We start from the raw sequence: 144,179 nt of genomic DNA, 5'->3' as shown, positions 1-144,179 counted from the left end.
GTCATGCCTCTTGTCCCAGCTATTGGGGAGGCTCAGGTAAAAGGATTGCTTGAGCCCAGGAAGTTGAGGCTGCACTGACCTATGATTATGCCACGCCACTGCATTCCAGCCTGAGTGACAGAGTGAGACCACATCCCTCACACACACAAAAATTAAGGTATAGTTTATTCTCCTTTAATTTAATTGTGAACTAGTAAATATTTCTTCCTGCCTGTTAAAATCTTCTGTGATATCTTAATAAAATTATCACTTAATTATTTAATTACCTGTAAGGCAATTTCTTCTATCAAAAATAAAAATCTGATATTTAGGATTTCTAGAAGTGGCTTCTCTGGTAGATCAGTACTTTAATGGCACCAGTCAATGGCCTCCATAGAGTCATACCTTTGCTCTTTTACTTTGTTGTCTTCTGTGTCTCTTATCCTAAGCTCTGCCCTGTTACGTACTTTATCCAACAAGGTGGAACAAGCATAAAATAAGCATTATTTCTGTCACTGCAAAGATTTCAAGGCCTGGCTTATCTGAAACCACACAGAACAGAGACAAGTGAGTCTCAGTTACTAAATTAAATAAGCAGCAGGCTGCTGGCCTAAGGTCATCTCCATACTTTGAATTCTTAGGTAACAAACAACCACCTAGTTTAGTACCTAAATAAACTAAAACTTATCTTATGTAAGTATAATTGTATAACAGCTGGGTTTCAGCCAATCACGAACAGCCAAACTTCAGCCAATCACGGAATCTAACTGATCAGATCATGCCCACATAAGGTAAATGACTCATCACAAAATGCCCAAATAAAGCTGTAGCCAATCAGATGATTTCGCTACTTCAGTGGTCAACCTTTCAAAGCTCACTGCTCAGGCTGCCCAGCACAGCTCTCTGAACTTCTTCCAGTTCAGAGTGATGCCCGCTTCATGAATTCTTCTTTGATCAAATAGATTCTGTTCAATTTAATTTATCTGAAGCTTTTACTTTACCACAGCTGATCGAAGTCTATTCTACCTCAGCCAGTTCTCAACAAACTCTTGGCTGACCAAAACCATATGAGAAAACACAGCTGAGATCTGCAAAGCCTGGAGCAGGTTAGTAGAAACCACACAAGAATGCTTCCTCACAAACAACATTAACACCTCAGTGGCTTACAACAATCGGTATTTACCTTTGTTCATGAATCTATGCATGGCCTGTGTGGTTTCTACTAAGCATCCTGAGCAAAAGTAAATACTTATTGTTGTAACCCACTGAGGTGTTGGTTTTGTTTGTTATGAAGTATTACTGTTTCAGAAAATAAGTGTAGCTTCTGTTGAAAATAAGTACTGTGTTTGTTTTTTACTAGAGCCAAATCACAGATTAAGACCTTAGAAAATTTCTAAGAGATGGGATAAATGCAACTATTTTTAGATGAATTATATATTTCAAGCCCAAAGGGAATATAATATCTGAGTGCCTCTCAGAAATTAATGGTTTCTTTAGGGCAACAGAAAGCCTAAATTACTCACACATTTTAAAAAAGGAGAGAAAAGAACAATAATTAATTAATTTACCCTCAAACAGAAGAAAGTAGTAAATAACTACCATAATTCCTTTTAAAAGAGATATTACAAAAAATACAAAAGGAAATGTAAAATAAAATATTACATCATCTACCTAAGTAACAGACACTGAGACTCTCAAAAAAAAAAAAGATACTTATTTCAGAATGAGCATTGCAATGAGAGCACACGTAAGTGTAGTTAGAAAAGTAAAAGAAGACAAAGATTTTAAAAGGAAAAATAAGGACTATTACAAAAATTGTTTTGAAACAGTTATCCTTGACTGTAAGGGTCGATAAGAGTGGCATCAGCCTAAGGTTGAAAAGGCAGTTGCTGAGCAGATGTTCTTGCAGAAGGATTTTTTGCATAAGGTTGATATGGTACTTTTGTGTAAGGTTGATACAGGTACAAGATTGTGGTTTTCGTAGGATATTTGGTGATGGTTCTTGTCAGGCATTGGTGCATGAGAACTTACCCTTCATGACCTGCTGACTTTGTTTTGGCCAGGGTCTGCCATAAATGACTCTTTGGCTTTTGACAAGTTTCACACTTTTCTCTTTTGATCAGAATCTTTCTCTAAAATCAATTCTGATCAACCATCTGTTATTAGGTTTTCATTATTTCTTGCTGCCAGAATGAACCTATCCTGGGTTACTGGCCTGGTCCCACATCAGAGGAAAGTGATGGTTGACTAGATACAGTATCAAAACCCTTTTAACAATATTTGTGCAACAAGAGAAATTTGGAGAGTGATGTGGTTTGGCTGTGTCCCCACCCAAATCTCATCTTGAATTGTATCTCCCATAATTCTCACATGTCCTGGGAGGCACCTGGTGAGATGTAATTGAATTACAGGGGTGGGTCTTTCTCGCGCTATTCTCATGGTAGTAAATAAGTCTCATGAGATCTGCTCGTTTTATAATGGAGAGTTCCCCTACAAAAGCTCTTTTTTCTGCCTCAATGTAAGACATGACTTTGCCCCTCATTCACCTTCTCCCATGATTGTGAGGCCTCCCCAGCCATGTAGAACTGTGAGTCAATTAAAGGTCTTTTTTAAAAAATAAATTACCCAGTCTTGGGTATGTCTTTATTAGCAGCATGAGAAGAGACTAATACAGTAAATTGGTACCGGTAGAGTGGGGTGCTGCTGTAAAGATACCTGATAATGTGAAAGTGACTTTGGAACAGGGTAAAAGGCAGAGGTTGGAACAGTTGAAGAGCTCAAAAGAAGGCAGGAAGATATGGTAAAGTTTGGAATTTCCTACAGACTTGTTGAATGGTTTTGGCCAAAATGCTGATAGTAATATGGGCAATAAAATCCAAGCATAGATGGTCTCAGATGGGGGTGAGGAACTTTTTGTGAACTGAGGCAAAGGTGATTCTTGTTATGTTTTAGCAAAGAGACTGGTGACATTTTGCTCCTGCCATAGGTATCTGTGGAACTTTGAACTTGAGAGAAATGATTTAGGACATCTGAAGAAAAAACTTTCTAAGCAGCAAAGCATTCAAGATATGATTTAGGTACTGTTCAAAGAATTCAGTTTTATGTATTCACAGAGATGTGGCTTGGAATTGGAACTTATGTTTAAAAGGGAAGCAGAGCTTAAAAGTTTGGAAAATTTGCAGCCTGACCATGAGATAGAAAGGAAAAACCTATTTTCTTCAGAGAAACTCAAGCTGGCTGCAGAAATTTGCATAAGTAACAAGGATCCAAATGTTAATCTCTGAGACAATGGGAAAAATTTCTCCAGGGCATGTCAGAAGTCTTCATGGCAGCCTCTCCTATCACAAGCCAGGAGGCCAAGGAGGAAGAAACGGTCTCATGGGCTGGGCTCAGGGCCTTGCTGCTTTGTGCAGTTTCGGGACGTGGTCCCCTGCATTCCAGCCATGGCTAAGAGAGGACAACATACAGCTCAGGCTGCTGCTTCAGAATGTGCAAGCCCAAGCCTTGGTGGCTTCCACATTGTGTCGGGTCTGTGGCTGCAGAGAAGTCAGAATTGAGGTTTGGGAACCTCTGCCTAGATTTGAGAAGGTGTCTGGAAATGCTTGCATGTCCAAGCAGAAGTCTGCTACAGTGGCTGTGCCCTCATGGAGAACCTCTGCTAGGGCAGTGCAGAAGAGAATGTAGGGTTGGAGCCCCCACACAGAGTCCTCACTGGGGCACTGTCTAGTGGAACAGTAAGAAGAGGACCACTGTCCTTCAGACCCTAAAATGGTTGATCCACCAACAGCTTGCCCTGTGCACTTGGAAAAGCTGTAGATACTCAACACTAGCCCATGAAAGCAGCCAGGAAAGAGGCTGTACCCTGTAAAGCCACAGGGGCAGAGCTGCCCAAGACCATGGGAACCCACCTCTTGCATCAGCATGACCCAGGTGTGAGACATGGAGTCAGAGGAGATCATTTTGGAACTTTAAGATTTGACTGCCCTGCTAGATTTTGGACTTGCATGGGACTTGTAGCCTCTTCATTTTGGCCAATTTCTCCCATTTGGAATGGCTGTTTTATCCAGTGCCTGTATCCCCATTGCATCTAGGAAGTAACTAACTTGCTTTTGATTTTACAGGCTCACAGGTGGAAGCGACTTGCCTTGTCTTGGATGAAATGTTGGACTGTGGACTTTTGAGTTAATGCTGAAATGAGTTAAGACAGTGGGGGGACTATTGAGAATACATGATTGGTTTTGAAATTTGAAGACATGAGATTTGGGAGGGGCCAGGAGCATAATTATATGGTTTGGCTGTGTCTCCACTCAAATCTCATCTTGAATTGTAGCTCCTATAAATCCCATGTGTCATGGGAGGTAATTGAATCATGGGGGTGGTTCTTTCCTATGCTGTTTTTGTGGTAGTGAGTAAGTCTCAGAAGATCTGATGGTTTTATAATGGAGAGTTCTCCTACACAAGCTCTTGTGCCTGTCATCACATAAGATGTGACTTTGCTCTTCATTCGCCTTCAGCCGTGATTGTGAGGCCTCCTCAGCCATGTGGAACTATGAGTCAATTAAACTTCCTTCCTTTATAAATTACCCAGTCTCAGGTATGTCTTTATTAGCAGTGTGAGAACAGTCTAATACAGAGATTAACTCTCAGGTTAAATCTACCTGAAATCCATCACTAAATTTAATTTGTTCTGTCTGTAGACAGTGATAGAATCTCAAAGTGCTGGACCAGCATTATTCTGTTAGGGGCAGTATTTCTGCAGAAATTTGACAGTTAACCTGTAAGAAAGTTAAAAAAAAAGTGAAATTTATAATAATATGATAATCCCTTACATAAGGGTTTTAAGCCATGAATCCAGGCTTAAAGGCAACCAACTAAATAAATCACAGTATCAAGGAAAACTAGGTAAGATCTGTTGTAACCATGTGGCTTGTTTTATTTTATGTAGTTTGGATAATCATTTCATGATTTGATATCCCAGTATTAGATTAAATCAAAACACAGCATGCAATAAAATGGATCACTAGAACAATTTGAATAAAATGTTGTATTAGGGTGTTGTCAAAGCTATCCACTAGATGGACTAAAAAACTAAAGGGTCTCTTAGATCATGTAAAGATCTAGGTTTGACATGATATAAAATTTTGTCATTACCCACAGAGGTTTCTGATTATAATATTTTAATGACACCATTATGCTGCCAAGTTAAAAAGAAAGAGTACACATAAGCAAGGAAAACTTAAGAGGGGCAAGTGTCTTACTATGATGTGATGTTTTGTTCTGTTGTCTTGGGAAATGCTGTCCACAGCATGAAGTAATCAATGTCTTGCTCTGGTTTGTAGTTTGAATTTCTTTAGGGATTGGTAGTGGGCAGTTTTATGAACTTTCTGTAGGCCACGCATCATGCATGAGGCTTGTCCCTTGAAATTTATACTTAGTTGTCTAGCTTCAGCTCATAGGGTTTTAAAAAGAGTGTTCCCATTTTTAGTAATTCCATGTGGAAAAAAATGATTGGAGGAAGCTACAAGAATTTATGTTCTAATCCAGTTTGTAGATAAATAAAAATAACTTAGCTATGCACAAGGCTGCAATCTAATAAGAGATACATTACAGTTTTTCTTTAAAAATTTATTCTTTGGCTGGGTGCGGTGGCTCATGCCTGTAATCCCAGCACTTTGGGAGGCCTAGGTGGGCGGATCACGAGGTCAGGAGATCGAGACCATCCTGGGTAACACGGTGAAACCCCATCTCTACTAAAAATACAAAAAAAATTAGCCAGGCGTGGTGGTGGGTACCTGTAGTCCCAGCTACTCCAGAGGCTGAGACAGGAGAATGGCGTGAATCTGGGAGGCGGAGCTTGCAGTGAGTGGAGATCGTGCCACTCTGCTCCAGCCTGGGTGACAGAGTTAGACTCCGTCTCAAAAAAAAAAAAAAAAAATTATTGTTTTTCCCCACAGCAACCCTGAATTCTAACAAAGATGAACAGAGTAAGGCTAATTTGTTTGTATAATTGGTTTTGCGAAATTTGGCCTAATCATTTACATAAGTTTAGCAAGAACAGCGATTGGCCACATAGTAATCTGAGATCAAACATTTCAAAAGCTCTCAAGGCTAGAAGACCAAGCCAAGGCAGGCCTCAGGCTTTCTCTACAGTACCTATAAACATTTTAAATGTGACATCCCAGTCAAACCTTGGCTCATACAATTAATGTTTTCAATTGTATTCTGCTATGAAGAGAGCAGATTCTCATCGAACCTATGCCAAGAACTATATTAACATAAAAATAAGAATACTCATTAATCATTTCTGAGTTTTGGAGGGATCAATTAGGAAGGAAAATAAATGTTTTCACTTTTGTTCACAAAATTATAATTTATTATATGCTGCAAACTATAGATTGCTTAAAAAAGAATGTTTCTTTAAACATGGGAAACAAAGTATTTGAGGAAAGAACAACGTTTCAAAAAATAGTCATAAAAAGATTATTTTATCAGATATTTAATCTTATGTAATTGAAACGAGAGAGTCCCCTGATTCCCTTGAATTGTAGCTCCTATAAATCCCATGTGTCGTGGGAGGTAATTGAATCATGGGGGTGGTTCTTTCCTATGCTGTTTTTGTGGTAGTGAGTAAGTCTCAGAAGATCTGAGGGGTCGCAGGACCTGCAACAGAGGTGTGGCTCCTCTGTCACCCTGCAGCTCAAACCCCTAGGGGGAGCATGCAGATGGACAGGTGAAGAGGCTGGTGTGAGTGCTTTGTGTTCTCAGCCTGGCAGTGTTGTCTAGGAGTGGATGCCTGCAACCCCAGTGTTACAAAGCTCTTTCAGCTTTGCTGTCTGCAGATGGCTTGAGTGATAATCAGCTCAATGGCCCCTCTGCCTATATCACAAGGGCAGAGGAGCAATGTGACAGCCTTCTGTATCCTGAGCTCTTGCCTCATGTAATGGAAGAATCAGATCACACCATGGCTCAACAGAAAAGTGCACGGTTTTATTGAGTGGTGGAGGTGGCTCTCAGCAAGATGAATGGGGAGCCAGAAGAGGGGATGGAATGGGAAGGAAGGTGATCTTCCCCTTGTTAGATATGAGTTCTAAATTTCTTTTCAAAGAATCAATATATCAGTATGTTCAATTCTTTGCCTTCTACTTTACAACTTAACTTCCTCATATAGCAACTTTTTCGATTACCTGCTCCACCCTGACTCATTCTGATTACCTGATACCTGCTCCTCCCTGACTCATTTTCCACCCTGCATAACCATTTTTCCCGCCAAACCACTCACCCTGTCACTCTCTTTAAATTAGCCAATCAGAATCAGTTTAGCCTGTGCGGTCTAACCCTAGCCAATATGGGAAGTACACAGCAGCAGGGGCCACCTGAGTCAGAGATAAGAACCCCTTCCTCTCCCTTGTCCAAGTGTGCGCTCACCATTGCTCCATCTGTAAGGGCGCACCCTTCTATAGAAGTACATTGCTTTGCTGAGAATTAAAAAGAAAATTTTATATTCGAGTGCTATTTCTTTTGCAGCACTGAAACTTTATTTATAACACCCGGGACTCAGGCCACCCAGTGGCTGGACTCTTCTCCAACCCCTTCAGCCAAACTTTCCTCAGCATCTGGATGTCCCTCCTCTCTCTTTCTGTACTGTGTCATTCCACTGTCTTTGGTCTGCTGGTCTGCTGGTCTGCTCTGGAGCTTGGGATTTAGGGTTTTTATGGGGGCAGATGGGGGCAGTATTTTGGGCAAAAACAGAAATGCCTGTTCTCATTTACATAACTAATTCTTGTTCTGCTTGATCTCAGAAGTTACATGAATTCATCAGTTTCTTAATTAGATTTCTACATATTTTTCTTTATCCAATTATTTTAAAGTTATCAGAAATCCGTACTCGAAAGTACTTATTAGAGTCTTTTCCATGAATCTGATTGCAGATGTGTATAGAGAAAAATTAAAATAATAACTGTAGATGACAAAAATTTAGAATAGACATGGTTAAAAATATTATGAGAGTTTATCATAATGAAAAATTGACATAGAAATTTATTTATTTCTATTGTATAAAGCATTTTAAGATGACAATCAGAATCATGCCTGACAGCATCTTACCATGACCTCAGATTTTTATAAATTTCACATAACCTTTAGAACATTCATAGGAATGACACATACATACAAATATAACATGATATTAAAAATATTAAATTATTATTGTTTGACAATAATTTATTATTGTCAAGTAATAAAATGATCTGCATCATTTTATTATTTGACAATATTTCCTATACAATTTAATACATCAAAGAAGCCTAACTAGTTTAGCATCTCTACAAGGTGACAGATACGTTCTTTGATGCTCTCCTGGGCACATGTGGAAAATGCAAAATTAAATCTGAAGTCAAAAAGACTTAATTTAGAACTCTTATACTGAGAAAACTTGCCAAGGATGTCAAATGGTTTTTAATTAAAACAGAATCATTTATCATTGTAAAATAATTGTCATTCACTTAACCAAAGTGACAAAAGATTTTGAAAGCAAATACTGAGATTTACATAGACATAAAAACTTAATGCTTTAAGGGTTCACTTTTCCTAAGTAATTAGAGACCTTCACTTAAAAATAATACAAAAAAACAAGACACAGGAAATTATTTTGATAAGATGTATTTGTTTTTCTAGGCCAAACTTTTTAAAAAGGAATGAATAGCAGTGTGATTGCTTTTTAATAGGAAGCCCATTTAGAGAATCTGAAAGTCAAACCTGATGATAAGGTACTTGAATTCAATTGGTTACTAGAAAAGTGTTAACCCAAGGTTGTGTGTAAGTAATATTATTATAGAAGATGTAAATAAGAGAACCAGTACCTTGAGAAGGAGAATATATGGCTTTCAGAAAAATAAAAGCACATGGAATTTCCTGATCACACAGAACAATTTAGACACGTCAAAAAAAGCCAAGAGTACAAAATCATGGTATACTGATTGCTACCCTGAGCTTTCCAGACAAACATTTTCAGCATCGGGTAACAACAGCAGAGTCAGAATGTCCCCAGGAAATAAGAAGGAAGAGCTAAAAGCAATAATGCATGACCTGCAAATCATGTGCAGTGACGTACAACACAAGTGGAAATTCTGAGATATGAATGTGAAAAACTGGAAAAGAAAAACTATTTTGAGAAATAAAATTACTATTTTTACCCTAAAATTTGAGAAATTAAATGAAACCTGTCAAAATAAAAAAGCCTACAGTTCAGAAGATAAACATTTATAGAAAAATTGATAATTAAAAAATCAAAGCCTTTTGCAATTTATTTTTATTTTTATTTTTACCAGAAACAGAAATACTTAAAGAAAGCCTTATTTCTTTAAACATAGAGAAGTAGATCTGGTTATCCATCAGTGAATTAATTCTTAATTTTTAGAACTAGTTATATACAATTTGCTTCTAGTTTTTAATTTCAGCCAACTTCATTGTACACAACATTCCTTTCATAAGAGTCATCTTTTATAAACCTTTTGCAATTATCTCAAACATTTTATAACTTGCTAAAGCATTCAGTTCTGTCCTACACTTTCTTCTTTTTCATATCAAAATAACCAATTGTTTTTCATTCTACGTTAGAACAAAAATTTACTCTCCTTTTTTCTTTACCATTTTGACCATACAAGATTATTTCTTAAATAAAATTATTTTATAAACTTTCTTACCAAAAATGTGTATATCCACATACTGATAAATTTCTTTGCATCTCTTTTCTAGTCATTGGTTTCTGTCTTGTTTTTATTTTCTTCTTAAATCCATATTTTGAAATAACCTTCAAATAATCTTAAATGTGACAAAATATTCATTTTTAACGAAACCTATTATTTTAAAATAATTTTATCTCACAAAAAACACATCTTTCTTATATACTTTGCAGATAGAATTACACAATTTAAGTAAAATGTTTACCCCTTACTAATTTTAATTTTTACTGAAAAACCTAGGAAGTAAGCAATTTTGTACTGCTTGTCATGCACCAACAGCTTCTGAATATACATCTTATGATTTAGAGAAACATATATTGTCTCATAAAACAATCTTTCAATGTGGAATAGGACACATTTATTAACAAACCCAAATAGCAATTACCTTCTTATAAAATTCAAAAAGCCAAAAGTAAATAAATTAGAACCTATGTTAAGTAATTAATGCTTCCATATTTTGTCTTATTTGGAAATGACTCAGAGATTAATGAGTATCTATCACTTCATTTAACATAACATGACTTTAAAACTTCAAATTACAACAAAAGTTCATTTATAAACATTGATCTCATTTATACTTACCTAATTTATTTATTTTTAACATTTATACCCAGATTACTTATGAAAAGAGACCAAGCTGTCATCTCCAATTATTTTTCTATCAACCATTTTTAGAGTATTTGATCATCACGTATTCACCTAAGTCCTTAAAAGTTAAATATATAGGTGTTTTTCCAATTACTTAAGATGATGTAGCTTTTAAAAGATTAAATAAATATTAAACTAGTTTCATTCATTAAAATATTACACAAAGACCATTTTTCTTTGGAGACTAGATTTATATTTTTATGACTATAAAACATCTAGCAGAGAAAAAAAAATAGTCTAATGATTAAGCAAAGGCAAAAATATAGGCAGACAATTCCGAAGACATTTCTATTTTTATTTAACCAACAATTTTTAACATCAATTTATCTACCAAAGATTCACCCAAGTCATGTGAACTTAAAAACACTTAGATTACTTACTATATTTTTGCAAAATTACTTGATTTAAGAACTTATTTTTTCTAGCCAATTAAATAGAGCTCTATGTAAATTAAATATTATATGCACATGATATTTCAACACAAAGCCATAAAAACATACAGATGAACAATAACAGAAAACTCTTAGTTTTCATTTGCCCTTGAGAGTTAATTTTATGGAGGCCATAGACTCTATATTAGGGTAAAATAGTTTTCATAGCAGTTTTGATATGGAAGCGAAGTGCCAGGAAGGGAAGAGCATGGTCCCTTTAAATGATATGAAAGGAGGGAAGGGCATGGTCCCTAGCTAGGGCTCCACCTCCTGGCCTGTGCCCAGGGACCTAGGTGAGGACAGGCATTTTTGTTTTCCTGCCCAAATGGTGCATTTCTGAAGACAACCTTGGCCTGCCGTGCCCCCATCCTGTGCCTATAAAATCCCGAAGACCCTAGCAGGCGGACACACAGGCAGCTGGACATCGAGAGGAGCACATCAGCAGAGGCACATACAGGTGGCTGGATATTGAGAGGAGCACATCAGCTGACAGCTGCACACCAGCAGGCCACCAACCAGCAGAACAACGTGAAGTCCGGCCAGGGCAGTTGGAGGAGACCTTGGGCTGCTGAGTGGCCAAACTCCAGGGGAAACCCATCTCCCTTCTGGCTCCCCCATTTGCCGAGAACTACTTCCACTCAATAAAACCTTGCACTCATTTTTTAAGCCCACGTGTGATCTGATTCTTCTGGTACACCAAGGCAAGACTCCCAGCATATAGAAAGCCCTCTGTCCTTGCAATAAGGCAGAGGTCTAATTAAGCTGATTAACACAAGCCACCTATGGAGGGCTAAACTAAAAAAAAAAGAGCACCGTGTAACACACGCCCACCGGGGCTTCAACTGTAAATATTCACCCTTAGACACTGCTGTGGGGTCAGAGCCCTGTAGCCTGCCTGTCCCTCCGTATGCTCCCCTAGACGTTTAAGCAGTGGGACACCGAAGAAGGGAGCCACACCCCCATCAAATGCCCTGCAAGGGGGACAAGGGAACTTTTCCCGTTTCAGTTTGATTTTTTAAAAGCCTTATTTTACCATTTTTTATAGTTTTAAGTGATTTTATGGGGTAGTTCCTCAGATGTTTACATTTTCACTAGGACTCACTGGAAAAACAAACCTTCAAGTGACCGTGAATTTAGTAATACATTTATCTTGGTTTTGTTTGCTGGTCTGGTTGCTTGACTAATCAGTCCAAGTGGGGAACACACTTTAAAATAATTTTCAAAGGATTATTTGAAGTGTTTTTGGCTTTTTCTTTGGCCTATGTGTGGCAGAGAAGGAAATTTCTATGCTGGACAGAGACACATTTTATTATACCTCTGTACTCAAGATTTTTGCAAGGCATGAGTGGTTAATAAGCAAACTTGTTTGATCTGAGATTCTAATTTTTATAAGCACTTATCAGGTTCTTTTTTTTAGACTATCAATCTTTCAATTTGTATCATAACAATTTCAGCAGTGAGTTATATATTAATACGAGAAGAAAAGTCAGAATTTCAAAGTAGGTAGAGGAAAAAAAAGAAATTGAAAGTTTAGAAGCCTTTAGGTGTTAGAATATTCAGACTTTTAACTATGTAGTTGCAGTTTTATAAGAAAATCATGCTTAGGGAGTTCAACTATTTCCCATAATGGCCATAAATTATCCTTGGTATAATTTGCCTATCAGTTTAAAAATATGCTTGAGAATGGGCCTTAAACTTTGAATGTGCAGCAGGCTGACGTTCCAGAGGTTTAACCATGCCTTAGAATTTTGTGAATCCCATTTTATATCTTATTAATGTCTTCAGAGAAAAAAAGAAACAAAGAAAAACACACAGAAAAACATATATAAGCCCTATCAGGAACATCAGCCATTTCGACTGGTGTTTTGTGTTCCAGTGTGCCTAGCACAAGATACTTCCTTTTGTACTTGGTGAATGGCCTTTGCCCTAGTTGTCCACCCTGTGACCAAGGTTTTTCTAGTAGCACGTATATTTTCTTAAGACTGGCAGATGCCCTCGTGATATGGACAGGAGGCAGGGAAATACTGGGTAGAAGAGAGTGGTCCCTGGAAAGGGCCATACACTAAAGCCTGGTCCTGCAGCACAAAATGAGAACATGCATCCCTGTTTTTTTTTTGCCAGAATGTTGCCTTCTCCAAAACCACCCTGGCCTGTCCCTCCCCTCATCCTGTACTCAGAAAAACTCCAGGCCCCACTGGCAGAGTGGCAGAGCAGCAAAGGAGAGAAGAGAAGAAGCAGCTGCACATCAGGGAGGAGCAACTTGACTTCAGAGGGATGGTTTGACAGTGGGACTTTGGAGAAAAGTTCAGCTGGGGATGACTGAACTCCAGGGGAAGACCACCTTCTCATTCCATCCCCTTTTCAGCTCCCCATACTGTTAAGAGAGACTTTCATTTGCAATAAAATTCTCTGCATTTATCATCTTCAATTCATTTGTGCGACCTGATCCTCCCTGGACACCAGTCAAGAGCTCTGGATGCCGAGGGCTGTCACACTGAGCTGTTAAACACTGAAGCCATCCATGGATGACAAAGCTGAAAAGACACACTGTAACACATGCACTCTGGGGGCTCTGGGGATCATGGTTTTCCCCCTACTGCCGTGGGGCTACATGGAATTCTATTCCTGCCAGTGCCCAGAAGCACTCATCCTGGTTGCTGCACCCGCTTACCTGCATGCTCCCCCTCCCAAGAGGGGTTGAGAGCTGTGGGCTGAGTAAATGAGCCACCTGCTTCACGAGTACCATGAAGAGGTCAAGGGAACTATCCCATTTGGTGATCTTGCCTGTATGTGGCATTTATCTTACCACAGGGGACTTTCTTCAGTGACAAGATTTTCTCATAGATGGTGGTGAATGCCCTAGTAGCTTTTAGTTGGCCATACCATGCCTGCTGTTTAGAATATTACTTTTTTGCTCTTGGAAGATGTTCAGAAACAAGCAGGGAAAGATAAAAGAGCAAAAGCATTTGCCGATGACTGTTACCAAACCAAAATGAAACCAAAATAACAACAGTACTCACAATAATGTTAAGCTGGGTATGGAGACTAAGCAAAATATTAAGCAATACAGGCAAAAAAAAAAAAAAAAGAAAATATATTCACCAGAAAAGACATAGCTCACAGACAGAATGTAAGTTGTGTATAAACCTCTCCAAGAAGATGCTGTTCTCATACAAGAAAGGGCTTGCCCAGAAAAGACATAAGCCTTTTATAGTATCAAGAAGTATGTAAGGACCTTTAATAAAGATGGCCTTATAACAAAGCCGACATCTCGAATAAAATCAAAACAAAGAATTTTTAGAATTCCAGAAGGGGATTCACCAGGGCAGAAAAGGTGACTCACAGGAGCAAAGGATACAAAGGGCTCAGTCAGCACCATGCGCTATCCCATGGGCTGGTGATCCATCTGAGGCAAGTGTGCTACCACCCTACTTCTTGACACCAGATTATTTTGACCTAAATAACAGACAGAGAGACAATCTCCAAATAAAATACATTTATTGAGAATGAGTATTACAATGGGAATATGCATGGGCATATTCAGAGAAGTAAAGAAAGACAAGGGTCTTTAACAATGAGGACGTTGGGCAGCTTGTAATCCCAGCACTTTGGGAGGCCGAGGCAGGCAGATCACCTGAGGTCAGGAGTTCAGCCTGGCCAACATAGAAACCCCATTTCTACTAAAAATACAAAAAAAAAAAAAAAAAGAAAGAAAGCTGGACTTGGTGACACGTGCTGGTAATCCCAGCTACTTGGAAGACTGAGGCAAGAGAATCGCTCGAACCTGGGAGGCAGAGGTTGCAGTGAGCCAAGATCACACCACTGCACTCTAGCCTAGGAGACAGAGCAAGACTTTGTCTCAAAAAAATAAACAAGTAAATAAAAAGAACAATGAGGAGAATTACATAAATTGTTTGGAAACAATTATCCTTGACAAGAATCAATAAAATGGGTGGCATTAGCTGCAGGATGGACAGGGAGTTGCTGGGTGGATGTCCTCACAAAAAGATTTTTTGTGTGAGGTTGAGGTGGCCTTTGTGTGAGGCTACGTTTCTTGTAGTCTTTTGTGATGGTCCTTGTTACCTGGCATAGGTGCATGAGAACCCTCCATTCATGGCCATCTAACTCCATTTTGTCAGGATCTGACAAAAGTGCCTCCATTTTATGTCTGACAATTTTCAAAATATTATTTATGTTATCAACTAAATTGTGTCTCACCCAATTTCATATGTTGAAACCCCAACACCCTATATGACTATAATTAGGAGATAAAGCCTGTTGAAGGTGAAAAGTTTAAATGAGTTCACTGGGGGGAGACTCTTTTAAGAAGAAGGATCACCAGAGCTTTTTTCCTCTATCATGTAAGGACACAGTGTGAAAGTCTCTCTGCAAGCCTGGAAGAGACCCCTCACCAGGAATAGGATCGACACCTTGATCTCAAACTCCCTGGCCTTCTGAAATGTGAGAAATCAATTTTTCTTGTTTAACCCACTCAGTCTGTGGTAGTCTGTTGTGACAGCCCAGTCTAATACGGTATACAAATATACCTGGCATAGTAGCTCATGCCTATAATCCCAGTTACTCAGAAGGCTGAGGTGAGACTGTTGCCTGAGGTCAAGAGTTTGAGGCTGCAGTGGCTGTGTTCACACCACTGCACTCTAGCCTAGGTGACAGAGCGAGATCCTGTCTCAAAAAAAAAAAAAAAAAAAAGTAAATATTGAAAATGGGTCGGTTCCTAGATACTTACGTATTTTTTTTGCTTGTTTTTAATGTCCTGTTTTTGTTTTTAACTTTGCTTTTCTCTTTCATCATAATCTTTCTGTTTACTGCCACAATGTCCCTTAAGCAACACTGGGTTTATTTTCTTCTCCCAGTCCCATCTCGGGTCTCTAAGACCATCATTTGTCAATCTGACAGTACCTCCTCACAATCCTGTTCTTTGACTTCTTTGCTTTCAGGCTGAAATATAAATTCCTTCTCAAAACAGTGGATCATGCCAGAGTAGAGAATATAGTGAGCTTACTTCTACAGGCTCTGAGAAATATAAAAACAAATGATACACACATAGAAGGTTTCTGGTCTATGAAGTATTATTTTTTTAATTATTTTTTGTTTGTTTTTGTTTTTCTAATTTGAGAAAAATGGTGCCTTTCACAGCTTGCTGTGTGGTAACTTCTTGTGTAAAATATTATACTTTATTTATTTACTGTGTTGTTGCACATTGGGCATCTTTCCTAATTTTGGCACTTATGAATATACTTGCTATACACATTTTTATATGTAAAGGCTTTTGTAACAGTATTTATTTATCTTAAATAAATTTATCTTAAATAAATATATTAAATAAATATTTATCTTAAATAAATACTTAGAAGTCTAATTGCCAAACATTTTTTCAAGTGGTTGTACTATTTGGATGTCTTACATCATATTCTACATTTTAGAGTCACTCGTTCTAGCCTTTATATTTTTAGTTAAATTTGTTTTGCTTAATATTTTCACTTGATATAGAATTCTAGGTTAGCACTTATTTTTCACCTTTCACACTTCAAACATTTCAATAAGTGAAGAACATTCTAAAAGTCTCACTAATAATTTCTGAGTTACAGGCATGATAGCAAGTAGCATAATCCTCACCATAAATTTCAAAGCCCTAGCAATACGATTAAAAGAGTTGATATACAATGAGGTCCTCAACTGTCTCTGCCCTGTGAATCTCAGGAAAGATCGATAGTATCTTGGAAAACAATGTTTCTATTAATGCTTAAAATAATAAAAAAACCTGACAGAAAAGGAGAGTGCTTAACACCATATCATTCACATTTCATGTTTATACTACTTTCTAATCTATATTTCATTAATGTAGCTGGTTCACAGGGAAACAGAAAAAAAGTAAAAATTTGTTAGGATGCAATCCTAACTCTATCCAGCTAAACCTCAGTATATGAAACCTGAGGAAAGCAAAGAAGGACAGAAACTTAGTTACCAAACTGTAGCTTTCTATCACTCCAGGTACAATTCACAGAGCAGGGGCTGCAAAAATCAACATCCAGTCCATCAGTTTATATTATAATGGAGGAAATAAACCTCTCAAGGGAAATAGGTCAGAAAATCAAGAACTTTCACCTCTGGTGTTTTGAAATGAACTCATAGGCTGAATTAAACTATACTCATTAAATATAAACTAGCATGATATTTCCTCTCATCAAAGTCTACAATAGAATCTGCAATGGAATGATAAACAATTAATTTAGCTATGTGAAACAAATGAAAAAGAAATCATAAAAATGTTGGGGGAAAAATGAACTTGCATCAGTAGATTTGACAAAGTAAACTAAAACATTTCTCTTAGTATTTACTCCACCTAAAATCATGATTCCATAAAGCTATCCAACATTTAATGAATATATAACATTCTGCCCAGACTCATTTTCCATCAGCATTATTTACCTCACAATTAAAAAGATCTAAATCCTTTACTCAATACATTTACATGGCTTTTTGGAGCATGTCAAGTAATTTAATATACATATATCATATGTATATGTGTACATATTATATATAACATGTCAATATACATGACATGTTAAATACATATTATATAATACATGTAAATATATGTAATATATACATACATGATATAGGTTATATGTTATACATAGGTGATGTAATATACATATATGTAATAATATAATATACAATACATATAACTACATATGTATTATGTATAATACATAATATATGTACATTATGTATACATGTACACATACGCATATATTTTTATACATATATGTATAAAACCACTCTTTTTCAATATATAATGTTTATCCAATTCATGTGAATTTGGGATTCATAATTGTGGCTTTATTTGGACTCACATATAAAATATCCAGGTCTTAGAATCAGTAACTTTATAATTAGCATATTTATATTATTGTAAAAAGACTAAAATGTCTAAATATGCCTACACATATTTTATTATATACACTATATAACATCAGTTAGCATCTTTCTTATAACATTTATTTTTCTGTAAATGATTTATATATTCCAGGAGGTTTTATTTTGCAGTCCTTACCTCCTCCAGTATCTACGAATAAGGTACATTTTTATGTCTAATAATTTTTTTTCTAAAGTTTACTTTGTCCGAAATTAAATGAGGTTGTTCAGCTTTTTTTAGTCAGTGTTTATGTAGTATATATTTCTCCCTCTTTTTATTTTCAACAATCTATTTATATAAAAGTTTATTGTAGATGGAAAAGAATAAGATATTTTCTTTTTAATCTAATCTGACACTCTTAACTGGAGTGTTTAGTTTATTGATATTTTAAGTGATTAGTCATATTAAGACCTATTTTCCTGGAGGTTTTCATATTTCTTTAGTCATTTTTCCCTCATGATTTTCTAACTTCTGTAAGTTTGATTGAGCTTTATTTTCACACCAACTTCCTATTTCCTCTGCCACCTCCCTTCCCTGCCCCAAACTACAGCCCCTGGTAACTGCCATTATACTCTCTGTTTCTGTGAGTTCAAGTTTTTTAGATTTAGCATACAAGTGTAGAATTTGTCTCTTTAGGCCTGGCTATTTAACTCAATGTTATGCAATTTCATTTATGTTTTTGCAAATGACAGTTTTTTTAATGCTGAATATTATTCCACTTAACATGTATATCACATTTCCTTTATCCATCAGTGGCCACTTATGTTAATTTCATATTTTGGCTATTGTGATTAGTGCTGCAGTAAACTTGGGAGTTCTTTTCAACACACTGATTTCATTTCCTTTGAATATATATCCAGAAGTGGGACAGCTAAGTCATGTAGTAGTTCTATTTCTAATTTTTTGAGGTGGATATACTGATGCCTGTACTAATTTACATTCCCACCAACAGTGCACAATGGTTCTTTAGTCTCTACATCCTCACCAACACTCATTATCTTTTGTTCTTTTGATAATAGTCATTCTAACAAGTGTCAGGTAATACCTTTTTGTGGTTTTTCTTTGCATTTCCCTGATGGTTAGTGATTTTGAGCATGTTTTCTTAACATCTTTTTAGTCATTTTTATGTCTTATGTGGAAAATATCTATTCAGGTTCTTTACCCGTTTTCAATCAGGCTATTTGTCTTCTTGCTATTTAGTTGTGTGAGCTCCTTATATAATTTAGATATAAACCCCATATGAGATGTACAGCTGCAAATATTTTCTCTTATTCCATAGGCTGTCTCTTCACTCTGTTGTTTATTTTGCTATACAGACGCTTGCTAGTTTGTATAATCCCATTTGTATACATTTTTTGCTTTGGAGGTTTATGCTTTTGGGGTAATAATCCTCAAAAATTATTGCTCAGACTAATGTCAATAAACTTTTTTTCTTTGTTTTCTTCTAGTAGTTTTACAGTTTCAGGTCTTACATTCAAGTCTTTAATCCACTTTCAGTTGATTTTGTAAATGATGTGAGATAAGGGTTTGATTTCATTCTTCTGCATGAGGCCATCCAGTTTGCAAAAAAAGATTTAATAAAGAGAATGCCTTTTCCTCATGTGTTTTTAGCATTTTATTTAAATATCAATTGACCATACATATGTGAAATTATTTCTGGGCACTCTATACTGTTTCATTGGTCTGTATTTCTGTTCTTATGCCAAGACTATGCAGTTTTGATTATTATAGCTTTGTAGTATAGTTTGAAAGAAAATAGTGTGATGCCCCAGCTTTGTTTTTGTAGTTGTTGTTCAAAAATATTTTGGGTATTTGGGGTCTTTTGTGGTTTAATATGAATATTAGAACCACTTTTTGCATTTGTGTCAAAAGTGCCGTAGGAATTTTTGGTGAGGGTTACCCTGAATAGATAGTTCCCTTTGGGTAATACAGACAGTTTTACAATATTATTTCTTCTGATCCATAAGTATAAATTTATTTATTTCTTTGGCAGTTTCTTTAATGAAATGTTTTATAGTTTTTAGCATACAGATCTTTCTCTCATTGGTTAAATTTATCCCTAAATATTTTATTTTATTGATTCTATTATAAATAAGATTGTATTTTAAATTTCTTAGAAGTTCCTTAGTACATAGAAGAGCTACTTAGTTTTGTATGTTTATTTTGCATAATGCAATTTTACTGAATTTGTCATTTGCAAATAAAGATAATTTTACTTATTCCTAGCCTATTTGGAAGTTTTAAATTTGTTTAACTTAATTGCATAGCTAAAACTTTCAGTGCTCTGTTGATTACAAGTACTGACAGTGGGCACTCTTACCTTTTTTTTTTTTTAAGACAAAGTCTCACTCTGTTACCTGGCTGGAGTGCAGTGGTGGGATCTTAGGTCACTGCAACCTCTGCCTCCTGGGTTCAAGCGATTCTCTTGCCTCAGCCTTCCAAGTAGCTGAGACTACAGGCACATGTCACCCCGCCCAGCTAATTTTTTAATTTTTAGTAGAGATGACATTTCACCATGTTGGCAAGGATGGTCTCGATCTCTTGACCTCATGATCTGCCCACCTTGGCCTCCCAAAGTGCTGGCATTACAGGCGTGAGCCACTGCATCCAGACTTGCCATTTTTTCTGATCTTAGAGGAAAAGCTTTCAGCTTTTTCACTATTGAGTGCAATGTTATATATGGTCTTGTGATATATAATGTTTATTATGTTGGTGTACATTTCTTTTATACCTAAATTGTTGAGTTTTTAATCATGAGAGAATGGTGAATTTTGTCTAATACTGTTTTATCATCTATTGAAATGGTTATATGATTTTTATTCTGTATTCTATTATGATATATCATATTAATTTATTTATGGCAAATCATCCTTGTAACTCAGGGATAAATCCCCCTTGATTATGTGTATTATTCTTTTAATGTGAAGTTGAATATAATTTGTTACTGTTTTGTTAAGGATTTTTGTACCTATGTTCATATTGGCCTGTAACCTATTTTTTTCTTGTAGTGTCCTTGCCTAGCTTTGATATCACGGTAACTCTCACCTTGTAAACTAAGTTTGAATGTGTTTTTTCTTCTTCACTGTTTTGGAAGAATTTCAGAAGGATTGGCATTAACTCTTTCTTAAATGGTTGGTTTGTGGTAATTAACCAATGAAGCCATCAGGTACTGGTCTTTTTAATTAGTGATTTAATTTTCTTTCTCATTATTGGTGATATGGTTTGGCTGTGTCCCCATCCAAATCTCAACTTGAATTTTATCTCCCAGAATTCCCTCGTGTAGTGGGAGGGACCCAGGGGGAGGTAGTTGGATCACGAGGGCCAGTCTTTCCTATGCTTTTCTCATGATAGTGAATAAGTTTCATGAGATCTAATGGGTTTATCAGGGGTTTCCACTTTTGCTTCTTCCTCATTTTTCTCTTGCTGGCACCATTTAAGAAGTGCCTTTTGCCCCTCACCATGATTCTGAGCCCTCCCCAGCTATATGGAAGTGTAAATCCAATTAAACCTCTTTTTGTTCCCACTTTTGGGTATGTCTTTATCAGCAGCATGAAAACAGACTAATACAATTGGTCTGTTCAGATTTGTATTTCTTCATGATTTAGTCTTGGTAGATTGTATGTGTTTAAAATTTTTTCTATTTTTCCTAGGTTATCCAAATTGTTGGCATATAATTGTTCTTGGTATTACCCATAATCCTTTGTCTTTCTGTGAAATCATTTTTAATGTCTCCCCGTTCATTTATAATTATGTTTATTTGAGTATTGTCTCTTTTTTCTTAGTCAGTCTAGCTAAAGATTTGTCAATTTTATGTTCTAAGAAACCAAATCACACTTTTATTAATATCTTCTATTGTTTGTTTTTCTAGCTTTTTTTCTTCATTCATTTCTGCTCTGATCTTTATTTACTTGATTCTACTGACTATGGGCTCAGTTTCTTCTTTTTTCCTAGTTCCTTGAGGTACAAATTTAATTACCTGGGTTTTTTTAATTAATGTAGGCATTTATTCATATAAATTCCCCTTAGAGCTGCTTTTGTAGCATTCCATAAGTAATTTATTCTCAGAGGCATGAAGTGAGTTAATTTTCTCATATTTTTAAAATTTCCAATTTTTCTCCCATAATACCTTTCTAGTTTCATATCACTACAGTTAAAAAATACACAGTACGATTTCAGTCTTCTTAAATTTATTAAGACTTGTTCTATGGCTTATCATGTAATCCATCTTGAAGAATCTTCTGTGTGCATTTGAGAGTAACATGTACTTTGCTGCTATTGGATGGAATACTCTATTGGATGGAATGTTTATTAGGGTTGAGCACAGTGGCCCACACCTGTAATCTCAGCACTTTGGAAGGTAAAGGTGGGAGGATTGCTGGAGGTCAGGAGTTTGAGACCAGCCTGAGTAACATAACCAGGTCTTGTTTCTACAAAAAAAGAAAAAAAAACAAAACAAAACAGGAAAAATAGCTGGGCATGGTGGCACATACCTGTAGTTCTAGCTACTTGAGAGGCTGGAGAGGGAGGATTGCTTGAGTCTAGACATTCAAGGCTGCAGTGAGCTATGACTGCAACACTGCATGTCAGCCTGGGTGAAACAGCAAGATTCTGTCTCTAAATAAATTTAAAAAAATATATATATATATATTTATATTTATATATACATATTTGTTAGGTCCATTTGATCTGTACTATTGTTCAAGTCCACTGTTTGCTTATTGATTTTTCTGATTAAGCTTTTTAATAACACTGTTTTATACCCTTATTGATGTTAGTCATATCTCTTTTAAAACTCCTTAAGGATTATAAGCTTTATGATACACATTTTTAAACCACCTGACGCTATCTTTAATAGTGTCACTCTGCCTTATATGTAGAAAAACTAACAGAATATTCTCAATTCCTCTCTCTAATTTCTTCTGCAATAACTTTATGGTAATACATTTTTTAAGATAAGATAAGGTTGGCCAGGGGTGGTGGCTCATGCCTGTAATCCCAGCACTTTGGGAGGCCGAGGCAGGCAGATCACAAGGTCAGGAGATCAAGACCATCCTGGCTAACATGGTGAAATCCCGGCTTAACTAAAAATACAAAAAAAAGTTAGCCAGGCGTGGTGGCGGGCACCTGTAGTACCAGCTACTTGGGAGGCTGAGGCAGGAGAATGGCGTGAATCTGGGAGGCGGAGCTTGCCCTGAGCAGAAATTGCATCACTGTACTCCAGCCTGGGTGACATAGCGAGACTCCATCTCAAAAAAAATAATAATAATAATAATAATAAATAAAAATAAAAAATAAAAAGATAAGGTTATGACACACAAGATATGATTAAATTTTCTTCTTTAAATAATTATCTTTTAAGAGTAATTTAAAATATTTTTAAATTATTTTTATTTATTCCATTTCCAGTGATTTCTATTTATTTGTTTAGATCCAATATTACTTCAGCCTAATGAACCTCCCTTAACACTCTTTGTAGGTCTACTTATAATGAATTTCCCCATTTTATCTGAAGAAATCCTTATTTATGTTGCTCTGATGAAGATTATTTTACTAGGCATAAAATCCTAGTTTGTTTCTTCCTCCCACCCCTGGAACTTTACATATTTATTTGATTGTATTCTTGTTTCCAATATTTGTGATTAGAAATACGCCATATTTCTTATTGTTCTTGTGTAGATAATCTATCTTTTTCTCCAGTTGCCTGCAATATTTTCACTTTGTCTTTGGAGTTCGGCAGTTCAAATCTGATACCGTAAGGTTGTTTTTTAAAAAAATTCTGAAGTGTATGAATTCTGCTATTTCTATGTGATTCTTTTATCTGTGATGTGGTGTCTATCATTAATTTTGAAAAAAAAAATGTTTGGTCATATTTTTTCAATGTATTTATTCTGCCCTGTTTTCTGTTTCTTCTGTTTCTGAGATTCCAGTTACATACATGTTAGATCAGGTGATATTTTACCACAATTCTTTGATATCCTGTTATCTTTTACTCACCATTTCCTTCACAGTGTTTGAGTTTCTGCAATTGCTATTGACGTATATTTACATTCACAAATTATTTCATTGACTGTGTTTGGTGTACTTATGAACCTTCCATAGATATTCTTTGTCATTGTATGTTAACATTTTTAATTTCTCATACTCCCTTTTGACTTGTGTTAACTTTCCATCTTTTTGCTGAATTTATCCACTGGATCTTGCATTTTGTTTACATTTTGAATAAGAGTCTTTAATATTAATCACAGTTTTTTTTTTTTTATTCACGGTTTTGTAGTCCCAACATCACTGTCTCATCTGAGTCTGATTTTGATTATTGCTTTGTCTCTTTAGATTGTGGTTTTCTTGCCTTTTTGTATGTCTCGGTGTTGTTTTGTGCAGCAGTAGATACAGCTGTAAATATTTCTTTTTTTTTTTTTTGAGATGGAGTCTTGCACTGTTGCCCAGGCTGGAGTGCAGTGGCGCCATCTCAGCTCACTGCAAGCTCTGCCTCCCGGGTTCATGTCATTCTCCCACCTCAGTCTCCCTAGTAGCTGGGACTACAGGTGCCCGCCACCATGCCTGGCTAATTTTTTGTATTTTTAGTAGAGACAGAGTTTCACCGTGTTAGCCAGGATGGTCTCGATCTCCTGACCTCGTGATCCACCCGCCTCGGCCTCCCAAAGTGCTGGGATTACAGGTGTGAGCCACTGCACTCGGCCAGCTGTAAAAATTTCTTATGCTAGTAATTGAGCATACTTTCTTTATTCTATTTCTTTAGTGCATAAGTTTGTGTTAATTAAGTCTGGGATAATTTTAAAGTTTACTGTTGCTATTATTACCCTTGGTAAGGAGGTTCTTATTACCATGTCCCTGTTTGGCTATGGATATTCTTATTTGTGCTGCTCTTAAGAGACAATTTATCTTTCGCATCCTCCAACTGTATTCTTCTGATGTTTTTATTTAGTGCTTGGTTGCTAGTGGGAAGAAAGATAAGAGAGTGTTTTCTGATGTTCTTTTTAAGACTCAATCTCAGGCAGACACGTTGAATCTTGGTCATGGTGTGTCATTCACAAGTTTTTTTTTTTTTTTTTATTCTTGCTCTAGATATAGCACTGTGCCTCGCATATATTTCTGCCTAACTCTGTGTGGTAGAGCTTTGGTTTTCCTGTTTCTATCCTCAAGATTAAGTGGATTTTAATAGTGGTCTAAGCTAATTTTTTTTTGTTCTTTTCCTGAAGAATAAGGCTTTCCCTACTCCCTTCCCTCCCCATAGGGTAATAGGCGAGACTGGCAGTGGCATCTTTATTTTTCCCCCCAGCCAGAACCCTTTTCCCCAGGGAAAGTTTTTCATTATTCTTGGTGACTTGTTATGTAAACAAATATTGATTTTTCCTGAAAGTGGGTGGTGGCCATCTCACATCTATGCCCCCTCCTTTACATTTTCATTCTATTCAATACTTACACTTTGTAAAAGCAAAGCTCTGCTTTAATCATCTTACTGACTCATATAATGTTTCACGGCATTTTTCACAGGTAATAAAATGCCCAGGCCCTGTTGTTTCTCCCAATTGTCTGTCTCTGTCTAAATGTTATGTTATTTTCCTCCCTGGGTTCATAGTTTTCTGTTGGACTAAAGAAAAGCCATTAATTTTCTTTGTCCAGATTTCTTCTTGTTGTAAAGGTAGGAGTAATATACATTCTACCTGGCGGCATGCTCTAGATGAAATGCATACCCGCTCATTATTAACTAAGAGAGAAAAATCCTATTAATTGATTCTTTAAAAAATTTTTTAATGTTAAAAGTAGTCCACCTAAAAGTTTTTTACCATAATTTCTTTCCATAGCATATATGCAAAAACAAGCCCCACGTACAAAACAAAACAAACAAAACCTTTACACCTATTATTTTGCTTACTGAATAAGTTATATTCATTTTATGACTTATAACAAGACAAGATTGCATATTTTTAATGCTGCTGCTAAATATGATAATGAAATCTCCAGCCAAGGCTATAACAATAGGAAGCACAAAACAAAGCTAAATTGGAAGGCTTTGAAAAGAGAAGGTGAAATTATTCTCTTTTTTTGCCCACAAAAGGGTCATCTTGAGAATCAAGTCTTAGCATTTTCACTTTATACTAGATTTACAAAATCAATAATATTTGATATAGATTTATTGTAAACTCAAAATACAATGAAAATAAAATGGCATTCAAAAATCTAATGTGTCTAGGAATTAATCTTCAACACATGTACACAAGACTTCTACAATAAAAATTTGAGGGACTTGACTAGCTTATATTAATAAATACTAAAAACCATTTTATTAGTCATCTATTGCTACATAAGGAATTACCCCAAAACTTAGAAGCTTGAGAAGAGGTAAAACCTATGCATCGATTATATACAATTTTTCTGGAACAGAAATAGAAGTATGGCTTATCAGGGTCACATGCTTCAGGATCTTACAAAAGGCTATTCTACAAACTCTCACAAAGCTGATAAAAGACTCAACTGGGTCAGAATCTGCTTCTAAGTCAATTCAGTGTTTGTTGATGGGACTCAATTTCCATGAAATTTTGGATTTAGAACCTCAGTTTCTTTCTGGCTATTCGGTGAAGGCCATCCCAAGTATTGACAATATGGGCTTCTTTGACATGACAACTTGCTTAGCCATAGCCAGAAAGAAAGAGTTTGCTAGTAAAATGGAAGTTACAGTATTTTATTACATAAAAATTCCACTATGCTTGATATAATCTATTTTTAGAAACAAGTGATTGAAGGAAGCTTCATTCTTCACAAGAGTGAAGGAAGCTGCAGAACACTTTGACGCTAGCAGAGGTTGGTTCATAAGGTTTAAGGAAAGAAGCCAGCTCCATAACAACGTAAAACTATAAGCTGAAGAAGCAAGTGCTGATGTAGAAGCTGATGTAGAAGCAGTAAGTTATCCTGAAGATCTAGCTTAAGATAATTGATTACTGTGGCTATACTAAGCAATAAATTTTCAATCTAGATGAAGCAGACTTGTATTGGAAGAAGATGCTGTCTAGAATTTTTATACCAACAAAGGAGAAGCCAATGCCTGGTTTCAAAGCTTCAAAGGACAGGCTGACTCTCTTGTTAGGGAATAACGTAGCTGATGACTTTTAGTTGAAACCAATGCTGATTTTGTATTCCAAAAGTTTTAGAGCCCTTAGGAATGATGCTAAATCTACTCTGTGTTCTATCAATGGAACAACAAAGCGCAGATGACAGGCGCATCTGTTCATAGCATGGTTTACTAAATATTTGAAGTACACTGTTGAGACCTGCTTCTCATGAAAAAAAAAATCGTTCAAAATACTATTGCTCATTGACAACACACCTAGTCCCTCAAGAATTCTGATAGGGGTGGGCAAGGAGATTAATGTTGTTTTCATGCTTGCTAACAGAACATTCATTCTGTAGCCCATGGATCAAGGAGTAATTTTGTGTTTCAAGTCATTTAAGAAATATATTTTATAAGGCTATGTAACTGCCATCAGGAGTGATTCCTATAATGGCTCTGGTAAAAGTAAACTGAAAACCTTCTAAAAAGGATCCACCACTTTGGAGGCAATTAAGAACATTTATGATTCATGGGGAGATGTCAAAATATCAGCCTTAATGGGAGTTTGGAAGAAATTGATTCTAATTCTCGGAGATATCTTTGAAGGGTTAAAGACTTCAGTAGAGGAAGTTTTGAACTGCAAATGTGCCGGAAGCAGCAAGATAGCTAAAATTAGAAGTAGACCCTGAAGATGTAACTAAATTGCTGCCATTTCATGATACAACTTGAACAAATGAGGAAAAAAATATGATTTCTTGTGATGAATAAAGTCGTGGCAGGGGTTGAGAAGAGTTATGCTAATTTTGAAAGAAGTTCTATTATGGGTAAAATGCATTCAAACAGTATCAGATGCTACACAGAAATCTTTCGTGAAAGAAAGAATAAATTAAAGTGGCAAACTTCATTGTGGTCTTATTTTAAGAAATTGCCACAGCCACCCCAGCTTTCAGCAAGCACTACCCTGATTAATCAACAGTTATCAGCATTGAGGCTAAACCTTTCTCCAGCAAAAAGAATACAACTGGCTGAAGGATCAGATGATTGTTTGCATTTTCTAGTAATAAAGTATTTTATATTAATGTATGTACATTTTTAGACCTAATTCTGTTGCCCAACTAATAGACTATTAGATAGTGTAATTATAACTTTTATATGTACTGGGAAACCAAAAAGTTTGTGTGACTCATTTTACTGTGATAGTTGTTTTATTGTGGTAGCCTGGAATCAAACTTGCAATATATTCAAGATATACCTGTAATTAATTTGAAAAGAAAAAATATAAAATTAATAGAAGCAATGTGAAAAACATATTAATTTTTATCCAGGGTAAATATTGACTATTATTCTTACAACTTCAAAAGCCTAAATAATATTGTAAGAAATTAATCTACTTGCAGTGAAAATTGATGTTCTGGCCGGGCACGGTGGCTCACACCTGTAATCCCAGCACTCTGGGAGGCCGAGGCGGGCAGATCATGAGGTCAGGAGACCCAGACCATCCTGGCTAACACGGTGAAACCCCAGCTCTACTAAAAATACAAAAAATTAGCCGGGCATGGTGGCGGGCGCCTGTAGTCCCACCTACTTGGGAGGCCGAGGCAGGAGAATGGTGTGAACCCGGGAGGTAGAGCTTGCAGTGAGCCAAGATCGTGCCACTGCACTCCAGCCTGGGCGACAGAGCGAGATACTGTCTCAAAAAAAAAAAGAAAAAGAAAAAGAAAAGAAAATTGATGTTCCATCAAAGAAATCATGAATAAAGTTAATGGAGTTTAAAGAATGGAAAAAGCTATTTATAAATAAAAGAGATTATTGTAGAAAGAATTAAAAGTAATGCTACAAATATGCAAATATGAAAAAATTGTTTCACTTTTATGGACAGGTAATTAACAGGTGAAATATATAGATTCACAAGAAGAATGATAGAAAGTTATCCAAGAAATGAAAAATAAAAAAATCAGTGTATATTACTTTACATCTAAAAGATAGGAAAAACATATGAAGTAGCCAATATTAACATGTGGTGTAGACCATTCTGGAGCATAATCAGGTATTACTCAGAAAAATAAAGTATATTCCTGGAGTGACAGTTTCCCCTTTGTGTATATATTCCCAATAATTTATTACCTAAATTCCTAAAACTACAAGAACAAGGATGTACTGAAACAAATATATAATTACATGGAAAGAAAATAAGCCTTTGCCTTTACCTAAAAGCCACTCACACACATTCAAATATAAAAATTAAAAGCATATCATGTCAATAAATAAAATAAATATAATGTTTGAAATGCTAGGTAGGCAAAGATATATTTTAAATAAATAATATAGTAAACCATTTATTTTAAATGATCAGTTAAACTTCATCAAACATAAAGTCCTTCAGAGGACTCCTTCAGAGGAATATATTATGGAAATCAAAAGGCGTCCTATCCTCATGCATTGCTCATGGAACTGTAGACCACATAACCATTCCAAAATACTATATAGGGTGGGGTGCAGTGGCTCATGCCTGTAATTTCAACACTTTGGGAAGCCCAGGTGAGCAGATCACTTGAGTTCAGGAGTTTGAGACCAGCCTGGCCAACACGGTGAAACTCCATCTCTACTAAAAATACCAAATTTAGCCAGGTATGGTGGCACCTGTAATCTCAGCTACTCGGGAGGCTAAGGCATGAGACTCGCTTGAACCTGGGAGGTGGAGGTTGCAGTGAGCCGAGATTGTGCCACTCTACTCCAGCCTGGGTGACAGAGCAAGACTGTCTAAAACAAATAATAAATAAATAAATACTGTCATCTACCATTTTTGGAGCAAATATTTAAAATAAGCATATTCTCCTATATTCTGTAAACTAGGAAATGTTATATGTGTATATCAGAAAACACAACAATTATTAAATATACATATACAAGCGTATTCACTCAAGTATTTTTTATTACAGTAGAAAATTGACAGCAAAGAGTGCTAATTGCTAAATAAGTAAAGTGGAGTATATTGAATCAACATATATCACCAATAACTAGGAGCAGGAGGTGAATGTTCAAATAAATTAATCTTAAAAATATAGCCGGGCGCAGTGGCTCACGGCTGTAATCCCAGGACTTTGGGAGGCCGAGGAGGGCGGATCACGAGGTCAGGAGATCGAGACCATTCTGGCCAAAACGGTGAAACCCCGTCTCTACTAAAAATACAAAAAAATTATCTGGGCATGATGGCGGGCGCCTGTAGTCCCAGCTACTCGGGAGGCTGAGGCAGGATAATGGCCTGAACCCATGAGGCGGAGCTTGCAGTGAGCCAAGATGGTGCCACTGCACTCCAGCCTGGGAGACAGAGCAAGACTCCGTCTTAAAAAAAAACACAAAAAACATATATATGTATATATATGTCAAAATGAGTGAAAATAGATACATTAGAATTGTTACCTGGTGGTGGGTAGAATAATGTATGTGATATACAGTATAAAATAAAATAAGAAAAATAATGATTTTTATTTATTTTATGTTTATAGATTTAGGTATACAGTGTAGTTTTGTTACAAGCATACATTTCATGGTGGTGAAGTCTGGGATTTTAATGTACCCATCAACCAAATAGTGTACATTGTACCAATAAGTAATTTTTCATCACTCGTCCCCCTCCTATCATCACCTTTTTTGGAGTCCCCAGTGTATATTATTCCACTCTGTATGTCCAGGTGTACCCTTAATTAATTCCCACTTATAAGTGAGAATATGCAATATTTAACATTCAATTTCTGTTATTTTACTTAGGATAATGGTCTCAAGTTACAGCCATGTTTCTGCAAATCACAGAAGTTTAGTTTTTGCTGAGTATATATATATATATATATATACACACATAACATTTATAACATTTTCTTTATCCAGTCATCCACTGATGGACACCACTTAGGTTTTCCATGATTTGGCTATTGTGAATAGTGCTGTGATTAATATATAGGTACAGATGCCTTTTAAAAACTGACTTACTTTCCTTTAGGTAGATACTCAGTAGTGAAATTGCTAAGTCAAATAGTGGTTCTATTTTTAGTTCTTTGAGAAATGTCCATACTGCTTTCCATAGAGATTCTACTACTTTACATTCCCACAAACAAGTATAAGCATTCCCTTTTCTTTGCATCCTCGCCAACATCTGTTAATTTTTACTTTTTATTAATGGCCAGTCTGTCTAGTGTAAGATGATATCTTGTGGTTTTAATTTACATTTATCTTATGATTATAGGAAATCAATACAAAGGATCAATGGAATGAAAGTTTGGTTCTTTGAAAAGATAAACAAAATTGATAAACCACTGGCTAGATTAACTAAGAAAAAGAGAGGATCCAAATAAGCAAAATCAGATATGATAAAATGTGACATTACAACCAATGCCACAGAAATAAAAAAGAACATTAGATACTACTTTGAGCACCTCTATGCACACAAAGTAGGAAATCTAGAGGAAATGGATAAATTCCTGGAAAGAAACCAACCTCCCAAGATTGAATCCTGAAGAAATAGAAATCCTAAACAGATAAAAATTAGTGGTGAATTTAAATCAGTAATAAAAAATTTATCATAAAAAAGCCCAAAATAGGACAAATTTACAGCTTAATTTTACCATACTTAGAAAGAAGAACTGGTACCAATCCTACTGAAACTGTTCCAAAAAAATGAGGAGAGAATCATCTCTAATTTATTCTATGAAGTCAGTATTACCATGATACCAAAGCCAGGCAAGGAAACAACAACAACAACAAAAAGCTACAGGCCAATATCTCCAGTGAAGATGGATGCAAAAATCCCCAATAAAATATGCAAAAACTGAATTTAACATCATAGTAAATAGATACCACACCACAATCAAGTAGGTTTTATTCCAGGGATGCAATGATGGTTCAACATAAACAAATCAACAAATGTGTTTCAACAATAAACAGAACTAAAAACAAAAGTTATAATATCATCTCAATAGGTGCAGAAAAAGCATTCTAAAATTCTAACATCCATGAATGATTGAAAGCCTTAACAAACTATGATTCAAAGGAACATACCTCGAAATAATGAAAGTCATATACGGAAAACCCACAACCGACGTTATACTCCATGAGGAAAAGTTGAAAACATTCCCCCTAAGACCTGGAACAAGACAAGGATGCCCATTTTCACCACTCCTACTCAACATAGTATTGTAAGTCCTAGCAAGATAAATTAGGAAAGAAAAAGAAATAAAAGGCATCTAAATTGGATAAAAAGAAAGTCAAGTTATCTCTGTTTACTAATGACATGATCTTATGCCTAGAAAACCCTAAAGACTCCTCCAAAACATTCCAAGATTTGTTAAATGTCTTCAGTAAGGTTTCAGGATAGAAACTCAACATACAAAAATCAGTAGCATTTCTATACACCAATAAAGTTCAAACTGAGAACCAAATCAAGAATGCAATCCGATTTACAATAGCTACAAAAAACTTAGACATCTGGGTATACATTTAACCAAGGAGGCAAAAGAGCTCTACAAGAAGAATCTAGAAAACACTGATGAAAAAATCATAGATTATAACAAAAAAATGAAAAAAAAATCTCATGTTTATGGATTGGAAAAATCAATATCATTAAAATGACCATACTATGCAAAGTAATCAGAAGATTCAATACAACTTCTATAAAATTGTCAACGTCATTTTTCACACAATAAGGAAAAACTAATTCTAAAATTCATATTGATAAGTGAAGCCAGCTGGGCTTCTGGGTCAGGTGGGGACTTGGAGATCTTTTCTGTCTAGCTAAATGTTTGTAAACTCACCAATCAGCACTCTGTGTCTAGCTAAAGGTTTGTAAACATACCAATCAACACTCTGTAAAAACACACCAATCAGCTCTCTGTGTCTAGCTAAAGATTTGTAAATGCACCAATCAGCACTCTGTAAAAATGGACAAATCAGTGCTCTGTAAAATGGACCAATCAGAACTCTGTAAAATGGGTCAATCAGCAGGTTTTGGGTGGGGCTAAATAAGGGAATAAAAACTGGCCACCCCAGCCAGCAGCAGCAACCCGCTGGAGTCCCCTTCCATGCTGTGGAAGCTTTGTTCTTTTGCTCTTTGCAATTAATCTTACTGCTGCTCACTCTTTGGGTCTGCACTACCTTTATGAGCTGTAACACTCACCAAGAAGGTCTGCAGCTTCACTCCTGAAGCCAGAGAGATCACAAACCCACCGGGAGGAAGAAACAACTCCAGAGGTGCCACCTTTAAGAGCTGTAACACTCACTGCGAAGGTCTGCGGCTTCACTCCTGAAGTCAGCAAGACCACAGACCTACCAGAAGGAAGAAACTCTGGACACATCTGAACATCAGAAGGAAAAAACTCCAGACACACTGTCTTTAAGAACTGTAACACTCACCGCGAGGGTCCGCGGCTTCATTCTTGAAGTCAGTGAGACCAAGAACCCACTGGAAGGAACCAATTCTGGACACAATATGAAACCAAGAAGAGTCCAAATAGCCAAAACAATCCAAAGCAAAACACAAAGAGGGAGACATTTCATTACCTTATGTTAAATTCTACTACAAGAGTAAAGTAAACAAGATAGCATGGCATGATGAGTAGTCATTTCCTTAATTGAAATGCAGCTTTAGTATACTTTTTACTACATGGAGATGAACTAATACATTTATGTTTTTATCAGAATCTGTATCACCCAGCACTGGCCAATGTACTAGTAGCTTTTCACAGGGAGTTTTTTTTTACTATTCCTATAAGGTTTTATCATGAATAAAAAAGTTCACAACTCTTTTCAGCCACTGCAGATTTACATTTATCTTAATATTCCTGTTCAAGATGCTTTGGAGGACTGTTAAGAACTACAAAATCACCCTAGGCAGAGTTTTGAATGAGTAATTTTATTTCACGTTGGCCAAGATCTCCCTTATGTTGGCATTGCAAGGACATTTGTATTTCATGGTATTAAAACAGTGATGCTAAAACTAAAAAAATAAAATAAAAAAAAAAAAAAAAGGAAATGCAGCTTTAGGCTGGAATGGTGGCTCATACCCATAATCCTTGCACTTTGGGAGGCGAAGGCGGGTGGATCACCTGAGGTCAGGAGTTCGAAATCAGCCTGGCCAACATGGCAAAACCCTGTCTCTACTAAAAATACATAAATTGGCCGGGTGTGGTGGCTCATGCCTGTAATCCCAGCACTTTGGGAAGCTGAGGTGGGAGGATCCCCTGAGGTCAGGAGATCGAGACCATCCTGGCTAGCCAGGTGAAACCCCATCTTTACTAAAAATACAAAAAATTAGCTGGGCATGGTGGCGGGCGCCTGTAGTCCCAGCTACTCAGGAGGCTGAGGCAGGAGAATGATGTGAACCTGGGAGGCAGAGCTTGCAGTGAGCTGAGATCACGCCACTGCACTCCAGCCTGAGTGACAGAGCAAGACTCCATCACAAAAAAATAAATAAAATAAAATAAAAAATACAGAAATTAGCCAGGCGCAGTGGTGGGTGCCTGTAATCCCAGCTACTCAGGAAGCTGAGGCAGGAGAATCACTTGAACCCAGGAGGCATAGGTGGCAGAGCCGAGATTACGCCATTGCACTCCAGCCTGGGTGACAGGGTGAGACTCCGTCTCAAAAAAAAAAAAAAAAAAAAAAAAAGAAAAAAGAAATTCAGCTTTATTCCTTAAATCCTTTGTACTGTTTTTAACAAACATATTATGTACATATCATTTTTCTATATGTTAAAAGCTCTCCAATTCATTATACATTTTATACATTTCATTACATATTATTTTACACATTTACTTTTTAATCATTTAATAGAAGAAATGAGAAAAATATGTATTGATAATGTCATCTATATTCATAATTACCCTTTATTGGTGCTTATGTTTGTTTGTTTGGATTCAGATTATCTTCTAATTTTACTTGCTTTCATCCTGAAGATCTTTTAGTACTCTTGCAAGATTGGTCTGCTAGAGAAAAATTATTTTTTTTTGTTATTTGTGGAAAAGACTTTTTAAAAATAGATTTCTTGGATCTAAGATTTTTGGTTGACAGTGTGGTTGTTGGTTTTGTTTTGTATTTTTTTCTATTGAGTATTTTGAATGTATTATTGCACTGCCTATTGGTCTGCATTGTTTCTGCTCATAAGTTAACTGTTAATCTTATTTTATTCTTATAAGGGAAATATTTATTTTTTTGCTTTTCTTTCTGCTGTCAATGTTTTCTCTGTCTTTTTGACTTTCAGGATTTTTACTGTGATGTATTTCTATGGATCTTTTTGCATTTGTTATATTTGAATTTTTAAGCACTATGGATCCATATGTTGTTGTTTCTTTTAATAAATCTAGGTGTTTTCAGTGATTATTTATTATTTCCCCCATTCTCCTTTTGGTTCTTACATTATGCATATATGAGTGTGTGTAATGGTGTCTCATTTCCATCTTCACTTGAGGTATGTGCATACGGTATATGGTGTATTCTAGCAAATGTTCTTGAAAACATCCATGAGTACTTGAGAAACATACATTCTCTTTTGTTGAATGGAGTGTTCCATAGATGACAGTATATAGATACTCCTATCTCTCCTTTTAAAATTTGAGTAATCTCTTTTGATCTATTTTCAAATATACTACCTCTTTGGCCAGTTTAAATCTACTGTTGTGCAACTCTAGTAACATTTAATTTGAATTACAGTACTTTTCAGGTCCACAATTTCTATTTTTTTAAATTTTACAAATACTACTTCCTTATTGATATACTGTATTCTGTGTGATAGTCTCATCATACCTTCAATTGTTTGTTTAATTATACATTTCTTTAGTTCTTTGAACATGTTTCTAATGGCTATTTGAAATATTTCTTTTTCCTATGAAATTCCAAATCCGACCAGTTTCACAAGACAATTTCTGTTGTCTATTCTTTTTCTGGTGTATGACTCATAATCAAAAATAAAAACATAACTTTTTCTTCATTTTCCTGTTGAAAACTTGACCATTTAGATAATATAGAAACTCTGAGCACTGCCTCCTCCTATGGGGCATTGGTGTTACTTGTGTGTTTACTTGTTTAATGACTGTTTGTGTTATTTTAGTGAAGTCTATCTGCTTTTCCTTCAATACACATATTATTTTAAGCCTCTAATTATGCTTTTCAGGGAGACATAGCTTTGAGTCCAACCTCAGTCACCTAGTGATGACAGCGATATTAGTAGTACTTTTTTTCTCTCTCTTTCTGTGACAATATACAAACTCTACTAATTGACAGCTATTGCTCTATTTTTTTTGTTTGGTCCCAGGAGGTTTCTTTAAGCTCTCATTTCTTGACTATCTCCTGCAAACTAGCCAACTTATATTCTAAGCTATATATTCATTAAATCAATGACAATTAAATTAAATTAAGTCTCCTCACAATTGCCTTTCATCACATCCACTGTTCTTAAGAGTGAACTTAGGCTTGAACTTCTCCACTCTCTAGATCTATTTTGATAAATAACATTTATGAAATATTTTAGTTTTATTCCTATTCTTTTGCTTTGTATTTTAGAATAATTGTTTATATTTTTAATTATTTTTGACAGAGAACTGCGTTTTTAGTAAAAACATATAAAGATAAAAATTACTGCCACTCACAATCTTACTTTCTAATGAATAACTAGTCTCCCTCATTCCACATGGCCTTATCCTAATAGCCAATCACATAGTGTGTTGTATCCCTAGACTTAAGAACTGGGGATATGTTTTAAGCAAAATCAGTGTCTCACTTCTAAGAAATTCAATCTTGGAAATAACTAAAACAATAAGAAGAACACACACACAATATGTTTATATTTAAATATATATATAAAATATTTAATCATTACATCCCTGATATGGTTTTGCTGTGTTCTCACCCAAATCTCATCTTGAATTATAGTGCCCATAATCCCCATGTTTGGTGGGAGTAATTCAGTGGGAGGTAATTAAATCACAGGGGCAGTTACCCTTATGCTGTTCTCCTGATAGTGAGTAAATTCTCACTAGATCTCATGATTTTATAAGAGGTTTCCCCCTTCGCTCAGCACTCATTCCCTCTCCTGCTGCCCTGTGGAAAGGTGCCTTCCACCATGATTGTAAGTTTCCTGAGGCCTTCCCAGCCTCAGTGGAACTGTAAGTCAATTAAACATTTTTTCTTTATATATTACCCAATCTTGGGTATGTCTTCATAGCAGCATGAAAATGGACTAATGCAATCCCAAACAGGTAATCAATAATAAATTTAAATGAATAAATCATAGTGAAAGAGAAATGCTTCCAATGACTCTGAATAGTTCAGAACAAGGGAATGACACAGCATTTTTAAATTAAAATGATACTATTTCTTAGTAATTGTCAGATAATTTGCAGAACTCTAAATACAATAAAATAAATAAGGATTGTCTATGGGTTGCTTAATTTGGTTTTATTTCAATTGATACCTCATCTCTGTTTCTTGAGGAAAGTTACTGTATGAATGTCTTTCCACCTTTTGGAATGGTGGCATTTAGGAAAACTATTGCCTTGAATCTTTCAAAGCTTCAAAAACTTATCACTGGGTTCCTTCTAGGTAGTATTATTTTCTCATAGTAATTAAAATTAGCAACTGTCTGTATTATCTATAGTATCTCAATTGACATCAGCTTAAAGAAAAGGCTTGGCTGGGCACAGTGGCTCACATCTGTAATGCCAGCAGTTTGGGAGGCCAAGACGTGTGGATCACCTGAGGTCAGGAGTTCAAGACCAGCCCAGACAACATGGCAAAACCCTGTCTCTACTAAAAACACAAAAACTAGCTGGGTGTGTTGGCACAAACCTATAATCCCAGCTGCTTCGGAAGCCGAGGCACGAGAATCACTTGAACCCGGGAGAAGGAGATTGCAGTGAGCCAAGATTGTGCCACTGCACTCCAGCCTGGGCAACAAGGGTGAAACTCTGTCAAAAAAAAGAAAGAAAGAAAGAAAGAAAAGGCTTGTGAATGGGATGCAATGGCAGGGCACAGAAAACATGATGGGGGTATATAATGACCATAAAATATAAATGAATGTCATTTTCTTAGGAAATTAAAGTATAATTTTGACATTTATTATTTAAAAATGTAATATATATTTATAAAAATATGTTTTGAGGGAGCTAAGTATTATAGGTAATATGATACAGATGTTATCTTTTCTTCTTCATAAGTTCTTGTGTTTAGAAGAGCACATTATCAAAAAATAGAAAACATGTTTAACATATAAGACCTTATAACACTATTTCTCTTACTTTTACCTGTAGTTCTGACACATTATTCCTCCCCATCTTTTATTCATTGCAATGCCCTCTAGCATATTACCCATGAATATTTGACTGAAAATGAAAAGCATTTCACCCTGAATAATATAAAGTCTTTTGCAATAAGCTGGCACCAGATGAAAGTAGACTGATTCAAGGTAATAACTCTGGCTAGAGAAGGTCTTGAATAACACAGGAGAAGCAAAGTATTCCAAGGGAACAGAACTTAAAAAATAGGTATTTTGGACCACTCATTGAAAGAGAGATGATGTGAGGCCAAAATCTACATCAAACCTCAGACATTGGCCAATTATTGTCAAATTTATTGAAACATATTTTTGTCATTTTCTTTAGGACATAAATCATTCTAATTTTAATTTTTCAATAAACAAAGTAATCAACCTCATAATAACTGTCTCTAAGGAGACCTGGGGGATAGTGGGTTAGGTGAGTAATTATAATAAATGAGCATGGTTGTAAAAAGTACAATAGGGTAAACATTTTGATTGGTTATTTTGGTAATGATTTTCTTCAAGTGAGGCTAAAGTTTGACACTATTGATATGCAATGTTGTTACTAAATAGAAAGCTTTCATTGAATATGAAAATTTAAATAATCAGGTTAATATGATAATGAGGGGTGACAACGTGCTAGCAGACCTCGCTTGCCTTTGGCTCCTCCTTGGCCTTGGCCTACATTCTGGCTGTGCTTGAGGAGCCCTTCAGCCTGCTGCTGCACTGTGGGAGCCCCTCTCTGGGCTGGCCTAGGCCGGAGTGGGCTCCCTCTGCTTGCCAGGAGGTGTGGAGGGAGAGGCGTTGGTGGGAACCAGGGCTGCATGCAGCACTCCTGGGAGAGTTCCGGGTGGGCGCGGGCTCAGCGGGCCCCACACTCGGAGTGGCTGGCTGGCGCCACTGGCCTTGGGCAGTGAGGGGCTTAGCACCTGGGCCAGCAGCTGCAGAGGGTGTGCTGGGTTCCCCAACACTGCCAGCCCCCCCATGCCATGCTCGAATTCTCATGGGCCTCAGCCGCTTCCCCGTGGGGTAGGGCTTGGGACCTGCAGCCTGCCATGCCCAAGCACCACCCCCCACGGTGGGCTCCCACGCAGCCCGAGCCTCCCCAACAGTCGCCGCCCCCTTCTCCATGACACACAGTCCCATCAATCACCCAACGGCTGAGGAGTGCAGGCATGCGGTGCAGGACTGGTGGGCAGCTCCGCCTGCAGCCCTGGCATGGGATCCACTAGGTGAAGCAGCTGGGCTCCTGAGTCGGGTGGGGACTTGGAGAACTTTTATGTTTAGCTAGAGGATTGTAAATGCACAAATCAGCACTCTGTGTCTAGCTCAGGGATTGTAAATGCACCAATCAGCACCCTGTCAAAATGGACCAATCAGCTCTCTGTAAAATGGGCCAATCAGCTCTCTGTAAAATGGACCAATCAGCCAGCAGGATGTGGGTGGGGTCAGATAAGGGAATAAAAGCAGACTGTCTGCGCCAGCAGTGGCAATCCGCTGGGGTCGGTTTCCACGGTGTGGAACGTTTGTTCTTTTGCTCTTCCCTAGAAATCTTGCTGGTGCTCAGTCTTTGGATCCAAGCCACATTTATGAACTGTAACACTCACCACGAAGGTCTGCAGCTTCACTCCTGAAATCAGCCAGACGTCCAAACATCAGAAGGAAGAAACTCCAGACACACCATCTTTACCCCTAAGAACTGTGACCCTCACCGCGAGAGTTCATGGCTTCATTCTTGAAGTCAGTGAGACCAAGAACCCACCAATTCTGGACACAATAATACATTATTTGGCTGTAATATTTTTTGCTTATTCAACCAGTCAAATTCTTTTCAAAGAGTCAATGAAGAAAGCTCCTACAGTTTTAGCATTTAAAACCATATTTGGAATTTAAAAACCTCGACTTTTCTTGTCAAAATTGAACAGGTAACTTCAAAGCTATAACTAATTTTTCAACAATGATGACCAGCTATTTAGCTTTAACTTTGTACATAATATGAGAGGGCCAGTAAAATATCTTAAGGTATAGGAATTAACCAGACGACTTTCAGTAAAAGAAAAGTTGAGTTTTTATGTATGACACAGAATTGTTTCTTACTCTTATGCCTAAGTCTGCATCTGTTGACTTAAGAAAAGTGCCGTATGTTCTCATGGTATATTAGAGCTTTTGCCAATGAGTTCAAATCGATCAATAAACAAATATAGATGCTAATCATAATTCCAACTTAAGGCTTCAATGCTTGCATTTTCTAAGGCTTCAGTGCTTACATTGATGGAACATGGATATCAACTCGTAGTTCAGAAAGTAACTGCATCATGGAAAATGTCACTCAAATGTGGCAGAGTATTTTTGACAAGATGGCATTAGCTTTAACAAACCACTAAACTACAGTAATGCATCGCTTAAAGATGGAGAAACATTTTTAAAAATGTGTCACTAGGACATTTTGTACTTGTGAGATCATATAATCCATTTATACAAATCTGGATGGTACACCTTACCACATAATCTAAGCTGCATGGTATGGCCTATTGCTCCTAGGCTACAAACCCAAACAGCATGTTACTGCAGGGAATACTATGGCTATTGTAACACAATGGTAAGTATTTGTGTATTTAAGCATATAAAAGCCATAGTAAAAATTTATATTATAATCTTATGACACTTCCGTCATATATGTGGTCCTTTTTCAGCCACGTATATTTTATGTGGTGCATAGCTGTATTGTGTTAAGGAAGTGATTCAATGTTATTGGGTACTCTGAAAGGCCAATGGATACTGTAGTTGTACACAAATTTATGTATATTCTTTGGCATAAATTGCAACCTTTAGTTTTAGGTAATTCTGTATCAATGCTATGTTGTTATAAAAAGTATTTTGTGAGTCTTCAGATAATGATACATTCATTGCAGACGAAGAAGCCAAGTACATATTTATTATATGTATAAAATTCCAGTGAAATTTAATCACTGCACTTTCACTATACAAAAGTCTAAAATGGCTGTTTGGTTCCCAAGAATGATGCTCGCCTTTTATTTCATATGATATCAGCTTAGAGGTTGGGTATTTGCCAGCGGATATAGCTAAATCTCACTAGGCAAGACAAAGCTCATGTTCTGAACAAATACTTATCTTCCATCTCTTAAAGAAAAGATATTTGTTTAGCTCATGAGCCCTTTGCTCCCAAACTGATGAAGCTGATGATAAAGGCTGGTTGACTTCTACAAGATGCTTTATTCCATACAATTTTTTTTATGGTAGAAGACATATCTCAGATAAGTTATCCCATTATTTCCTAAAACATTGAATCTGTAAAATATTTCACAATTCATAAGTCCCTAAATATTTTTTGAATTTGTCTTCTCATGCTAATATGCATGTATCTTATTATGAAAACAAAGGTCTTTGCCAATTTCTGCTCACCAGATCTAATTAGCATTATGACATTAATACATGGATAAGCATTGAGTATCAGTTGAATGTCATTAAATGAGGGTTCTTTAGAACTATTTTGTGATTAAAATAAGAGAGTTAGCATAGTGAGGGGGCAAGACAGTGAACACATACTTTTTTCTTTGCTAAGTGAAAGAAAACTACTTCTGATATTTTCTACTGATGGCAATTCATAACACATTTGCTGGATAATTAGGGGAAACTAAGTATTAGAAGCTATGTTATTCTGCTACAGGCAGCTCCTGTATTTGGCAGAGCAGCTGTAATTGTGGTTACCACCTGAAAAGTTATCCCACTATCATCTGTCACAATTTATACAAAGTTTACAAGGGCCACCACCATCTCAACATCCACCACGATTTGTTAGTACAACTAATCTCTGTAGACTTTCCTAGAAAGGACAATTCTTTTTATTTAATGGCATTCTACTTTTTGGTCTTTATTCTTCATAAAATAAAACCAATGTAATGTTTCTGCCATTTGCTAGTTATATGCATTCTATTGTACACTTTGAGACAAGGAAAACCACAAAATGCCTTCACAAAAACATTAACTCCACTGTGAGATGTGGACTAATACCCTGTCACATGGTATTTTCAAGCTCCCTCCGTAACTGGAATGCTACAACGGGATGTTTTTTCCTAGTCCTCTAGCTTCGGTATCAGTTCATATATCATATTTAAGTATCCTGTCAGTATTCAGAAATTACCTTCTCTTAGGTGCAACAGTCACTAATGATTAGCCATAATTTCTCTGGGGAATAGATCAGGGAATAAATAACATAATTGTAATGATGTTTCTGGATCCTTCTTCAATAAGAAGAAGCCTCTCCATGTACCTAATGGATTCTAGGTCTTTAAACTGATTTACATCAGGAAACTGGTTGAAGAAACAGAATTTCCAGCTGAGGAAGCTGATGTTTGCTAGTTCTTAATTTGGCCTTTTGTACTTATCTAGAAAAATCCTCCTTAACTGAGCATCTCTTATCCATTGACAATCCCTATTTGCTTGCCTTTCCCACAAATATCTGCTCATCAGGACACCTGTTTATAAATATGGGCTTATTTCCTATTTTAATAACTATGTTTACTTTGACTCTAACACTTACTGTGACTTCTGGGGGTCTTTAATTCCTAAGTTCCATTATCTTCATTAACACTAATGATTGTAGGCTCATGAAAACACTTTTTACCTCCAAACTAGCCTGCAGAGACTGCTACCACCAAGCTTCTTAAAGATGCAGGCATATTGCCTCGCTAGTGTATTCCTTGCCACTTTTGTGTGAGGACTGTCCTCTGGAGTCTCCAATTTTACTCAGTAAGGAAATAGAAGCAGACATGGGGTCTCCAATTTTACTCAGCAAGACCGTTCACTCACTCCCTAGAACCTCTCTCCCCCTGAATAACATGCCAATACATTTCCAATATTTTCTCTTCATTTAATGTAGGCCACTGTTATGCTCAAACTCCAAAGAAACATATTAGCAGATTATTAAAATTTGCTCCGAGTTTCCTTGCTAAAATGTAGAATTCCTACTCATGGGTGAGTATAGTGAGTATCCTTTTGTTTAAAAAAAATGTGTTTTTTTTTTTCTAAATTCACCTTAAACCCTGTGTCACCTCATCCAACACTCTCAAGATGTATTTGCACTCACTATTCTTCTGTTCCTGGTACCATATATTAGCCAAGTATTATTTCTTTGGCATTCTTGACATATTTACTCTGGAGGAACACTTTAATATCTTGCTCATGCTGCTTCTACGTGGATAATTAGTGTAGGCAGGTTAAGGTGATGAGGAAAGCAAGCTTTATTTTAAAGGGTACTACAGATATTTTACTGTCTCCAGGCAATATAGGGGTTGTTCCAATGACTTTTCCACCTAGAAAAACACTAAATAAAGGAATATTTTATTTATCATGATTTCAGACAAAGGCAATCAGCAATTTCTTCAAAACAATAATTTCTAATTGCAGAATATCAAATAGAATTCAAAATATTTTGTTTTATATGCATATGACAAGCAAGAAAGATTAATGTTTCTATTCTTTAATATATATGAAGGTTTGCTATTTTCTGAATTTTGAAGGCCTTTATGTCACCTGTATTTTTTCTATTTTTTTCTGTGTGATAGGTTTATTTTTAAGTGCAGCATAGGTGTAAGTTATCATGTTTTCTCGAAGAATGCACCTTTGAAAGAATGATGTCCCCATAACCTTTCTTAACTAACTGCAAGCTGTTCTGGTCTTCTGGTCCTACTCTGGTAAGTATGATAATATTTAAGGCCATTATCTCTTGTGTAAAATCTATATTTATGCTTATATCATCATTGATTACTTATACGAAATGGGTTTACTTTATATAATTCATATATATACATGTGAAAATTGAGTATCTAGAATGAGATAAAATATGTAATATTCTCCCATTAAAATGAAGAAAAATTTTTCTGTTTAATGTCAAGGTTCTCAGGAATGAATCAATGTCATTAAGTCAATAATACAGAGTCTATTTTGCATTTTTTATGGATATATATGCTATCTCATGATTGAAATTCTCATAATTCTCATAATCGAAATTCATTGAATTTAAATTATGAGATAGCATATATGCCTATACAAAATACAGAAGAAACTCTATATTATTGCTTCAAATAAAATTGAAAGCAGACTGCATTAGTTTGCTAGGGTATCACAGACTGGGGGTTTAAAAAATAGAAATTTATTTTTTACATTTCTGGAGACTAGAAGGCTAAGATCAAGGTGTTTGTCTTCATGGTTGGTTTCTTCTGAGTTTTCTCTTTCTCTAAGGCTTGCAGATAACCATCTTCTCCCTGTATCTTGACACGGTCTTTGCTCTGTACCTGTTTCTGTGCAAATTTTCTCTTCTTATAAGGACATCAGTTTTACTGGATTAGGGTCCATACTAATAATAATTTTAACTTAATTGCCTCCTTAGGCCCCTACATGCGAATAGTCATATTCTGTGTTAGTACGGCCTAGGACTTTAACTTGTAAATATTAGTGGGGGGGGGGTAGAAATGTATCCCAAAAGACAAACTTCTGTGCTTATTATTTGGTGTGTGGACTTGCTAAACATGTGGGGAATATTCTATATGTTCAAGAAGAAAGATGGCAAAAAGTAAATTCTATTTGACATCCATTATTTAAGTGATTCTAAGACGATCAGCCAGAAAGCTTTCATGAGTAGGTGAAGGCCACATCATTTGAATTTTGCTTTTGTCTTTTTATTGCTATATTTTGTTGTTGTTGTTGTAGTTGTCAACTCTTTTTATTAAATCAAGTGTCACCAAATTAATGTTTACCACTTCTTTTTTGTAAATAAGGTTTTACTGGAAACAACCTGCAGAGGCAGAAAAGTGTGATGCCTTTTTTCACTCATCATAAGGTTCACATCTGACAATCCTGTAACATAGACTAACAAGAGAAAACCAAAATCAATTTATTTAATTAAAGTTTTACATGGCATGAGCACCTTCAGAAATGAGGACCCAGAGGAAACTCAACTTTTATGTTTAGGTTTAATAAAGAACGGACAGCCCTATAGAAATAGGATTGGACAGGCCTGGCACAGTGGCTCATGCCTGTAATCCCAGCACTTTGGGAGGCCAAGGCAGGCACATCACGAGGTCAGGAGATCGAGACCATATTGGCTAATATGGTGAAACCCCGTCTCTACTAAAAATACAAAAAATTAGCCGGGTGTGATGGCGGGCGCCTGTAGTCCCAGCTACTCTGGAGGCTGAGGCAGGAGAATGGCATGAACCTGGGAGGCGGAGCTTGCAGTGAGCCGAGATTACACCACTGCACTCCAGCCTGGGCAACAGAGCAAGACTCCATCTCAAAAAAAAACTCCAAAAAATAGGGATTGGACAAAAAGTATATGCTCTAATAGGGTAGATGGAGAGGAGAAACCCAGAAAGCTCTTTCTGTTCGGATTTATCTTGACCTCTCCATGTAGCATTCCTTCCTGCATGGTATGGGGTAAGACTTCTTTTGAATAAGGGCCCTAAATGGAGAAGAAAAAATGGTTAGAGTGACATTTCTAGGTATTGTGGCTTGCTTTGAGGAAAAAATGTTCTAGTTTCTATGACTTGCTTCAGGAGAGAAAAAAGAATGGAAGACAAAAATGTAGAAGAAGGTCAAAGCAATCTTACTTCCAAGGCCCTTTCAGTCGAATTTATTTCGAAGTACTCAGCATGAAAAGGTGCCACAGTTTGAGGTGTCATGTTCTGAGCCCTGAAAATCCATAGCCATTAATTTACATACAATCTGTGTCTATTTTTATGATACAGTGGCAGAATTGAGTAATTGTAGCAGAGGTCTTATGACCTGCAAAGCCTATTTATTATCTAGTCCTTCATTACAGAAAGTGTCCTAGTGTTTCTGTTAGGTCATTGACTCGTTCCTGTCTTGTATTCCTGTTACTAATGCCATGGTTTAAGAACCTAAAACAAACAAATAAACAAATTAATGTATTCTACAAGATCTGCTTTCCATTGAGATTTAGAAATAGCTCAAAAGATCATGTTAACTGTAATAGATATAATTATTAATGTCAGTAATAAAACTTTCTTTTCTAGACTTATTCATTAGGTCTTTCAAATTATGAGCAGTTATATAATCAAATACAGTTCATTTAAATTATTTGTTTTAAATTATAGATTTTTCTTATAGGCATTTGGTTTCTATCTTACTATTATAAGATAAAAAATGCAATTTAATCAATTATTTTATCACATACTATGTTTAACAAAAAAGTATGTCATCTGGTTTAAAGGCATACACTAACCATGCCAAATAAATCAATTTACATTTTTCTATTACTTTTACATTACTGTGTACAATAAGTTTTGTACATATCTGATTAGCTTGTTTGAAACAGTTTGACATATATGTATTGCCTTTAACATTAGCAGACGTAGGTACAATATCAAACATTTGCAGCATTAATATAACCTAAACATACTAGAAAGGTGTTTTATAGACTGCTATGAAATGATCCATTAAACTTTATATATTATTTTAGAAGTGGAAAAAAGCAAGCACATATAGTTATATAGTAGAGGCTCATATTGGAACAGCTAGCCAAATGAACATACCCATATTTAGTTTATGAAATGAATAAGTTTAAGATACGTTACTAAATATGACCATCAAAGAAATGACATATCAATGTTAGACATTTTTGACTTTGTTATGCAATTGACATACCAAAGTCTAATAATAATTTATTATATTTTTGAATACCTAGGAATTATACTCAAGAGACACAGAACTTTAAATACTGTAATATGCATCTTAGTTTGCTAATTTTCAGTATGTGTAATTTAAAACTATTTTTTAAAATGAATGCAATATACACACAATGTGATGTTTAATTTTATGTGTCCACTTGATTAGGTTAAGGGATACCCAGATGGCTGGTGAAACATTTCTAGGTGTGTCTTTGAGAATGTGTTCCAGGAGAGAATAACGTTTGGATCAATGAACTGAGTAAAAAATGTTCATTGTCACTAATGTGGGTGGGCATCACACAATCTCTTGAGGGCCCAGATAGAGCAAAAAAGTAGAGGAAGGGTGAATTCTCTGAGCTAGGATGTCTCTCTTTTCTGGCCCTGGGACATTGGCTTTTTCAGGTCTCAGGGCTTCAGACCCTAATACATAAACCAGAGATCCATCTCCTATCCTGTCCCCAGGTTCTCAGGCATTTGGCCTTTGACCAAGAATTATACCATTGGCTCTTCCGTTGTTCAGACCCTTGGACCCAGACTAAATTACATCGCTAGCTTTCTTGGGCCTTCAACTTGTGGGGACATACCATGTGACTTCTCAGCCTCCATAGTCACATGAAATAATTTCTAAAATAAGTCCCCTCTAATAGATCCATAGATATCGTGTTGTCTCTGTTTCTCTGAAGAATCCTGACTAATTTATACAGGGAAAATATTAGAAGAGAAAGGAGGTTAATACAAGATAGTAGAATTTTAAAACATTTTATTCTAGCATTGGCAACTTTTTATAATCGGAAATGATGTAAGATGAATAAAATATATTAACTAATGTCAAATAAAAATAAGAATTAAAATTATGTTCAGTTGTACAATCATTATATATCTTTTATATAAAAGCATTGTACTGTTTTAAACATACATTGATAGATCCAGCAGCCTTAAAGCATTAACATCTATACATAGTTACATCAATATCAGATGATATATCATTTATTGTGTAGAAAATTTTCATAAAATTTAAATCATACAAAATGTATCTAATAAAATGCAACTATTTTACTCTAATATTATGAATGTGTTTATTCTTTCAATACAGGAATGTAAATATAAATCACTTAAAAACAACCAACAATGAAACTGAAATATTCATTGGACAACCTTTTGTCTGTATTCTGAACAATATTATTTATTAAGAACAATGTATTTCTCCAACATTCTAATTTAGGCTATGGATATGCAGCATTTTTATTATTTTTTCACTTAGGAAATCTAGAAAGATGTTTGAGAAGGTAGAACACTGTAAGACATAGAGGAAGTTGAAAATGGTTCAAGCATATTTACATAAGAAAATGTCTTGCGGTGGCTCACACATGTAATCGCAGCACTGTGAGAGCCTGAGGCAGGGGGATCACGAGGTCGGGGGTTCGGGACCAGCCTGGCCATCATGGTGATACCCTGTCTCTACTAAAGATACAAAATTTATCTTGGCGTGGTGGTGCATGCCTGTAATCTCAGCTACTCAGGAAGCTGAGGCAGGAGAATCGCTTGAACCCAGGAGGCAGAGGTTGCAGTGAGCCGAGATTGCACCATTGCATACTCCAGCCTGGGCAACAGGGCAAGACCATCTCAAAAAAAAAAAAAAAAAAAAAAAAATAGAAAATGTTTAGAAAACTAGCACAGGAAACAAAAGTAAAAATAGAGAAGTGGTACTACATCACACTGAAAAGCTTCCACACACCAAAGGACACAATCAACAGAATGACAGGAGCAATAACAAAAACAGGAGAAAATAATTGCAAGCCACACATCTGATAAGAAGTTAATTTTCAAAATGTATAAATGTGTAAGGAATTCCTATGACCCTATTCATGAATGGGTGAAGCACTTGAGCGGACATTTCTCTAAAGAAGACATATAAATGGCCAACAGATAAATGAAAAGATGCTCAACTTCACTATCAGTAAAATGCAAATTAAAACCACAATGAGCTAGTACTTTATATCTGTTAGAATGGCTATCATCAAAGTAACAAAAGATAATTGTTAGTGAATATGTAGAGAAATTTTAATCCTGTGCACTGCTGGTGGCAATGTAAAATGGTACCTAGATGTAAGAAACAGTATGGTGGATCCTCAAAAATATAAAAATAGAAATACAAATAAAAATAGAAATACCATATTATCCAATAATCTTATTTCTGATATTTATCCCAAAGAATTGAAATTGTTACGTCAAAGAAATAGCTGCACTTCCATGTTATTACAGCATCATTCAAAATAGCCAAGATGTGAAAACAGCTCAAGTATCTATCCACAAATAAATGGATATAGGAAATGTCGCATATAAATATAAAGTACTATTATTCAGCCTTGAAAATGAAGAAAAGCTTGCTATTTGCAACAACATGGAAGAACCTGAAGAGTATTATACTAGTGAAATAAGCCAGTCACACAAGGACAAATACTGAATAATTCCACTTATATGAGATATCTGTTATAGTCAAACTCATGGAAGTACAGAAGACAATAATAGTTGCCAGGGGCTGTGGGGGTGGAGGAAATAGGGAGTTGTTCAATTGGCATAAAGTTTCAGTTATGCAAGATGAGTAGGTTCCGGAGATCTGGTCTACAGCATAGTACCTATAGTTAACAATACAGTATTGAGCAGGTCACACTATGTTAGCAGAATAGATTCCATGTTAAGTGTTCTTACTACCTCTACACCCCACAAAACGATAACATCGAGACCACCACCAACAACAAGACAAAGGGACACAGGAAACTCCGGAAGCTGTTAGATGTCTATTGCTTTGATTGTGCTGATATCACAAGTTTTTGCCAATGTCTAAAGTCATGATATTGTGCACATTAAATATATATGACTCTTCATGCATCAATTATACTTTAGTAGAGCTGTTAAACAATTTTTTTTTAATTAGAAAGAAAAACTAGTGAAATGGTAGATCACTAAACTGGTAGTAGGCATGCATATTCAAAATTAAATTTTATTCATGATAAAAAACCATTCAATTGTTTTCCACTAAAAAAAGGCAATGTACTTTATTATAGCTAAGCAGAAATTATTTTCCTCTCTGACTTTGATTCCCATGCCAACTAGCTGATTGATTTGTGACTTCTGCTGATTGACAGGGCAGAATGCAAAGGCTTTGCAATTAATAATTCTCTGCTGCTGCTGAGTACTAAGACCTTTATTTTAAATTATGCCAGCATGTTTCACAATTTAATTATAGATGAAGGAATGAGTACTACAATTTTTAATCAAATATTTTTTTCTGATAAAGTATAACCTTCTATACTATTTCAATAGAAACTAAAAAAATAAATTCAGTATTTTTCAAAATATGCAAACATATTTCGATCTTTATAATGTTGTTTATTCATTTCCTTTTTTCCTCTTTGAGTTTGTGCTTCCATGTCTAGCTTACATATACATTGATAATTATAGACCCAACTATATAAGTGTTTATTTCAGATGAGTCTGTATTCACACTAAACCTCCATCTTTAATAGTCTATAAAACTTCTTAATTGCAACTGTACATTTGATAGTGAGAAATGATTTAACTATCAAATGTTCTTTTCTTAATCAAAGTAACATACAATAGCAAAATTACTCAAAAAGATCAAGGGCATTGGCATAAGCCTAAGAGTCTTTTCTTGCACAAGAAACAATTTAGCATAGTGACAGGCTGAACAACATAATATAAAGCATTTATATTTTAAGTATTTTGAAGTAAAGGAGAAATAATAATTGACAGTATTGAACACTTTCTCAGTGGTAACTTGCAAAAAGAAGGTATTACTGGAAACCTCTCTAAATTAAATAACATTATATTTATTGTAGAAATAAAAGAGGAATGTTTGAAAAGATAAGGTTGAAAGTTTAGACCAAGATTTGCTTTAACATTGTTTAACTTAATAACAATAAGTGTAGTTTAGTAGAGTAAAACACAATTTTAGTCTACTTTTCTTTTCAGTTCCACTTAAGGAAAATTGTTGGCACTTAATGACAATTTAAAATAATTTTTTTTTATTCAGCTCTAGGTTCTACTCTACTGTCACCCCAGAAAGCACATAGAATCATCTGGTATCCACTGGGGTTTGGATCAGAATCCTTGTGGACACCAAAATTCACAGATGCTCAAGTCTTATATAAATGGCATAGTATTTGCATGTTAACTATGCAATCCCCCTGCATACTGTAAACCATCTCTATATTGTTTATAGTACCTATGTGAATGTAAATAATATGTAAATAGTTATTATACTGTATTACTTTAAAATTTGTATTGTTTTCTATTACTGTATTTTTATTTCTCTTGTTTTTTCCCAAATATTTTTTATCTCCACTTGGTTGCATCTGCAGATACAGAGAGCATATTGTATTTCCTTTTCTTTCCTAGTAATATAATTCTATTACTTCATTTCTACTAATTTCAGTTCCTTGCTTTCATTAAAATTATATATATATAAAATTATGAAAAATGCACTTGTTTATCACAAATATATTTCTCTTAAAGCTTTAATTTATCTAGCCTTAAAAACTACATGGGAATACAGAGGTAATACTAGTAGCCATCCATAGTTATGCCATACTTAGGTCTGGTTATTAACCTCAGTGCTTTATTGACTCAACATGCTTAAGGAAGTTTCTGGGCAAGGCTTGTCTGATTAACCCAATTTGAATGAGCTACATTCAGGAAGTGAGGGATCAATGTCAACAATTTCTTAATTGTCTTGAGGTTTAAAGGATTTTAAAGAGACTAATAGATTTTTTTAATAAGTAACTTTCTGGAAAATAGTTGAAAAGTTAAAGAGAAAAATGATATAGTGCAGGTAATTTAAAAAACAGTTTAAGTAGAACTAAGCATAAAAACAAACTAAAAAATACTTTTTTTTCTAAAGAGGACAGTTTTCATTGAATTGTCAACTGAACTCACAGACAAATTCATGTGATTAAATAACAACAGTTTACTGAAATTGAGACAATTTTTATATAATTGCAAGTTACATTTTCCAAACCTCTTTTAATTAAGAAAAAAAATGCTTGAAAACTCAAGCTACTTCTCAAATATGCCACATGGCTTATACTGGATGAATCCAAGGTTTAGAATTTATGTATGGAAGATATATGCAATATAAATGTTGTTTATTATGCAGATTTATAAAAGTAATCATTTATAAAATACTCTTAATGAAGAAAAAATCAGGTTTAACTATATTTTATTTTCTCTTTTCTCATTTTATTTTAATCTTTTCATCCCTATCAGATTACATTGTAATTAAATAACATTCTGTGCTACAGAGATAAAATCTCCACCTTGCGTGATTTCAAAAGTTTTAGTCCAGTAACCTCACAAACTAAAATAAAATATATAATCATGTATGCAGAAAAAAATAGTACTAAATAAAGTTGTAACTATGTTATGTCACTAAATCCAGTGCTAAAAAATATATACTTTTTGGTTTATTCATTCTTGGTAAAAACAATGTAGACATGTTACTAGAAACCAAAGCTTAGATGGCTTACAAATATTTTATACCCCCAAAAGCAAAATTCTAGCAAAATAAAGCAGAAGAATGTGGCTAGAGGTCTTACAGACTCTCAAACTTAATCTTCTATGACTATACTTAAAATACTGGCCCTGGTAGAGGATGGTGTTAGAATACTTATAACTGGCTATGCCTGCTTCTGCTTCCTTGTGTCATTAAATTTTCCCGGATTTTCTTAGATGAAGTCACATGATCATCTAATTAAGTAATAGGTTAAAAAATCAGCTTTAATTTTCCTATGTCACTAAGACACTGCAAATACACATTTAAGTTTTAAGTTTGCATAAGCAGAAGCAACCTTCATAAGACATCAAACATGGAAACGTTCCTGCTGTGGTAAGAAAATACAACAAACTTCTTTGCAAAAACATTTGTTAGTATGGCATAATTAATAAACTTCCCAGACACCTTTGTTCACTTCCTGGGTAGAAGTATAGCCAAAGGGGAAAAAAAAAAACAACTATTAGTTTCAGAGCTCTATACGCTCATGACTCTCAATCTGAAACCTAGAGTTTTCAATCTATCTCCAGACTCATATGTGCAACTATATGCTTGATATTTCTGGTATCTTTTTCAGACTTTCAACAAAATTGTGAGCTTCTATTCACTTTAGTATGGTTTTAGAAGCTGGGATATATAATTAATTAATATCTTTGTGTTTATAAAGCATATTTCCTGAGTAGTGGGAGATGTTTGATAGCAAATATGCAATGGAAATAAAATAAACCAAAGTAGAAGGAAGGAAAAGTGTAGGAAGTGGGGGGTTGAATTGTTGTAAAGATGGTCCAGGAAGCCCTCACCAATAAGAACATAGTTAGAAAATACATTAAATGAGTGAGGGAATTAGTAATGTAACAATCTGAGGAAGAGCATTCCAAACAGGACAGTGCAAAAGCAAAGGTAAAACATGTGATTGAAGCAGAAGCAGAAGCATACTGATCTACAGGGAGTGAAACAGCAAATGAGGCAAGAAATAACATGGAACAAGGTCATGTAGTACCTGATACATTATTAAAATAATCCTTAATTTTACTCTTTGTTATATGATGAATCATGAGGTTTTGAGCAGAAGAGCAATACTGTTGAATGCCATTTCAAAAGTATAGTAAGATAGTTCTGGTTACTATTTAGAGAATAGACTATAATGAGATTCCCCCAACAACCATCTACTTGTTATTTTTTTCTGTATCTGCTTGTCCAATAATTTTTCTTATCTTTGTAAATAGTAACTAAACCTCCTCATTTCTCAATCAATAGTGCTTAAGATTATTAGTCTTTTTCAGACATCAATAGAAGTCAACAAAATCTGTCAAATTTATTTACAAAACCTATCCAGAAGCAGGAATGCCACGAAACTTCCAATATATTTATCATTTTATTCACGCCATCATCATTTCTCACATATTTTATGACAATGAGGTTTTTCTCCCTATAACATTTTGGAGAAAATTTAAAAAATCCAGGATTTGAAGTTATAACAGTCTCTAGAAAGTCAAATAATTTTTCACAAACTATGAATTTTGTTTTATTTTAAATGTGTGTACAATGGATTGATTCCAGGATTTGGTAGCAGAGAGAAACGCCAGAATTTATAGACAGTTGCGCACTGAAAGGTACTTTCATATATGTTACATTTTCTAGAAGAAATGCAATGAAGAGATCTCACCCTGAGAACCTATGTGTGCATAAAACCTAGACGAAACTCCACAAAATCATAGAAAAGAAAAAAAGTACAAAAATATTAATTTATCTTTGAAATAAATATATAGAGGAAATGCTCACATTTACAATGTAAATTACAAGATGACTTTGGAAGAGCCAACATTGCTGACTATATGTAGCCAGGAAGACTGAGAGACAAGACCATTAGGAAGACCAGCAAACTCAATGTAGATATTTGGAATAAAGGCATTGAGAGTGGACAAAGGAAGAATGCAGACTCTGAGTTGAATTGAGGGAAAGCTGAGGACCCGGCACAGGGTTGCTGAGCACCAAGAATAATTCCTTGCTCCAAGCAGCTCCTGGAAAAATAGTAAGTTAAAGAGGCATAGAATGGCCTCACTCCTCTCCAAGGGTCTCTGTCTGGCAACACTGCTTGCAACACACCCTCAGATGCCCAAACAAGTTTCTTCCTAGTGGCCACCATCATAGCCTCCTTGCCTGCAGACCCCACCTGACCATTGAAGAGCTTCTGCAAATGGGCTCCAGTGAGCACTTATCTGCCACATTTTCCCATTGCCACTTTGCCAGCATGCATACGCACAAAATCTCACTGCCCTGCTACCACAGGCATGCATGGATGCATGCAGACTCCTCTGCCACACTTCCCCAATGAAACACTTTTGCCAGAACCCCTCATTGAAATGTTGTTGCCAACAGACTGAGAACACCTCACTCCATCCAATGCAGCAGGGCTTAACATCAGGGGGCCAGAGAGCAAAGCTGTGAGCCTGGTCCCACTTCCCAAGGGTTAGACCAAGGAGTCCAAGTATGCTGAGCTGGGCCTTTGCCACTTGAAATAATCCAGACATGAAGCCATTCAATTGAACCCAATTTTTACCATAGTCAAACCTTCAAGGATATCAAAGGATATAAAAGCAAAAATTCCCATCCAAAGGACAGTAATGTCAAAGATTAAAGGATCATCAACCCACATACATAAGAAAAAAAACAATGCGAGAACTCTGGAAACAAAGACAGAGTTTCTCCTTACTTCCAGATGGTTGCAGTAGTTCCCCAGCAATGGTTCTTAACCAAATTGAAATGGCTAAAATGACAGAAATAAAATTCAGAATCTGAAGGGCAATGAAGATTACTTAGATTCAGGAGGAAATTGAAACCCAATCCAAGGAATCTAACGAATCCAGTAAAATAATTCAAAAGCTGAAAAACAAAGTAGCCATATTAAGAAAGAACCAAACTGATCTTCTAGAGCAGAGGAACTCACAACAAGAATTTTATAATACAATAGGAAGTATTAATAGCAGAATAGAACAAGCTGAGGAAAGAATCTCAGAGCTCAAAGACCAGTTTTTAAATCAATTCAGTCAGAGAAAAATAAATAAAAAAGACTAAAATGGAATGAACAAACCATCTGAGAAATATGGAATTATGTAAAGAGACAAAATCTATGAATTATTGGCATCCCAGAAAAAGAGAGCGAGAGGAAGCAACTTGGAAAACATATTAGAGGTTATTGCACACAAAAATTTCCCAACCTTGCTAGAGAGGTCAAAAAGCAAATTGAAAACATTCAGGGAACCACTTGTGACATACTATAAAGAGGATAATTCTCAAGACACATAGTTTTCAGGTTATCCAAGATCAATGTGAAAGAAAACATGTTAAAGACAGCTGTAGAGAAGGGGCAAGTCACCTATGAAAGGAATCCTATCAGGCCAACAGTAGACCTTTTAGCAAAAACTTTCCAAAATGTAAAAGATTGGGGGCCTATTTCAATATCCTTAAAGAAAAGAAATTCCAACCAGGAATTTTATATCTAGGCAAACTAAGCTTCATAAACAAATGAGAAATAAAATCCGTTCAGACAAACAAATGCTAAAATAATTTGTTATCACCATATCTGTCTTTTAAGAGGGTCTTAAAGGAGTGTTAAACGTGGAAACAAACAAGCAAACAAAGAAAAACATTACCAGCCATCATAAAAACAAACAAGTATATAGACTATTGACACTATAAAGCAACTACACAATCAAATGTATATAACAATCAGCTAACAACACAATGACAGGATCAAATATATGCATATTGATATTAACCTTGAACATCAATGTGCTAAATGCCCCACTTGAAACGCATACACTGGCAAGTTGGATAAAGAAGCAAAACTCAACTGTATTCTGTCTTCAAGAGACCCATCTCACATGCAATAACACCCATACTCCAAAAATAAAGAGACAGAGAAGTGTCTACCAAGCAAATGGATAATAAAAAAAGCAGGGATTGCTATCTTTTTTCACACAAAACAGACTTTAAGCTGAGAAAAATCAGAAAGGACAAAGAAGAGTATTATGTAATGATAAAGGGTTCAACTCAAAGAGAAGACTTAACTATCCTAAATATATATGCATCAAACACTGGAGCACCCAGATTCATAAAACAAGTTCTTGGAGTCCTACAAAGAGAGTTACATAACCACACAATAATAGTGTGTAGATTTCAATACCCCACTGACGGTATTAGACAGATCATCAAGGCAGAAAACTAACAAAAATATTTGAGGCCTTAAGTCAACACTTGACCAAATGGACATAGCAGACATCAGCAGAACACTCCAGCCAACAACAGAATACGCACTCTTTTCATCTTCATATGGCATGCACCCTAAAATTTACCTCATGTTGGGCCATAAAGCAATTCTTAACAAATTCAAAAATACTGAAATCTAACCAACTACAATATCAGACAACAGCACAATAAAAATAAAAATCAGTACAATAAGATCTCTCAAAACTATGCAATTACAGGGAAATTAAACAATTTTCTCTTGAATAACATTTTGGTATATTAAGAAAATAAGGCAGAAATCAAAAAATTCTTTGAAACAAATAAAAACGAAGGTACAGCATACCACAATCTCTGGGTCACAGCTAAAGCAATGGTAACAGGAAAATTTATAGCACAAAACACCCACATCAAAAAGTTAGAAAAATATCAAATTAAGAACCTAACATCACACTGAGAGGAACTAAAAACAAAAACACACACAAGCAAACCAACTCCAAAGACAGAAAAAAAAAATCAGAGCTAAAGTGAATAAAATTGAGGTGTGAAAACTGGTACAAAAGATAATCAAAAGCAAAAGTTTGTTCTTCATAAGAATAAGTAAGATTAATGCATTTCTAGCTAGACTAATAAAAAGAAGAGGCAATGCAAATAAACACTATAAGAAGTGGCAAAGGGGACATTACTACAAACCCCATGGCAATACAGAAATAAATGAAAAAATACCCTCAGAGACTATTATAAGCACACCTATGCACACAAACTAGGAAACCTAGAATAAATTGATAAATTATTGCAAACAACCTTTCAAAATTGAACCAGTAAGAAATTGAAACCCTGAACAGACCAATAATGGGTTCTGAAATTGAATCAGTGATAAAAAGCCTACCAACCAGAACATACCCTGCCATACAAATTCACAGTCAAATTCTACCAGACATATATGAAAAGCTGTTACCAAGACTACTGAAACTATTCCAAAACATTGAAAAGAAAGACTCCTCCTAAACTCTTTCCATGAGGCAAGCATCATCCTGATACCAAAACACTAGAGGAGTCACAATAAAAATAGGAAACTTTAGACCAATATCTCTGATGTACAAAGATACAAAAATCCTTAACAGAATACTAGTTAACTAAATTCAGCAGAACACCAAAACTCTATTCCACTACACTCAAATAGGCTTTATTCCTGTGATGCAAGTTTGGTTTAACATACATGAATCAACAAATGTGATTCATCACATGAATAGAACTAAAATACACACACACATGCACACACATTGTCTCAATAGATGCAGAGAAGGCTGATCATCTCAATACACTCAGAGAAGGCTTTCAATAAAATTCAAAACTCTTTAACGTTAAAAACCTCAACAAACTAAGCATTAAATGGATGTATCTCAAAATAATAAGAGTTGCATATGACAACCTCACAGCCAACATCATACTGAATAGGCAATAGCTGGAATCATTCCCCTTGAGTAGTGGAAGAAGACAAGAATATCTACTCTCATTACTCCTATTCAATACAGTACTAGAAGTCCTGGCCAGAGTAATCAGGCAAGAGAGAGAAATAAAAGGCATCCAAATTGGAAGAGAAGAAGGAGAACTATTTTTCTTCACTGCCTAGTGGAGCTGTGAGAAGAGAGCCACTGTCCTCCAGACCCCAGAATGGTAGATCCACTGACAGCTTGCACCGTGCATCTGGGAAAGCCACAGACACTCAATGCCAGCTGATGAAAGCAGTCAGAAGGGAAGATAGTATCCTGCAAAGCCACAGGGGTGGAGCTGCCCAAGACCGTGGGAACCCACCTCTTGCATCAGTGTGACCTGAATGTGAGACATGGAGTCAAAGGAGATCATTTTGGAGCATTAAGATTCGACTGCCCCATTGGATTTCAGACTTGCATAGGGCCTTTAGCCCCTTTGTTTTGGCCCATTTCTTCCATTTGAAATGGGGTATTTATCCAATTCCTACACCCTGCCTTGTAGCTAGGAAGTAACTAACTTGCTTTTGATTTTACAGGCTCATGGGTGGAAGGGACTTGCCTTGTCTGAGATGAGACTTTGTGTTGTGGATTTTTGAGTTAAAGCTGAAATGAGTTAAGACTGTGGGGGACTGTTGGGAAGGCATGATTGATTTTGAAATGTGAGGACGTGAGATGTGAGAAGGGGTCAGAGGCGTAACTATGGTTTGTCTGTGTCCCCACCCAAATCTTATTTTGAATTGTTGCTCTGTAGCTCCTATAATTCCCACGTGTTGTGGGAGGGACTTGGTAGTGGAAGATAAATGAATCAGGGGGGCATTTTCCCCCATACTGTCCTTGTGGTAGTGAATAAGTCTCATGAGATCTGATAGTTTTATAAGGGGAAACCCCTTTGCTTGGCTCTCATTCCCTCTTGTCTGCCACCATGTAAGATGTGCCTTCCTCCTTCCACCACGATTGTAAGGCCTCCCCAGCCACGTGGAACTGTGAGCCCATTAAACTCTTTTTCTTTATAAATTACCCAGTGTCAGGAATGTCTTTATCAGCATCATGAAAATGAACTATTACATACCCTAAGGAATATGTCATTCTACCATAAAGACACATGCATGCATATGTTCATTGCAGCAGTATTCACAATAGCAAAGATATGGAATTAAACTAGATGTCCATCGACGGTGAGTTGGATAAAGATAATGTAGTACATATACAACATGAAATACTACGCAGCCATAAAAACAAGGAATCATGTTCTTTGCAGCAACATGGATGGCACTGGAGGCCATTATCCTAAGCATATTTGTAAATTTGCTTAGGACAGCAGGAACGGAAACCCAAATACCATACATTCTCACTTATTAGTGGGAGCTAAACTTTACACATGAACACAAAGAAGGGAACAATAGACACTTTGGCCTACTTGAGGGTGGAGTGTAGGGGGAAGATGAGGAGCAAAAAAGTACCTTTTGGGTAATACACTCACTACCTGAGAGACAAAGTAATAGGTACACCAAACCTCCACAATGTGCAATTTACCCATGTAACAAACCTGCACCTGTTCCCTCGAGCCTAAAATAAAAGTTGGACAGAAAAAAAAGAGATTAAGTTCATAATAAAATTATAATAACACCTGGAAATTACAACCATAGGTAGGATAAGTTTATTTTAAATGTTTGTATATTTTTTAAAACTTGAAGCACAAAGTCAATAGAAGTAGAATAAAATACATTGAGAATTATAAAGAGTTATTCATTTTAAATAAATGGCAAAGTTAGGACTCTGGAAAAAAGTTATCACCGTGTCCCTGCACTTCGTCCTTAGTCACTCATGGTAGATAATGATACACATTTGACCATCGGGAAATGATCATAAAACATGATTAAATAAAGTTGATATCATCGCAGGGAAACATAAAAATTCATCAAATAATAAAAAGGAGCAATACTTCAGAAACTGAAGCAAACAGAACCAGAACTTGGAATGAGAACAATTTTTCAAGAGAGATGCCTATACTGAACATATTAATAAAATAATAAAATGTGGGTTATGAAATTAATTGTATACATATTTATATATCCATACACATTATATATCAATGTATATGTAATTATATACTATTTATATATATACACTGTGTATGTATATATACACATATATGTGCATATATATATATGTATGCATGCAATAAAAGTACTCAATAGCCAAATAGACTAGGATATAGAACAAAAAATTAAAATAAACAGCTGCATATACACTAATAAATGTAGACAGGTTTTCATTAATAAAAAGCAGTAAATGTTCAAATCAAAACTCTTTAAAAGTAAATGTAGTAGATGTGAATTAGTTATTTGAATTGTATGCAACCATTGTGCTCACAGATTATTATTACGATGGCTATTTTTAACTATCAGTCAAGTTTACTGGAGATGCCAACCAAATTGATAGTCTTCAATTCTGTAAAGTAAAATGAGATTAGAAAAAGGGTGAAAAAGAGATGACTCACATTTTGTCCATTGTAGTTATCCATTTATTACATTTTACCAAAGAGAAGACAAAATTAAGAAATAAAAAATAAATATTATTGATTTCTAAAGGGAAAGCATGATTTGATGGTGACATCAATTGACATTTACTTCTTGGTTACGATCATCAAACATAATTGGCCATTTTCAAGGCATTTGATTTCATCAGATTCTCACATCTCTTGTTTGGTAATGTGATGTCATCTTTGTCTTTATTAATGTAAATCTCCAATTCTTTTGCGGGCAAATAAACCAATCATTGAAGTAGTAATTTTATTGTAGAGAGACTCTAGAAACTGAGTGCTTGAAAGTTATTTTTTTCTTCTCTTTGGTTGTATTAAGTAAAGTAGTCTGGACAGCTGTAACAGACCAAAAAGTGTAATTGTTAAACAAAATAAATAATCATTTTTCTGTCCCATAGCAATTCCAAGTCAATAAGTCCACAGAAGCTGTACCCTCTGCAGTCATTCAAATATCCAATATTCTGGATTCTCAGCCAGTTTCATCATAACACTTTCCAGGTAACTGGTTGTTGATTTCCTAGTCCACAGCCTAGAACAGGCATACATTATGCTCCACACATCCTACTGGGGTAAATTTATTCACATGGCCACATCCAGCTAGCTGTGCAATGTTGTCTATTATCCAAAGAGAACCAGAAAGAGTATTATTTTTGCTGTATTGAAAAATTGAATGTATTTGTTTAATCTATTTTTATGCTTGCATAACCAATGAGTATTTTTTTAAGTGGAAATTCTATGTATGTCTTTGAAGCGTCCCTTAATCAGCTCAGTATACTCATTCAAACTTTATTATCAATAAATTAAATATTCTACTTTTCAATGGAGAAATACAGTTTCAGACTAATATAATTTCTACTATTCTAATTTAATTTGGGGCCAGTCTAAGATCGCTGCTAATTTAAACATTTCTCAGGATAATGTTTACTTTTAGGAACAATTTTAATATATAGCATATTCACTTTATTTTGTCAGTGTCTTTTATCATTTTATCTCAATCAAGAATTATAGTTTTCTAACATTTAAGTTACTGGTTCAAAAGCCAACTTAGAGATCACTATTAAAAAGGAAGCATGGTGACAGATTTTTTAAACAGGGGAAGTTAGAGCTTTGCACATTTTAAATATATACCTACATGGAATAATTTTAAACAAAACCTAATTACTACATTGAGTTCCTATATGTGTAATACAATTTGCAGGATTATTTGATGAAGGGTATTTCATGTAGGTACTTGCTTTATCTTCTTTCATTTTTAAGTACTGATAAAGCAATCTAGAGAGCTACAAAACTGTAATTGGTTTCTGTAAACCCTAACCTGAAAGATACACTTCATATGAATCTTTCACAGACACTCTCCTCATCTGTTTATCATTCCTTTGAATTTTTTTCCAGCTCATAAGAAGTATGCTTGCACATTTGTATTCTGTCCATCCCTAAATTCCAATAAAGGTCAGCTTTCCCATAAAAAGACTATAAATAGTGCATAAAATGATAATCCAAGCTAGCACATCAAGAAAATAAAAGCATAAAGTAAAGGTCATTTTCACAATTTTTATCTTGAAGCTCTCTCAAAAATATATAGTGTGAAAATTTGTCAAAGTTTTCAAAAGAAGAGGGTGGAAGTTGAAGTTCTTTTTCCTTTGTATTTTTTTCTATGGACTTTCTAGAAATTAAAAATAGGTAATACATTGTTGAGACCATTATCTTTAGGTTAGTTTGGTTATTGGATTCATTACTCTGATATTTAATCAGTTATCAGAGTAATACTTCTTTAGGTTAGAAATAATCACTATTTCATTGGAAACTGTATTTAGATTTGGTTACATTAAAAATCGATAAAGCATATAAGCCTTTCCAAGATAATCAAGAAGAAAACACTTATTTTTAAATAATTATTTAAATAAAATGTCTGTACATTTTAATATTTCAACTTTCATTCAGTGAGCGTTTATCAGGAATCTAATACTTGTAATAGGAAGATATTGTATTAAATTAGCTATGTATTCTTTAACAAGAAAACCTAGAATTGCACTAAAAAAATCTTTCCCCAAATTGGAAAGTTGCTGAGAAACCAAATAATGACTTGAACAAGTCCAGCTTGGCAAGCAGATGAGTTTATTAGGACTTAACATATGAGGCAACAGGGAAGCTTTAGAGATTAATGTGCCACCTCCCATTTCTAAGCTGATTTTAAGCTAATTTTCTGGCTCTTTGCCTACTGTATGTGTGTAATACGACTGTTTTTCTTAATATGTTCCTAGGTAGTCTCTGGGATGTTTGGGTTCTCATAGATACCTGCTCCTTGGCTGGGCACTGTGGCCTTGGCTTACTGCCCGGCCTTCAGAGTTTAGATAGCAGACATACACCCCTTAGTAACCTGGTGGGGGATCGGTCACGCTAATATTCACCCTGTCCCCCAGCTCTTATATTCTTCTCATAAACTCTTGCATAAGGGTCTCTGAGCAGGGTATAAGGGAAAGACTATGGAGATCTATAACATATAGCCATGGTTTGTGTGTGCGAGCCACATCCGCAGTACACATAACGACATGAAAAACAGAAGCTAACTACAATTATAATGTCTATTAGCAAAACATAACTCCAAGGGATAGGTAAGTTGTGTAACCAATTTGGAAATGAGTCAAAGAAACCTAATTGAGTTATACAGTACATTTGAGTTGACAAATGATTTAAAGCATCTGTCACATTATTCTCTTCATAGGCAAAACAGGTAGCATCATGAGCTACCCTGGGCTTCGGTGAGAAAGTTCAAAGTCACATAGCTTTGTAACACTACCTTTCTCATTTGAGCAGTCTCCTGACCTAGCAAGCTAATGCTATTCTTAGTATGATCAAATTCCTTGGCAGTTAATAGTTCCAGGACAGTGACTTGAGTCAAAGCATCAATGGTACCTGCAGATAATGTGAGAATACTCATTGGCCATTTCCACTGTGCCAAGGATCAGAGAAACCTGGCTCTCATGGTTTGTATGTTGGATGGGCTGGTGGGTAGTTTTGTATATAACTCCTGGTACAAATGACTACCCCATTGTGTATCACCCAGGTCAAGTTATGGGGTACATAGCCCACTTATAACCATCCTGCCCCCAAAGGTGAAGAAAACACACTTGCCTTCTTAGAGCTATTTTGTCAACCAGTCCAGTCTGTTGCCAAAACCGGATAAGTACAATTACAGGCTAATGGGGGTAGCAACCACATCGGTTAGGAATCGGTGGCAATGGAGGTGCGGTTACGTCTCTCAAAATGTACAGAGGCTCTTTGGTAGAGCACTGCATTTTCAGCAACTGCCCAGAAGATGCCATCTTCTATGGACATGTGAATGGTGTGGTGTCATTCGTTCGTTGTCAGTCAAGAGCAAACACATTTTGGGTCTCTGTTCTGCTACTGATTAGCCCACCAGGTGGATGCAATCCCCAGTGAACCAGGGTTGCCTTATTGGTACTGTTGAACCAGTTACTGCAATTCCGTCAGGAGGAAGGTAGAATATTCCAAGGCATAACACTAAAACTTGACAAGAGGAAGTATCCACATACCAAACAGTCAGACTGGGTGCTGACTGCTGCTATAATTGCAGCCTAGTATAGGAAGACATTCTAGACTGGTGACAGGAAGAACAGCCTATGGGTGTAAATACAGGTGTTTAGCGGGAGCCCTCATGGGTATTCACTGTAACATTATTACTTCTTTATTTTCTTCCATTGGCCCTGTTAGGAAGGCCACCAAGCCTCAAACCCGGCTTACAGTACCATGGGGGGCTTCTCTCCCTTGGAGCAAGCATAATAGCCAATTGATAAGTTTCTGGCCTGGCCTGTGCTATCCGCACTGTGATCACTTCAGTAGGTGTCAGTGCTGCCATGTGTTGATACCGTAAGGTTCTCAGACCTCCATCAAGGAGCACAGCTGGGATCAACTCCCCTCCAGCAGCCTTCATGGTACCTTCTGGTGCCATGAAACTGATCCAGTACAAGAGCACTTTCTAGCTCAACTCAGGTTCATTTAGCCATTGGCACATGGCAGATCCACTGGTATTCTCAGGAGCATGGTGTGGCCACCTGATTCAGGAGCATGGCCCTGAGTCTCAAGAGGTAACCCTGAGACTCTGTAGGGCCTGTTTTACAGGCCTTTTCAATCATTCACAGGGAGTAACACCATGTATGGTAGTGAATGACTCATTTAAAATGTGTATAGCTTCAGCGAGTTTCTTAAACCAGGACCTTAAAGAACTGTCCTGAGACAATCCACATAATTAGGTTTTTAACAGAGCATTCTTTTTTTCTATGAGGCCTGTCCCTCTTGAGCTACATGGTAAGTGGAACCTCCAGTCTATGTTTTATTCCTTTGCCCAGTGTTAGACAGCATGGCCCATGTAATGGGGACCCTGATCATTACCTATCCTTCTTGGCATAGAGTGCATGACAGTGAGTGAATCGCATGTTTTACCGGGAAGGTCTGTAAGTAGCCCCGTTGTTGTGGCTACACAGGTTAAGGCATAGCTTGTCCCTCCTCTCTGGGGCAGCGGGCCGACATAATCTACTCGCCAGTCCTGCACAGATTGTACAGTTCAACGTATGTAACCTGGTGAGGAGGGAAATTTTCTAGGTCATAGCCATGAACAGGTCTTCCCAGTTCAGAAAAGCTGCCAGAATATCTGCATATTTGATAAGGATGCCTGCTGCCTTTGCTATGGCCCATCCAATGGCTGCCCCTTAGTGGTCGCTCTTATGATGTAACCATATGGTAGGCTCCTCCAGTGGGCTCGGGCAAATTGCCAGCACATGAGTAAGGGCATCTACCTCCTGATTTACTCAAGATAACTTGGGGCTGTGTGCATCCACATGGTACACTGTAAGGTAGGCATCCTTCTTGTGTAACTTGATGTGGATGTCCTGCCACATGGACGTTCCACGAAAGGGCCTGATGAAAACCTGCCAAATGTCTGTGGGCCATTGATTGATCCACATGGTAAGGCTTTTTGTATGTAGCCCAATTGTGCAAGTGACCAGTGACCAGGGCTCATGGGTGAGGAGTATCTAAACTGCCCATAGCTTGCACCATGACCACTCACCATTAGTGTTGAGTGCCTTTGCTAGACCCATCAGTGTACCAGGCACTAGTGGGTATTGGTGGGTTCCCATCATATATGATGGTTTGCCTGATAGGTGGCTCCACTTCCATGTCTGTCCCTTCCACTTGTTCAGAGTAGATGGGTCAGAGCACTTCCTGTAGTGCCTGATTTAAAGGACTGGTGGACAAGACATCTCTTTTTAGTAGATAGGTGTGCCATTTATGCAAGGTGTGTTTTGTGCCACACCAGAAGTGGGCTTGGCTAGGAGGTCTTTTATTCATCCTTTTATAGTACAAGCAATCTTTGCTGCGATGATCTGCCTCATATGATGGCCTCTGCTCATTACAAGGGCTTATACATGGCCAACAGCTGTTGCTCTAAGACTGTACAATAAGAGTCCACCCCTTCCATAATTGAGGCCAAAACCATATAGGTACCATTCCTATTGGTTATTTTTGCCACAAACAACAACTGATGCCTATGGCATCTCTAGAGACTTTTAATACAAAAGGGTGTTATAGCAGTGTGGCCCCTAGATTGTGTGGGTGATTTTAGAATGTGCCCCTGGCAAGCAGTGTTGTTCACATTCATTACCTGCCTGGGCCACAGCAAGTGTACAAGCACCCATTGGCCCATCCCTTTTTTTGTTCTTTGATTACATTATGGCCTCAGTCCTTGCTTTTATCCAGCTCGCTGAGGTCTGCCAATGTTTCACACACACACACACACAGATTTTATTTTTTAATAACAGGGTCAGAAATGTGATTAAGGCACCACATCAAAACCCTCCTTAAATTAGAAATGACCCAGAAATTCAATGGGTACCTGTAATAATTTTAAGATTTTAAGACACACAAAAAGTCTACCCACAAGAATTTGTCTCATTTAAATTTAATCATTTTATTTATTTTTTAGCAGTTTACCTAGATTACTCATGACAACCAAAACATTAGACAAAGCTAGTCATTATTTCAGGTTATTTTTTGTTAATCATTTTCATAATCTGTAAATATTAGGTATTCATTTAAGCAAGAACCTTAAACACATGACCATTTTGGCTGATAACTCAGAAAATTTAGCTGTTTTGTTAAATCAACATGAAATTAGTTTTAATTATGAAAACATCATACAACAAATATTACTCTGTTTTTGGCTGGGTTTATAGTCCTATAAACTTTATGTCAAAGCTTAACATCATAAAATATTTAGTAGAGGAAAACATAAAAATTATATAATCAGTAAACACCAAAATATATGTTAACGCTTTTGAAAATAGTTTTATTTTTATTTTACTAATAATTTTAAAGCCAGTTTATTTACCAAAGATTAGTGAATTCACATGAACTTGAAAATCATTTGGACTTACTTGAGTATTCATGTATTTACAAGCCAAGTTGGTAGCATTCTAGAAACAACAAATAACATAATACATGTACATATGCTTAAACACATCTAAACACACACACACACACACACTCAAAGATCCACGAGCTTTTACCTCAGAACTCCAGTCATGAAACAATATCACAGACTCATTATTTTACTAAAGACTGCTGTTTCAAATTATTTTTTACAAAATTGGGACATGTATATATGGCTAAACTTTATTTGGCCTGATAGGTAATCCAAGGAAAGACGTGGATCAAAATTTTGGATAAAGTAGATTCCATGGCACTTTGGTATTTAAACAAACGAACAGACAAAACACCTCTTTTATCTTTTCTTTCCTTCAGTTCCAAATGAGTTTCGTTGTTACATTTTAGCAGAACTGGTTGAAGTAAGGAAAAGAAAATCTCCAAGTTGCCTTGAATGAGTGAGTTTTATCTCAACCCTGGTAGCTTAATAACAGTAGATTCAAAGTGGGCAGAAAATGAAAGAGAAATAGATGGCTTTAGAACACTCTACTTAATGCTACAGTTGCAGATTAACCATTTGAGCTCTGAATTTACTTTGTTGTTGTAATTTACCTGTCAGTTTTAAAACGTGCACAAGATACTTTTGTCTACCAGAACAGACTAAGAAATTTTTAAAAAATAAACTTGCACAAGCCAGGGCCATAATATGTAACTAGCTGGAATCTTAGAAAACCTAGCATGCCTTTCAGCTTTTGCAGGAGTTTCTATTTTTTCTCTTTTCTGCTCTAATGATTTTTCCATAGCCAGCCTTATTGTAACAATAGCACATTTACTAGTCTTTTGTACCTTAATATCTTAGCTTCTTGTAATAGGCGCCCAGTCTCTGACCACATTTTCCAAGTATTCCCATACTCACCTAGCACTCCACAAAGGTTAAGCAGCCAGGCAACTCCACCCCACATGCATGCTGCCAACCATCCAAGATTCCTCCCACAGATGCTCCTTTCTCTTTTAGTCTCTCAGATCTTATTTGTGACACCAACAATAATGAGAAAAACCCAGCATTCTATTTAAAAACAAGCAAACAAACAAACAAAACCTTTCCCCGTATTGAGAGGGAACTGAGAGAACAAAGAATGACTTGGACATTTGGACTAAAACTTAGGACTTACATATGAGGCTCTCCTGGACAGCAGCAGGACAGCTTTGGAGATCCATGCTGCCTGCCATGCCTAAGCTGCTTTCAGGCTAATTTTCTGGCTCTTTCTGTAGTGTGTGTGTGTGTGTGTGTGTGTGTGTGTATGTGTGTGATGGGACTGTTTCCCTTGGAATGCTCCCAGATAGGCTCTGGATGTTTAGGTTCTTGGGGACACTTGCTCTTTGGCTGGGTACCATGGCTTTTTCCCACTGCTTGGCCTTCAGACTTCAGGCAGTGGACATACATAAGTTAGTAATCTCACAGGGGACCTGTTACACTACATATTCATCTATTTTTAGTAATGATTTTTAACCTATTCTAGTTTAGCTAGATAACTTAGGAATGAGTAACTTTTGAAAGCCTTTAGAAAGGCTACCTTTGTTAGTTTTGGGATCCGTAAAATATGTAAGCATTATGATCTTGCCTCAGTTGTACTCTATTTAGGACAAAGTTCAGAGATTTCATGAAGTCTGTGGAATCAAGACAAGTGACTTACCATAGACACAGGTGTAGGAGCATAAGTTCTTTAGCTCATCGGAAATAATAGGCCACGTCCATGGAATAATATTTAGTCTTCTGCCACTTAATCTCCCTAGCTTCTGATAATTTTTCCTACCGTAATAGTCCCTACATCTTATTGTAATTACTTATGTATAAGTGCGTCTCTGCAGAAAATTGTTAGTTCCTCTTGGAAGAGAACATATCTCATCACTTGTTTAATAATCTAATAATACATAATGTACACTGCTAAAGCATATTATTATTTAATTGAATTACCAAACATACTTTAAGTAAATAGAGTTAATTAGGGAGTATTCAACACCAGACAATGCAAGAGTAAATAAAGCAAATTAATATGACTAGTTCCAAATCTCAAAATTTTAAGTGTGGTAGAGGAAAATGATATTTTTAGTATGTTCTTTGCATACACACAAAATGAAATAGTAAAACTGTTGAAAAAATAGCAATACACTCCATTTTATTGTTGCTTTTGGGACTAGCATTAATGGAGTTGTAGGATTTTAATAGGTACAATAGATTTGGGATGATGTGAAAAGTAGGTAGGAAAAAACATAAACAATGGCAGAAGAGACTGAATATTTTTGTGTAGTGTTAACAAATGTCTGAAATTTCCTATCATTAGAATGCTATTTACAGTAACACAATGATTATAATATTTGTCAAATAGAATTAATCTATTATTTCATATTATAGGTAACAATATTTTTATTTTATTTAATTAATTTATTTATTTAAGACATAGTCTTGCTCTGTCTCCCAGGCTGGAGTGCGGTTGTGCGATCTTGGCTCACTGCAACCTCCACATCCCCAGTGCAAGCAATTCTCGTGCCTCAGCCTCCTGAGTAGCCAGGATTACTGTTGTGCACCACCATGCCCAGCTGATTTTTGTAGTTTTAGTGGAGATGGGATTTCGCAATGTTGCCCATGTTGGTCTCAAACTCCTGATCTCAAGTGATCCTTCTGCCAGTGCCTCCCAAAGTGCTGGGATTACAGGCATGAGCCACCACGACAGCCCAATATTTTCACTTTAACACTTTGCAAAACTACGCTAACTTTTTTTGAAAATTACAGTCATATTCACAATAATAACCATCAGAAAAGAACAATATCTTTATTTTCTCTGAATAATACTTTAGAGTTTGTTAAACAACAAACATATGAGAGGTGTTTAACGCATTACAAATGAGAAGATTCAATTTCATTCTACAATTAGATATAGGTATAATCATTTTGCTGGTAAAAATGTAAAAGCCTAATGATAACAAGTATTAGCATGGATATAGAGTAACCGTAACTTGTATATATTGATACAATCACCCTTAATAAATTTCTGGCAGTATCTAGTTAGCTATACATGTTGCCCACTATTATTACTCCAAATGTAATATCTAATTATGATGCATACATACATTCACCAAATACATATATTAGACTGTTTAGAGAAACAATATCTAGAAATCATCCAAATGTCCATCAATAGAATATTTTGCTATTGTCACAAAATGGCATACTATCTGTGTATTAGTTTGGTCTCATGCTGTAATAAAGACATACCCAAGACTGGGTAATTATGAAGGAAACAGGTTTAATTGACTCACAGTTCCACATTCTGGGGAGGCCCCACAATCATGGTGGAAGGCAAAAGAGAAGCAAAGGCACACCTTACATGGCGGAGAGCAAGAGAGCTTGTGCCAGGGAACTCCCATTTGTAAAACTACCAGATCTCATGAGACTTATTCACTACCTCAAGAACAGTATGGAGGAAACCACCCCCGTGATTCAATTATCTCTGCCTAGCCCCCTACTTGACACGTGGGAATTATTGCAATTTAAGTTAAGATTTCAGTGCGGACACAGCCAAATCATATCAATCTGATAATAAAAAGAAATGACGTATAACTAAATGTAACCAAAAGAAATCTTATGCAAAAGTACATATATGCAGCTCCATTGACATAAACCTGCAAAATAGGCAAAATGTGTCTAAGATATTAGAAATCATGAGAGAGGTCAATCTTGGGTGCAGGATATAGTGACTGAAAGGGGAAATAAGGATAATACCTAGATTGCTGATAATATTATATATATTTTTGGTTAGGGTTCTAGGAGCAGGGGTATGTTCAAGCCAAGGTTCACGCTATTCTAAAAAAGAAAATGTGGGTACTATGAAGTTATTTAAGAAATATAAAAGAAAAATAATGGGAGGCTTGCCATAAAAGAAGTTTACCATTACAGGAAATTGATACCTCTCACCCTCTTATCCTCTACTTTCTTAGTGGTAGAGAATAGAATTCAGAAGCAAATAAGGAATTACATTTTTTTCTTTACTGGTGGTAACAATTTGCCAGTAATTTTACTTTAATGAAGTTACTTAGGAGAGCTTAGCTTAAACCTGCAACAAAAGTGGAAAATAATACACCTTCCCAGATTTTGTATATTGTGTATATTGTTTGCAGAAACTAGAGTCCTCTGAATAGATACAACCAACTAGCCTATTTGTTAACCTATTTGTAGGTACAGAAGTTGGAGAATACTGCTCTCTTTTTGTTTGTTTGTTTGTTTGTTTTGTTGTTGTAGAGATGCTCCATGGGGAGAAGAGTCACAGGTCCAGCACCAGGCACAACTACAAAGGAGGTAACATTGTTTGGTTTGGTCACCTTTGCCTTTCCTGGCGTGTGTCTTCCCAAGCAGGTGCCTCTACTGGGGAGAATACTACCCTTAATACTACATCTACTACCACAACTACATCTACTAACTAAAAGTTGATGTTGATCAAGTAGTTAAATATTTCTGGCAATCTCCTAAGCACTGACGTACATTATTAGTTCAATACATCTTCAGACAATATTATTATTGTCTATTATAGGCAAGGTTACTATGACACAGATTGATCATAAACTTTGCCCAATATCACATATTTAGAAGACAAAATTTAGTCTCAGGAAATCTGAATCTCATCCCTTTCCCTCTTGCTATCCCTCTTCCTTTCACTCCCCTTTCCTTGTCATATTATGAATTAAGTCCATCTGTACAGGGTGACCTGAATCGGCAACAATAATATTAAATTAGTAAGCTATTGTGATGTCATAAAAATTGTAAAGAAAAGTTAAAATACTAATAAAATTTTTCTCAATAAGAGACTCTACAGTGACAAAATGTCTTTTTTTTTTTAACTGTAGAGAATAGAGTACATGCTATGAATTCTTGGTGAACAACAACAGATAGTAGTGAATAAAACTTCAACCGCCCCTGGAATTAATGAAAGGCCTAGGAATATAGTTATGCTGATTCTTGCTGGAATACATCAAGCTTGCTTTCATTTTCACCTCTGAAATTTATTTTCTTAAATTTTGGGCAAGTTTTTCAAGCCAAACTTGACAAGAAATTTTATGTCCTCTTATTTTCAGTAAATGTGTCTTATTTAATATTATTATATAAAATTAGAATTTTTAGCTATTGTAGGGGTTCTTCTCCAAATAATATACCTAGTTTGAACATCTTTTGAAATAACAATAAAATGTAGATAAATCTGCCCTAAAGGTTTAGGTAGACTAACTCATAATGTAATCATCATTCTCTTTATAAAAATGCTTTCGTAATGTGTTACAGCTGGATAGAAATTGAACACACCAAGTAGTTTGTTACTTATATTATTTTTATTTTTGAAACAGATGGTTCTTTTATTGTAAATTGGATTTTAATAATACAGAGAGAAATGAAAAGTGTAATCTTTCAATATAAGTTTATTATAATTTAACAGAACATTCTATAAAAATTCTTCTCATCATTTCAAAAGTTTTACCTTGAAATTCACTCATTTTACAAATGTTTATGTAGCTGGTAATCATCATTATCTACTTACAGAACTGTCTATATTATACATTTGAATAAGTCATTAGTATAACAGCTAATCCTGATTAATATCAGGCCATTTATGGGTAGACCATAAATCACAAGACATATTAATTAATGGAAATGAAATTAAAGGGATTGAGAAGTACCTTAATAAATAGTAACATGTAATTATTTTAATTACTTTCTTCACACCATATATTTTAGTTACTCTCCTAAAATAAAGATACCTGAAATAAGTTACTTCTATTAATATTCTTTACTCTAAAACTTTTTGAATATGCCAAATAAAATAAATGATCTTTCAATACTAAATAAGGGATCTAGTTGGGCTTTCAGATAGAAAGCAACTAGTTCACATGAAAGATGTGGAAATGGAAACACAGACCTCTATTTTCTGGGCAGCAAACAGAACAAAATACAGTCCTGTCTCAGTGAAATGAACTTCTTTTTTTTTGGTATATTAGTCATATATTCAACCCTTTGGCTGAAGTCTATAATTATTTCAAAAAAAATAATAAAATGCTCATAGTTTATATGGAGACAAATACAAATAATGAGTTCTGTATGTAACTTTTAAATTTTATACATATTTATTATAATGCTTTGCTAGGACATCTAATACAAAGTCTAATCAATATATCAGAATGAGTATTATTGTGCCTTTTTCCTATGTTTAAGTAGAATATTGCTAAGGTTTAATGATCATAGACTTCAGTGACCCACACCCATAATTACATTCTAGACCATGTAACTGTTTGATAAGAACATCACTAATTAAAGGTTTGCTTCTTCTAACTTTTGCAATGTAACATAGTATAACTACTCTTTGATCTCGAGATACATTGTGATTTATTGACATTTCCACTTTTTCCAGTTCAAAACCTACTTCTTTTTCTTCATTTTTCTCAAGATTGTTTTAGTTTTTCTTGTCTATCATTACAGTAATACTTTTATGTATATGCAAAAGTGTATTCACTCTTTCTTTTTCTCAATTTCTGCCAGCAAAAGTTTCAGTCTGTATGATTTTAAGTATCCATTCTTTATCTTTGACTGTATTCAAGTGACTTACATTGATATAAAAGTTCACATAAAATGTTGATATTTTCTGCTATAAACTCAGAAGAGTCACCTTTAAATTGTCCTATATTTGATCATTTTTTTTCACGTTCTATGGTAATTTTTCAAATGTTCTTTTTTCAACTTTCAGTTCTTTATATCTCCGTGCTTACTCAAAGCATGCAACTTCATAAGGAAAAATAGAAGCATTCAAAAAGAAAGTCGCAAAACTTATTATTTCAAATACTATAACATCTGCACTCATGTTAGTCTCTTTATTCCTATCATAAAGGAAGAGCTGACCTCTACCAGCAATTTGGATGCCAATCACTCTTACTCTTCAAGGAATTTATACAGTCTCTCAGTTACTTGGATTAATTTTTTCTATCTAAGCTGGGCTCAGTTTATTAATGCATCTATGTTCATTTATGGGTCATATCAGATATGGATCATGTTGCATGTTAGATGAGCCCTCTCACAAGTGTGAGGTTTGGCTGGTACAACCAGGCTGATTTAGCTCTATTTCATATTGTCTCTCATCCTCTAGAAAGCTAGTCTATGCTTTTAAGTCCTGAATTCAGAACTAGCGCATTATTTCCACCATGTTCTGTTAGTCGTAGTAAGTCAGAAGGATACTCCAGATTCAAGAGATGGGAGAAGACACTCCACATTTTCAATACAGGAGCTCAAAATCACATTTTAAAGAGCATGCATAGGAATAATGTAGATTGATATCAGTCTAGCACAAAGATATATGTTTTAGCATTTTTGCTTATATATGTATGATTTACAATTTTAAAATTATGTTAATAAATAATTTTTTTCTATATTTTTTCACTATTCTTTTCTAGTTTTACTATCAGGATTTTAATAGCTTTATGAAAAACAGTTCAGTAGGTCTTTTGTTTTTATATTCTTTGGTGAAGGCCATTGATTTGGGATCACTAAACCATAGAATATTACATTATTTTGAAGATTACACTTTCAATTTATTTTGTTTATACATTGTGGCTATTTGTTGTATTATTTTTCCTAAATACAGAAAAATTATATATAACAATTTTCACATGTATTGTTACTTTTCAATAGACTTTCTAATACACATAGACCTTGATATTTTATTTGTATATCATAAATACTGCATTTAGCCAGGCACAATGGTTTATGCCTTTAACCCCAGTACTTTGGGAGGCCAAGGCAGGAGGATCAGATGAAGTGGCATGTGCTTGTAATCCCACATACTTTGGAAGTTGAGGCCAGAGGATCACTCGAGCCCAGGAGTTCAAAGTTATGGTGAACTATGATCATGCCACTGAACTCTGCTATGGGAAACAGAGTGAAACTCTGTTTCAAATAATAATAATAAAAATATAAATACATGTTACATTCTAAATGAATATGATAGATAAATATATTCTATAATAAATATCATAATATATTTGATAAAATCTAACCTAAAATATTATGTTTATTACAGAATAGATAATTTGTATAATACATATTATACATGAAAGATCTCATTTTCACATCTGTATGAACACATAAACTGGAATGTGAATCTTCTTTATAATTAACATTCAAAATTCTAATATTATGTCTATTTTTAATTCATTCTATTTTCAGTTCATTTTGCTAGAATTTATTAGAGCAGAATTTGAGCAATCTATTATGCTAAAGAATAGAAAATTCAGAGAAAATGAATTTATTATTTTGTTCATTTTCATGAAGTATTTTGACCTCACTTTTTCAAAACATAATAATGCTCTTGTAGAAAGTCATTCATCAGATGTCTATTTGCAACTTCAAATAGGCTACTTCATCCTTGGAATAACATTTGACAAGTACATAAATTACATAGCCAAGATATAATGTATTTTTTATTATCTTTGAGCATCTTGCCATCAATCTGCTTTCTCATTATTTTAAAGGAAAAACAGGAATGCAATCATATTTAGAAGATTTTATCTCTTAGACTATTTCCACTTCATTTTAAAAGGAATGTTTTCCTTAAAATTTGGAAATTACAAAGTGATGAATATGTTTTTGTTTTAATTTTATGTATCCTACTTTCTGACCAAAACTTTTTCCTATTTGAAATTACTCTGTTCTAGTGAATTGACTGTGTTAGTTTCACACATTAATTGCATTGTAATCCATTGATCCTAGACACTTTTAACTTTGTCTTATATTCTTGTTATCTTCTCTATATCAATTTTTGGTTAAATACATATGTAATTAGGTTTTACTCTTTCCTCTTCTCCCTCACCTCTTAGTCTTGGAGTCTCCCCTCCTCTCTGACTATACTCATTTCAATGTTTTCTCATCTTTGATATCAGTTATAAATCAGGTCTTCCAACTATATCTCTCCAGACTAGATTTGTTTTCTTGAACACCATACTCACATATTCAACTATCTACTTAAAATCTCTATTTGGGTGAATAATAGATATCCCAAGTCCAACATATCCAAAATTAAACTCTTAATTCCCCTCCAAACTTGCTCCATGAGCAACCATCCCTATTTCAATCAATAATAATTCCGTCCTTTCTGTTGATTAGGTCAAATGCCTTTAAGCCATTAACAACTCCTATTTTTCTCATAATCCACATACAATACATTGATAAATATTACTGATTGTATCCTTACAATACATTCAGATTCAAGCCACTTCTCGGTGCCAGCGGTGTTTCCAATATGGGTCAAGCTGTCATCAATAGTGACTTGAGTAAATTTAACACCTTCTTAATATGTCTAACCTAATTCTATGTTTTCTGTCCTTCAGTCTATTTTCAACAGAGAAATAAAAATGATTTTATTCAAGTTCGAGTTATTTAGGATTCTGTGTGACCAGGTTCCAGCATTCCTTCTCCATTATCATACTATTCTGAACTCTTTTACGACTCACCTTGTCCCAGCCACATTGTTTTGTTTTGCTCATCACACCAAGCACGCTGTCACCATAAGGTCTTCACACTGGCTGCTCTCTCTGCCTGAAACCATCTTTGCACAAATAAGGATATTAATCCCTTCAGGTCTTTCAATTCCTAAAGAATTGCATTACAATAAAATAGATTTCTACCTTTTGTTTATAAATATAAGTGTCAGCCAAGAGCAGTGGGTCACGCCTGTAATCCCAGCATTTTGGGAGGCCGAAGCAGGGGGATCACAAGGTCAAGAGATGGAGACCATCCTGGCCAACATGGTGAAACCCCGTCTTTACTAAAAGTACAAAAATTGGCTGGGTGTGGTGGTGCGTGCCTGTAATCCCAGCTACTCGGGAGGCTGAGGCAGGACAATCGCTTGAACCCCAGAGGCGGAGATTGCAGTGAGTCAAGATCGTGCCACTGCACTCCAGCCTGGGCGACAGAATGAGACTCCGTCTCCAAAAAAAAAAAAGGAAATACAAGTGTCAACTGCTCTGCTGAATGTTCTATTACATTTTTCATAGAATACATTGTCTTCTAAAGTACTCCACAAGTCACTTATTTTTATACCTATTATTTATCACCTACCTTCCTCTTTTAAAATATAAATATAATTAAGATAGGGATCATTGATGTTATTTTGTTTGTTTGTTTTACTGATTTATCAATACGAAAAGCCTAGAATAGTGCCTAATACAAAATTGTAGCTCAATTGTTATTTGGAAAATAGTTACCAAGATCTCTCAGGAGAGAACACTGTCCCTTTGAAATTAATGTATCAGGACTTTGAATCTGAGGTCCCATGGAGTTGTGACCCCACCCTCAGGAAACAGAGGGAATGTGACATGAGGCTGTATTATGGAAGTTGTGGGGAAGGGTGAAAGTTTGGTATTCAAATTAATTGTCACTTCTAAGGTATAGTACTTCCAATGAGATAAAGTTGATGGGAGCAACAAAAAAATGTATCCTTCCCCTATATCCAACCTAATTTAGCTGAATCAAGATAGATTCAGCTGGCAAAGATAAATATGGTTTGTTGAGACTCAGGCACATTATCAAATTGTAGAGTAAAGAAAGAAGAGTTTCATGTATTCAGAGTTGAGCAATAATAGCATAATTTCTGAAAAGTTTCAACAGACCAGAAAAGTTAGCAATTGAGCAATTAGAGCAGATAATATACAATGAAACAGTTATTAGAAAAAGAACAGAGATATTAATAAAAATGTGCCTTTCTGCTAATAATGTGGGTGAATAGAATTCTATTGAACAAAAAATCTGAGTTCTTAACATAATTTTCTTCAACTGTGCTGACTTTATTTTCCATATTTAATTTATATTCAATATGAACTTCTTCATGTTTTAAAATGTTTAACTTTCTTGCCAAATGTATTTAAATATTTTATGTTGTAAATATTTTAGGTTTATAATTGCCTTCAATATTCGACAGATGAATCTTCATTCTCTCTACATTCTATTCACAAACGTTTGAAAACTGAAAGACAACTTTTTGGTTAAAAAATTATGAGGATTGAAAAAATATAATCTCTAAAATTCACAAGAAATATCCATCCCCACACAACAGTTAGATAGCTTTATTTTTAATGTCTTTATATAAGGAAATCAAACAATAAAATATTGTCAATAACTTCATTTTTTAACTAAACTTAGGAAACCCTCCAAATTTTATGTTAACAAAATTGCAGTTTTCCATTCTTTTAGCCCATTGGTGTGCTATAATAAAATAAACAGGTAACTCATAAATAATATACATTTGTTATTCACAGTTCTAGAGGCTGGGAAGTCTAAGATCATATGACCAGTAGATTCAGTGTCACATGAGGGCCCGTTCTACAGATGCTATACACTCTCAGCATCTTCACGTGGCGGGAAAGGCAGAACATACAAACGTTGTGTCCTCACATAGTAGAAGGAACAAAAGGCAAAAAGAGGATAAATGCTGTCTTCACATGTAAGAAGAGATGGAAGGGCAAAAAATGGTCTCGGAAGTTCTCTGAGGCTTCTTTGATAAGGTCGCTAATCTCATTCATTAAGACTCCACCATCATAACCTAATCATCTCTAAAAGGCTTTACCTCTTAATACTATCACATTGGCAGTTAAGTTTCAACTCATGGATTTAAGGATGACAAGTTTAGTCCATAGCAATTATCAAAAAATGGTCTTAAGTGAAATATCATACAGTTGAGGATTGGTGAATTAATTATGCTATTATAATGAGTCTATATATACAATATTATATTGCCTTTAAGTTGTTACTTAAAAACATTATTATCAACAAAGAAAATATTTATGAAAAATAACATAATAAAACACGTCACAAAAAAGTTGTACCATGTTAAGGGCATATTTTGTTGAAGCACATCAAATGGTTCATATGGTCAAATGACATGATTTTCATGTGCTTCAACCTAATAGATGTTATGAGAGAAAGAGGAAGAAGGAGAGAAAGGGTGGGGGTCTTGCAAATTATTAACTGTGATTAAAGCATCTATCTGGCCTGGAGGCCCATTGTTTGGGTTTAAATCTGAGTGTGGCTGATATTTCAGTGCTGTGCCTCAGTTTCCTCATTATCGAAGTGCTAATGAAAGCAATAAGGAGCATTTCATAAGTTGGTGAAAATACCCACAAAGTTCTTAGGATGATGTCTAGAATGTACTTGCTTCTCTATAGTTGACAAAGTATTTTAATTTTCTCTATTTTTTTGGATAGAGTCTGTATTATTCAATAATAACATATTCAATAATCAAGTGTTTTTAATACCATAAAATGCATATTTTAGACATATGGATCCATTACGCAAAGGAAACTCTCTTAAAAGTAAATAAAATTAATTAAATAACTCCTTAATTCCCTGATCATTTTTTATTATGGAGGGCTATCCTATACATTGTAGGAAGTTTACTCACATCTCTGGACTCTAATCACTAGACGTCACTAAACACCACCCCTCACCACCGCAACCTGCAAGTTTTGGCTGTCAAAAATGGTTCAAGGATTGCCAAATATCCCCTGGGGTGCTGGGGGTATTAAAAAACACCCTTCCCCCACTTAACCACCATATGAGATTGATATGAATGTATCAATATTTTCCGCAATTGCAAATAACTCTTTAATTAGATAATGATGCTTCAGCAACAACTTAGAGAGTGAAAATTCTCGGAACTGATTTTTATATAACCTGATTTAACAAAATAGAATTCCAGTTTGTATTTTCACAAGATGTGAAATAAGATTTGATTCAGAGGCCGGAGATAAATATTTTCCAGACGTTTCTGTACATTGTTAACAATCCAGAAATTACTTTCATATCTAAATGTTAATAATTTAGAGATTTTATTTATGCAAGTCATACTGTTAAATATGTTTTTTATCTAGCAGTATAGGTAGACTTTTACAAAACCATGAGTGACATTTCAAGTGTCATATAAATAAATATGAGAATTAATATAACCTCAATTACTGCCTACACGGGACAAAATAGTTTAAAGGTACTCAAAGATTTAATAGCTAATCCTTGTTTGTATATGCTACATGATGTATTTGAATGTTCGGAAAAAATCAATTTTATACATTACAAACTATAGAAAATCAGAATAAATTGCTAATTTAAAAGATAAGTTTCACAATTTTCTGTAGATTTGTTGTTCTCTTGTCTTTTTCAACTAATGAATGGCATTCATAGATAATGTGAATGTACAAGAATCATAACTTTGTAAAAGTGTAAGGTAAGTTGCCTTAATCTTTCTATTTATAGAAGCTAATGAAATTTTAAGACATAATGACTGCTCAATAAATACTTTTTGAATCCATTTGTTTTGTTGGAGAGTGTAAACTTTGCCTACCTTAAAATTTTATGTTACCTAATTCTTCCCTCTCAAAGTATGTCCTGAGCTCAAAAATATGAAATTAAATTCTACTGTAACTTCCTAATAAAGCAATTTAAGGGCTTTCTCTTCCATCCATTCTTCTTTCACTCATGGGCTAGCTACACTTTGAACATTCTGTCATTTTGTATTGAGTCACCTATTTATATAATCATGCTCTTGGTCATATTTATCTAGACTTCTCTTGACATCAGAATGACTTTCAACTTTTTCAGCTGTCTCATTATTTACCTTTAACTTCTCATATATTTTACTAAAATTCCAAACATGTTCTACCAGTATTTTGACCTAGTACAGAGTACATATATATATATATATATATATATCATATATATGAAATATTGTGAAAATATGTAAACTAGACATCCAAGTTTCGCTCATAATCATTAGAAAACAGTATTTTTCTAACCTACTTAAAGTTGAACTCATTTTTATCCAAGTATGTAACATGCTTTTGGTGGCTTGGAATATTTCTTTTAACTATTTACTCCCTTACATTTGGGATTATATTTACCCCATATAATTTGTTTTGACCAATGGGTTGTGGGTCAAAGTGACAATGTCTCACTTCCAAGATGAATCTTAAGAGATATCATGAGTTTCAGCTCACCTTTATGCTCTGGCCCTGCTCCATAAATGCAATGGTCTCAGGTAGTGGGCCTTTCCTTTATCTTAAGCTATGGCAAGAGAAGATATGTTGAGTCAAATCAAGCCTAGTTCAGCTAAGCCCAGTGGAGACCAGGGGAACTAGAGGAGGCTTAGTTGAACAAAAACACTCATGTGAAAAGAGCAAGAAATAAATATTTGATGATGTCAATATTGAAGTGGTGAGACTGTTTTTATACTATATAACTTAGTAAAAGCTGACTAAAATAAGCCTTAATAAAGTGTTTCAGTCCTGCTTCTATATTCTAGAATTTTCCCTTCATCTTCCAATAAGTTATATAAATTTTAAGGTAGAAAAAGAATGAAAACAGCCCTACAAGAAAATTAGTTTATTGTTGATCACACATTATGTAATGTTTATTGCATGTATTCCAAAACATTGTGTCTCACTTATATTGATAACACAACTGGTTTGAAGAGTATGCATGTATTATTTTCCTAATAACTAGGATAAAATAAATTTTTAGGGTTTAGTCTATTTATTAATTCTTGTGACAAATTTAGAGAGTTGAAAGTTTGAGTTAGAAAGATTAACTTTTAAAATCAAGGCTATAAAACTTCATTTGTATATTATTTGATTGATTATTTTTCAAAATTTTTTAATATTTACTTGATAAATAAAGATTGTGTATATTTATGGTCTTTAACATGATGCTTGGTATATATATTGTGGGATAATTAAATCAACTTAATTAGCATCTTTTACCTCACTGACTTATCATTCTTTTGTGGTGAGAACATTTAAAATCTACTTTCTTAATAATTCTGAAGTATATAATACATTATTACTAACTATACTCACCATACTGTATAATAGCTCTTTAGGACTCATTCCTAGTGTCTAACCTAAATTTTGTATCCTTTATCAGGCATCTTACCATCTCCCAAAAGGTAGTAACCACCATTCTACTCTTATTACTGTAAGGTTGACATATTTAAATTCTACATGTGTGTGAGATCAGGTGGTATTTGTCTTTCTGTGTCTGTCTTATTTTACCTAACGTAATGTCTTCTATGTTCTTCCATATTATTGCAAATGACAGAACTTTCTTCATATTTAAGACATCATAGTATTTCATTTAGTATATATACCACATTTTCCTTATTTATTCCTTGGTGGACAGTTGCTTCGATTCCAAATTTTGGCTATGTGAATAGTGTTGCAGTAATCGTGAGAGTATAGGTATCTCTTCAACATATTCGTTTTATTTAATTTGGGTATATACCCTAAGAGAGATTGTAGAATCATATGATAGTTCTATTTTTAATTTTCTAAGGAAACTCAACACTAATTTTTTCTTAGCTTCTGCACCATTTTTCAATCCTACCAAGAGTGTACAGTGGTTCCAATTTCTCCACATTCTTGCCAACATTTATGATATGTTTTGTACCCCTGAAATCTCATGTTGAAATGTGATTCTCAATGTTGGAGGTAGGCCTGGTGGGAGGTGATTGAATCGTAGCGGCATATGCCTCATAAATGGCTTAACACGATTCCCTTGTTATTTCATTAAGAACTTATTATCAACTTACTATCTTTCTTTTTTGATAATAGTCATTCTAATAGGTGTGATTGTCATTTTTATTTGCATTTTCCTGATAATTAATGATGTTGGGCACTTCTTAATATACCTGTTGGCTATTATTTAGTGATATGTCTGTTCAGGACCTTTGCTGTTTTTTGTTTTTGTTTTTGTTTTTGTTTTTTGTTTTTGAGATGGAGTCTCGCTCTGTTGCCCAGGCTGGAGTGCAGTGGCATGATCTCGGCTCACTGCAAGCTCTGCCTCCCGGGTTCACGCCATTCTCCTGTCTCAGCCTCCCTAGTAGTTGGGGCCACAGTGCCCGTCACCACGCCCGGCTAATTTTTTGTATTTTTAGTAGAGGCAGGGTTTCACCATGTTAGGCAGGATGGTCTGGATCTCCCAAACCTGTGATCCACCTGCCTCGGCCTCCCAAAGTGCTGGGATTACAGGCGTGAGCCACCGCGCCTGGCCCCTTTGCCTGTTTTTAATCAGGTTATTTATTTTATTTTTTTGCCATTGAGTTGCAAAGTTTTAAAATGTATTTTGGATATAACCCTTATCAGATGCATGGTTTGCAGATTTTTTTTCACATTTAATAGTTTGTGTCTTCACACTGGTTATTGTTTCCTTTGCTGTACTGGGCATTTTAGTTTGATGCAGTTCTATTTGTTTACTTTTTCTTTTGCCAACGTGCCTTTGAAGAATATGCTTAAAGTTCTGGGAAAAACACAAGAAAACAAGAACAAAACCCTTCCAACCAAGAATATTAATTTGTTTTTAGTTTAAGTAAAACCATAACATTGACCTCAGCCACAGACAAAATAATTACTTAAAAGCTTTGATTCAATTTCCAATAATATAGTTTCTCTCTACAATTTGTGTAAAATTAGACTCCATTTAACTTTTAATGTAATCACACTGTACTTGGCCACAAATTATGAGTATTCATGCAGATATTTGCAATGAGATAAAATAATTTTGGCTAACGAAATTTTTGAATGGCCTGCTTTGCATTGTTTTTGTAAGCTCAGACTTTCTTATTATAATTTTATAGAATTAATGCATAGGTTTTAGAATCTTTGAATCACTGATCACACCTATAGTTTTCTTGAGTCTGGAGAGAACAGATAAAATCTACGTAGTTATATTTTATTGAGGTAGAGAAGCTAATATTTGCCTTTGAAGTTTTACACCTTCTCTATAATATTCGGTGTTAAAAGTAAGTCAGCTATCTCTGACTAAATTCGATTACATAAGGGTATGTATGTTCCTAAAATAAAGTTACCTAGAATTAAAAAGAATCTAAATTAATAACAAGATATGATACTGATGTTCTAGATTTATAATGGGGAGAAAACTTGACATGCAGATATTTAAGTCTGGAAGTTTCTATGACTTTAGCCTCTTTGGTATACACTGTGCATTAACAGCAGATAATAGAAAAGCTCATTGTAGAAGTCTACATTTATTTTATACAACTTAAAACTATTCAGACTTACTGAGACTTGATTTATGGCCCAGACAAAAGTCTGTCTTGAAAAAAATTTTATTTGTAATTGAAAAGAATGTTAATTTTTTTATTATAAGTTGAAATGTTTCATAAATATTAATTCTGTCAAGTTGGTTGATGCAGTTGTTCAAGTCTTCTATAATCTAATTGATTTCCATTGTTCAATCTATTACTTAGATAAGATACATGGAATTATTTGAGTATATTTGTAAATATGTGTATATTTCTTTACAGTTCCCAGTTTTGCTTCATATCTTTTGAGGTCTGTCATTATGTACATAAACTTTTAGGATTATTATGTTTTCAGATGAATTGACTCCTTTGTCATTATGAAATGATCCTCTTTATTGCTTGCAACCTTGCTCTTAAATAGTTTACCTGACATTAATACAACCACTCCATCTTTCTTCTGATTTGCATTATCATTGTATATCTTTGCCATCTTTTATTTTCTAAAGACTTATAATTATTTTATGGTAAACTTTATATAGGCAGTATAGAGTTGGTTATTGTGTTCTTATCCAAGCTGAAAATCTGTGCCTTTGAATTGGATGTACATGTCATTTTTATTTCATATAATTATTGACATGGTTTTAAATTTATAACCTTCTTGTGGTTTCTATATGTCTAATCTGTCTTTTTCCCTTTTTCTTTATCTTTCTTTTCCTTATTTGGATTAACTGAGCATATTTTATCTTTTTTAATTGAAAAACCACTTTATTGAGTTATGATTGACATACAAAAAGCTATACATATTTAATATCTACAACTTGAGATTGGAGCAAAGCGTACACCTGTGAAAAAAATAACCACAATTGTGCCATAAGCACATCCATCACCTCCAAAAGTTTCCTCCTTCTTTCTTCTTTTATTATTTTTTATAAGTACACAATATAAGAGCTACTATCTTAGAAAATTATTGAGTATATGATAAAGTATTGTTAACTGTAGGCACTAAGCTGCACAGGAAATCTCTAGAACTTATTCATTTTGCATAACTAAAGCCTTCTCATTTCTTAATACCTTCTCATTTTCTCCTCTCCCTATCATCTGACAACCACTATTCTACCCTCTGCTTCTATGAGTTTATTTTAGATTCCACATAAGTCATATCATGTAGTATTTGTCCTGCTGTCTCTAGATTATTTTACTGAACATATTGTCCTCCAGGTTCATCCGTGTGTTATAAGTGGTAGGATCTCCCTCTTTTTAAAGGCTGAATAATATTCCATTGTATGTATATGCAGTAGTCACCCCTTATTTGTGATTTTACTTTCCACAGTCTCAGTTACCCCTGGTCAACTGCGGTCCTAAAATATTAAATGGAAAATTTCAGAAATAAACAATTCATGTTTCAAATTTTGTGCCATTCTCAGTAGTGTGATAAGATCTCACGCTGTCCCACATGGTTATGAATCATCCCTTTGTCCAGTGTATCCACGCTGTGTATGCACTACAGTTTTTTTGTGTTATTTTAGTGTATATTTTAACATTTATAGAATCATCATTAATTTATGGTCTGACTTCAACTCACGTAGACCAGTGTAAATAGGGCTTAAGAAAAGTAAAACGTCTATTGCTCCTCTCCTAGTCATTCTGCTACTTTCATCACAAATTTATCCTGTATATATGTTCTAAGCCTCACAAGGTATTGTTACTACTTTTTATTAAACATTTTTTTGTCTTTCAGGATAATTTTAAAAACTTTATATTTTCTATGTGTTAAACTTTCTGGTGCTCATCACTCTTTTGTACTGATCCAGGTTTCCACAAGATATATTAAGTATAATGTTTATTCTGAATGTAAAATGTTCTTAAATATTTCTTTTTGCTTGGATCTAATCATAGTAAAATCTTCTAATCTCTGTATTTCTAAGAAGTCATTATTTATAATTGTTATTGTAACATATTTGTGCATTCTATATCAAAAAGTTTTGTTTTTGATTTTAACTTAAGTACTTTAAATATGTTGTTCTATTGTCTTCTATTTTGCATTCTCTTCAGTGAGGAATCTGCTGTTATCCTTATCTTTGTTTCTTAGTATATATTTTTTTGTCTTGTAGCTGCTGTGGCAATGAAAGAAACTTTCCTTCCACTCTCTGAAGGCTTGATAATTTGAGTTTCTGGAATAAACTTGACATTAGACAGAGAAAAAAAGCATACTAATTTATTAAATGCAAATGCAAAGAAATCATGCACAGTATAAGATTCAATAAAGGGCCAGATGGTTAAAGTTTAAATAACATTTTAAGCTGCAGAGAAAATAGCAGCATAGAGCTTCTTAGGGGAGGATGGTGTCACAAGCAATGAGAGGGTGAGAGAGGTAAATTCATGATGAACAAATGTTGTCTTGTTATGAAGATGAGATATTTCAGGTAGCAGTCCTCAGAAGAATACTATGTGTCAACATTTAGTCTCCTATTCTGTAAATCAGTCTTCCTAGTTTAATGAGATGTGGGAAGGAGACTCATGACAATTGACTTCCTTCTGGAGGAATTTCCTTTAGTCAGATGAAGAAACTTCAGAGACAGCCCCTCCTATGCTTCGGGAGAAAAAGAAGAGTGGCAGTCAGGGTGATAGGAAAAGATCAGAAAGACCTTGTTTCTCCTTTAGGTGAAACACTGAGCATGCCAAAATTATCATATGTGGGGCATCATTTTCTGAGCCCCCAACATTGCTTTTAAGATTTTCTCTTTATCATGTTTTTAAGCAATTTGATTATAATATACCTGCATGAAATTTTTCTCTTGATTTTATCTTGGAGTTCAATGAGATTACATAAGTTCATGGCTTGCATCAAATTTTCATATTCTCAGACATTATTTTTTCATTTAGTGGTTGTTTTTCACATAAAATGAGGTGAATATTTCAGGGAAGTAGGAAAAAGCACAAGAATGTGTCCAGATTCCTTTGGGCAATTTTCTCATTCTCCACTGGGTCACAGTCATCAGCATTGTTTATCCAATTTGGGGCCGTAAGAACCAGAATACCACTAAATATCTCATCTATGGTTTTCCATAGAAGTATATATGTACTCAGAAAAGTTTTCCATGAGGGACAAGTTGCATTATAAAAGCCACTATTTAATGCAAGAAACTTTAGGACTGTTTGACTTCCCCAAGCTTATGGATATATGGCAGCATAATGGACTATAGAAAGGGTCAACTGTTCTTCCTCATCTCGCGAGTGAACAAGCCAGCCAAGTTTCTAATAAATTGCTTGGTTTCTGCCCATAGAAAACATAGATTTCTTCATTTTATACTTAATGTGGATTTGAATCTAGGCAACCATTGAGTGAAAGAAAGAGAAAAGTTTTGCCCTCTCAGGATAATTTTAGTACTAGTTGCTGAAAAAGGTTAGCACACATTGGAAAAACATTTCATCTGCCTGGAGGTCAGGTCTTTGAAATTTTTCTTTCCAGTACTCAGCTGGCAACCACCTCCTCACTTTCTCCTTTATAGGCAATTGAGTATGCTGATTATATAATCAGACAAGTTTACTATTAATTACCATGGATTTCCCTAAAACAATGTATTAGCCCATTTTTACAGTGCTACAAAGACATAACTGAGACTGGCTAATTTATGAAAAAAAAGAATTTTAATTGACTCACAGTTCCACAGATGTACAGGAAGTATGGCTGGGAGTCCTTAGGAAACTTACAATCATCTGCAAAGGCGAAGCAAGCATGTTTTCACATGGTGGCGAGAGAGAGAGCAAAAGACGAAGAGTTACACACTTTTAAACACTCAGATCTCTTAAGAATTCATTTACTATCACAAGAATAGTAACGGGGAAATCTTTCCCCATGATTCAACCACCTCCTACCAGGCCCCTCCACCAATATTGGGAATTACAATTCCACATGAGATTTGGGTGGCGACATAGAGGCAAAACATTATTCCATGGTGGCTCCTCACAAGTCTTATGTCTGTTTCATATTTCAAAACACAACCATTTTTTCCCAACAGTCCCCCAAATTCTTAACTAATTCCAGCACTAACTCAAAAGTCCAAGTCCAAAGACTCATCTGAGACAAGGCAAGTCTCCTCTGCCCGAAAAATAAAAAAAAAGTTAGTTACTTTCAAGATATAATGGGGGTATAGGCATTGGGTAAATGCTGGTGTTCCATAAGGGACAAATTGGCCAAACAAAGGGGCTACAATCCTGCCCCAACAGGGCAGTCATTAAATCTTAATGCTCCAAAATAATCTCCTTTGACTCCATGTCTCACAGCAGGCCACAGTGATGCAAGGGGTAGGCTCCAGATGCCTTAGGCAGCTTTGCTCTTGTGGCTATGCAGGGTACAACACTTACAGTTGCTTTCATGGACTGGAGTTGAGTGCCTGCTGCTTTCGCAGGCACATGATGCAAGCTGTTGATGGATCTACCATTCTGGGGTCTGGAGGACAGTGACCCTCTTCTCATAGCTTTACTAGGCAGTGCTCCAGTGGGGACCCTGTGTGGGGATAACAACCCTACATTTCCCCTCCACACTGCACTAGTAGAGGTTATCCATGAGGGCTTCATCCTTGCAGCAGACTTCTGTCTGGACATTCAGGTGTTTTGATACATCCTCTGAAATCTAGGCAGAGGCTCCCAAACCTCAACTCTTGCCTTCTGCACACCCACAAGATCAACACCATGTGAGAGCTGCCAAAGCTTGGAGTTTGCACCCTCCAAAGCCACTGCCTGAGCTGTACCTTGGACCTCTTTGTGTGTCTGTCTGTGTTTGAGACAGAGTCTCGCACTGTCGCCCAGACTGGAGTACAGTGGCATGATCTTGGTTCACTGCAACCTCTGCCTCTCGGTTCAAGTGATTCTCCTGCCTCAGCCTCCCGAGTAGCTGTGACTACAGGCGTGTGCCACCACGGCCAGCTAATTTTTATATTTTTAGAAGAGATGGGGTTTCGCAATGTTGGCCAGGATGGTCTTGATCTCTTGACCTCATGATCTGCCCGCCTCAGCCTCCCAAAGTGCTGGGATTGCAGGCGTGAGCCACTGGCACCCAGTACCCTGGCCCCTTTTAGCCACAGCTGAAGCTGGAGTGGCTGAGACACAGGGAACCATGTCCTAAGGCTGCACAGAACAGCAGAGTCCTGGGCCTGACCCAGGAGACCCTTTTATCCTCCTAGGCCTCCAGGCCTAGGATGGGAGGGGTTGCCAGAAATGTCTCTGAAATACCCTGGAGGTATTTTCCCCATTGTCTTGAGTATTAACATTTGGCTTTTCTTTACATATGCAAATTTATGCAGCCTTGAATTTGTCCTCAGTAAATCCTTTTTTTTCCCTTCTACCACATAGTTGGGCTGCAAATTTTCCAAACCTTTAAGCTCTGCTTTCATATTAAGTATAAGTTCTAGTTTTAGGTCATTTCTTTGTTTGTGCAAAGTAGCATAGTGTTTTAGAAGCAGCCAAGACACATCTTGAATGCTTTGCTGCTTAGCAATTTCTTTGACCAGATACCCTAAATCATCACTATCCAGTTCAAAATTTCACTGATTCTTAATGCAGGAGCACAATGCTGCCAGTCCTGTTGCTCCACCATAGCAAGAGTGACCTTTACTCCGGTTCCCAATAAGTTCCTCGTTCCCTTTGAGCACTTCATCCTGGACTTCACTGTACCTATCACTATCAGCATTTTGGTCACAATCATTCAACAAGTCTCTGGGAAGTTCTAAATGTTCTCTCATCTTTCTGTTTCTTCTAGTCCCTCCAAACTCTTTCAACCACTGTGCATTACCCAGTTCCAAAGTCACTCCTACATTTTCAGGTATCTTCATAGCAATACCTCCCTCTCAGTACCAATTTTCTGTATTAGTCTGTTCTCATACTGCTATAAATAGCTACCTGAAACTTGGTAGTTTATAAAGAAAAAATGTTTAATTGATTTGCAGTTCTGCAGGCTGTACAAGAAGCATTGCTTGGGAGGCCTTAGGAAACTTACAATCATTCAGAAAGGTGAAGGGGAAGCAAGCACACCTTCACATGGCAGCAGGAGAGAAAGAGAATGATGGGAGAAGTGCTACACACTTTTAAACAACCAGTTCTCATGCGAACTCATTCACTATCATGAGAATAGCAAGAGGGAATTGACTCCCATGATCCAATCAACTCCCACCAGATCCCTCTCCCAACATTGGGGATTACAACTCTACATGAGATTTGGACAGGGACACAGAGCCAAACCATGCCAAATAACATTAGTTACTCCCTGAAGTGCTTATCTTCCCTTTTAAGAAGCTTATCTTTATTTCAGTATCAGACACTCTTATTACTATATAACTGAACAAAACTGTTAAGAATGTGAAATTTTATTCCATTTCCATGCTGACAATTTAACTTGTCACAGTTTAATGATGCTGGAAGAAAACCATACTCCTGGGTCAGGGATCAAGAAATCTTATTACTCACAAAAATAGTAACTGATATAGTTTGGATGTGTGTCCCTGTCCAAATCTCATTTGAAATGTAATCCTCAATGTTGGAGATGGGCCTAGTGGGAGGTGATTGGATCATGGGGCAAGATTTCTCATGAATGATTTAGCACCATCCTGTTGGTACTGTCCTTTAGATAGTGAGTGAGCTCTAGTGAGATTGGTTGTTCAAGAGTATGTTGCACCTCTCCCTACTCACTCTCTTTCTCCTGCTCTATCCATGTGACATGCCTGCTCCCCATTCACCTTCAAGCATGATTGTAAGTGTCTTGAGACCTCCCCAGAAGCCAAGTAGATGCCAGCAGAATGCTTCCTGTACAGCCTGAAAAATCATGATCCAGTTAAATCCCCCATTTTTTAATATAAATTACCCAGTTCCAGTTATTTCCTTATAGCAATGTGAGAACAGGCTAATAGAGTGATGGATAATATGTTAGTGGTTCTTATTTTTAGTGGTTCTTCAAGCCTTGTTCCCTAACAGTGACATTATAGGATAATCGGTCATGGTGGTGGGAAAAGTTATAAGAAAAATTATAGGGAAAGACTCAAACCTTCTTGGAAGGCTGAGAGGTTTTACAAAAGCTTTGGGAGAGAATTATGGCTGAAGGCAGCCAAATTCTCTTATCCGGAGGCTGAGAGCAAAGGGCACATAACAAGAGAATGTAGAGGAACTTATCTAGATACATTTGCTTACTCCTGTCTCCAAAAACCAACCTTTGATCATTTGCGTTCAGGATTGCTCTCTACTTGGGGGGTTGACAATGTTTATTACCCACAAATAGTGCTTGCTCCAAGCCTTTGTCATTAAATCTGTACTAAATAAATGCAAGTGGGGCCGGCTTATGGGATGGCACTCTCGTCAGTGGTGCTAAGCCGTGCAGTCCCCAAGCATGCTATCAGGCAAAATACCTGTGTCAGCGTACTTCTTTCATCCATTGCTCAGCCAGAGTCTGTGGGACAGACTTAGCATGACATGAAGAAGGCAAGATGGCACCTGTACACACACAGAGTTGCATTACAGAAGCTTAAAGAATTTGAATCTTTTGGAATGGGCCATAAATATTCTTAATATTCACTTTAGTAGAAAACATTAGCTTTGTCACCAAAGTCTATTCACATACCAGCATCCTTGAAAAGATAGTCCATGAGAAAGGGTAATTAGGCCATCACTCAAAAGACACACAGTAATATGATAAACTATGGAGAGCTGTCTTCCAACCATTGTATGTCTTCATGTTTTCTAGTATTTCTTCTTCAACATTAATATGTTAATCACATGCAATGTACAACATGAAGGTTTTTATATAACCCACATATCTACTTAACATGTTCCATCTTTAGCTTCATGAAGATGTGGATTAAAAAGTTATGGCACCTCTTTTAATGTTTCTGTGTACTAATTTTGTCACATGTATTATTTTTCGTTGCTTTGGATTCATTCTTTTTTACCCTTATTATGGATTTTGTTTTCCTGCCTCTTTATATGCCTGGTAATATTTCACTGGATACCAGACATTGCAATTCCAATTTTAATTTATACAGATATTTTTGCATTTCTTTAAATACTCCTGAGATATTTTTCTGGGACTTAGAAAAGCTAATGGGGAGCTGATCTTTTTAAATCTTGATTTAAGATTTCTCAATGAGGCCCAGACCTTCCTTTAAAAAAAAAAAAAGAAAGGAAGAAATAACTAAATTTCCACACTACTGAGGCAAGGCCTTTTTTAGTACTCTAACTAATGCTACCTGAATTACGAGGTTTTTCATTCTAGCTCTTGGGACCAAGCTCTATTCTTGGCATCATCTGTGAGTTTGGAGGACTGTTTTCCACAGTTATTTTAGTTTGCTTTTTTCTCTGCCTTAGAGAGTTTCCTTAAATACATGTACTGATTAGCAGTCATCTAAATACTTAAGGAATAGTCATAATATATTTGGAGATATGTAAAGTTTTTTTTTATCTGTGAACCTATTTCTTCCATTCTATCCCATTTAGTTACCTTGGCTTCAATGGAGCTCCATCTCATCATCTTAGGGAGATTTCTGGGCTTTGTCTGGCTTTGATTCCTTGCTCTGCATCCTAGAAAATTTCTCCAGTCAGTAAGCTGAGGGTGTTTCTTAAGCTCCCTTCAACTGTTTTCTGTCTTTCAGGGATACCTGTCTTTATCGCCTTATATTTAATATTTTGAGTACTGTTGTCTCATACATTTTTAGTTGTTTCTGCTGAAAAGGTACATCTGGCCCCTGTTACTCCATCTTGCCTGAAAGGTGACATTCTAATTTACATTTTGGAAGTTTAAACATTCCTTCAATACTGACATCAAATATTTCCACCACTACCTAGCTTCTTTACCAATCAAAGTTGGAGATCATTTTCCCCCTCTGGGCACATGTAATATTTTGCATGTAACTGGAAAATTTCTACAGTAACTTATATAATTTTATATTTTGTCCATTCATTTCAGTTTAAAATACTGCATGCTGTGAGGGCAGGTTTTAGTCATTGTCCACAAAGTTTACATGTAATAAATTATCAATAAAATGTCAAGTTGGAAAAAAAAGTGATTATGTAATTATTTCTAATCATTAGGTGATAAATATAGAAACCAAACTTATCCCTTATCTGGCAATATCCAATTAATGAAGGAAACATAGAAATTGCATTTAATAAAACAAACTTAAATGTGGCGCTCCATCGTCAGAGCCACTTGAGTTAACATTATGTTTTTACTTTGTCATATTTCCTAATTTTCTAAATCTTAGCTTTAATATTTCTTACTTATGTAATAGAGATTAGAATATTTTATGCTTCATAGGCATTTGGGTTGATTAATTAATTTAATGTATACAAAAAACAGCCTGTACTTTTGAACAGTACAGTTTGAATATATTGAGCTATTATAATAGGCTATGTTGGTTGTAAATGATAGAAAAAAGTAAAAATCCCTTAAAACTCAGGATTGTGTGTATGTATATATGTGTGTGTATATATGTGTGTGTGTGTGTGTGTGTGTATATACACGTATATATTATATGTGTGTATCTATCTATCTATATATATATATAAAATATTTATGTCATGTAGAATCCAGAAGTCAGGAAGCACCATAGTTGGTCATTTCAGCAACACACTGATGCCATCTAGGGCCAGGTTCTTCCCATATTTTATCTGTCCCCTAGTAGTACATAGGCATTCATACTCAGATTTGTCTACTCATATTCACAAGTGGCTGTCACAGTTTCATTATTTGTGTTCTTATCCAAAGACTGCAAGTGTCAGGGGAAAGAATGACTTTGCAAGTGTCAGGGGAAAGAATGACTTTCCCTCATGCTTTTTTTCTTCTTTGCTATTCTAATAAACCTTTCTTAAGAAATGTCACCAGACTTTAATTTGTGCAGTGTTGGTCAGAACTTCTTACATGCCTATTCCTACCCCAAACACTTACAGCAACAACAACGTGCAATTTTCTTATGAAGCTTAAATTATTGTGACTCAGCTCTTCCCTGATTTGCTTGGTTTAAGGGGAATGAATAAAATCAAGTAGGAAGGTTGTGAATAGACAGGCCAATGCTATTCATATATACACTTTTTTAAAAATAAAAGGCTAAGTCAAGAAAATAGCAAGTAATAGCACGTGTTTTAAGAGACACAATGTGACAGAAGCATTTTTTCTAACATTTTACTAAATGTCAATGCTTTTTATTATTTTCTAACCTAACATACGCATGATTAAAATACCCCGGAAATTATGTAAGGTAAATATGTCTTGCATAGTGATATAGAAGAACTATAAGAGAAGTTCTAAATAGCACAATCAGAGAGAGTTTGAATAAAATGTGTTTTGAAATACATACATTTTGGTAAATCAAAAACTATCTTCATAAAAGATATCTAGTTTTCCAGCTTGGCTTGGTATTATATTAGTTTGCTAAGGCTGCTGTAACAAAAAAACGCAGACTATGTGGCTTAAACAATAGAAATTAATATTCTCCCAGTTGTGGAGGCCAGAAGTATAAGATCAATGTGCCTGCAGGGTTGGTTTCTCCTGACGCTCCTCTCCTTGGTTTGCAGATGGCTGCTTTTCACTATGTCCTCACGTGGTCTTTTCATGCACATTTCTTGTGTCTCCCCCTTTTCTTCTAAGGAAACATATTTTGGACAAAGGCACCACCCTTATCACTTCATTTAATCTTAATCACCTCTTTAAAAGTTATCTCCCAATATGGTCCCATTAGAGTTTGCTCTTTTACATGTGAATTTTTGCAGAACAAATTTTTTCCTAACAGGTATGTTTCTCTAGGATGACTGAGGATGCTACCCATCTGCAAATTATGTTTTTTTTTGCATTGTTCTCACATTCCAAATTACGTTTTGTCAGCCCACAATGCACAGCAAATTCATAAGTGGATGGGGTGAGTTGATCTTTAGGAGATTATACATTACATATATATGTGTGTGTGTGCATGTATAACACATATTCCAAATATATATACATACATATACACCCCAAATACATAAATATGTGTGTGTAACTCCCAAATCTACATATAAATGGAAATTTTTTTGAAAATAATTTAGTTATACAAATATGACTTTTAAATCTCTTGGCCTATCAAATATCACTAGTAAAAACAAACTGTGATACATTCAACCCTTTCATTAAAGATGTTATTATGGTGAGAAAGAGCACTTAGATATCAGAGTTTTAGTCTTGAAACACTGTCATGAATGCTGCATTTTTTCCCAACATTGTTATTAATTTAAGGCATTCTGGACAAAGATGCCTGAAACAACTTTCCTGCAAAATCAATTTGGTAAGAATTAAATCCAGAAAGTATATGTCAAAATAAAAATTACAATCCACTGCTTTTCTCCTGACTGCATTTAGCAGTAAAGTATTAAATGGAATATTAAGAGCAACAATTAATGGGCTTAGTTTTTAAGCTGTCTGGTGGTGTGTAAGATTCACTACTTTATTGGCTATTAGAAAAATGACCAAATATTACTTTAGTTATTCTAAGTGACTATAGAACTGCCTGCTCAGCAATAGTGACAAGAAGTACTTACTGAGCACTAAAAGTTCTTACATTTTTATTTTGGAAAAATTACTTTACAGTGTCTCAGGATGAAGTTTATTTAGTTTGAATAACATTTTTAAAATAGTATTATATTTTAAATGAATCTTTACAACTAAATTGTTTCAAGTCTAGATATGTTTGAAAAGTCATTTCTAACATCCCTGCTCCAGGATAATCAATCACATGAAAATGTTTATTTAATAATTCCATAAAAATGTTAATAGGAAATGGATCCATGGAAGATAAGAACATTGCAAGAAAAACCTGCTGTTTTAAGGCAAATATTATCCATAAGAAACAGCAATACATTATAAAACAAACTATATTTGTTATCTTTTCATTTAAAAAGTATATAATATGTGCTTTGAATAAAATGTATATGTTCAGTGCAAGTGAGATGATTGAAGAGGGGAGGACTTTTAGCAACTAGTGTCTGAGCTCTACAAGGTAGGAAGGGTAACAGAATGTGAAATAATGGGAAAAAAATCCCCTCTTTAATGCAAGCTGCTGGCTGGATGTACTACAACACAACAGAAGGCTTTCTTCCAGGTTGTATGAATTCTTTCTTTCGTTTAGTAATCTTAACTCTTCAGAAAATAACATGCCACTCTCTGTGGTAACAAAGCATTTCCTTTTTCTGTCTCTTAATAAAGGAGCTCTGGGATCAAGGTGTAAGACTCTTTATCGAGTGTTTTAGTGGCATAGGAAACAAGGGGGGCTATCGTTGCATCCTGCAGAAGTGTTGTTGTGGTGGAAGTGCCTCTACTACATCAGCTCCACCGGACCTACTTTACTACATTCTTGTTTCAATGAGGTCAGACAACAGTAATTTGTTATATGGGTCATGGCAGAATTCTTCTTCTAAACACTAGAAAGAATGACTCCTTTGTCAAGATAAATTCATCCTAATGCATTTGGTCTCCCTGTAGGCTGTATTACACACTTGAGGGAACTCTTGTGTCACATTCTGCCACGCAGCATTATAATACCTTTTCATCTTGCTTTAGATTCACCTCGTTATAATAGAAGAGAACACACACACACAAGTAAAAGATACATTTGCTTTCATTTATTTTTCATATTGTACTTTGCAGACATTATGAAGATGGAACATCAGAAGAACAGGCATACTAACACAAACATTTCAAAAGACAGGAATAGAACACAACAGAAATGTTTCATTAGTAATTCAGCTCATTCATATTTTTATCCCACAAAATTTATTTCTTTAAATCTTTAAGGATTTTTTTTCCAAATCAGCATGAATATGTAAAATCTGAAAACTGAAGTGGTAATCTCCCCCTCAAAATTGTAAACTGATACAACATAATAAATACTGATTTCAGAATTATCTGGCTCAATATAGATACATTGTTCCATTTTATTAATATTATTATAAATTTCCTATGTATAAAATTATTTCAGTTTCTAAGGTTTTATATTTAAATATTGTAAAGTAATCAGAATGAACGCATAATAAAAACTAAAATGTACATTACAAAGAAATTTTTGTTACATATGCTCTTAAACATTTTTTTCTCATCTCTTCACTCATAAAACAAAAAGATGTTGGGATTTTTGGAGTCTCTTCAAATATTTACTTATTTTTTATTATTTTTTCTATTTTACCTTCGCTTATTAAATCTTCACATTAGCCCTCCTTCCCTCTTTACCACCTGAAAAAAAGGTAAACATACACAGACTAACATGCAATTCACAATTGATAAAAGATGGGTTAGAAATGCTGGCTTTCACAATGGAGGATGTGATTCTTTTTTGACTCTTCTGAGAAAAAATTGAGGGTCAAAAAAATTGAGGGTCAAAAAAGATTAGGTTTAAAGTGTTCGTGGGCTGTAGCTTTAAAAAGAAGAAGGTTAACTTAGACAAACTGTAAAAAAAAAAAATGCTTTTCTCTAACATCTGTATACATTAAAAGAAAAGACAATCTTGTTCTCAATGGGTCATAATACCCAGAGGCAGAAAACCTTAGACAAGATGTTAAACAAAGGTCATTTGTTTAAGATTCAAAGACACTGTACTTTTCTTTTTTCTGAAACCTACACTACATTTTAAAAGATCTTGTTATAGCAAGTACCTTTTAAATGTCTAAAATTGAGAGATTAACTCCAATTCCAAAATAGTCACTGATAATGTTCTTTGCAATACAAATCAGCACCAATGAATTAGTTCTCTGCTGCTGTGCAATGGAATGTAGTTTAGAGAGCAAAGTGGTGTATACATGTGCTTTCATTGAAACACTGATTGTGGAAGAATAGCTGGTGGATGCTGGGCTTAATACCTGGGTAATGCGAAGGTCCTTGCAACAAACCACCATGGCACACGTTCACCTATCTAACAACCCTGCACATCCTGCACATGTACCCCTGAACTTAAGATAAAAGTTGGAAATAAAATAAAGAAACACTGATCATTATTAAATATCTGATCTTTGAAGGTAAGTTTAATAGTAAAAAATATTATTATTGAAAGATAAATGTCAGGTAGTATGCTAAGTAATGTGCAAACATGCCATATTTTTACTTATATTTTTAGAGACAGAGTGTAATGATGCAATCATAGTCCACTGCAGCCTCCAATTCCGGTCTCCAGTAATCCTCCTGTCTCAGCCTCACAAGTAGCTGAAACTACAGGTGGGCACCACCATGCCAATCTTTTTTTAAACTTTTTGTAGAAATGGGGTCTCACTATGTTGCCCAGGCTGGTCTTGAATTTCTGTATTCAAGTGATCCTCCTGCCTTTGCCCTGCAAAGTGTTGGTATTACACACATGAGGCTCTATGCACAGCTGAAAACATGCCTTATTAAATATTCAGCTGCTTTCTGAGGTAAATATTCTTTTTTTTTTTTTTTTTTTTTGGCAGAGTCTTGCTCTACCGCCCAGGCTGGAGTACAGTGGCGCAATCTCGGCTCACTGCAAGCTCTGTCCCCCAGGTTCATGCTATTCCCCTGCCTCAGCCTCCCAAGTAGCTGGGACTACAGGCACCTGCCACCACGCCTGGCTGATTTTTTTGTATTTTTAGTAGAGACGGGGTTTCACCGTGTTAGCCAGGATGGTCTCGATCTCCTGACCTCGTGATCCACCCACCTCAGCCTCCCAAAGTGCTAGTATTACAGGCATGAGCCACCGTGCCCGGCTGGTAAATGTTCTTAATAACAGTTAAAATACCAGAGAGATTGACCCTAGAATTGACCCTCAATCAGTTTGGAATGGGGGATGATGAATAAATACTCCCTCTTTACCGGGTTTCTGTGAGCACAGTATTTTAACACAGTATTTCAGAAAGTCTTGAAAGGCAGGTGCTCCGGTGTTAACCATGAGAACCCTATAATAAAATTACCAATATTAATTTTCTACCATTTTCTCTCTCACTCCCCACTTTCTCCTGGTATTACTTGGAATAAACTTCAACATAAACCACTTGCAATGTAACCTTTGACTTATAGTCTGCTTTTAATAAACTCAAACTAGTGCATTGCTACTATAAGTGACCTTACAAAGCAGAATCTTGGCAAGCGATTCAGAAATTTCATCAGATAGCGGTAAGAATTCCATTACTGGTCAGGCTGGGCGCGGTAGCTCATGCCTGTAATCCCAGCACTTTGGGAGGGCAAGGCGGGTGGATTGCCTGAGGTCAGGAGTTCGAGACCAGCCTGACCAACAAAGTGAAACCCCGTCTCTACTAAAAATAGAAAAATTAGCCAGGCGTGGCGGTGTGTGCCTGTAAATCCCAGCTACTTGGGAGGTTGAGAAAAGAGAATTGCTTGAACCTGGGAGGCGGAGGTTGCAGTGAGCCGAGATGGTGCCACTGCACTCCAGCCTGTGTGACGGAATGAGATTCCATCTCAAAATAAAAAAAAAAAAAAACAATAAAAAAAAACACACAAAAAAACAGAATTCTCTTACTGGTTAGCAGTCTTAAAATAACCTCTGGTATACCAAGGCATTGTTGGTTTCTGGAATTTTCACTGGATAGACTGTGATACCATATAAGAAGAAGGGAAAGTATTTGCTTATTATGTCTCAAAAATATAAAAGATCTGAGGGAAATGGAAATTATAAATATTATGGCACAGGGCAATCAACTAACAATTTAAGACACTGTAAAAGCCCAAAAGGCTAAACCTGTAGACAGGAGCAGCTCTCTATTGCCTGGAACCCACGAAAAAGCATCCTATAAAGTAGATCCTATTCTTCTGCAGATGTAGCACAGCTTGTCCTCAAAGTCAGGTTCAAGATCCAAATGTTATCATTGAGATCAATTTCACAGCCTAGGCAATGCTCCTGTTCTAAATTCAGGACCCTCATAGGGAAAGAATGAGACCCTAAGATTTGGGGTAGGGAAATTTGGTTGGCGGTATTGAGAACAACCACTCCATGGATTTACCTGACATTTATTTGCTGAAAGCAATCAGGCTCCTACCTCTTGGGGTAGAGCCACCTAGAAAGCACACATAATTTTCAACAGAGGATTATTGTTAGCTACCTAATGTTTGCTCACATCGTAGTCTTCAATCACTCGCTCTTTTGTTTCTAGGCCATTAACTATCAGGGTTAAATAAAATCCGAATGGAAAGAAATGTCTCTGCTATAAATTAAAATCTTCATTAAAAAATGAGTTTTACATCCGACTATTACGTTTCTGTAGGAACCAGGAACATGGGAGTGACCACTGATATTTAGAACATAAAGCTATTGTACAGGAGGATGAGAAAAATGCACAGAACAGAACAGCAGCATGTAATGCTGGGTTATGGAGAGTTTTATTTTATGGGATATTTCTCCATGAGTTAAGTTCTGTCATCTCAGCAAGGGCATCAGGAGCTAGCTGAATATACTGCTGGGATGGTTCCTTGAAACGTGGAAATAATGATGATCTACGGTAAATGAGGGAGAAATGCCAGAATTATTTTGGCAGTGTTTTAAAAAGAATATCAAAAAGGATCAGAGAGATGATCAGAAAGGAGTATTTATTAAAAAAAAAAAAAAAAAAAAACAGAATCTTATTAGGTTACTCTGGTTTCCTATGTGGCCTAGAGGGCACTCCTTTCAGTGAAATAAAGAATACATTTGTTAGGGAAGCAGGACCCTAGGACAGCCAGAGTGACACCAATTTGAAATCGACTCCATCTTAAAACTAGCAAGGCACATTCCTTGTCAGTCATGACCTCTGGTTGTAAGATGTTTGCAGCTAAGGAAGAAGTTTGGTAATGCCTACAAGGACACACTCCCACAACAACAGAAAGTCCAGATGTCCCATTACCCATAACAATATATGCTTTCAAGATAATTATAGTTATGCTTTGATGTACTTACACACTGAAATGTCAAAGATAGCTTTCTTTAAATAAGTAGAATAATACATTTTGTCATGCTGTCAGCCCACCTGCACGTAGGCACAGCTTAGTTTAATCTTTACATAGACAAGACACCTATATAAGAAAAACTTTAAAAAAAAAAGATGATGTATTGCTCTGTTTTCTTCTGGGGACGCCATACTCTGTAATGAAGTAGCTTTCAATAAACTATCTCTTCTCACTGTACTCTGTGACTTACCTTGAGTTCTTTCCTACCTGAGATCCAGGAACCCTTTTTTGGGGTCTGGATCAGATCCCTTTTCTGATCTTCTGGTGACCACAACAAAGGTACCTTAGAATGAGACCCTATGCCAAGGAAATCCAGTCTAGGCAGCACCAATTCACTATTAACTGGGGTCTACCCTAGCATCCTATCAAGATTAATATTACCAAGGCCCAGTGGAATTCCTGGGATAAGAGATTTGGGTTAGAGTTCTGGCCCAACAAGGTAAGAGTCCCTGGGGTATAATATTTGGGCTAGAGTCACGGCCCAATAGGGTTAGAGTCCCTTGGGTATATTACAGGGCAAAGACGCCTGCCTAAGATTTGAGTTAGAGTTCCAGGCCATGGTATTAGAGTCCCTGGGGTAGGAGATTCAGGTTAGAGTCCTGGCCCAACAAGGGTAGAGTCCCTGGTGTTTAATAAAAATAGAAGCAGCTTTGGAAGATGATTTCCAGTATATGCTTTGGGTTAATCCACCCTGTCTCCTTTGCTGGATATGGGAAAGCTATAGTTCTTGTCATTTTCCAGTTTGTTGCCTTTGCTTTACTGAAGCCTTACTATGGTCCTTATGGCTAGCATGGAGGTTTACTATATTAACTTTCAATGCTCGCTTTCTGACTATTGCCTTTTCAGTTGCTTTTCTTTGTCATGTGGCAGGATAGCACGGGAAACCTGGGGACTTGCAAGATTTGGTCTTGTTATATCTTAACCATTGGAGGGCTCAGACACTTTTACACCCCACTTTAAAATGTGCATGAATCTTGATCCATTTGGCCAGCTTGGAAACCCAGAGTCCCATTTCCTTGTCTGAAGTTTCAGCCTGTTGGCATTCTGGTGGCTATTTTTGTCCTGCAAGTCTAAAATTAAATAGAGTCTTCTAAATCTCTCTATTTCTCTATTTTCTTTTCTGCATGCTTGGAATCTACTATTATTAGGCTACTGGTGTTGAGATAAGACTCACTGTTTATAATATTACTAATTCAAGATTACTTGGAGATTTTGTTTTTCTAGCACAGTTCAGCCAATTCTGGCTAAAATGTAAATGTAATTTTGGCATTTCTCCCACATTTACTTGCTGCAGTAAGCCAAGATCACGCTACTGTACTCCAGACTAGGCAACAGAGCCAGATTCTGTCTCGAATAAATAAATAAAGCTTTGTATCTGTTTTCATTTATGTACATATACCTGTAAATGCATGGGCAAAATCCCCAAAGAGTACACATCAAACTGTTAAGAGTGATGTCCCTCTGGAAGGAAGTGAGAATGAAAGGGATAGCTTTGGAACCAAGGGGACTTTCACCATTTACTTTATTTGCTAATGTGTGCATTGTTTGAATCTTTTGTAAAACAATATTCCTGTATTTTAGAAAACAATAAAATAAAATAATAGAGAGGTTAAAAAAATAGAAACTCATTTGAAAGTGAAGGGGAAAAAGGTGGGAAAAAGTCTTTTTTTTTTTTTTTTTTAGACAGAGTCTTACTCTGTCACCCAGGCTGTAGTGCAGTGATGTGGTCTCAGCTTACTGCAGCTTGTGCCTCCCGGGTTCAAGCAATTCTCCTGCCTCAGACTCCCGAGTAGCTGGAACTACAGGCGCATGAGACCATGCCCAGCTAATTTCTGTGTTTTTAGTAGAAACAGGGTTTTGCCATGTTGGGCAGGCTGGTCTCAAACTGCTGACTTCAAGTGATCCACCTATCTTGGCCTCCCAAAGTGATGGGATTACAGGTGTGAGTGACCATGCCCAGTGCAACGGGCTTTTTTTTTTTTTTTTCCTCAAAAAAACAGTAGTTTTATACACTATATACACTAACAACAAGCTATCTAAAAAAAAGAAATCAATGAAACCATCCCATTTATAATAGTTACCAAAAAAAAAATAAACACAGTTGATCCTTGAACAAAACAGGTTTCAACTGTGCAAGTCCACTTATATGTAGATTTTCTTCTGCCTCTGCCACCTCTGAGAAAGCAAGTCTAACCTCTCCTCCTCATCATCATCCTCCTCAGCCTACTCAACAAGAAGAGGACAAGGATGAAGACCTTTGATGCTCTACTTCCACTTAATGAATAGTAATATATGTTCTCTTTCTTTCTTTCTTTCTTTTTTCTTTTTTTGAGATGGAGTCTCGCACTGTCGCCCAGGCTGGAGTGCAGTGGTGCAATCTTGGCTCACTGCAACCTCCGCCTCCCGAGTTCAAATGATTCTCCTGCCTCAGCCTCCCGAGTAGCTGGGATTACAGGTGTGCACCACCACGCCTGGCTAATTTTTTGTTTTTGTTTTTGTTTTTTGTTTTTTTAAATACTTTAAGTTCTAGGGTACATGTGTACAATGTGCAGGTTTGTTACATATGTATACATGTGCCATGTTGATATGCTGCAGCCATTAACTTGTCATTTACATTAGGTATATCTCCTAATGCTATCCCTCCCCCCACCCCACCCCTCTACAGGCCCCGTGTGTGATGTTCCCCTTTCTGTGTGCAAGTGTTCTCATTGTTTAATTCCCACCTATGAGTGAGAACGTGCAGTGTTTGGTTTTTTGGAACAGGCTTTTTTAAAAATCAAACTTTAATAAAGTCTAATTTACCCAAAATTTTGGTCCACAGCTTTCTTTGTATGACTTGTTGTGTGTCGGGGTCATTGTCAATTAAGAAAAGTTTATGCTATGGAAAAACATGTTCTGAAATTCTGGAATTGTGTTATGTATAAAATGTTAACATCTGACAAACAGTTCAGGATTTATTGCTTCCTAAGTTTTTGGATTCAGGAGCGGGTGAGTGTCTTTTCTTGTCTCTTTCCTTTGTTGTACCCCTTTTTTTTGCAAGATACTTAGCCTTCTGAGCCCCAGGAATTATGGAATGCCGATGTTCCTTTATATTTCCATAGGACTGGGGGTTTGGAGCTCCATACAGAGGTGGATAAAGTGTTTGAGGCTCAGAGGGATATTTTCCAGCACCTACTGCTTCTTGATCCCCCAGTCCCCTTTGTCGGCTGTATATTTGCTGTCTGTGCCTCATCAATGATGCACATCACCCTACACTTGCATGCCATGAAGTTTACACCTATCATTTTCCTTCTAATCTTGATTAGAAGGAATTTTCCTTCTTCATTTTGTTTAATTCAGCATCTCTCTGGGAGGCAGTGGAAGCTAGAAGCCTCCCTGGAGTTAGTCTTATTGAAAAAAGAATAATTTTGTCTAATTCAGAAGTTCTCTAAAAGTCAATTCAAATTATGGACTTGCCAAAAAATAACATGATGATGAAGATGAAGTCATAGAGAAAAAGGAATATTTGTACACTGCTGGTAGGACTGTAAATTATTTCAGCCCTTATAGAAAGCAGTTTGGTGATTTCTCAAAGAACTCAAAACAGAATTTCCATTCAAACATGCAATCCCTTTATTGGGTATATACCTGAATGAATATAAATCATTCTGCCATAAAGATACATGCATGTGTATGTTAATCACTGCACTATTCTCAAGACCAGAAAAACGGAGCCAAACAAAATTCCCATCAATGGTAGACTGGATAAAGAAAATGTGGTACATATATATCATGAAATACTATACAGCCATGAAAAAAGAAAGAGATCATGTCCTTTTCAGCGACATAGAGGGAACTGGAGGGCATTATCCTAAGTGAACTAATACAGGAAAAGAAAATAAAATACCACATGTTCTCACTTACAAGTGAGAGCTAAACTTTGACTACATATGGACACAAAGAAGGGAACAACAGACACTGAGGCCTACTTGAGGTTGGAGGGTGGAAGGATGATGAGGATCAAAAACCGCCTTTTAGTTATTATGCTTATTTCTTGGGTGATGAAATAATCTGTACAACAAACCTCTATGACTTACAATTTACCTATATAACAAACCTGTACATTTACCCTTGAACCTAAAATAAAAACAACAACAAATACAACGAACAAATGAATTATGGGCTTTAAAATGGTTATTTATGAATCAATATAGAAAGGAACCAGTGAGTCAAGGAGAGAGAGGTGTGAAGAAAGTTATGAAGGATATAGAGATGCATTTTTGTTAAGAAAGGTTATAAAGAAAAGAGAATAATTTCATATGAAAAAGGATTTTGTAGGTAAATTTGTGTCCTAAAAATAAAATGACTGTTTATTTAGAAGGGAGACCTTTAGGACAAGTCAGAAAGTCAAAGCATGCCACAGATGGTCTTGGTAAGTCATGATAAAGTTTTGTCAACTCCTGTAACTTTTCTTCTTTCCTTCAGTTCTAACTGTTGTTATGCCTTGATGCTAGAATGTTTTATCTCGGAGATCTAGAAAGCAATGTTTTCCTCTAGCATAACTTAGTTGTATATTCTTGGCTTTTCTTGATATGTCTAAATTTTCAGTGTAATCAGGAAACTTAAGCTTTGTCTGAGTCATGTATCCCTCTGCTATATTCATAAACTTGAATACACTCTTCCTGTGTTGGATTAAATTCAAGCACTTTTTTTCATCTGGTTTGACTTCCGGGTCATCTAAATGGGCATCTCATAAGGAGAAACAGTCACATAGTGGACAGATTTTTTTTTCCCTTTTTTGATAACTGGCTTAAGAAACAAGATTCTAAAATTACTATACTGTCTTTATGAGGTTTTTAGTTGCTAAAAACTAAGATTTAAAACAGTTAAGGTTTTTATATCCATGTAGCCTTTTGCATTGCCTTTAAAGTCTTTTTAATTATCACTTTGGTTAAATGAGTAGCTATGGTTTTACAATGAGCTTGATTCTATTTTGATCAAATATTTTGAGGCTTTTTAACAGCTTTAACAAATGTCATTAAAATAAAAATCATAAATGAAGTCTCTCACAGTCTTACTGCTGGTGCATATTAAAGCTATAAAAAATAATCACTACAGAGTTGTAGACTATTTTTACACCTTCTAGTCAGACTATGAACTCCAGTATCACTATCTTCAGTGTGATAATTACATATACTGGAAGAAAGTCAGTTAAAGAGCTCACTGTAGACCTTAATAAAGGTTCTTATCAAGTGATATTAACTAATCCTTATGCTGTTACGTTACAGGGCTTTGACTCCAGCGTACACAAATCTCATCTAAATAAAGCACTGACTCCTGCCAATATGTAACACCAAACTCAAATTGACCAAAGCCTTGTCTTTAGACCTGGGCAAAGATGAAAATCAAAGTAAACTGCTTTCATGAGACACAGGATCAGGCCTGTATTAAAAACAAATAAGATTCATTTAATAATTTTGCCTTTTTCTGAAATATACAATTTATTTTCTGCCTTAATACTAAATGAATGTTTGGCTACCAATGGGCTTCACTTTCTTTCATTCTCAGAACCAGGCAGAGATTATGATCTTTTGTTGGAAACATTGCTAATTCCTTATGCTTACTTTTCCCCCCAGAAATTTAAATATTCATCCCCTCCAGCTCAGGGACTATCACATGAGATTGTAAGGGTTGGTTTTGGAGAATAAAATTAGTTCAGACTCTCCAAATCAAGGATGGGCACACAGATGCCTAAACAGCTGAAGAAAATGTGTGTGTTTTACATAGCTAGTTACTACAAGCCAAGAATACAATAGCTCAATGCATGGAATGTATTGATAAGTCAATTTTGTAACCTTGCCTCTTGGCCTTTGATTTTTGGCTTTTATGTGTCTTAAAAGGGTTTAAGTTTAATGAGTGCCTGCCTAATTCCTCCATTACCATCTGGCCTAGAAGAATTAAGTGGATATGAGTCTTTTGACTTGAATCCCTTGGCCATAAGGACATGGTGGACCATGGAGGGACATGATGGAGCATTGAGGGACATAATGTACCTGGGGCCAGTAGCACACCCCCCTGGCATCCATATGGGACAAAATGAAAGCTTGGCTATCAATACTGCCTCTGTCATACCTTGACAAAAAAAGGAGAATATAAAAATAAATAAAATCCTAAGCCACTCTCCCAACACAATAGACACCCACTCTTGGCCAAATGAAAACAAAAACAAAAACAAAAAAACTGAAAAACTATTTCAGGCCATGAGGGGAAACAGGGGGTCAGACACGCCTCACTATACATTTCTCCCCTTGGAATTCAGGCACAAATGACCAGCATTAACTTTAAAATAGTGATCATAAGACAGACAGAACAGACCCTTTATGGCAATAAGCTAAAAAATTATAAACAGGATCTAAGACCATGCCAGGCAAAGGTTAACTCTCTACTCCAATGTAAACAGAGTTATATGTTACTTGCATGTTTTTTCAATATGCATGTGTCAGGACTACCTCCAAAATATTCATAGCTCCTCTGTTCAAACAGGAGACTTTCATTAAAAACTTAGAAAGAAGGATCCCCTGAAGAGGTCAATTACAACCAAAATGGAAGGGCCCCTATCAGGTATTGTTAAGTACCCCCACTGCTGTTAAACATCAGGGAATCATTAGCTGGGTACATCTTTCCAAGATTAAATCTATTTCTTATGAATTCCTGCAGGCACTGAAAGAAGACATCACAATCCACACTTGTGAATCCCTAGAAGACCTAAAGCTATTGTTTTCAAATAAACAGATAGGTAACATCCCTAGTCTCCCCTGCAGGTACTCAGTCTTCTTAACAACTCCCTTCTCATACAGGTTTGCATCCCCAACAGATACTTATGGTTATATGGTCACTCATTCAGTCAACCTATAAATAACTTGTATCTTATTTGGGATCATAAAACTCATGGTTATCAGTGTATTAATAATGTTTGCTTCAGCAGTCAATGTACGGTAGGACAAGCAAATCTCTCTAACATACAATTATATAACAACACTCACCTGAGAGCTAAGAGTACAATTGGCCTTATATTGGCTAGGGTTGAGGTTGGCATTGGCTTATCGTCCCCATGGGGACAATTTGTCTATCATAAAGCAACTCTTCAAAACTTTACTTCTTCATTCTACATACTGTCTCATAAAATGGTAAAATGGGGGATGCTTCAGGTAAGTTAAAACTTTCCTTTTATTTCTTTGCAGGTAGATCAACGGGCAATAGATTAGCACTAGATTCGCTCCTGATTTAAAAAAGAGAGTACGCCCCAAAATCAATAAAAACTCCGGCACTTATATAAACACCCCAGGTCCAATAGAAGAATATATACAGAAAATATATTAACAAGCTGTCTGGTTGCATAAATATTACCAAGGTACCCACCCCAACTGTACTGGTTGACCATTAAAAGCACTCCCTTGATTCTCACTTAGATTTTGCCCTATCTAGGGCCTTTGATAACTATCTTGTTATTACTAATCTTTGGTCCTTGCTTGTTTAACCTCTTAGGAAAGTTTGCGTCTTCTAGATTACAATTCCACATAAAGATGATGGTGGCACAAGGCTTCCAACCCATCCTATCTTCTGACCCAGGAAATAGAGACATCCTGCCTTTATACCCCTTAGATCCGGCATCCAGATATTTTTTATTCCTCCAATACCAGTCAAGGCCTATGTCCTTAGAATCATCAGGAAAGCATGATAACAAGGACTTTCCTTGGCTCCCTAGAGGCTAACTGCAAACCCTTATAAGAGAATCGTGACCCAAAGATCATCGTCCACTTTCTGCAGAAAGAAGTTACAGAAGAACAATTTTTACCCTGTATCTCCCCTTAAGATTAAGGGCTCGCTCATAAGTAGAGGGGAGGATATTAGGGAAGTAGGAGCCTAAGAGAGCCAGAGTGACACCAATTTTAAATCAACTCCATCTTAAAGCTAGCAAGGCACATACTTGCCAGTCACAACCCACGGTCCTAAGATGTTTACAGCTAAGAAAGCATCTAGGTGATGCTTGCAAGCACAAACTCCTACAATAACAGAAAGTACAGATGTCCCAGTATACATAAAAATATATGCTTTCAAGATAATTATAGTTGTCCTTTGATTTACTTATACACTAAAATGTCAAGGGCAGTTTTCTTTAAATCAATAGAATAATACACTTTTTCATGCTGTTAGCTCACCTGCGCATAGGTGCAGCTTAGTTTACTCTTTACAAAGACAAGACCCCTATATATATATATACTTTAAAAAAAAAAAAACAGGAAAAACAAAGACAGTGTGGTCTTCTGCTTTCTTTCTGAGAATGCTCTACTGTGTAATGGAGAAAGTTTCAATAAATTATCTCTTCTCACCATACAAGTTGTGTTGAATTCTTTGCTGTGCAGGATTCAAGAACCCTCTCTTGGGGTCTGCATCAAGATCTCTTTCCTGCTATCAATTTGGTGATGGGGGCATGTGCATGGCTGAGTAAGTCTATGCTAGCTCTCCTCTGCAGACCTGAGTTAATGGTAGGAGATGCTCTCTTAAAAACGGTATGTCTCGTGTCAATACAGCAAAAGGGGTTATAGAAATCTAGAGCGGAGGAACCAGGTTTAAAGGTCATCAAAGTCATCATGGCAACTAGGGAACCTTATTCTACAAGGATTGTGGTCAAGGGCAGCCAAAATCACAGGTGGTATTTATGTTAATCAATATTTCAATGGAAATAAATCAACTCCGACCTGAGAAACTAAATGGAGCTAAAGGTGAATATAATAAATCTGTGATCAGTTTTTTTGCAGTCTTTAATAGAAGAGTCACATTGAAGATTCCTAAGACGTTGGTGGAAGATTCAGACTCTTGCAGCAAAGAACTAGGAACTTTTAGGAAGTGTGTCCTATGAAGACTGAGCTCTGGATCATGGATGATTAAATTATTATATTATCTGAACTATCCATTTTGATCTATCTACTGTCAGATCCCTTAGGTCATATGGTAAAATAGGACCCATTAGAATATACTCTTCACTAATTAGCTCTAACTCTTTGGTATTCCCATCATAATTGTAGTAAATACTTAAGAAAAAATTCTAAGATGTATTTTGTCAAGTATTGGAATAATATTGGATATAGAAAATTTATTCATTGGCTATAACAGTGAATGGCATATAAAGGACTGTCGATAAATTATTGCCTCATGAATAAATGTCTCTATTCAATAGGTTTATTATCTAGCAAAAATAAAACAAAATAAAATATCTGTTATTGATCAATATTATATTTAAAAATAATTTTTTTCATAGAAATATGGTATTTCAAATATTGCTAAGGGTATTTCTAATGCTAAGACTTTAGTATTTTTCCTTTCCTCAAAAATCAAAATAATTTTTACATTTAATTGAAATTGCTTTACACTTACAGTTCCAAAATCTTTGATGTACAGCATCTATAATTTAATCAGGCTATATACTATATTGCATTTATTAATGCTAAATTCATTTCATCTGTGTTTCAGATACATGTGTTTTCCAATGTGAATTTCAGGGCTACAGAATCTAAGACACTGAGATAACTAGTTATTGAGTACTAGAAATTGCCTTTTAATTTAATTCTGTTTATTTTCCATTGTCTTTTATCCATTCCGGAGATGTTTCATTTGCATGGGAAGGTACCAGCATACACTTTAAAGTGTGGTTTATTGACTGAAAATAGACCTATGTTAAATTTTGTGCCAACAATGACACCACCAAATATATTGTTATATAGAAAGGAAATTAGGGGTTCAAAAGGCAGAATGATTAGGCAGAAAATATTAAAATAATTTTTTGTTTTGGAACAATTTTAGATGTAACGAAATTGTGAAGCTTGTATATAGATTACCTATATACCTCCCACCTAAATTCCCCATTGTAGTATCTCACGTTTTCGTGGTACATTTTTCTAAAAAACTAAGTCTGTTTTCCCACAAAAACAAAATTGGTATATTATTATTAATTAAACTCCATGCTTCACTCATATTTTACTAGTTCTACCACTAGTGTATTTTTTTCTGTTCCAATGTCCCATCTAAAATACCAATTACTTCTAGTTGCAATGTATAATTAGGCTTTCCTTGGCTGTGATAATTGTCCCAACTTTACTTATTTTTGGTGACCTTGACAGTTTTGAGGCATAGTAGTGAGATATTTCATACAATGTTCCTTGATTTAAGTCTGTCTGATGTTTCCCCTGTTCAGACTGGAGTTATAGTTCATGGGAATCATGCTGTAGATATACCATGCCCTTATTATCACACAATACCAGCAGTAGGTGCTATCACCTTGACTTCCACTAATGACGATAACCCTGAAAACCTGAATAAGGAAGTGTTTGCTAGATTTTCCCTTTTCTTAACACTTTTTTTTTGGAATCAAGTCACTAAGTCCAGCCAGCACTCCAAGGGAGAAGGGGAATTAAGATCCACTTCTGTTAATAGAGATTATCTACATAAATGATTTGGAATTATTTTATCAAGAAGATTTGTTTCTTCTCACTTACTTATCTGTTTAATAATTCATTTCTATCAGTATGGACTCATGCATATTTACCCATTAATATGGGTTATAACCTAATACTACATTACTTAGTCACTTTTTTTTTCTTTTTTAGTTTGACCATTGGGTACCAACTTGAAAAACTTTCATTAGCCAAGAGAAGCCTAAAATATGCGGTGTCAGAATACTCATTGCTTGAGACTAAAGACATATAAAACTAATCTTTTTGTTTTTGGAGTCTGTTACTTCTGGTACTACAAGATGCTCCAAATTCATGTTGTATTTTCCTTGCTTTAGCCCTACAATTATCCATGTCTCTAAGAATTCCTGATATTCTTTGAGAATGGTATTTAGAAACCAAAATATGGGTGAAAGGTATACTTTCTTTCTACTGGAATATCTGATTCATCTCTCAACACAGAGAGTCGGGAAATACATGTATGTATACTAACCAAAGTATTCAGACATATCTATATTTACCTTCATGTTTTTGTGGTTATGAATAAATAAAGCTTTTAAAAATATACACATACAGGTTTTTTTGTGAAAATAAGTTTTTAGGAAACTTGACTAAATACCTAGGAGAAATACAGACTTTGTGGTGAGATGCCAGCCTTCCAAAGTGACTGAAATTTTTCATGCCCACTAGTAATGGGTAATAGTTCTTGGTGTTTCCTGTTCTTGCCTGCATTTCACAGTGTCAGTCTATTTTAGATTTTATTTATTGTAATGGTGTGCAATAACATATCATTGTTGTTCATATTTACATCCCCTTAAGGAGAAATGATGTTGAGAGTTATTTTGTATTCATATTTGTCATCCATCTACCATTTTTGCTGAAGTATCTGTACATATCTTTTGTCCATTTTTGAACGGGACTTTTAAGGTTCTTTATGTATTCAGGAAACAAGTCCTTAATCAGAAATGTTGTAATTTATTTTTGTTCCATTCATAGTTTGTACATCACTTGTCTTAAGAAAACCTTTAATATGTGCAATTTCTTGTTTTTTAATGGGCTATACTTTTGATGTTTTATCTAAAAACTTATCACCAAATCCAAGGCAAAGGTATTTCTTTGCCTTTCTTTCTATAAATTTTGTAACTTTAAATTTTATACTTAGATCTATGATCTATTAAGAATTCATTTTTTGGATATAAGTTGTGAGAGTCATAAAGTTGGATGAGGGTGAGCACAGCTGGTAGCGCCTACATGTGTCTAACAGAATCTACCAACCATCTGAAAGAAGTCATTTTTAGCTTAGTGCCAAAATTTGTTATAATAATTTTGTTCTACTAAGTGCATTACCAACATACAATTAATAATTGAACACTCAAGAAAACAAGGCACCACGAGTAAGAACAAGAATAAAATAATGTTTCTTGGGGTTAAATTTTTTAAATGCCAGTTTGCAACTATAGCCAGGGAACAGGATTTGCCAAAAACAAACAAACAAACAAACAAACAAACAAAAAACACAAAAAAAGATTAAAATAAAATCTACAAATAAAAATAAATAAATAAATAAAAATAAAAATAGCCAAATTTATTTTTTTTAATTTTAAAACATTTTATGGATACATAGGTGTAAATATTTAGAGGATAAATGCAATATTTTGATAGAGCCATATGATGCCTAATAATCATATCAGGGTAAATGAGGTATCCATCACCTCAAGCATTTATCATTTTTTGTGTTATAAACATTCCAATTATGGTCTTTTAGTTATTTTTCAATGTACAGTAAATTATTGACTGTATTCACTTTGTTGAGCTATCAAGTACTAGATCTAATTCATTCTAGTTAACCATATTTTTGTACCCATTAATCATTTCTACTTGCCCCCAGCCCACCACCCTTCTTGGCCTCTGATAACCACCATTCTATTCTCTATCTCCATGAGTCCAGTTGTTTAATTATTTAGCTCACACAAATGAGTGAGAATGAGAAATTTATCTTTCTATGCCTGACTTATTTCACTTAATACAATGACCTCCAGTTCCATTCATATTGTTGCAAATGACAGGATCTCATTTTTTTATGGCTGAATGGTATTCCATTATATATAGGTACCTCATTATCTATTTGTCTGTTGATGGAAACTTAGATTGACTCTAAATCTTGGTTATTGTGAATACAGCTGCAACAAACATGGGAGTGCAGATATCCCCTTGACATACTGTTTTCCTTTCTATTAGGTATACACCTAGCAGTGGAATTGCTGGATCACATGGTAGCCCTATTTCTAGGTTTGAGGAACCTCCAAACTGTTTTCAATATAGAGAGACAATATATACATTGTGAATTCTGGAAAATATATATAGTTATGAATTCTGGAAAATTCTGAGGCACTATCTCTCTATATATTGCCTGTGACTTGGTTCTTGACTGTAAATCTCCAATTTTTATAAAGTTTTATACATTTGCTTTATCTTCTAGAACTCAACATTTCTCTAGAAGAGACAACCCATATATCCATATAGGGGTGTAGTTTCATTCTACATGTATATATATAGACAGTATATATGTATATATAGTATGTGTGTATATATATATAGTATGTGTATATGTATATATATTATATATATACACACACTACATACATAGTGTATGGATATATATATGTGTATATATAGTGTATATATGTATACTATAGTGTAGAATGAAACCACATGGATAGTTTCATTCTACATGGATATATACGTCTCCATATATATGATATATATACATATATCTATATATATGTACACATAATGTCATTTTAATAATAATAATATCAAGCTAAAATAAAACAGAGGTTAAAACCCACATTCTGCTGTCAACTGATAACCCCAGGTTATTTATCTCATTATTTTATCACTTTAAATTCTTCATGGTCTTCCTTTATTCTGTTATTTTCCCAAACATTGTTCTTTACTGTGAAAGCCACATGAATAGATAATCTATCCAAGATTATATCTTCATCTGCCTGGTATAGTAATACCATTTGACCATTGTCATCTAAAAAATATAAATAGTAAGAAGATAGTCTGCAACTAATTTGAATTAAAATTATACACTTAAAATACCTAACATTGGATTAAAGTTCTGCGTGTGTTCAAATTTGTAAGGACAATACGATTCTATCAGATAATGCATCTCTTCGTACATCCAGTTTCACAAATTACTCTACATATCCTGTGCATGTTTTTCTCTGTATTTACACTTGCTGCTGTTGTTACTTGGCTCCGTATCTCATCTTAATTCCCTGACACCAACTCCTAAACTGATCCATATCTTGGCAATTCCCTGTGACAATCTACTGAGAGTACCATCTACTGTTGAAAGATAAAGTAATTATTTTTTACCTCCTGAATAACAGCAGCAAATGACCTTTCAGTTTTACGAAAACAGTGGCTGATGATTACTGATAAGTTTTTAGTCAAGACTAAGGCAAACTACTCTGATTCGCATTGCAACATGGTTAAATATAATTTTGGAAGCCTCAGGATGTTTCCATCCCCCACCTCTTCCAGAGATTCTTAGGCTTCATTGCTAGACCCACAGCTTAGTTAGTTTCATCAAGTCAGTCAAAGAATAGTGACATGGACATGTTGGTTTAATACATTACCTGAATCTAAGGAGTCCAGGAGTCCACAACAGGAAACGTATTTCCAGGCTTCTTCCAGTTGTCTCACCTCACCCAAATGTTAATCCTTTCCCCTCAACTCTGTGTGCCTGGGAGCGGTTGCCCTTTTAAATCTGGAGGGGACTTGCGTGGCATAAGATAAATTAGATTCTTGGTTTGGTTTATTTGGCTTCTTTTTTCCTCTTGTCTGTATTCTGCTTAAGTTGTTTCCTACTGTGTGCCCTTTTTCCCTCCTAACCAAAGGGCTGACCCCTGCCAGGAGAAAGAATAGAGCAGGCTTTGTGTAGCTAATTAGAGAGGGTACGTTCCTGGGAAACTGGCTACCAGCATCACAGTAGCTCTCAAAGATCTTTGCACTTAACAAGCATTTACCAAATACTTTTATCATGTGCAGAGCTCTCTACTAAGTTCACTCTTCTTTTCTTCTTGAGAATACGTCCAACAACTTAAAGTGCTTACATAAGTGTGTCATTTAACCTTACTGAATTTTATTCACACATCCCGGAAAACTATGTAATACCAGTTAAGCACTGATATTTGATATTTAATTAGGAGCTAATATCTTTCTTGCTAATATATATATATAAATATATTTATTATATATATATCTCCTGTAAGATATATATATAATCTCCTATAAGATATATGTAAATAAAATACATATTTCCCGTAAAAATATATAGATATGTATGTGTGTATATACATTATATATATAAAATAAAAATGATTATTTTAATGTCTATCATATTCTTATGTTTTAAAACAAAACTTTATGTCAATAATATTTATAAAGGCAAATAGGAGAGCAAACAGAAAAGAACATCATACTTGTATCCAAAATTAATTTTAATGGAACAAGAAGATTCTATATACAAACACTTAACCATAATTATTTTGTAAGCATATATACACACCTCCATGCTTATACAGATGTGTGCATATGTAAACACAAAATCTATATATACATTCACATATCTAATAAACATGCACACATATATACTTAGAGAATACATACACATACAAATATACTCTCTATGCTCATGTCTTAATTTAGTGACCTTTTTCCTAATTTACAAAGCAAGCTTATCTGAAATTATTAATTTGAAAACGTACTGGGTTCAGGAATAACATAAATTTTGCATTTTTTTCCTATTTCTATGTAAACAAAAGAAAATGCAATTATATTTGGAAAGTGATTTTTTTTTTACTTTTTATGATAATAATAGGGCTTAAATAAAGAAAAATAAATGTTTTAAAACTGAAAGAAAGGAAAGTACATTTTATATATTAGGACCCCTAAAAATGGTATCAGCTCTAAGACCAGACTGTTATACATGCTATTAGATTTTAGCTTTACAATAACCTTTTTTTTCCTTCAGAAAACATTTTGTAAGAGGTCACAGTAAGTTGTGAATTTGTCTGGGTTTGTCTGATTGTTGTGTATATGCGTGTGTGGACACACAAACATGGGACACCTACAAAGCACTGAGGTACTATAATGAATGTATACAGTGTGTGCCCTGCTTTTTACATGTGATTTTGGCCAAGTTTTATAAAATAATTATTCTATTTTCTTGTATGTATTTATCTCATGATTTAGGAAAAGGGGTTGTTATGGCTAAATTGCATCCCCTCAGATATTATATGTTGAAGACCTAACACCCAGCTCATCAGAATGTCACTGTATTTGGAGATAATATCTTTAAAGAGGTGGTTAAGTTGATATGAGGTTATGAGAATGGGATCTAATTCAATATGATTTGTGTCCTTATGAGGAGAAGAGATTAGGATGCAGACATACACAGAAGCAAGACCTTGTGAAGACACAGTGAGCAGGTGGTCATCTGTAAGACCGGAAGAGAGTCCCCAGAAGAAACAAACAACATTATCTTGAAATTTTTGTTCCCAGAATTGTGAGAAAATAAATTTCTGTTGCTTAAGCCATCTAGTCTGTGCTACTTTGTCATGGCAGACCTGGCAAGCTAATACAGGAGTAAGAGATATGTATCTATATCAGTTTTTCCCTCCTCAGGCCTTTATTTATAAATCAAAATATTCATTACTAGCCATTTCATAATGTCCTTGGTTAATATAAACATGCACACTCACTTATATAGAAGAATAAAACATTTAAATACTACTGTTAATATGTTTGATGCAAGATTTAGGAGAAATGTTGGCTTTGTTTCAGACTTTCTAAAAATAATGATTTTTATGTCCATCATATTCTTGTTTTTGAAAACAAAAGTTTATGTCAATATTATTTATAGTGGCAAATAGGACAGTGAAGAGAAAAGAACATTTTATTGTTTCCAAAATTAATTTTAACGGAACAAGAAAATTGTATATACAAATACATAAGCATAATAATTTTGTAAGCATTTTTTCTGTTTCTTCAATAGATTCCATTGGGACTAACTCCAGGAGTATCATAAAATTGGCTCACTAGTTGCTGTTTTACTTTTTCTTATGTTATTTTTATCTTTCCCTTTATTTCTCCCAGTTTACCCAAGGTGACTAAGAAAAGAACCATGGCCTATAATTAAAATTCAGCATTATTAGTTTATCTTTATGTTTCAATAAGTATATTAATAATTCTGAAGGATTATACTATTAGTAAAAATACTAGCCCCTTACCAAGTTGACAAGTTAAAATTCACTTGGCAGCAATTGGTTCTGATTTCCAAAGAAGTTCATTGACGATGTGCCCATTTTTAAGCAATATCATAAAACTTGTGTTTTTATATGTTGTCTTTAAATGTATAACCACATCAGTTATATAGATTTAAAATATATAAATAATATTAATAATCTGCTGAAAATCTAGATTACTTGTGGGAATTTTGTTATAGTTGTTACCAGTTTTCCAAAAGACACATCAATTTTGAAACTAGATTTAAAGTTTCTTATTCAAATAGCTAATTAAATGTTTCCATAGTTAATTTTCCCTAAACACATAAACATTTTTTGTCACTTAATGTATAGTACCTTTAATCTGATTGCATATGTACAATAGCTATGTCTCCATGTTTGACGGGAAAAAAATGAGGTTGTTCAACTCAAATGCCTACAATAAAAGAATGTATTTATTTAAGCGGAATAGTCAGTAGACATAAGAGAATGTTGGGGATTTTGGCAAACTAGAAACCGATCACTACATCTAAAGAGATTTAAAAATACTATTTGTTTGACACATCTGGTCAAAATAAAAGATGCTTGCAGTCTAAATAGGTCTCATTGGCAACACATCCACAGTGCTTGCATAAATAAATATTTGTGATCCTCTATACTTTCAATATGTACAGCAATAAAATGTGAACTTGAAATGTATTATTATTGATTTTGTTTTCAATATGATTCTGTCTAAAAATGAATTAATGTAAAGAATCCAATAATGATACCTATATATCAGTAAATGATGAAATTAAATTGGAAATATATGCTACTCTGTGGATGGTAAAATACGAGACACAAAAAATGGAATAATTAATAGCGAATCCAAGTAGTAGAGATAGTTAAGCTTGACAACATTTTTTATTGATACATAATATTTGTACATATTTATAGGGTACATGTGATATTTGGTTATGTGCATAGAAAGTGTAATGACCAAGTCAGGGTATTTAAGGTATTCATCATCTCCAGTATTTATCATCTCTATGTGTTGAGATCATTTCAAACCCTCTCATCTAGCTATTTTCAAATATACAATACCTTGCTGTTAATTATAGTCATACTACTCTGTTATCCAACCTCACAATTTATTTTTTCTATCTAACTGTAGGTTTGTACCCATTGATCAACCTCTTTTCAATCACCCTCCCCCATATACATGCCCTTAATAGCCTCTGATATCTATCATTACAATATCTGCCTCCATGAAATCAACTTTAGCTCTCACATGAGTGAGAACATACGATATTTGTGTTGTTATGTCTGGCTTATTTCACTTAATGTAATTTCCTCCAGTTCCATTTATGTTGCTACAAATGACATGATATGGTATTATTCTTGCATCCTTTGATGGACATTTATGTTGATTCCCTATCCTTGCTGTTGTAGGTAGTGCTACAATAAACAAAAAGTTGCAGGTATCTCTTTGGTGTACCTATTCCCTTTATTTTGGATAAATGCCCAGTAGTGTGACTGGTGAATCCTATGGTAGCTCTATTTTCCGTTTCCTGAGAAATCTTCATACTGTTTTTCATAGTGCCTGTACGAATTTGAATTACTACAATGTATGAGTTCCCTTTTCTCCACATCCTCCCCAGGATTTATAGTTTTTTGTTTGTTTGTTTGTTTGTTTGTTTTTGAGAGGGAGTCTTGCTCTGTCGCCCAGGCTGGAGTGCAGTGGGACCATCTCAGCCCATGGCAACCTCTGCCTCCCAGGTTCAAGTGATTCTTCTGCCTCAGCTTCCTGAGTAGCTGGGATTACAGGCGCCCAACACCATGCCCAGCTAATTTTTGTATTTTTGTATTTTTAGTGGAGATGGGGTTTCACCATGTTGGCCAGACTGGTCTTGAACTCCTGACCTCAGGTAATCCACCCACTCACTTCGGCCTCACAGAGTGCTGGAATTACACATGTGAGCCACTGCGCCAGGCCAGTTTTTTGTCTTTTTAATAACAGTCTTTCTAACTGGAGAAAGATAATATCTCATTGTGGTTTTAATTGGCATTTCCATGATGATTAATAATGTTGAGCATTTTTCATGTACCTCTTAGCCATTTGTATGTCTTCTTTTGAGGAGTGTCTATCCATAGTCTTTGTTCATTTTTTCAGGGAATTTTTGTTTGTTTGTTTTACTGGACTTGTTTGAGTTCCTTATATATTCTGCATATTAATCCGCTGCCTAATGAATAATTTGCAAATATTTTCTTCCATTTTGTGAGTTGTCTCTTTTCTTTGTTGATTGTTTCCTTCACTCTGCAGTAGCTTTTTAGCTTAATATGGTTCCATTTGTCTGTTTTTTGTTTTTGTTGCTAATACTTTTGACGTCTTTGCCTAGCCCAATGTTCTGAAGAATTTTTGCCTACGTTTTCTACTAGTAGTTTTATAGTCTGAGATCTTAAAATTTAGTCTTTAATCCATTTTGGGTTGATTTTGTACGTGGTAAGAGATAATGGCCCAGTTTCTTTCTTCTGCATATGAATATTCTGCTTCCCCACTGCCATTTATTGAAGAGGATATCCTTTCCCCAATGTATGTTCTAGGTGCTTCTTTTGAAAATCAGCTGGGTCTAAATATGTGAATTTATTTCTAGGTTCTCTATCTATCCTGTTGCATTGGTCTATGTGTCTGTTTTTATGCTGGAGTTTTATTCATTTATTTTTCGGTGAAATTGGCCGCTGGAGAATTATTGTGTTCCTTTGGAGAGGTTCTCATTTCCTTGCTTTTTAATATATTTCTTATGTTCCCACACTGATATCTGTACATGTGGTGTAACAGTTGTTTCTTCTGATTTTGGGGACTTGCCCTCGTAGCAGAGGACTTTTTCTTGAAGATGTATCTGTGGTTCTGGTTGGATAGGGCACTTGGGCTTTGATTCTGGTTGAGTATATTAGTGTAGTCTATTTATTTATTCATTTATTGTTTTGGCTGTAAACAAAGTCAGTCGTGTCTGATTTCTTCAGCGTCTTAGTGTGTGATTGTTAGTGGAGGCTGTGGTGAAGTTTGGCTGGGAAGGGAGCTCCAAATGGGCCAGTCCTTGGGCTCCAGTAGTGGCAGAGGCTGAGCATGTCTGTCTTTGTTTCTTAGGGTGGCATATGCTGACACAAATGTCCAGACACGCTGATTATTGGGCCTTCAGGTAGATTGCTTAGGTGCTGGTAATGGCAGTGGTGTGTAAGGAGGGTGGGCGGATTCTCAAGCCCCTGGTAGCTGGTATGTTATGGGCGATGGCAACAGTAGTGGAAGGACAACTTCTGGCTCCTAAGAGGTTTGTGCTGGTGGTGGTGGTGGCTGTGATGGGCCAGATGGACTAGTCGCCAGGACTGCAGGTAGTGTGTGTAGGTAGAGGCCAGCTGTGCTGGTAGCAGCAGGCTAGGTGCGCCCATTCTTAGGCCCCCAGGAGGTGTTCCTAGATGCCAACAGTGGTGAACAGGGCAAAGCAATCCCATGGCCCTTGGACTGTGTTCTCCTGAGCTGGTGGAACAGTGCAGGGCAGGGCAAGAATGTCCTCAGGCCCCTGGGTTGTGTATATGGGCACTGGCCATGGTGGGCAGAGGAAGGGAGCCGCCCAGAGCTCCATGCAGTGCTCAGTTGGAAACTGCAGTGGCAGTGGTAGGCAGGAGCAGCCTGCATCAGAGAGTGTACAAATGCACTGTGGCCTTGTTGCTGACAACAGCGGGTCACTGCTAATGGCTTGTGCTTTGGGGCCTGATGGTAGAGCCAACAGTGGCAGCAGCTGTGCCTAAGAGATAGTGGGGCTCCAGAGATGTGGAGATGCACGAGCCGTGGGGCTCCAGGGCAGGATGCAGCCTGATCCCTATCAGGCTAGGGCCTCAAAATACTGCAGCTCCTTAGGTTTTGGAAGAGTGTGAGGCCCATTGTGAGCTCCCTCTTTGGAATAATGCTTTTGTGTTGTCTCTAGGCAGTACCCTAGTTAGTGTCAGGGCCCAAGAGAGTCTAGAGACTTTCCCATGGCTAAGATTGCAGGAGTCTGTGGTGGGGATGGGGACCACTCAGGACCTCTCACTTACCGTTTTTGCACATTGGAGAATAACTCGTGCTCCAAGCCAACCCAGGACAAACAGGCTGTCTTGCTTACCTCCCCTTCCTTGGCTTAGGTATTTCCTGTCATTCCTCTCTTGAATTACATTGTTATCCCTTAGATTCATTATAGTAAGTTTGATTATCTACTCACTATTTTGGTTCTTAATTGTGGAGGATGTGAATGCCAGATACCTCTAGTCAGTCATCTTAAGTTTGACAACTTTTTTAGCCCATAGAACACCTGCCAGCTCTTCATATTACATAGAAGTGCTTATTTTAATCACAAAACTAGATTTAGAATGTAAATCATTATCTTATTAACTATGTGTAATTTGTCTTAACTCATCACTCTTCCCTCTGTATAGTAACACAACCCAGTGGTAGCAAATCTTTGGCCTTCTGAGTCCATGTTTATGTACCTTATCACTAAAAGGAACAACAGGCACTTCCTTTACTGGTTCACTAATCTGAGGGTGCATTTTTAATTCCATTCTTTTTTTAATATTACAATGGGAGGGAACTGGCTGTCTGCCTACAGACATATTGACATTTAACATTATGAAAAAATGCAAATAACAATGTGTTTCTGGGCTATAACTGACAAGGTCTCAAAAAAACTTGACCTTTCAGGGTTTTATGTAAATAAACACCATGAAATTTTATTCTAAAGTAATCATATACAAGAAAAACTCAATGCACATAATAACAGAAATGTTAATAGATCTCATATTTTTTTAACCAAATAAGTGAATAATGTATTAGTTGAACTTACTACCCACCCCACCCTACCCTTTTCACCTCAAAGGTCAGAGCTGATCCAGCTAAATAGTTTACCTTTATGGACATACAATGACAAAATAATAATGATAAGAAGACAGAATAAAAGCAAGCATACTTACAAAGTGATCTAGTGGATGAGATGATTCTTTGACTAGCATTAATGTCATTCTCAAATTTGTATATATGGAAAGCAAAAAAAATTAGTGAATAAACTATGACTATTTAGAAATAATTTCAAAGATGCTATCCACAAAATGTAAACTGGTGAAATGTTCTGAGTAAGATTTAGCATAATTAGGTCATTCTTTCCTTGTACATGTCACTGTCTTACTTGGTTCTATTGTTGAGCTGAATTCCAAAGGAGTGAAAAATTCTACAGGAAGCATGATGTACCACACACGGTGTACATGGAAGAATCTTATATAACTAGAAACTCCTTTCTTCTAGATTTAGCCAAATACATTATTCTAGTTTCTCACAGTCACTTATTCTTCACTTGGATCACGGCAAATTGACATTTCTTACATAAATATAATAATATTACTAATGAGATATACAACCAAATTATATCAATGATGGCTTTAAATTTCAAAGCCGTCAGTTATGGCTTTAATATTTAAATATCATATTAGTTCACAATACAAATCAGTGATGTAGTTATCTATGCCTTTTTTCTTTTTTTTTGCAAGAGGTAAAAATGAGGCTTAGAGACATTTAGAAATACCACACAGCCCATGAAGCTTCAAGCCCAGATTCATTCACTGGAAATCTACATACTTTCTAGCACCAGGCAAACTTCCATTTGGTATTCATCATACCTCGCTCCTATGTTCCCTGTTACCTCTCTGGCCCATTCATTTTGATTTCCTTACAGATTCTTCTTATCTTTTCTTCCTTTAAATAGCATTGCATCCATACATTTTCCTAGTCCCTCACTTTTTTTCCCTCACAATCCTACAATAGTTTCGGAGGGATTTTAATCTATTTGTATGACTTTAGTTGCTGAAATAGAAAATAGGTAAAGATATAGATATATAGACATACACAATATGTGGATATACAAACATATTTGTGTGCTTGTGTATATTGTGTCTATTTAGATGTGTGGGTGGGGTCCACGAAGCACATGCAGATAAACATTTGGTCTCACGTACACTGACAATTTCCTGAAATCATTTGTTGAGGAATGTCAAATCTGTTATTATAACAATTAGCAGTCACATCACAGAAACAATAAAAAAAAAAGCTCATCATCTTTGAAAACCATCTGAGGGTGCAAGTTTTTAAAATTAATCTGTCTTGCTTGATTGCATTTAACTTCCACACCTTCCATTTTCAGTCATTATGACACGGTTCACAGTAACTCTATTTACAAACTATGTAAAATCATAATATAGGAAGATGAGTCATGGAAATAAGTACATAATATTCAGAATGGTAATAACTGACAAATATTATGCAAAATACAGTATGAATATTCAATCATCTGATTCTATATCAGGGCACTTTTTTTTTAAATCAAGTTGTCTGTGAACAGCAATTTGCTGACACAAGGCGTAAAAATGTCCTGAGGATTCACACGTATATAACAAAATTCCTAACAGTATTTAGAATTGGACCATGGGACAGTGTCCCGGGATATTTAAAGGAAGTCTCATTGCTTCAGTCATTTAAAATTAGGCTGGACATATTTTGGGGAATATAGCTAAGCAAATAATATCCTACTAACATATTTCTTGAGGATGGATACACTTATTTAGTGGGGTTTTTTTTTGTTTTGAAACCCTATAATGTTATGAAACTTTCAACTCATATTTAAATTGTTTCCATAGGTCTTGAATTTACTCTATAAACTATATTTGCAGACATTGTAAGCAAACAAACCATTTTTGAAGCTGTTTTGAACATCTTAGGTATGTTGTCTATGCAATATCAGTTTATTTTCTTGATTAATAATACCTACATTTCTGAACTTTTCATCATTTTAGCATAACATCACAAATCTGTGACATAAAATTGTTAAATAAGGAGTCATTCTGATTTTAACTTGTCATATTTAAAGATTTTTTTTTAAAAAACACCTTAGTGTTTGCAACTGGGATAAACAGAGTGATGCTGTATAACAGTATGTTTATACTAAATTAAGGAGAAAATATTTTAGAAGTGTCTGGATATAGTAATTTATTTGTAAGTGATTGATGGTTGAAGAAAAAAGAGCCAGCAACAATTTAAAATACAACAGTATCATCTATAATAGGGAAAGGGTCACATTAGTACTCATTTATTAAATAATAATTTTAAAGGACCATTTTTAAAGAGTCATTTTTAAAGAGAATAACAAAAATATAACAAATTCCAATAACCATAGAATAAGTCAATATTTGACAGAGTATCGTCTAATCTTGTTTTTCTATAGTGGAATATTATATAAATATTATAAAGATACATGTCATATGAATGTTTAAGTTTTTTTTAAGATTATCTAAAGGAAATAAAATTCTTTAATTTTTGTAGTTACAATAGTTTCTTTTCAGATTAGGAAAATTACCAGTGCTATAATGCAAATGACAGAGGCTTTAACATCAACTAAAACATTCCCAAAGCACTTCTTTTAACTCTCATTAGAGACTACTTACTGGGAGATTTCTGGATTCTGGAAGTGCCATCTGACTTGTAGTCAGAAAGACAGTATACTTTCTGCTACATAATCTTCTCTGCTTTTATTTTTCTTCTTGGCAAACAAAGTAGAACAAGCCAGCTTTTATTCCCTAAGTAAGCTACTACACTTTAGACTTTTTCCCAGATTTATTAGGGAGATAGAGGTTATCTTTCTTTTTCTTGTCTTCTGTTTTCGCTTATGACACATAAAATCAAATGCTATTAAAATTTAGGGCCTTTTGAATTATCATGGAAGTAATCTTACCTTTTCCTGGTTTTACGTTTTTTTTCTTCCTATAGAAAAACAAACAACTTTTAATATTTGCCACTTTGTAGAGCTTATATAATGAATATAATAAAATATTCTAGTTTTTGTTTTGTAAAATATTTATTTGACTTAAAAATCACATTTGATTTTTATTCCCTATGTCTCAAATTCTCAAGCAGGTGAACCAATTTTGACAAAGGGACTTTGATAATTACATATGTGAAAAATAATCTTTAACTTGTAGGAATACTTTAATATCACTAGGAATCCGGAGGATGAGCATTACATATTCATTTAGTCAGCAATGCAGACACTCTAACACCAGTTTTAGGCTAAAGGTGGAATACAACATTCTTGGGCTGGAAAGTCCCAAATAATATAGGAGTGATCACAAAATAGTTCCAAGTCACAATGTTTCTTGAAAGTTCTCAAATAATTTTACCGCATGAAGGGGGAGTCACATCCACTTAATTAATTTTATAGCAGATAACTTCTAGAAGATTCTACAGACAGATTGAGAAAAACTTTTTATTTGGCATGAAATCGTAAAGCTTTAGAAATATTTCATCCTGACCAATTTTCCTGATACCGATTGATGGAGTTGTAAATTATAATTCTATGTGTCTCAGGGATCCACACTCGGAGGATACACAATCTAGGCGTGACTTTGATAGAAGGCGGAAGTTCTGCCTATGCTCTAACTGGAAAAACTGTAAACTTTTGGTGGTATGGAGACATTTTGCAGCCAATTTTATCTGATTTCTGTCACCTGTCTGCTCATATTGTATTTCCTTTAAGAACCCTTCCAATACTGTGATCAAACTTCACGACCGTGGAGTCTTAAATTTCTTCCTGTAAAAAATGTGGATTATATATTTGAAAAAGCAACAGAGCTACCTAGGAAAAGCATTGGGTGTGGCCCAACCCAGTCCAGAGAAGAATTTATAGAAGGTTAACTGAAGTACATGAGACACGAAAAAGATACAGTGGAAATCTCTAGCAGAAAGCAAAAACCTATGTCTTACTCTTTCTTCTCATTCTACTTTGAAAGTCCTTCAATTGCCTACATTTAACAAAATAAAAAGTTAATTACCAATTAATTCTATTCAGTCTGCATTGTTATTAATATTAGACCACAAGAAAATAGCGTTAATATTCAAATATTTAAAAACTGTTTTTTATTGTTAAAACATTTAAATTAATTAGGACACAAGCCTTGGCCATCCCATAGTAGGTTACAATTTCTATAGATAACTATATAGGTTACTTCTTTTGCATTTATTTGTTTTATTTTTAGAACTCTTCTCTATAAAATGTAATGACAGAAAAATATATATTTTTTAAAATAAAATATTTTCAGTTTTTGCATGTAAATCCAGAGAACAGAGAAGGTCCAGACACAATGTACGTGAAAAGGCAATGAAGATAATAATTTGATTATTGTAAATAATATCAAGGTGATTGCAAGTGATATTTATGACTCTGTATGGGTAATTGCAAAACAAAAGTAACATTTATAAGGTGATACTCTTTTTTAAATCTTTGTAAAAGCAAAATACAAAATACCTTTCATATATCCATATAACATTTAAGGACATTTTATAATCATTTATGTTAAGAGATTTCCAAATGTGTAAGTTGTAGAAGTAAAATAATTCGGTAAAGGATAAATTTACTATTTGCAGTCTCTTCCTTACAGTGCTGTTATCTTTTGATTTTTCTGTATCATCTGCTCCAAATTTAGGAGTTTTTTTCTAAGTATAATATCATATAGTTATTTTCATTTCATACACAGCCATTAAAATAAGTAAAAGATATCTAGAGATTTTGTTTATACTAAGTGGATGGTATTATTCACTATCTGATGCAATTTTATATTCAACATAGTATTCCTTGCAGATCTTCACACAGCAACATATATAGAGCTGTTTGATTCATATTAACAAGGTCAAAGGAGCTAATAGATTTCCATTTAACCAACATTTAAGGTTTTCAAAATTTTTAGGTTGAAAGTGTTTAAAAATAAAAAATATTTTTATCCATTTACCTTTGCCAGTATTTTAAAGTAAAGACAATTTAGAGATTGCCAAATCCCTACATAGTTTTCATTAATTTGTTGGCCCATAGAATACTCAACAGTGCCTTTTCTCCATGTACTAATTAAAACTTTTAAGTTTTTGGCTGGGTGCGGTGGCTCATGCCTGTAATTCAAACACTTTGGGAGGCTGAGGCAGGCGGATCACCTGAGGTCAGGAGTTTGAGACCAGCCTGGCCAACATGGTAAAACCCCATCTCCACAAAAAATTAGCCGGGTGTGGTGATGTGCCCTGGAGTCCAAGCTACTCTGTAAGCTGAGGCATGAGAATCGCTTGAATCCAGGAGGCAGAGTTGCAGTGAGCCAAGATTGCACCACTGCACCCTAGCCTGGGTGACAGAGAGAGACTCTGTCTCAAAAACAAACAAACAAGCAAACAAACAGAAAAAACTTGAAATTTTCTTTTATAAAAGATAACTTTAAAATATTTTCCAAATATATGCATGGAAAAATTGGGTTTTTAAAAACATTACTACATATATTTGTTGACAATTGATATTATTTATTATTTTTTTCTGTGAATTGTTTGTTCACATACTTTGTGCATTGAAATAATTTTTTAATACAAATTTCTGTTTTTATATTAAGGACTTTTGTTGTTAGTATCATCAATATTTTCCAGCTTATCTTTTTTGTCTTAATTTGTATCACTATTCTGACATTACATTCATCTATTTGTCTAAAATGTTTCTGAGTCAAAATAATCGAACTTATAACTGTTTCATTGAATGATCTGAATTTGGTTGGCACATCAAGAAACAGCTATATAACAGCTGTATAATTCCCCAGCATTAGTCCACTCTGTAGGCTTTTGATACTTATACTTTCTCAAACAGATCCCAGAAACATCTGCATTAAATTGCTAAGGCTACCATTTCAAAATAACAAAGACCAAATAGCTTAAACAACAAAAATTTATTTTCTCACAGTTAAAGAGGCTAAGAAGTTCAATACCAAGGTGTGGGCAGGGTTATTTTATATTATTATTATTTTTTTCTGAGGCTTCTTTCCTTGGCTTGTAGATGGCCACATTCTCACTGGGTCCTCATGTAGTTTTTCTTCTGTGAGTGAAACTCTCAATATATGAATTTTATTGGGACAAAATTCAGGCCATAACAAAATCCATGCTATATATAAGTAGAAGTTTTTTAGCCTACACACCTGCCTTTGTTCACAAGTATAATGTCTATCCCCTTGGGACGTTATTTTTTGTTGTACCTGAATATCCCGTCTCCCATTCACCAGTGATAGAATCTATAATTGTTTGCTGGTACATGGCACTGCAGACTAAAGAAGCTATTGCCTTAGACTCTGTACATGTATCTAGATGTGGCTATATTTTTGCTTGATGAAATGTAAAATTAATTGTGCAACTTTGGGAAATTTTCCAAAAGAGTGTAAGTATGCTATTCATTTTCTCTTTTCTCTTTCCAGCTACCACACATTCAGTTGTGAAATACGGATCCAATATAGCCACCTATAATGAAAAGTTCTAAATGGAATTTCTGTGTTGGGGATGGTAGAACAAAAGCATAGGTAAAGCTTGGGGTTCTGCTAGTCATGCTGGTGCCATAGTAGTTTGAGATGCTTGCATTTAGAAACTATAGCGTTATCCCTCAGTATCCATGGGAGTTTGATCACAGGAGCCACCTGCAGATACCAAAATCTGCAGATGCTCTATTTCCTTATATAAAATGGTGTTGTATTTGCCTATAACTTGTGCATATCCTCCTGTACCCTTTAATCTCTAAATGACTTATAATACCTAAATGCAATGTAAATGCTATGTAAATAGTTGCTATATTGAATTGTTTAAGTAATGATGACAAAAAAAAAACTGTATATGTTCAGTGCAGTCACAATCCATTTTTTTCTAATATTTTAAATCAGCAGTTGGTTGAATCCACCAATGAAGAAACCATGGATACAAAGGGCTTCCTGTACTTTTTTCATCTTTAAACCACTATTAGTTTAGTCTTTCTGTCGCATGTAGTCTAATCCAATCTTAATAGTGCAATACACCCTCCTCTTTCCTTCAGTTGCACGTGTTAATAGGCTCACCACTCCCTTCAAAGACACCCTCTTAATCTCTGATCCTTCAGTGGCTGTTTCTTACATACAGACTTTAACTAACTCAAGATTTTACATTCCCTAGGAGGGACAGAAACAAGTCCCGAGGTGTTTCAGGCAGTTTCTTTCTATGTCAGAATAGTGCATTCCCAGTACATTCTAGTTATTCTTGAGAACTACAAGCAAGAACAAGGGGGAAACTGGGTGGGTCCAAGATCACCTGGAGAACTGTCCTGTGGTATTGTTCTTTTTAATACTGTATTTTCCCAACCAAGAACATTATGCTGATTATTTAGGTTTTTTAAATGGCTTAGAGGAAAAATTTAAATGTTTCACATGGCATTTGTACAGTTTTACCAATTTTATTCCTAGATGCTATATTTTTATTGATATTGTTATGAAATACATATTATTTCTTACTTGCTATTTTCTCCTATGTGAAAATGATGATTATTTTTATTTCAACATTTACTGAATTTTGTTTGAATTTGCAGCCTAGTAAATGCAACATTTCATATATATCAAAAGTAAAATGTGTTTCTTATTGAGGTAGAGTTTAATTTTTAAAAAATTAGATCAATTTTATTATTCATAATATTTAATATTTACATATGTGTTTATATTTTAACTACTTGATTTGCCATGAGTTCACAAAAACAGGTACAATTGACTAAGAAATGATTTTTGTATATATCTCCTTACAGTTCCTGAAATAATGCTTATATTTCCATTTTTTAGTGCATAAATTGTATAACGTAATACCTCTTTAGTGCCTAGGTTCATTCTTTCTAATTTGAACTATTCTGAAAGACCTTCTCTTAGAAGCATCTAAGTTATATTATTTAGCTAACCTCAAAGATTTTTTTCTTTCTAAATTTGTGTCTATTTTATTTATATTGCTTGGAAAGGCAAATACATTTGGTTTGAAAATTTTTTAACATTTTATGTGAATTTCTATATATCTAGCTTTGTGATTTTCTATTTGATGTTATATGGAATTTTTTTTCTCTGTGTTGTATGTGTATTTACATTTTAGTAAATTTTAAAATTTGTACATTGTATCCATAATTGAGGTTTGTGTATATATGTATTTTTATTCATCAATTAATTTAGGTCTATTGACTTTTTAAATAAGTAATATAAAAGCTGAACCTGCATTGTTCCTATTATAAGTTAGATTTAATTTTGTTTTTGTGTTAATCTTTCTGATAATTAATTTTATGATGATTAATAAGAAATATTTAAAGAAAATTAAAGCAAAATCTTTCAAAGAAATTCTTAAAGTTATTAATGGTATTCATTGTATAGTAAATCCCCACAAATAAGGTAAGAAAATTTGTATTAACAAAGATTCTTTGCTTGACCAAACTTCTTTAGTTAGGTTCCTAAATCTTCTCTTAGGCTCATCTGTGTGATTCCTTATAAAATTCAGTTTTAGCAAAAATGTTGCAAGAACTCTTCACCCTCAATCACTCTTGATACCTGATTGGCCTTTCACCTTCCACCATCCCCTGGGTGATATCTGACCATGCTGGCCTGTCGCCAGCAATAATTCTGCTAGGCAGGTGGGGTCAGAATCCTTGATGTTTCCTCTTAATAATTTTTCCTTCATTGCGCTTCACCCTGCTTTTTGGCTATAAAGTCCCACTTGTCCATGCTGTATTTTGAGCTGCGTCCAACTTCTCTCCTCCCTTACACAATCTCACTGCCTTGTCCCTACACCTATATTGATGGTCCTGAATAAAGTCTGCCTTATTGTGCTATATCATTTAATAATTTAAAAAAAAATACAGTGGCACTATACTTCACATCTACCAACCTCTCCAACTTCTGCCTTTTTTTCTCTTGCTCTCACTTTCACACGTGTTCATTTTTATTACTATATTATTTTTGTTGGTGGTGATGATGACAACATTTATGTATACAAATGTGTCTCAAAAATATTTAAACTTGGTCTCTATGTTAAAGTGTCCAAAGCTTAGCATTTGATAGTTTATCGTGGCTTATTCATGAACATATTAGATAGCTAGATTTTAATATCATGCATATGAGCTTGGTTTTAAGGAAACATTCACTGGTACCATACATCCTGAGTTTTTGAATATATGAGTTCCTTTTTGCCTATGTGGTTCAGTAAAAATTCCTTGGATATAAACTATTTGATTTAAACTTTTTAATCTTGTGTATTAAATTTGCTCAATTTCTATTGACATTGTCAAAACAGTCTGATTAGTCAAATTCTCCTTACTATCACCAACACTAACACCAGGACCATATCATCCACCACAAATACATGCAAACACCCTTTGTGCACCCAGAGTCATTACTCCAGAGGTCTATTTACTTCTCACAGCTATGTGAAGTTTAGGTCTTCATAGCGTTAATAGGAAATTATGTGATATTTATATTTCTGTATTGAAATTTATGAAATCCATGTTACCTTTTAGTTTTGATTTTAAAAAATCTTATATATTTTTATGTTCTTTATTTTTGTCAGTCATTTAAAGACAATTATACGCTCAGTTTGGGTCATGATATGGTTTGGCTCTGTGTCCCCACCCAAATCTCGTCTTAAATTTTACTCGCATAATTCTAACATGTTGTGGGAGGGACCCAGTGGGAGATAATTGAATCATGGGGGCAGTTTCCCCCGTACTGTTCTCATGGTAGTGAATCAGTCTCGTGAGATCTTATCGTTTTATCAAGGGTTTCTGCTTTTGCCTCTTCTTCATTCTGTCTTTGCCTGCTGCCATCCTTGTAAGATGGGACATGCTCCTCCTTGCCTTCCACCATGATTGTGAGGCTTCCCCAGCCATGTGGAACTGTAAGTCCAATTAAGCCTCTCTCTTTTGTAAATTGCCCAGTCTCTGGTATGTCTTTATCAGCAGCATGAAAACAGACTAATACAGCAAATTGGTACCAGTAGAGTGGGGCCTTGCTGAAAAGATACCTGAAGATATGGAAGTGACTTTGGAAAAGTAGCAGGCAGAGGTTGGAAGAGTTTGGAGGGCTCAGAAGAAGAAAGGAAAATGTGGGAAAGTTTGGAAATTCCTAGAGACTTGTTGAATGTCTTTGTGCAAAGTGCTGATAGCGGTATAGACAGATGGTCTCAGATGGAGATGAGGAACTTGTTGGGAACTGGAGCAAAGGTGCCTCTTGCTATGTTTTAGCAAAGAGACTGGTGGCATTTTTCCTCCACCCTCAAGATTTGTGGAACTTTGAACTTGAGAGAGATGATTTAGAGTATCTGGCAAAGAAATTTCTAAGCAGCAAAGCATTCAAGAGGTGACTTGGGTGTTGTTAAAAGCACACAGTTTCAAAAGGGAAACAGAGCATAAAAGCTTGAAAAATTTCCAGCCTGACAATGCAATAAAAAAGAAAATCCCATTTTCTGAGGAGAAATTCAAGCCTGCTGCAGAAATTTGTATAAGTAACGAGGAGCCCAATGTTAATCCCCAAGACAGTGGAGAAAATGTCTCCAGGGCATGTCAGAGGTCCTCACGGCAGCCCCTCCCATCACAGGCCCAGAGGTCTAGGAGGAAAAAGTGGTTTCATGGGCCAGGCCTAGGGTCCTTGAGCTGTGTGCTGTCTAAGGACTTGGTGCCCTGTGTTCCAGCTGCTCCAGCCATGGCTTAAAGGGGCCAATGCAGAGCTCAGACGGTGGCTTCAGATGGTGCAAGACCCAAGTCCTGGCAGCTTCCATGTGGTGTCAAGCCTGAAGGTACACAGACGTCAAGCATTGAGGTTTGGGACCGTCCGCCTAGATTTCCGAAGATGTATGAAAACACCTGGATGCCCAGGGAGAAGTTTGCTCAGGGGCAGGATGATCATGGAGAACCTCTGCTAGGGCAGTGCAGAAGGGAAATATGAGCTTGGAGCCTCCACACAGAGTCCCTATTGGGGCACTGCCTAGTGGAGCTGTGAGAAGAGGGCCACCATCCTCCAGACCCCAGAATGGTAGATCCACCAACAGCTTGCACCGTGTGCCTGGAAAAGCCGCAGACACGCAAGACCAGACCATGAAAGCAGCCAGGAGGAGGCAGAGCAAACCACAGGGGCAGAACTGCCCAAAAACATAGGAACCCACCTGTTGCATCGGCATGGCCTGAATATGAGACACGGAGTCAAAGGACATCATTTTGGATCCTTAAGATTTGACTTCCCCACTGGATTTCGGACTTGCATCGGCCCTATCATCTCTTTGTTTTGAACGATTTCTCCCATTTAAAATGGTTGCATTTACCTAATATCTGTACCCCCATTGTATCTAGGAAATAACTAGCTTGCTTTTGATTTTGCAGGCTCATAGGCAGAAGGGACTTGCCTTGTCTCAGATGAGACTTTGGGCTGTGGACTTTTGAGTTAATGCTGAAATGAGTTAAGACCTCGGGGGACTGTTGGGAAGGCACAATGGTTTTGAAATGTGAGGACATGAGATTTGGCAGGGGCCAGGGGCAGAGTGATATTTTTTGGCTCTGTGTCCTTACTCAAATCTCATCTTGAACTGTAGTCCCATAATTCCCACATATTGTGGGAGGGACCTGTGGGAGATAATTGGGTGGTTTCTGCCATACTGTCCTCATAGTAGTGAATAAGTCTCACAAGATCTGATGGTTTTATCAGGGGTTTCCGCTTTTGCGTCTTCCTCATTCTGCCATCCATGTAAGATGGGACTTGCTCCTCTTTTCCTTCTGCCATGATTGTGAGGCTTCCCCAGCCACGTGGAAGTAAGTCCAATTAAACCTCTTTTGTAAATTGCCCAGGCTCCTCTATGTCTTTATCAGCAGCATAAGAACAGACTAATACAGGTCTAATTGAATTTATAATTATTATAGCTCTCTAATTTTTTACTCTTGCTTTTTTTTGTTTTAATTTATATTCACCATAATCATGAGAAGACCTTCCTGCCAGTCACTTATTTATTCTTACATTATGTATTAATTTTACCCAATTGTCCATTGGTAGAATTCGTTACTTAAAGTGATTTCTCCTTAACCTGAAAGTATTGCTTTTGGTCATTCCATATACTAGTGAGTGGCCAAATGCCATTCTAATTCTCACTGCCTTGTAGGTGACATGATTTTTCTTCACAACTTGTTCATGATATTTCTCAGTGATACTGTTTGGCGATTTCACCTCCTTTCACCTATTTTGCCATTTATTGGTAACTTCAGTTTAGCATCACACGTTCCGGCAGTCTTTTTGTCCTAACTTTTGTTAGACTTACTCAACTTTATTTTTAATCTTGCTACGAAATAATTTTTCTTACAAATTATCTTTGATGTCGAAGCGTATGTTTTATTCCTTGTTTATTTTATGTAGTATTCTAATATTCTTTCATTAATAAAATTTATTTTCAAGTGCTTTTTACTATTCAAATTATACTTTTTAAAAAGTGTTCTTCTGCATCTTTTATCATTCCTATTTCTTTAGAGCTTCTTTAAATTTGCATGTAATTTAACCACGCTCAGTGTTGAAATTTTTCTTCAACTGTTTAAATAGATTTGGCTTGTATGTTTGAGTAGAAACTCTAAAATCTCATTTTGGAGCTCTTTTAACATGGGGAATCCCAAGATAGTATTTTCTCTAGGTTCTATTTCTCCAGGGAAGAAATGTTGAATATGTTATCCAATATTGACACCTGTTAAATTTACTTTCAGAAGTGGGACATAAGGATAAATGGTTGTGTGTTTGTGTCTGGTGATAGGGAAAGAAAAATAATGGGTTCCAGGATTTTAATAGTCTTCATTTGTATTATTTGAAACAAGGTCATTGAAAAAATACAATATTATGATAAAAGTTTGCATCTAATTCTGTAATCTAGTTTCTGAGAAACAATAGCATCAGTGTCAAAAAACAATGACTGTTGGTTCTCTGTAAATGTTTCATTTAAGAAAATGTTTGTCCTTGTGTGATAAATAGAGGTTAAAATTATTGCCATTTCTCCAAGTTTACATATAATTATCACTGTGTAAACATTCTTTGTAGTTTGAAAGTCTGTAGTAATTTTACTTTTTTTTTGGTCCTAAGTCCTCATTCCAAAAATGACTAATAACTTATTGGTATACTACTAAAACTATGAATCATATGTTAAATATATTTTTAAAATGTTTGCCTTAATTGTGATTATATAACATAAATCTAGTATTCTGCCTGTCTCACCCAAATGTGTCTTTATTTTAATACATACAGACTTGTAATATGTTGAAAGTAGTAATTTAGTTTAAGAAGAATATTCCTCAGTACAGAAATTATAGTCAAATCTCTCATACAACACTAAGAAAAAAAAATCATCTATTGATATATAAATCGTAGACATTAAAAGGTAAATATCTATAAAAATATATGCTGTACATTTAGGTGAAAACCTCTGACATTCTATCATCTTAAATGTCGTCAACTTAGAAGAGTCATCAAACCTTACACATACAGAACAGAGTATCAGATACTTAAATATCCAAAAGGCAGCTGTATTTTCAAAAACAAAATATACCATTCTAAGTTAACCATACACAATATGGTATAAGCTAGACAGAAAGCAAGAAGGTTGATGTGTTTATTACTTGTGAAATCTTTTGTCAAATTTTTCTACATAGAGTTAAAAAATCGGTGAAAACAGGTGGTATTCAAAAGAGTTGCAGAATGAATGCTGGGAATCCACTTTTTGTTCTTTGATTCTTGTACTGGTCTCTTCTCTTAGTTTAACAACAACAAACTAGGAAATCTCCAGTTAAGGTTTTAAGTGATCTAAATGGAAATAATGAAAGAAACAAAAATGATATAAATAAATTAGGATTTATTTCTAATTTGTTGAATCTGTGTTTTTGAATAGTAGCTACACTTTCCTAAAGAGTTTGTCAATCTCATCTCACTCCAATCCACTGTACCGATAACCGTCCTATTTTAAACTCTTTAACTCTTCATTACTTTTTCATGCTTCTGTGATTTTGTAGGAATGGTAATGGAACTGACACAAACTCTGTAACATTCAACTGAGCACGTATTAATCATCAAATCATAAAGCTCTCCTCCTTCACCCCATGTGTGAGGCAGAATAATGGCCTCTCCAAAATATCTACATAATAATTCCCCAACCTGTGAATTTGTTACCTTGAATGGCAATAGAGGATTTTCAGATGAGATTAATTGAATCATCTTAAGATGGAACAATTATCTTGCATCATTCAGGTGTACCACATTTGATGACATGAATCCTAAAAAGTAAAGATCCTTTCCTGGCTGTGGTGAGAAGAGCATGTGACTACAGAAACATGGTTATGGAGATGGAAGGTTTCTATAGAAGAAACATGGAGAAAGGAGAAGATGACTCAAATAATATGGGCAGCCTCTAGAAGTTAGAAAAGGCAAAAAAAAAAAATTGGATTTCTCTCTGAAGACCCCAGAAAGAAAAGCAGCCCTGCCAACATCTTGATTTTAGTCCAGTGACATCCTTGTCAAACTCCTAACATGTAAAACTATAAAAGAATACTTTTGTGTTGTTTTAAGCCACTAAACTTGTAATTAGTTACAATAGCAAAAGGAAACATACTTAGAAAATGTAATTGCTCAGTTCGCATCAAATTCAGTATTAGGAGTAGCCTCATGGTTGGTTTTGGCTCTTTTCAATGTTCTACTCTTTTCCCTGAATCCTATCTATCACCTTTGTATGCCCAACTCCAGACATAGTAACAGGAAGTCAACAAAATTTGAATGAAACAATCAATGATCAAATTAATGAGAATAAAATTGACTTTTATACCTTCAAAATTGACAGCGGTTATCTGTGAGAGATGTCCAATTCTTCCTTAATAAATGTGATCACAATTTTTACCTCATTACCTCATTTAATTGTGACAGGCAATAAAATTGTCTATCAGGATTATGCACAGACTCTGATGTATCATTGAATCGGACCACGTGGTGGTGGTCAGTGACAAGTAGTGGTGACAGATAAATCTGTAGTTAGAAAAAAATGATTCCCAGAATTGCTAATATGCCTTCCAGCTGAGAATAAATTATTTAGATTAAATGCAACGGTAGAAATATGGTCACAAATGAAAACACACACACACAAACACACATGCACACACCCACACACATCATTTGATTTGGTAGAAATAAAAAAGAAATAGATATCAGGAGATACCTATCAGGGGATGTCCAATCTCAGATCTGTCAATCTGTTACAATTTATTTTAATGCCCCGAGACAATCTCTTACATTCTCTACCTGTCTGTTTCCTCATGTATACCATTTGAGAAGTTTGCATTAGAAAGAATTTGTGGCTCTCCTTTTGTTACTTTAAATCATAAATTCTCATTATTACAAAAGTTAAATTTAACAGCCAAAAAAAAAAACTTTCAGGTATCAACACTCATGCAAAAGAGCATTTTCATTGTCAATAGAAGCCTAGCAGCCAATTTTCTCCTGTACTGTCACATTCCTTGTAAATTCTATATCCCCTGCCCCTGGGTTAATGAATAAGGATGTTCTTAGCCCACATACAATTTTGTTTCCTTAGTAAATAATCTTACTTGTTAAAAAGCTGACTTTTCTCTCCTTAAATATTGCAGTACACATTTTTTTCACTCTTGCCTGTTCATGGGGTAGGACCTTGTCAGGAGACTCAGACTCCTTATAAGTTTTAGAATAAATGTGTTGAGTTTAAAAAAAAGCAGAATTTTTATTTATATTTTGCTGATTTAGTGACCTGTGTCTGTGCAAATTCTGATATTCTATAGCATAGTTTCACTCATCCCAAAATATGCAATGTTTAGTCCATAATTTAATCTATTTTATAGAGTTAAATATTTTTATCCATAGAGTGTCTAATTTTGTTTACTAAATTAATTTGTTCAAACTTGCAAGAAGTGATACTCTCATCATGGTTATCTTATTTTTGGTGTAGTTCAGTTGGTTATTGCTAATAGAGATTATATTCTGATACTGTATGCAGCAACAGCTGATAAAGTTTCTAATCAGTTTCTATAATTTCTCAGTTTTTTTTATATAGATAATCATATCATCTACTAATAGTTGCAGGTTTATTTATTCTCTTAAAATACTTCTTATTTCACTTTATATTATTGTAGATGTTATCAGTTCTTCTACCGCAGTAATAAAATGTAGCAAGAATACTTGGTCTGATTATCTTTTGTTTTTCTCTTTTTCATATGTTTGCTGTAGATTTTTAGCCATCTTAAAAAAATTTAGGGAGTCTTTTCCTGCTTCTAAGTTGCTAAACGTTACCTTTTATTTCCTTTTTATTAATATGTGTCTGTGTGCAAGTATTTGTTTTGGACTAATTTCTGAACTCGAACAGAAGGAAATTTTATTTTTTCTGCAAATATTAAAATAATCTTCCAAATTTTTATTTTATTCATTTTTAAGTTAAATTTCATTAACATATTATCTAATACTGAATTGCTCTTTCTTTGAACAATTTTTATTCTGATTTATGCATTATTACAAATGTATATGGACTGGAATAATATTGACTAATTATTTCATTTTTCAAGTCTATTTTCATAAGTAAAATGTCCTTTTTAGTTTCCTTTCTTAAAAATAAATTAAATTAATTATAGAATTGTATGTGGTTATGCAAATAACAGAGATTATTTGGGTTTTTTACTGTTTACCCCAATGGTAGGATCTTACAGAACAATATCACAATCAGAGTGCTGCCATTGATACAATCAAGACAGAATTTTTTTCTTAAGAATGTTATAAAAATAGAATCATATAGTATTGTATGAGTTCATTCTTGCATTGCTATAAAGGACTATCTGAGACTGAGTAATTTATAAAGAAAAGAGATGTACCTGGCTCATGGTTCTGCAGGCTGTACAGAAAGCATGGCCGGGAATGCCTCCGGAAATTTACAATCAGAACAGAAGGTGAAGGGGAAGCAGACACATCCTGCATAGCTGGAGAAGGAGGAAGATAGTGAAGAGGGAGGTGTTACACACTTTTACACCATATCTCATGGGAACTCACTATCATGAGAACAGCAAGGGGGATATTTGGCCTCACGACCCAATCACCTCCCACCAGGCCCCTCTTCCAATACTGGGGATTCTAATTTAACACGTGGTTTGGGTGAGGACACACAGCCAAACCTTATCAAGTATGTAACCTTTTATGACTGACTTTTTCCCCTTGGCATAATTCTCTGAAGAAATGGATATATCAATTTGTTCCTTTTTATTGCTGAATAGTATTCTATTATAAGAATGTATTATACTTTATTCACTGTTTAAGAATATCTGAATTGGCCAAGCACAGTGGCTCACGCCTGTAATCCCAGCACTTTGGGAGGCAGAGACGGGCGGATCACGAGGTCAGGAGATCGAGACCATCCTGGCTAACACGGTGAAACTCTGTCTCTACTGAAAATACAAAAAAAAATTAGCCAGGTGTGGTGGTGGGCACCTGTAGTCCCAGATACTCGGGAAGCTGAGGCAAGAGAATGGCATGAACCCAGGAGGCAGAGCTTACAGTGAGCTGTGATCGCGCCACTGCACTCCAGCCTGGGCGACAGAGCGAGACTCTGTTTCAAAAAAAAAAAAAAAAAGAAGAAAGAATATCTGAATTGATTCCAGTTTTAGGCTTTATCAATAAAGCTGCTATTCATGTTTGTATATAAGTTTTTGTATGAACTTAAATTTTTCTTATGTTGAAGTAAATGTTCAGAAGTGCAGTTGCTGGATCCTATGGTAGTTTTCTGTTTAATTTTTTTACTGACAATTTTACTGTTCTACTAACACTCTAATTACTCGATTTTTCTGTATTCTTGCCGCTATTTGGTATTCAATCTATTTCTTATTTGGCCATTCAGATAGATATATAGACATATGAGTATGTGTGGTTTCATTTGTATTTCCCTAATGTGTAATAATTTTGAACACTGTTCACGGACTTATTTATCATCTATATCCTTTCTGATGAAATGCTTTGTTGTATATTTTGCCAGTTAAGTAATCAGAAGCTTTTACTGGTGTGTAATCAAAGTTCTTTACACTGTCTAGATGTTAATATTTTTAAACATGTGGTTTGTAAATATTTTCTCCAAATCTGTAGCTTGTCATTTCAACCTCTTAACAGGGCCTTTCTCATCACTACATTTTCTTCTATTTTTTTTACTAAATTTTGATGAAGTACCATTCACAGCTATTTTTATTTCATAGATTTACATTTGTTGTTGAGTCTAACAAGTCTTTGCTTACCCTTATCCTAAATCTGAAACATTTTCTTTTGTATTTTATTTTTATTTGTAATATTTTATAATTTTAAGTTTTCACTAAAATGGATGTTGCATTTTGAAGTAGTTTTTGTGAACATTGTGAGACTTACTCTGAGTGTGTCTATTTGTAGGTTATCTATTTGTTCCATTGTTTTATATACCTATGTTTCATCAATACCACACAGTCTTGATAATTCTATCCATAAAATGGGTCTTGAAATCAAAGGCACTAATCCCTCTCACTTTATTTCTCTTTCCCAACTTTTTAAAATTTTATTTCTTTTATTGATCTTTTGTTGTTCTATATACTTTTAAAATAGTCTTATCTATAACTACAATAAATCTTGATAGTATTTTGATAGCAATTTCATTAAACTCATATCAATTGGGGGGGAGAACTGATACTTTACTGTTTTGAATTTTCCAAATATTAACACTCTGTGTCTCTTCATTTATTTATATATCATCTTTGGTTTCTTTCATTGGTGTTTTGTTTTATTAAGTGTGAGTCCTCTACACATTTTTGTTAGATTACAGTAAACATGTGCCTTTTGAGCAATTAAAAATTTTTTTTAATTTCTGTGTCCACATTTATTTTTACACACTCAAATACAATTGAATAATGTATATTTGTCGCATATTTTACAAGCTAGGTGTCACAGTTATTAGTTACAGGAGTTAGAAACATTATGTTAGGAATATAATATCTAATAACCCCAGTTATTAGTTATAGGAGTTAGAAAAATTACGTTTGTTGGTTTCTTGAGATTTTCTATGTATACAATTATGTTATGTACAAATAAGGAGAGTTGGAGGAGGATGAGAGTTAAATTGTTATTATACTTTCTGATTCAGAAAAATTTGGAAATTTTAAGCATTATGTTAAATAAGAGTGTTCATAGTAAATATCATTGCCTTGTTGCAATGTAAGAATAAAAGCATCTAGTCTCTTATTAAATGTGGTATTAGCTGTTGTTTTTCTTGTAAAATTTTTGTTATTTTTTCATCAGCAAGTGTTTACTTTTATCAAATTATTTTATTTATTTATTTATTTATTTGAGACAGAGTCTTGCTCTGTCACCCAGGCTGGAGTGCAGTGGCATGATCTTGGTTCACTGCAACCTCTGCCTCTGAGTTCAAGCAATTCTCTTGCGTCAGCCTCCTGAGTAGCTGGGACTACAGGCGCACCCCACCACACCCAGCTAATTTTTGCATTTTTAGTAAAGACAGGGTTTCACCATGTTGGCAAGGCTGGTCTTGAAATCCTGACCTTGTGATCCAACCCCCTTGGCCTCCCAAAGTGCTGGGATTACAGGTGTGAGCCACTGTATCTGGCCCCAAATGTTTTGTTCTGCATTACTTTATATTACTTTTCATTTTTAGCCTCCTTATATCATGCAGTATACTGACTTTTTCTTAAATATAAATTAGCTTTGTATCTCTGGTATAAATCCATATTGTTTATAGTATATAGTGTTATATATTGCTGAGTACCATTTGTTAATATTTTGATAAGGATTGCATGTCTATATTCATGATAAATATTCATTTATGCTTTTCATCTTTTACTCTGTGTGATTCTGATATCACTGTAGTACTAGCTTCATTTAACAAATAGAGAAGGGTTCCCTCTTTTCTGTTTTCTGGAAGAGATTATGTAGACTTGACATAAATCTTTTAAAAATATTTGCAGTTATCACAGTACCCCACATTCAGATAAGCCCTGCTCTTAGTTTAATGCTCTGCTTGTCACTTCCTTGAAATATTAATGAATTTGGAAGAAGGATCTCTAGATATTCATTTTTGCCCTGGCCTCCACAAGACCTGCTTGTGATGCATAAACATAATTATGGTTAAGAAAATTGACACTTAATATATCAAAGACATCTGTAAAGAAAATGGATAACTCATTTCTTAGCTGGCATTGATTTGCAGTGAATGACACGTTTGATAAATATTTGGGGGTGTTTATTAACTTCATATTTATTGTATATCCATAAAACTATAGAGCTTTTTGTCTTTCATTATTGATTGTAAGAAAACTACATCATTGATACTAGATATTTTAATTTGCATATTTAATTATGCATGGAATAAAAAATAAATACTAAGAAGAAATAGTAGATTGAATCCACAATAATGTATGCACTTTTTCATTATAATAAAATTTAATTATAAGTTTGAATTATTGATTTCTTGCTTGGGTAAACTAATTCCTCCATTACCAGTAGTAATGCAAACATTTCATAATTAGAGGATAAGACTAGGTAATGGAGATGTGTCTCATCAAATAATTAGACTGCTCAATTTGAGGGATGTTAAATGAGCATGAAAAAAGTTATCAGTTATAACAATATATTTGTTTTTGCTTAATTTTCTTTTTATAAAACATATAAATAGTCTAAGTTCTGGTATGTGAACAATTTTCTTTTTAGGTATTTAGGTGATTAATACAGAAATAAACTCATTAAGGCAAATTAGCATCCATTTTAAAACAGAAGCCTTATAAGTTTACTTTAAAATTACTTAATTTTGGTTCATTTACATTGAATATGCTACTTATTAGAGCTTTAGTGACTACAGAAGAGGTATGCTTTATTTAATTCACAATTTTTATTTAGGCAGTTGACCTGTAACTAATTCAGTTTAGAGAATTCTTTAAAATGCTCCTTATGTTTTTAAACTGTCTCAATGTCATAGGAAACATTATTTGAAAATGCATAGAATTGAGTCTCAATATAAAGATCAAATCACGTACTTCCAAGTATATTTTTATTGGCAAATGTTAGTATAAAAGGAGACAGTCTCTCATCAAACTACATTTTTGATTTTCATCTATTTAGATGTGCAAACAATTGGACAAGATATCTTACTAGAATAATATTAGGATTTTCCATAATAGACAGGATATTGGTAAACTTTTGAAATTTTGAATTGTTGAATGGCTTTTACATCCAAATATTCTAATGCTTGCCTTTAGCAAAATTTGAGATTCACAACTACAGAAGTGAAAATTAAACCTCATAAGTTAATTTTAG

The 144,179-nt window shown here is 35.2% G+C and overlaps 2 long non-coding RNA genes across 5 annotated transcripts; one reads left to right on the top strand and one right to left on the bottom strand.

Annotated features, from left to right (window-relative positions):
• The first annotated feature begins 39,480 nt into the window (after positions 1 to 39,480).
• Positions 39,481 to 106,677, top strand: LOC129059353 (uncharacterized). Of its 3 annotated transcripts, none has more exons than XR_008525174.2 (4): positions 39,481 to 40,029; positions 43,690 to 43,818; positions 98,328 to 98,425; positions 106,426 to 106,677. It is a non-coding gene; the product is annotated as an uncharacterized LOC129059353 (long non-coding RNA). The 3 variants fall into 3 exon arrangements; XR_008525175.2 differs by lacking the exon at positions 98,328 to 98,425 and adding an exon at positions 61,060 to 61,159 and having other exon boundaries at positions 39,484 to 40,029; XR_008525173.2 differs by lacking the exon at positions 98,328 to 98,425 and having other exon boundaries at positions 39,553 to 40,029.
• On the bottom strand, positions 86,400 to 115,538 carry LOC129059354 (uncharacterized). Of its 2 annotated transcripts, none has more exons than XR_008525177.1 (3): positions 115,296 to 115,538; positions 87,875 to 87,930; positions 86,400 to 86,803 (listed from the first exon to the last, which is right to left on the bottom strand). It is a non-coding gene; the product is annotated as an uncharacterized LOC129059354 (long non-coding RNA). The 2 variants fall into 2 exon arrangements; XR_008525176.1 differs by having other exon boundaries at positions 86,400 to 86,798.
• Positions 115,539 to 144,179: the final 28,641 nt, after the last annotated feature.

The sequence above is a fragment of the Pongo abelii genome, chromosome 4 (assembly GCF_028885655.2).
Source record: "Pongo abelii isolate AG06213 chromosome 4, NHGRI_mPonAbe1-v2.0_pri, whole genome shotgun sequence".
In the NCBI taxonomy this organism is placed as follows: domain Eukaryota; kingdom Metazoa; phylum Chordata; class Mammalia; order Primates; family Hominidae; genus Pongo; species Pongo abelii.
Note: the sequence above shows the minus strand (reverse complement) of the source record. Positions and strands in the feature narration are given on the sequence as shown.